Source organism: Phoenix dactylifera, chromosome 1 (genome assembly GCF_051530095.1).
Source record: "Phoenix dactylifera cultivar Ajwa chromosome 1, Ajwa_hap1_PhDact_Kaust_v1.1, whole genome shotgun sequence".
NCBI lineage: Eukaryota > Viridiplantae > Streptophyta > Magnoliopsida > Arecales > Arecaceae > Phoenix > Phoenix dactylifera.
Genome location: NC_143190.1, coordinates 19,072,499 through 19,216,677, shown reverse-complemented (window position 1 = coordinate 19,216,677; position 144,179 = coordinate 19,072,499). Strand labels below are relative to the sequence as shown.

The window sequence follows — 144,179 nt, the reverse complement described above, 5'->3', positions numbered from 1 at the left end:
CCATGGACAACTTCTTCTATTTTTGGAAATAAATCCGGTTATTATAAATATAATGGGATCCTTAAAATACCATCCGGATCGAGATCAAAATAATCGATCAGAAACAAAGGAAAAATATCTGAAAAATCAACAACTCGCGCTCCCACCGTGTCTCGCCAACCGCCCACCTCCTTTCTCTTCGCCACCCACCCTCCTCTCCTACCTTTGTTTCGGTCGCCCTACCTCTCTCTCTCTCGCAAAAACGGCATAGAGAAATAAAAAAAAAAAAATCTAGGGTTTTGAACCCTAGATTCTCCCTCATTTCCATCCAATTTCTGATTCTTCGTCCTCCCGTTTCGATCCCTTCATCTCGAAAGGGAGGAAGTATGCGGATTGTGTAGATTGATTCATTTATTGGATGTTTTCGAGGGATTCATGGATTCGGAAAGGTCCTCGCCGTCATGCCCCTGCGCGTCCTGCCCCTGCTGCTCGCCGCCGTCCACCACCTGGCGGCGATCCGTGAAGCGCAAGCTGGATCAGGCGGAGGGAGAGGCCCGCCGTGACCCGCCGGCGGCCGGCGACGTGGCCCGGGTGGAGGTGGAGGACGAGGTGGCCGCCCTCCGGGAGGCCCTGGCGAGGCAGCAGCAGTCGATTCAGGAGCTGTGCGGGGAGCTGGAGGAGGAGCGGAACGCGTCGTCGACGGCGGCGAGCGAGGCCATGTCGATGATCCTCCGGCTCCAGCGGGAGAAGGCCGAGGTCCAGATGGAGGCCCGCCAATTCAAGCGCTTCGCCGAGGAGAAGATGGCCCACGACCAGCGCGAGCTCGCCGCCCTCGACGACCTCCTCTACAGGCGCGACCAGGTCCTCCAGTCCCTCTCATGCGAGCTCCAGGCCTGCAAGCACCGCCTTCTCAGCTACGGGATCGCCCCTGAGGCCGACGATTACCCCCAGACCCCAGACGCTGCCGCTGCCGTTCTCGACAGCCCTCGATTCGACGACCTCCTGGCCGACGACAATTACCCTCAGCTGAGGTGCAACACCCCAGGCGATGACAATTATATGGATGCCACCGCCGATCTTTACAAGTTTGCCTTTGGGGAGACGCCGCCCAACGTGGAGGAGGAGCTCCAGAACCTGGAAGACCGGACTTACCGGCTCGAGACGACACCCGGTGGCAGCCATGTGATGGAGAAAGGCGTCGTGGGGCAGTCCCCATGCCGGCCCAGCCATTGCCGACAGCCCTCTGCTGATAGCTGTGCTTTGGGCCCGTTCCCTGGTAGGGATGATGCGCAGGAGTTCAAGAACGGGGATGAATTCCCGATTACAGTGGACCGCCCAGTGGATGATGTCGATGGGGACGATGACGCTAGTGATAGGGTGTACACCATTGATGCAGTGCATGGGGTGTGCGAGGACCATGCGGACACACTGAGGGAGAAGAGGAAAAGAGGAGAAGTAGATGGAGAGGAGGAGGAAGCGACAACGGACATGAAGAAGCTATACATGAGGCTGCAGGCACTGGAGGCTGACAGGGAGTCGATGAGGCAGGCCATCATCTCGATGCGGACAGAGAAGGCTCAGCTAGTGCTGCTTAAGGAGATTGCTCAGCAGCTTTGCAAGGAGGTGGCACCACAGAAGAGGGTCGTCAAGAAGAAGCCTTTGATCATCAGCTTTTCCATCGTTTCTGTGATCAAGGTAATTTAATCAGTTTTGTTATTTGTGGCATTTTAATTGATTGGTCAAGCGAATTGTTCTGCTTTAGCATATGATTTGTTTCTTTGTTCTTGGAATTGTTTGAATCTTTGGAACTGTTAGACAATTCAATTATGAAATTGAAATTAGTTCCCACTCTTGTATTGGATATATGTTTCTGCAGCATAAGGTTGCATTACCTTTTGAGTAGATTTAATTACTCTTCTAGTAGATATAGTTATGGAATTGTTAGCATTTGAGGGTTGCATTACCGTTCTTCTAGCTGGTCGGGCTGCTGTGTGCCTTGAACTTGTATCAATAACTTAAGATGCACCTTTAGATTCTTGGCACTGCCCCCTCCATTTTCTTTCCGTTAGTCATGTTCTTGGATTGTTATGAAGAGCTAGCTCTTAGATATTTGCTTTTAAATATCTCTTCTGCAAGATTTGAAAAAAATAGGTTCAACTATATAGCGCAGATGGTTGTTGATGAAATTTCTCTAAATGATGTCTTCATTTAGATGTGTAGTAACAAGTTACAAAATGCTTAATCTGACATCCTGGCTGTTAAGATGACAGTTTTATTGAATTGTGGCCCTAAGCCTTGAAGCATGCGTAAAATCTCGCACGTTGGAATTTCCAAATGGATGTTAGAGATATGCTCTCTTTTGTATCACTCAGGAAAATTTTTATCTCATTGTTGATATGCTTACAATTAATCTGAAGCTCAGGTTATGGTTTGAGAGAGACTAAAGTTGCGATATTTGTGACAAGTTATCCGTCTGTCCGTAGGACACTATACATTGCATTATTAAACTTAGACCTTGTTAGCGGTCCCATTTTATTCTTCAAGATATATCAGTGCTTATATAGAAATAATGATGCAAGATACTGCATCATCATTTAGTGCTTCACTGGATTTGGTATGACTATTTTGCAGATTTTATGCACCATAAACTGTTATAATTGGTTGTGGTTGGTTTCTGCAAGCAAAATTTTTTCATCCCATGTCATGTAATCTTCTTGGATTTTTGTTGGTTTTCCATATGTCTAACTTCCTGTGTTTCTTGTCCTTCATTTAGTGGATCGTGTCATTGGTTTTCTGGAGAAAGAAAGCAACTGGAAGCAAGTATGTTAATATGTTATGTGAAAATGATATTGCTGTACCTACAAAGCCTTACAATGCTTACCAATGTTTTAATCTTTTGTCAGGTATACATTTGGGCATTCAAACAACAATGTTGGCTTATTGTTGCTTTTAGACAAATCACCTCGAATGAGCCAGTGGAGATGTCTCGCAATGACACAGGGCTGATTGCAGCTGCTAGATATATGCCTCCCTGGCTGTATTCCTAAAAGCATGTGTCATTGTTCTAAAACATGGAATGGAAATTGATTAAACTACTGTGTTTGGAAGCGCAATGTTTGGTGGATCTCAGACAAGCTTGCCATTGGATACTTGTTTTGTTTCCTTTTGTAACAATTTCTTCTGGTTTGGATATCTTGCACAGGGTTTGGAGTTGCTGTTTGACTTGTTGAATTGAGAGAATGCATCTTTAACATTTTAATGTATGCGAAGCAATATTAAATTTCCAGTTGAGCATAACATATTTTCATATTTCTTGTTTGAAGTGAAGGAAAACTTCATCTCTATGCATGCATACAAGGTTTTGGTACTTGGGCCCTGTTCATAATCTCCTTGTTGGTTCCTTAAACTAGCTAACGGCAGATTTTTACCTTTTTACATAGTCTCTTGATATGACAGGAATTGTTGAAAAAATATATCATGTTTGTCATGATTTCGAATAGTTCATACCATATCTATGGTTGAGGGAGGGCTTTTTACTTCCAAGATTATTGCGGGCTATTTTTACGACAAAGCTAGTTTGAAAGATAAACTAGGTGTTATTCATTTAAGTTTCCTCCTTTTTTTTTCTTTTTGGTAAATCGGCGTCTCACTTACACATAGATGTGAGTGCGCTACGAGGAATCAGAATACAAAACACGATCGAGGTCCTGTTGGATGGGGCCAGTGCCATCTCATATGAAGGCTCCAGTTTGATGAGCTGCGGAGGAGGCGACCCAGTTCACCGCACTGTTCGTCTTCCAAAAAACATGTGCGACCTACAAAGAATCAAGACTGTCCAGAAGGTGGCAAACATCCCTGACTAGTGGGTGTAGATCTGGTCTGGCACGCCCATCCACTCAATCACTGTGGCAGAATCACCCTTCAAGAATATCCGCTGGGCCCCCAATTGTACACTAGCATATACGAGACTCTCCCACGCCGCACGTAGCTCTGCCACGAGGATGGACTCATCAAAAATGCGTCGTCCCCCTGCCGCAATCAACCTGAGCTCCTGGTCTCTGATCACGAAGTCCACACCACATCTACTACCGCCTTCTGAAATATTGTCATCAAAGTTCACCTTGAGAAAACCAGGAAGTGGGGGTTCCCAGGATACCATGAGTACCATAGCATGTTTGGACGCTACAAGAGCCAAAGGGGGGCCCGGATGTCCCTGTCCTCTCTAGGTGAAAACTCTACCGCAGCGCTCACCAGCTCAGCTGCATGTGCAAATGCTTTGTCCACCACTGATCTCGGATAAAATCTTCTGCCCTCGAATATCCTCGCATTCCTATCCAACCAGATGTGGTATGCCATATAAGCCCATACTATCTCTCTTTCTGCTCCGCCAGGTCTCCAACCTAAGTCCCTCAACTGGCTCAGGAATGCATCTGTGGAAGTGAAAGTCCACCGATGGGAAGTGTTAAGATCAAGCGCTGACCATTATACCAAAAGTGACCGCTGATGGTGAAGGCACTACTTTATTTTCTTAAACCGCACCAGCCAGCGCCTCGAGTCGGCTACTAGGCGACACCAAGCTATGGGTTCAGGGACCCCACCTGGGGTATAACCCATCTACTAACCGGCGCATCCACGCTGGCAGGCAGCAGGACTGACTCGGCCAACCCGGCCTCTGCCCATGTTGACTCGGCCCATCAGGCCTCCGCCAACAATCCCCCCCAGCGCGATGCCCGGATTTCGAACCCGAGACTTCTGGCTCTGATACCAGTTGTTAGGATCAAGCGCTGACCATTACACCAAAAGCGACCACTGATAGTGAAGGCGCTACTTTATTTTCTTAAACCGCACCAACCAACGCCTCGAGTTGGCTACTGGGCGACACCAAGCCATGGGTTCTGGGACCCCACTTGGGGTATAACCCACCTACTAACCGGCGCATCCACACTGGCAGGCAACAAGACTAACTCGCCCAACCCGGCCTCCGCCAACAGGAAGAAGCCAGGCCCCATACCTGAAGCGCCCGTGGGCATGTGAACAAGACATGACTGATAGTCTCCTCCTCCCCCGAGCACCCCTCACAATCAGCTGGAATCTGAACCCCTCTCCTAGCTAAAGTTTCTCTGGTCAGTAGAATGCCCCATGCTACCTTCCACAGGAAGAGAGCCACTCGCGGATGTACCCGTAGCCTCCAAATCCACCGCCCCTCCAGCCGACGGGCTGACCTCGAGTCCACTATAGCCTGAAAATAACTAGCTGTGGCTCTCGCCCGTCCTGTCAAACTCCATACCCTCCTATCAACCATCCCCACATGTGGTAGGGGGTAGCTAATACCTTCTCAACTAGAGCATCACCGAAAGGCCTGTGAATCCGGTCCTCATCCCATCTACTCTCCCCCGAGGTGAGGAGATCACTCACTCTGGTCCCATCTAGCGCAACTGGGTTGAAAAATATCGGCCATCTGTATAAAGGCAGTCTCGTCAGCCATCTGTCCTCTATAATATCAATGCAACTGCCATCCCCCACTGCCCAACAAATCCGAGGGTGCACTAGTAAGACCCATGCACACATCTCTCGCCAGATGTAGAAGCACTGCCTCCCAGGTCTAAAAACATCTCCCTCAATCCGCCCCCCATACTTGGCTCTCATCAAGCTGCTTCACAGTCCGTCTGGCTCCAAAAGATATCTGGCTTCATGCCTGGTCGCCAGTGCCTCCCTCCTAGTAATGAGGGAATGTATACCCAATCCCCCACTACTTGTCGGTTGACAAAGAACCTCCCAGGTGAGAAAATGAGTGCCTCCTCTACGTGCTCGACCACCCCATACAAAGCTCTGAATCAATTATTCCAGTGACCTTAACAAGGCAATAGGAACAATGGTGTTTGAAAGTAAGTATATGGGTATGGAGCTTAGCACTGACCTGACCAAAATAATCCTGCCCATCATGAATAGGGTGCTCGCCTGCCACCCCTCCAATCTCTATTGGAAACTCAGTTCCAAATCCGAGATACCGCAGAGTGCCCTCCTACTCACCAATCCCAAGTATCTCCGAAATGGCCCCTCTCAGCTATGGCTCAATCCTCGGGCTGAAGCAGACTGCCAACTTGGCCAAATTGACCTGCTGCCCAGAAGCCCTGTAATACTCCTCAACGATCCTGTGGAGAGCCTGTGCCGACTCCCTGCTCGCCCTTGCCATCAGGAGGCAATCATCAACAAACAATAAATAAGAGATCTGGAAAGTACCTGCCATCGGCTTGTAGGGCTCCACCTCCTGTGCCTCAGAGGCGCTAAAGAGAGCTCTGGATAAAGCGTCCAAAGCAAGGATGAAAAGTAGAGGTGACAACGGGCATCCCTGTCGCAGGCCCACTGAGGACTCAAAGAATCGTGTAGGCATGCCGTTCACCAAAATAGCAAAGGAGAATGCCTGAATGCAGCTCAACACCCATCTGATCCACTGATGATGGAACCCAAAAAGCTCCATATATTGTATCAAGAAATTCCAATTCATTCTATCATATGCTCTCTCCATGTCCAGTTTGATGCCCATCAGCCCCCTCCTGCCCGAAGCAGGTCTAAGATCACACATGAACTCCTGTGCTATCAGTACATTATCAGAAATACTCCGCCCCCCAATGAACGCTTCCTTCTCAAGGTTGATCAGTTCAACTAGTATACCTTTGACTCTTCTCACTAGGATCTTTGCAATGATCTCGTAGAGAGTAGTGCACAAGCTAATCGGTCGGTAGTGACATGGCTCGGTGGTGTCCTGCCTCTTTGGAATAAGAGTAATGAATGTTCTTTTCCACTCACTAGGCATCCTGGCTGAGCTGAAGTACTGTAAGATAGCCTCGATCCCATCTACCCTGACTATGTGCCAATACCGTCTGAAAAAAATTGGAGAAAAACCATCTGGGCTAGGAGCCTTGTCCTCAGCAAGGGACCAAAGACTCTTCTGAATTTCTGTTGCCGTTACCGGCCTGATCAGCTCATAGTTCTCCTCATCTGAGACTCTCTTCTTTGGGGTGAGCTGGGTGCGTAGCCCACTGCTACTAATCTGCTCTATCCACCTGGACCTGAAAAACTCCTCCAAAATCCCCCTAACCAGCCTGGATCATCGGTCATCTGGCCACTGCTCTCCCTGATGCTGTGGATTCTATTCTGCTGCCTGCAGATAATAGTGGCCTGATGAAAAAACCTTGTGTTGCGATCACCCTCTAAGATCCACTGAACCCTCAACTTTTGTCTCCAAAATGTCTCCTGCTGCCTCAAATGGGAGTGATGCATAGACAACTCTGCCTGAAGCTCCATCTGCTCACCATCAGTCAACCCACCCCTCTGCTCCTCTCTGGCCTAAAGATCTTCAATAGCTGCTTCGGTAACTTCAATCTTTTTAAAGATATTCCCCACCTCAAGTCTGTTCCATCTCCTCGAGCGCCTTTTTGTCATCTCCAACCTGCGGGTGACCTTATGCACTGCATCCCCATGCACCAGTATCTGCCACGCCTCCCTCACCACCTCCCACGATCGTGGATAAGAGAGCCAGAGTTTCTCAAAACGAAATGGGACACTAATCTAAGTATGAGGGGAGGTGTTGATCAACACAGGGCAATGATATGATGCAATACGTGGCAGATGGCTTACCCTCAATTTCGGCCAATTCTGAATCCATCCCGCCGTGGCGAAGACCCTGTCAATCCGCTCCCATACCCTAGCACAACTCTGCCTGTTATTACACCATGTGAACCTCGGCCCCGAGAAACCTAGGTCCACCAGTCCATTCTCCATAATAAATTCCTAAAACTCCCTCACTCCAGCTTGTGAGTGAATGGCTTGCCTCCCCTCTTTTCTATAGGACTATCTATGCAGTTAAAATCACCGGCCACCATTGTTGGGTATCCCTAATTGATTAGAAAACTCACCTCCTCCCATAGTCTCCTCCTTTCTCTAAACTAGGTGCTAGCATAGACGGCTGACAAAACCCATGGCGGCCCACTTCCATCAGATATGACCATAACTACATTCTGGCTGCATTGATTGAAGACATCAATTTTACAAACATTCAACTTCCATGTAATAATGATCCCACCTGACATCCTCCAAGATTCAATTGCATAGAATCCCCATGAGCGGGGCACCCTTCTTCTAGCTTTCTGTAAGCTTCTTCCTGACAATCTAGTCTCAAGGAGCACAAAAATAGATGGGTCATGCAGGTTAACTAACCTTCGGAAGGCCGGGCAGAAGGACAGCTTTCCCGTCCCTCGGCAGTTCCACAATTGAATCTTCATGACTGAGGAGTTAATGGGGAGCAGCTGCCCTCCCCTGTCCTAGAACCACCCGAGCTAGAAGCCCCATCCCAGCCTTGGATAGCCTTCTTAATCTTCACCACCAAAAGTTCATGTGCCTTACCTGTGGAGTTCGGGCATTTACTCCCAGGGTCTGCCACGACCTTCCCCTATATACCAGCTCTCCCTTTCACCTTGCCGTCACCCTCCAAGCCTCCCTGTGGAGCCCCACCGTTTGGCCTCCCCCCGTGTTGTCACCGCAGTGGACCTTCTCGTGAGCCTGCCCCCAGTTCAAGCGGAGTTCTGTCAGCAGAGGCTCCTCCCAGCTCCTCCCTTGCTGTCACATCCTCCTCCCTCCGTCGACTGTGGCTAGTTTTCCGGCCATCCCTTGCTGCTCCCTGGTTTGGTTTCACCGCTAGATCCATCCGACCAGCAGCTACCAGCTCCTCTGCTCCGCCCTTCGAGGCAGTTTTGTGCATCATTTTAGCATGAGCTCTTAGTTTGGGTTGCCGGCTCTCCATCGCCGATGGTGAAGGGGAGGAATTCGGGAGAGAAAGGCTGGCCTCCTCAGATGCGGGTGGTGTGGCTTATGGGCAGGGGTCCAACCTGTTTCGATGTTTCGAACCCATGGACCCGCTTTTGGCTCGGCCTCTCAGTAGGCTCCGGGCCCGTTGTTTGGAAAGCCCAGGCTCGCTGACGGCCTTGGACCCACCCAACTCTTCCGGGCCTCCATGGCTGGGCCCATTAAGACATGCAGAGGTCCATCCACTTTCTCGCCAAGTTGACTCGGCTCCAGCTCAAGAATGTAAACTGGGTCGAAGAAACTTACCTTGCCCAGGTTAACCGAGTTGCCGTCGTGGCCCTTCGTCACCGGCGCTTCCCCCCGAGCTATCTTGGTCGGCTTCCTCCATTCGCCCGTCTCCACCTCCTACACATCCGCAGACCGTCTGGGCTCCTGTGCGTTAGGGCCCTGGCTGTCGGTTGGTAAGCACTGAGTTGGCTTTGGCTCCAACTCGGTTGTCTTCTTCTTCTTCACTGTCGGGGCCACCGGCTTCGACTTCCATAATCGATTAGTTGTCATCCACAGACCGAAAACCGGCCTCATGTTATGGCCGAATCCCTCTTCTGCCGGTTCCAAATGGGCCACCTCCACCATTGTCGCCTCTTCGGCCCCAGCATCGTCCGGCGTTGGAGATGCGCATCTTCCCCCACCGTGGCTGATGCACCCTCAAGAGTAGCATAGCCCGAGCAGGTTTTCGTAGGTGAAATCCTCCAAACGGAGAGCCAGATGCCCCGCCGCCAGCGGAAAGCCCTCTACATCGTCACTGAGCTTCGCCCTGGTTTTGATTTCCTTCAAGATCCGATCGATAGGAATGGGGTGGCCGAGACTCCGGGCCAGCACAGTCGTCGCCGACCAGGCTTCCCGAGCCCTATTGACCCTTTCCAGTGGAAGCTTCAAGACCTCCGAGAACATCTTTTGATTTTGCCAAAGCTCCGCCTGGGGGATCGCATGTGAGGTCCACTTTGGTCGACGGGAGGCCTAGGCCACTTCTGACCACAGAGGCTTCACCGTTGTCACAGATCGCCAGCTCGCTCCCGCGCTGGCCCCTTCCACTCCCTTCTCCTGCCAGGTCCCATCTAGCTCGCCTTCACACACCATTGTCTACTGATCCTCCACCGTCACGCTGCCACCATCTATAATCACCTCTGCAATCACCTCAGCATGGGATGGAAGATCATTCATTCTTTCTTATTTAAGTTTCATCCTTGAAAGTTGAATTCTTGCAAAGACAGACGTACTTTTATGCCAATCTATTGCCAGCAGACTTGGAAAATGTTTGAGATTAGTTTGCTTAAGATTGGACAAAATCTATTCTTTTTCTTTCTTTTTTTGTTTGTATGTGTGTGTATTTTTTCTTGTTAACTTGAATCTCTAAGAAGTAGAGCCGAAACCAAATTAGATATTAGTATATCTATATTCATACTTATTTTATTTGATGAACAAATGCAGTATTCATATTAGTCGGATGCAAAAAATTATATAAACAGATATGAATACAAATTAGATACGGGAAGTATGGATATAAATATAGATATAAATCAGATAATAAACTTTATGACTACAAAGATATTACAAAGTGGATGATAAATCTAATAACTAACATATTAATATAGTTATATATTTTTATTAAAAGTTCATAAGTTCTGCATAAAATTAAATAGGATTATAAATAGAATCAAATATTTGGATACGAATTGGATAGTTGTCTGTTCATATCTATATTTTTTTTTATGGATATAGATATGGATACAGATATTTGTGGGATGCTTAAATTTTTGTCAATATTTGGAAAGATTTGGATCCAAAAATTGACTTTGATGGGTATTATTCTGTCTGCTTGCACCTTTATTGAGAAATTGAGAAGAGTACATGATGGTGCATATTTTAGTCTAAACATTTGGGTTATGTTTGAATGTCTGGTATTATGATCTGGCTGGGCTGTTGGCTCTGAACTATATAAAGGGCTGCGCAAGCAGGTGAAGTGGCATGGACCGCTTCCTTGAAAATAAAACATATGGCTTAGGTTTACCATTAATTAATATTTCTGTCAAAAAAGCAAGCTGCTCGGAAGCAGCTCATGTGTGGCTCGAACTGAATTGAACTCAGAACAATTATAACTGAAAAAAAAATGATTTTTGTTTTAAACTAAAACTAATATAATTGCTGTCTATAACAAAATATTACAACCACGATATAAAAGTATAATGATGAATATTTCAAGTATTTATATATATATAGGACAATGGCCTCTCATTAGGTTTTTTCCTTTTGTTTTTCTTAAGTTCCAAGTGAAAATGATGTTTGACCCAGATAGGGGTGAGGATAGGATTGAATTGAAATTGACGGAATCCAAACCAAATGACCACCAACTCAAGTACCTCTCTTAAACTTGTCCAAAAATTTGACCTCCGATCAAAAATTAAATAAGTTGGCTTGAGCTTGAGCTTGGCTCATTTACAAAACTTTCCCCTTAGAATTTATTAAAGTACTCCGTTGGTTGAACGTTACACATCGCTGGCTAACAAACATGGAGTGTTCTCTGGACATGAAATCACTATCAGCCAGTAGTGTAGGCACAAGATTGTAGCTCTCTCTCTCTCTCTCTCTCATAAGCTGCAATACCAGCCCTGCTGCATTAATTAAACACATCATCTTGAGCTAAGGCTCCGTTTGGAAGAGCTATTGGCAGTAGAGCTTTCAAAAATGGAGCTTTCTCAAGTAGAACTTTTATAAAAAGTTGTTTGCTATTTGGTAACTACATTTTTAAGGTGTTGTGGTACTTTAACATATGTTCAGTAAACAAACTGAAGAAGTACATTTGGTATGACAAAATGACTATAAAAGACATTGTATAGTATTATACAACAGAGCATAATAAAATATAATATATATTAATACATAAATATATGATATAGTATAATATTACTATATTATATTATTATATTATTATATTATAAAATTATTATAATATAATAATTTTATAATATAATAATATAATATTGTATACTATAATATAATAATTTAATATAATATTAAATTATTTAATATAACATATTAATATATTATGATATAATATAATTCTCTACTTAGACACAAACTCAATTAGTTTCCCACAAGTCTCGGTGCTTTATGCAGAGCTTCTTGCAGCATGGACCGGCACTGATAAAGCCCTTCATACTTAAAACGCACTAGACACATGGGTCGAAAGGGATTCAGCCACTATTATCTCATGGATAAATTCTTATCCTTCTTGCAGATTGCACCCTAATCCACTGTTGAAAGATATTTGACAATGGAAGTCTGCTACAATCAGTTTTCAGGCATCCCATATATTTAAAGAAGCTAATCAAGCTGCTGATTAGATACTAGCGCAAGCAATTCACTCTCATGAGGTTTAACATCAGGAGCAACGCGCGGTTCCACTGGATTTCAGTTGCATTTTCTTTTTTTGCGGATGTTTTTGAGCCATGGGCCCCCTTGTATACCAAAAAAAAAAGAGAAAACTCAATTGGTTCTGGACTGCTGAGCTAATTAGTGGGTGGCGTAGTAGTTCAATCTTATATACAATTAATTCCTAACTAGCTGGACCTTGTTGGTGTAATGCGCCTTCTATCATTTCTCTGGAGCTACTTTTCCTCATTCATCACCAAACTGACTTTTACTTTACATATGGTCCTGATGTTAATGTCCACCTACCCTATGCTGCATCTCTCATAACTATCCACATATGGTCCCTGCTAGCTTCAACCTTAATGGTCCTCCTTGAAGGCCTCCGTTTAAGTCATCAAACTTTTTGGCTGTGTATCTTTTCAGCAGATAATTTAGCAGAAAATAAAATAGAAGAGAGAGATTTTGACCGAGAGGGATTTTTCGCTGTGGATTTTCTTATCTTTTCCGAGAGCTTCAGATGGGTATTTAAATTACCCGCTTAGCATAGAATTAGGAGCCCAATGTTAAAATTTTAGAAAGTTACTCCTCGATGTCTCCTAATACTTCGCTCTCTTATCTCCCATGCCTCCGGTTGCTGGAACTCTCCCACATTAAGTTCAACCACTTAACGGTCTGCTTGACCATGTCAAACCCCACAAAGCTAACATGATCAAATAAACACTTCTGAATTTTCTTGGTAGTACCCAAAGTAACAAAATAATAAGTATTCATACAATAAGATAGAAAAAATATATCATGCAAGGTTTTTTAACCATCGCATCGAGGGCTATTTGGCCACTCAATCCAACATCTCCCACTCGGCCAATTAGGCCGAGTTCATTTTTATTTAATACCCATCCAAAAGATCGATATGTCCCTTGAATATCTCAGAAGCAACTGCTTTTGTTAATGGATTTGCTACCATTTCGTTTGAAGATATGTAATTCACAACAATTTCATTCTTTTGTACCATACCAAAATTGTAATAATATTGACGATATATGCTTTTCTTTCGAGCCAAGCTCACCATTTTTTATGTCGCATATTGCTGGTTGATTATCACATATAATTTTTATAGATCCGTCAGCTATTTTTTTAATTTTCAAATTTGCAAGAAAATCTTTTGTCCTGATGGCCTCAGATGTTCCATTGCTGCAAACAATATATTCAGCTTCCATGGTGCTTCTAGCCACACGATTATATTTTTTACTCCACCAAAAATAGATCCTTGACCTAGGAGGAGAACATGACCTGATGTGCATTTGCCATCATCTGTATCATCAGAAAATGCAATAACTTTCAAATCTTTGTGACTAATGTTATATGTCAGCTTATATTTTTTTTTTTTTGTTTCTTTAATATATCTCAAAATTCTTATAACAGCTGACCAATATGCCTCACCTGAATTATTTTGAAACCTACTTCAAGACTCACGGCAAGACTAAAATTAGATCTAGTACAAAGCATGGCATACATAATACTACCAAAAACTTGAGCATATAGTCTATGCTTCATTTTTCTTTATTCTTTTTAACTAGCTGGACACATTTTTTTAGACAATTTTGTTTGTTTATGAATGGGAGTATCTATGGGATTTGAACTATCTTTGTTTATATATGGGAGAATCCACAGGATTTGAATTATTCATATGAAAATTTTTCAAAATTTTACCAAGTTATTGCTCTTGAGATAAATGAAGAGTCCTTGATTTCTATCTCTAACAATTTGAATTCCCAATACATAGGTGTTGCTATCTTTTCTGTCCCATTCCAAGCGAGCTAGAGAATTCAGGAGCACCAGAGTAGTTGGTTAAGGTAGAGGACAGCTCGCCAAGCTTGACTAGGCGAGACCTACATGTATGCGCAAGCGTGCTATCAGTATCAAGCTAACTAGAAAAGATGTGGGTCAAATAGAGGATAGAAAGTAGCATGGTTCAAATGCCTTGGCCTTCAAGAACTTTCATCATCATTACACCACCATTCGAAGGAGACAGAGTTAGATGGGACTAGAACTAGGCAACAATGGAAAGGATGTGATGTTGGGCTATGGTGGAAAGGGTTTAGTGCTGGGCTATAATAAAGTATAACATTGGGCTACGATAGAAAGCTAAATTACACATACTCCGAGGATAAATAACTAATATAAAGATAAAGATAAAGATAAGCTATTGGATTAATTGCCAAAGTGTTTTCTTGCGAAGTACAATTCTACTTATTTATACTAATATATAATAAGTATCCATAAATAAAATAACCATCCACTCTATCGGTTATTTCCTAAATCTGATCTCCACCCCTGATGGTTCTAGTAACTACTGCCAACCTTCCTCCCACTATGAATGTACACAAGTACGATCGCTCGGCAACTACCGTACTAATAGTCATGCCTCATCAATTTTTAACTTATCCCGTTATAGCTTGTATTGGTTGTTTCCCTTTATTCGGCCTACAAAATAGTATTTTTTGCCATTGGTTCAAGGCCTAATCCTTCAGCCTATTTCTTCGCCTCAGAGCCAAATTCTATATGTTCGGCCTGGGTCTCTATCCTTTGTAAGATATCACAGATGAACTTTACCTAGTCTTAGCAAGAGCCATGTAATTCTCATCTGTTCTGATTCTACTAATTGAATCCACGTGATATTTTCTCTTGTTCACTAGCTAGATTGTCAAGATGTATAAACAATGCCCCCCACATCTTGTTTGCCATCGATCAAGCAAGTAACAGGATGCACTAATCACCACATCTACTACCATAGGTATGTTCCTCAGAAGTTCAAATCTTTAATGCCTTCTGGAATTTCTACACGTTCATCTTAACCCCTATCAATTCGTCTCTTCATTTTTTAAATATCAGTTATGTGGCGTAACCAGGTTGCTTCCTCTTCTTCGGAATAGAGCACTTTCCCAAAAACTACAATCAATTAGAATCCATTTAGGACTCGACATTTGTGGTATCAAAACCTTTTTAAGGAGCTCACAGGGTTCAACTTCTACCACCACTTTCAATAGTTCTTTCTCCCTTCACCTTCTCCAAGTTTCTCCATCACTACAGTAAAAGGGGGAAACGCCGATGCTTTTTTTGGCCTTGGTCAAAACCATCCCGACGCTTTTCTAAGCGTCAGTAATGCGTCGCCTATGCTACAGTGGAGAAAATTTGTTCCGACGCTTCGAAAAGCGTCAGAAATTAGCGACGCTTTACCGACGCTTTATAGCGTCGGTAATTTGACCGTAGCGACGCTTTAAAGCGTCGTTAAGTTCAAGTTAACGATGCTTTAAAGCGTCCCTAAATCTTCAATTTACGGATGCCTTAAAGCGTCGCAAAATGGCGTCTGGTCGTGATTTTAACGATGCTTTAAAGCGTCGTTAATCGAAAAGTACCGACGCTTAAAAGCGTCGCTAATTCACATCTGTTCCTGCTTTTAACGACGCTTTAAAGCATCGTTAGCATATTATTTTTTTAAAAAAACATTTAAATAAATTTTAAGCCCTGTTTACAAAATTAAAGCCACACACACTAAATGAGATATACACATGGCACAATCAAACGTAGCTAAACATTCATATTGTCAAATTACATTCATACTGTCAATTTACAATGTACTTCGAAAAGTATAAAAAAAATACATATAAAACTCCAAAATAAATGCTTCAGGGGTCGATGGCATCACCATCTCTACGTGTAGATGAAGTATCAGGAACCTGTAATAAAAAAAACTTAAGAAGTTAAGAATACGAAAATTATTAAGCTCTTTAAAAAAAATATGATACTTTTGTTAAATGTTCAAGTAGATGTAGTAATTTACCTGAGGAGGGACAAACTGATGCAACATAGATGTAATCTGATTAATTTGAGCCCTCAAAGATTGTATCTCTGACTGGTGGCTCTGTTTCAACTCTTGTATCTCTGCCTTCAGATCATTAACCTTTGCAGTGCTACTACTCTGTCTAGCATCTTGAGTATATCTACCCACTGCAGACAACTGAGTGGGGATAACCTCTGAGTATGTCCAGCATCTTGAGTATATCTTGAGCATCTTGAGTACATCTCTGAATCGTTTTCCTCGGGGCATTTTGTTACCTAAGCAAGTACTTAAGCAATTGAAATCTGTTTAAAAATGCATTAATATATGCATATAAATGTGCATCCTACAAAGAAATTAGTTAAAAGAAGCCATCATGCTCTTTATGTACAGCATCACTGCAAGAAGCCATCATGCATATAAATGTGCATACTACAAGAATTATCAGGTTCTATGATGCGCCAGTTTGCACAAAACAGGCTGTATGAAAAGAAACCAAATTACAAGGATTACAGTCAGTATGGACTAAAACCTGACAAGCAAACAACCCCTAAGAATCTGTTCTTTTTCAATTTGTATTGGAGGATTTTGAATTATTCCATTAGAAGCAAGGGAATCTGAAGGGGTGCTCAATGCTTAGAACTTATGTATGAAGTGAAGCAAACCATGATAATGTCTGCTGCCAATACAAACAAATTCATAAATCAGGCTGATTTATTATAACTGCACCTCATCTTTGTCTTGGTTAGCTAGAATGACATCTTGTCCATTTGTTTTCCATTTCAAATGTAAGTGATATAAATTGCCCCCCTTTCCAGCTGTGCTGCATGCTGCATGACTTGCTCTGATTAGTTGCTCATTCATTTGCTTTTGTGGAAGGCATGCATTAATTTCATTTCTGGTTCTATGTAAGTATTTAGAACCAGAAAGAGTCAATTTCTGATCATTTCATTAATTTCTATTGCATATATAGTAAATACAATCAGAAACATAGCTAAGCATGTTATACTATAGATGATTTCCTCTAACGTCAACAATTGGCAAACAATGATGCATAAAGCCAGCACTAAATGCTTGGGACAAGGCATGATGATTATGTTTTTGATATGACAAATCCATTCTAATTTGTTTAAGATGTAAAATGAACATTTTTCTACATTAACTAGCAGCAGATATGCAGAATTCTTCCTAAATAATTGCCAATCATTAGTGATTTCTCTAGGTGCCAAAGATAAACCAGATATCAATGCATAAAAGAGAAAATTACACTCAGTTCCAGATTCAGGAGCTTAAAAGTTTAAACGAAAACATACCTGGCGTTATTCTAAATTCATAAAGACATTCACAAAAATATTCAGAGAGCAAATCAAATTTAACCTTCAACAAAGCAATAAATATAAAAATTTCAGACAAAAGCAAGCAAATAGAACATTATGATTATAACTTATGCACTAAATTGGCCTGTTGAGAATCATTAGACCGTTTTCATTCTTCTGTTCTTGCCACTAACTACGGCTAGATGATGCATGAAAATTCTTTCAAAATGACTTGCACAAAGCAGGAATCAATATCAGTTAAATAATAATTAAATACTAAATGAATTAGTAATAAAAAATACATTATTCAATGTATACATCGTAAATTTTTCTTACCATTACGAAACTATACTCTTTCATTGTCCATCAGTCGGCATAATATTAAAAGGCATACACTGAGTATAAGTCTCAGTATCCTCCTCTTCCAACCCTTTTTCTATATCATACAAGTCCCTAAGTTTAGTCTTAATGACAACAGACCAATCTTTATCTTTTGAGTCTTGTACAAAAAACACTTGTCGAGCTTGAGATGAAAAAATGAATAGGTCATCTTTCAATAGCATACCGGTATGTATCAACTTTGAAAAATTTACAAGTGTGAAACCATTTATGTCTTGTCTCAAACCTCTAGATGAGTTTATATCCACCCAATCACATCGAAATAGTACTACCTTAAAGTTTCCATAATAATCCAGCTCATAAATATCCTTCAGTGCACCGTAATAAGTTTTTCCCTCCGCATCAACCATAACCCCACTATTTTGGATTTTTCTAAATTTCTCACGTTCTTTAGTATAAAATTTAAAACCATTTATAATTAACCCATCATATCTGTTGATAATATTATTCAGACCTCGAGCAATGACTATTAATTCATAAGAACAATTTTCCTCCATCATCGTGGGTACCTAAAAAATTATAGAAGCAATGATTAATTATTCAATGACAATGTCTTAAAAAATTGTGAAAATACCTAATGTATTAAATGTCTAACCTGTTTGAATAGCCATTCAGGAAATAACTCAAACAACCATCTTTGCTCAATCCTTGAGGTAGGACGAATGTTATTGTTGATGCTTCGCTGAGTTACTAAAAATTCTCTGCACGATCAGAAACTCTTTAGCTAAGCATTTATATCTGATATGACAGATAAGAAGATTACAATCATACTAACCTGCGATACTCGGATATTATATCACTGTGAAGTAACACATAGCGATGTGCTTGCGCTAATGATTTTTGGTCAAGAACAACACTTTTAACTGTTCCCAAAACTCTTTCCGCAGATGAGAACTTGTAAATTTCTGCATTCTCTACAATATCAAAATTCCTTGGAGGTCGATTGAGAGCAGTTTCAACACCTTCGAGATATCTCGAGCAAAATGTCAAACACTCCTCAGCAATATATCCTTCAGCAATCGAGCCCTCGGGATAGGCTCGATTGCGTACATAATCCTTTAAGCGCATAAGAAACCTTCAACAAGAAATTTTTAAGATCAATATCAACACCGATATGATTTATAAATATAGACATTAGAGTTTAGCAAAATCACCTCTCAATAGGATACATCTATCGGTATTCAACCGGTCCACCAAGTTTAGCTTCCACCGCTAAGTGAATGAGTAGATGAACCATAATAGTAAAAAATCCAGGAGGAAAGATCTTTTCCATATGGCATAATGTAAGGGCAACATTGGACTCCAATTGATCAAGCACCCTAGGATCAAGAACTTTTGAACACAATGCTTTAAAAAATGATGACAACTAAGAAACAATTACAAGAACTTGTTTCGGCGTTGACGATCTTAAAGCCAATGGAAATATATCTTGCATCAAAATGTGACAATCATGACTTTTAAGATTTGAAAGTCTTCGCTCTTTAAGATTTACGCACCGTGAAATATTTGATGCATACCCGTCAGGAACCTTCATATTTTTCAGAACCATTAGAAAAAGATCCTTATCTTGAGTAGACATTGTATAACATGCAGGAGGTATAAAAAATTTATCATTAGCAAGCTCTTTCGAATGAAGCTCTTGTCGTATGCCCATATCTTTCAAATCAAGACGCGCTTTCAAGTTGTTTTTAGTCTTTCCATCAAGATTTAACAATGTTCCAATCAAGTTATCACAAACATTCTTTTCTATGTGCATGACATTAAGATTATGTCGAAGAAGATTATACTCCCAATAAGGTAAATCAAAAAAAATACTTCTTTTTTTCCATAACTATTTCTGTGTAGAAGCAACCAATGTGTCATCGTCATTTTCCTGTCCATATACATTGTCATCATTCTCAAAAAAGTTAGCATCCTCTAAAATCTCTGATATTAACCCTTCATTTAATGAGCTACCAACATCCTCCCTTCCCCTCTTCTTTGAACATTTGGAGCCCTTACCAGGTATGTAATTTGTGCCATGCATTTGTCTAAGAACTTCAGTACCAGTTGGTGGAATAGGGGCAGAACGCAACTCTATGGTACTATCAAACAGATCATTCTGAAATCGAAATGGATGGTTTGGTTCTAACCATCGACGATGGCCCATATAACAGAACTTTTCTCCATGTTTTAACCAATATGAATGGGTTGAATCTCCACAAGAATGACATGCAATACGCCCCTTAGTGCTCCAACCGGATAAATTAGCATATGCAGAAAAATTATTAATAGTCCATATAAGAGCTGCACGCAATTTGAATGTTTGACCAGTAAAAGCATCAAATGCATCAATACCCTCCCATAACTGTTTCAATTCCTCTATTAAAGGCTGCAAAAAAACATCAATATCATTACCTGGGCTCTTATCACCTGGAATAACCATTGACAAAATGAGTGAAGACTGTTTCATACACATTCATGGTGGTAAATTATATGGGACCAAAACAACCGGCCAAGTGCTGTATGTAGAACTCATAGTTCGAAAGGGATTAAACCCATCAGTAGCCAAACCCAGTCTAACACTACGAGCATCAGAAGCAAATTCGTGATGCCTATCATCAAATGCTTTCCATGCTAAACTATCCGCTGGGTGTCGTAACATTCTATCTTTTGTACGGCCTTCGTCATGCCATCTCATAAGGAAGCCGTCTTCGATGATGCATACATCCTTTTCAATCTAGGTATGAGAGAAAAATATCTCAACACTTTAGCCGGTCTTCTAGAATAGTATAAAAGCAGAAGCTGTATGATGGCTTTTGTGAATCAAAAGTATGTGAAGACAATCTTCTAGAATAGTGGGCTGTTTTATTTACCATCTCTCTCTCTCGACAGCACCCCCCATCCCCCCAACACACACACACATCAAATGATTAATGCAAATGAAAGGCTAGTTAATGTTACAAAGAACAAAAGTTCTTGACTTTTACATTAATATGTATGGTGTCAATGCGTTTTATGTACTCAACTATCAGCATGTTAATATTGGCAAGCAACAAACACACATGTTGCTTATTATAGCTGTTGGTATTATATTATATGCTGTTCCTTTGGATTGAATCTCATCACTTTATTGAGTTGATGCATCTACTTGGGTGGCAGATCTCTAATAGCAGCCTACTTGCTGGTCCTGAATGGATATAAAAATGTATTTCATCTAGAAGGAGGGCTCTATTCATGGTTCAAAGAAGGGCTACCTGCTGTTGCAGAAGAAGAGTGAGAGGCTGAGATTAGAGTATAATTTCTTAGCTGTAGATTTTGTTTCTAAGCTACATATATAATTTATTATGTTCTACATTTAAGAGCTATATATATGTATTACATGACAAATGAGGAAGCTTGTTGTCGCTCCCCCCACTTTCAATTTGAGCTTTGTTGCATCAGTCTGGTGTCTTAAAATGGTTTGATTCTAGCCTTTCAATACCCTATCTTAAAATGGCTTGATTCATATGTCTTTTCCCTTTTTCTACTCAGAAAACTACCTGTGCCAGGATAGAGGGTTATGTAAATCCACAGTCAAAAGCAATTACCCTCGGCTTCTTTTTAACCCATTAATTACACTAGAGCGAGACCACTTCCAAAAATTAATTTTAGGACGGTCCTGTTCGACTTAGGCCGGCGCATTGTTGATCCTAGTCTAGGATGATGGTCTAGACTCTAGACCTTGTTAAGTTTTGTTAAATTATGCAAAACAAATGCAGAATCTAATCGGACAAACTCAGTGAAATAAAAGTAAGAGAGCAAACGAAATCATATATTTTCAAGACTACCACCTCAAAACTTAGAAAATAAGCTGACAAAGCAAAGAAAACGCCAGAATCTATACATTTACAGAGAATTCTAAAGCATAAACCGGAGATTAAAAAAGGGATAGAGGAAAACGAGTTCTCAAGTACCTGATAAGAGAGCAAGTCTTCCTTTGATAACTTTTCCAAATTTCTAAGCCAACGAAGAGATCTGAAGAGCAGTAGATCTAGATCGCATGCAATCGCTCCAATCCACTGAAATGAAAAATATTAATACAATAATGAATGAACATTCCTAAAATAAGGAGACATAAAGAGAAAGATATATAAATATCTCCAGGCAGAGCTCTCTCCTTCTGAAAGAGAAGAAGATAATCCTATGATCCTATGATCGAAGCAAGAGAAGAAGATAATCCTTGTCGGCTCCAAACTTCAAATGCCGTATGAGTGCTCTGCGGCGGAGGAGGAGGAAGTCGTCCACAAAGAGGAGGCCAACGGAGAGGGGAGGAGGGGAAGGAGATGCGGCGGAGATTGGTGAAAAGGGCTGAGGATGGAAGGGGTCGGTCGTCGTGACTTAGGGATTTAGGGCTGTGGGCTGTGGGGGGAGGGGATCGATTAGGTTTTGTGGTGGAAGGAGTGAAGTCCGACGCTTAAGCGTCGTCGTATTTTTACCTATGCCGATGCTTATAAGCATCGGTAATGGTTTTTTTACCGACACTCTTTACAAGCGTCGGCGGTTACTGTCGGGAAAAAAAAATGCCGACGCTTTTATTTAGCGTCGGCAATATAGAGTCGCGAGAACCCTTTATTGTTGTAGTGCATTAAGCTACAAAACATATTTGTATTTAGATTATTTGCCAAATTATATATACCCATTTTTACTTGATATAACCTCCATTTTTTTGTAATTTCATGTTGGGTACCCAACTTGACCTGATGAACCCTTTCCATATAAAGATTAATCAGGTAGGTTCAGATATCTGACAAATTTACCATTTTTTAATAGGATGGTTTTGAAATTTTTGGATAAATTTTTAAACAAATTTGGGATGGATTATGGTAGTAGGATTTAAATAGATTTAGATACATATAGGGCTGATATTGCAGGTACCCTACCAATTGCTATTTCTAATTTATTATATATGTGTGTGTGTGTGTGTGTGTGTGTGTGTGTGTGTCATACAATATACACATTATGCAAATATGATAAGTCCATACATACAGATGCCAATCCATTCATAGATATCTCATGAGCGCAAGAATAATAACTATCTCGTTCCTCAAAGTATCTCCTTCTTTGACAAGATTGAGCACGAGTTCCTTGCTTCTTATTTTCTTGTTGCCGACATCATCCATTTGATCTCTTTGTTGTCTTGAATTGATTGAGAAAGCTTGGACGGCCAGTATTAGCAGCCATGATCCTATGAGTATTGGACTTCGATGGCATGGTTATTCTGCTTTGAATCACATCTGGCAACTCTTTGATAGTTATATCCATGTGGTGCAGGTTATCTCATCCCAACATTCAGATTTTGGCTCATCATCTAGACCCACAAGTACAATCTCAAGTAGGGTGATAGCATCACTACTTGCTACTTGTAACAACCTAAGACCTTACCCAAAATGCCTAGCCAGAAGGTATTATTTAGATTTCTTGATCCTCAATAAGTACCCAAGATCTACCCAGCAAATAACCGATGTGGAACTAAATACCCCCCGCACGGGTCCTCACATACTTCCTCCATTTAAGCCCTGACATTCTTGTCGGGCTAAAGGTTCAAATCTAATCACAAACACCACGATCGGCTCGTGGTCAGCCCCAATGAATCATGCTATAGTGTCCTCTAGTCCACATAGATTATGGGTTGAATCCACTTTGATAGCATTTATAACAACTCAGGACCCCACCCAAAATGACTAGTCGAAAAGTATTATTTGGATTTCTCGATCGTGTATGAATACCCAAGATTTACCAAACGAATAACCGATATGAGACTAAATACACATCCGCACAGGTCCTCACACTACTTTCCCTTTAGAGTGCTGGAGATCATCTGCATCTCCTATCTTGACACCGCTAGGCTTCCATCTCAGGGATGCATATATGGTCTCATCAAACTGATTGGAGCCACCATAGTCACCTGCATCTTTTGCAAAGCATACCATCTCATTTGTTTTTGTGTCAAGCTGCTTGGACATGATTAAGCCCGTCTAGCTTCTTGTTCATCCTTTTTCATGTATGAAATTATATGTGTTCTCAATATCTTCATTAGATGATTCAAGATCCTCCTTCATCTCCTTACTTTCCTTCTTTACTCGAAGAATTTCCATCTTAAGAGAGGCATTCTCCCTAAGGAGCCTCACATGCTTATGCTCATCTCTTTCTCCTTCACATAGTATCATCATCCTTAAGTCACCTGCTTCTCTAGCAACTCAACGGATTCATTTTTCTCTCCTTTGCTTCTCACAACCTACATGAGTAAAGGGAACAATGAGCACTACAAAAGAAATATATATCCGATAATTAAGATATATAAATTGATAGAACAGAATGTGTATTGGTGTTCAAATATGTGTTGGAGACCGCTATGGATGCTAGCCGGAATGGTATTCATCTAAGCAAATATTTAGATCAAGCTTAGCTGAACCGGTACCGGATCCATGCCGGTCGGCTATCAATTAGATATGGTACCGATATGATATGGAATGAACTAGACAATTCATTCTGGTTCAATAGACTATTTTCAAACCTTTTAAGATATTAAAAGAGGAGGGAAGCCGAACCTGTTCGAACCAGTTCTGCTCCTTACTGTCTGATTCGAAGCAATTCAAGCTATTTTTCAACAAAAAAAAAATATAGAGAGTTGTGTTGATTCTTTGCCAATTTGATTTGGTACAGGATGAACTGAATGATTCGATCCAATTTGCCGACCATAATTTGCATGATACTATTAAGTACATGTGTATCAGTTCATCTAGAGTTTTTTTTTCTGGTAAGCGATCAATCTCGATCCCCACCAGCATGGCAACATCGATGGGTCAATCTCGGTCCCCACTAGCACTGATGACATATAACTACTCTTCTTCCAGATTGGACTAAATCATTAAGGACATCTATCAATGTTGAGTTATCTATTAGCTCTTTAAACTAGATTGTAATTGGTGAAGGTTATGCCATGCCAATAGAAGATCAAATGCACCAGACTAGAAAGTAGAGGTTAATGGAGCACACGCATGCTAAAATCATATCTAGTCAATTGATATATGCATATCAATATTGGTAAAAGTGTATATCTTATGTAAGTAAGAAAACATGTGAGAATTCTTAGCCCATACAACATTAAAGTAGTATGAGAAAAAATTATGCTAACAATAGAAAAAAATTATCACAACTACTCAATTGATGTATGCATATCAGTAAGAATTAAACTAGCATTGAAATAAAATTCAAATTGGAGGGTAGCAAGATCAAACTAGCAACAATTATGAAGAAAGGACTAAAAATAGAAGAAGAGAGAGGATAGGAATTAGGAGCCAAATGAAAGCTTAGGAGATAACTAGAACGCCTCGCACGTTCTCTTCCTATTGGATCTTCAGCCTCATGCCTCCTGTGTTTACAAGGCTTTGACAGAAGAATCCCAACCTCTCATTAGTATCCTCTCCCAAACCATAGACTCTTGAGCAGTCTCACACCACACAAAAATTGAAAAGAATCTTAAGAAAAGCATTATTAATTATTTTTTAAGATAAAGAATACATATAGATAGCATTTGGTGACCCAAATGGAATCACTAAGATGATCTTAGATTACTGGTGATCCTTATCCCAGGATAACATGATCCTCGATGATCTAAGATCACCATATTTGGTATGCCATATTTTAGTGATTAAATATTTTCGGGTATCCACGATAACCTATTTGGTATTTCATAGAAATCTAAAATCGCTGACCATATAATACCCAAACTCTCCCTGATATATTTCACAAAAAAAAATTTATTGATCCTATAAATTATAATCCTATAAAGATATATTAATTGTTATTATAAAACTAATATTGTTATTTATACTTATAATATATTATACTAATATTTATTTTGGTTAGAAAGATATGATAAATAAAAGTAATATATTAAATAATTTTATTATATAAATATAAAGTACAATAATATATTTCTACTCTAATTTAAAATTATCATTGAATAAATAATATAGTAATAATATGATTAATAATATATTATAACATCATATATATAATAAACATAATATATATATAATATCAGTATAATACAATATAATATATAATATTGGTATTATATATTCATGATATACATGCTAATTAAAGGAGCATTTTTGTCCTTAAATTTCAGCCCTTGAGGTGGTCACTATTTTGGGTTGGATGGTAATTTGAGGAATGGAAGTAATTTGGGATATTACCACAGGATCACTATGGTGCAACAAAGTGCGGCGATCTTATCACTTCCACCAATATTATCCTTAATCTTAGGACGATCACCCCATACCAAATACCTTCTATGGGGAATATTTTCAGGTTGCAAGTTCTTACATGAAGGAATCCCATGGAGCACCTTAGAACTTTTGACTAAATCAAAAACAAAAGTAGTAAATTATCTAGGCTAAGAAAACACACTCCAGAGGCTTGTAAAACAAAATTTCCTCTAATGGAAAGAAATTCATTGTTAGATCATGAATAGGTTTTTTACACAAAATCTATAAACTAAAAAAATAAATATTTTTTTTCTTTTTGCAACATTGGAGGACTCATACCAACCTATTATGAATACATCCAAAAAAAGGCAAAATATAACAAGTCACAGAACGCTCTAGATGGCTCTCCCTCGTCAGTCAAAAGAACTCCAAAGTGATTAGTCATAGAAGGAGCCATCAAATTTATACCTTCATTAGCGTCTCTGTAGATGGACTTGGGCCGAGAGATAATGTCACTGCTGCCCCGATATCCTAATTCCTAAAGTAGGGACCTATATCATCAGTACTTTTTTGACCCATCCGATTATCGTAGGCGCGTTACTTTCGTGCAAGATTGTGTTGGCCTCCAAACTAGCCCTCAACTCTGCCCAGAAGTAGAAAATCAAACCAAGAAAAGCAAGCATGGTGTAGAACCAATTTCGGAAGGAATCTTCAGTGGGATTTTAAATCAGAAACAGAAGAAGAGGGAAAAGAGAAAGAGGAAGAGGAGGGGAAGAAGGAGAAGAGAAGAAGAGAGGAGGAGAATACATGGGGGAGAAAATTTCTTAATTCTTCATTAAACCCTAATCATGAAAAGAGGTCCCTATATATAGGGCCAAAATACAAAATTTGCGTAAATCCCCTTACACAGAAATAAATCCTAATAAACCACAAATAACACAATTAACCCACAAATAAGCCCTAAAATACAAATAAGCTTAGAAATAAAAATAAACAAATAAATATGCAAATAAAATGGGGACCTAGCTGATGTCCCCATCAACTCCTCCCGGATGGAAAAAACTCGACACCGTCGAGTGTAGATCTGGCCGGCTGTCGTACTGCTCTAGAAGATCCGGATCAAGGCGCTGCAACTCGGCTCGCGAAATCCACGTTACATCTGATTCGGGTCGACCTTTCCACCAAACAAGGTAATGTTGGTAGCTTCCTCTCCTCGTAGATATAACCTGCTCATCTAATATATGTTCTATGTGTTCTCTGCGTGCATGAAACTGTGGAGGTAGAGGCTCAACAGTAGGTGCTGGATCAGGGTAATCAACAACAGTGAATGTATCAACAAAAGGGTCAGAAGGAATGAATGTTGATTTCTTATATGGGACTAAATCTTCAATATTAAATGTCGCACTAATCCCATAGTCTTCAGGAAGATCTACAACATAAGCATTCGAACTGATTTTCTTTAGGACTTTGAATGGTCCCGCACTACGAGATTGCAACTTTTTGAACGTCCCTGAAGGGAGTCGTTCAGGTCTAATTCTTACCATGACAGAATCGTCTACATTCAATTCTTTATAATGTCTATGCAAATCAGCAAGGGATTTATATTTAAGTTATCAGAGTAAATATGTTTGCTGATCTCCTGATGCAATGAATGCAGGTGTGAAGCAAATGATTGTGCAGACTTAGAGACTCTATGTTGATGAGACATGGGAATCAAGTCTATGGGTTGCCTAGGTTTATATCCATTCACCACTTCAAAAGGACTCATGCCTAAGGTCCTATTGACCGAACTATTATATGCAAACTCGGCAGTTGGTAACACGAGATCCCAAGTCCTAGCATGCTCACCTACCAGACATCTTAAAAGATTCTCTAGACTTCGGTTGACAACTTCGGTCTGGCCATCAGTTTGGGGATGATAGGCAGAGGAAAATTTTAATTTGGTACCCATCATGTGCCAAAGAGTTTTCCAAAAATAGCTCATAAATTTAACATCCCTATCGGATACAATAGATTTTAGGAGGCCATGGAGTCTAACGACTTCGTCAAAATAAAGTTTCGCAATCCTAGAAGCATCGGAAGTCTTAGAACATGGGAGAAAATGAGCCATTTTAGAGAACCGATCCATCACTACAAAAATGGAATCATGTTTGGTCGAGGTACGTAGAAGCCCTAACACAAAATCCATGCTAACATCTTGCCACGGACAATCAGGAACAGGTAGTGGAGTGTAAAGCCCAGTGTTCTATTTACGTTGTTTGGCTAGTTGACATGTGCGACACTGAGCGACAATTTTGGCCACGTCTCTCTTGAGATTCGGCCAGAAGAAACGTCTTTCCACCATTTCAATAGTTTTGTCTCTCCCAAAATGCCCAGACAGTCCTCCAGCGTCTACTTCCCATACTAGAAAATCTCTCAATGAGGTTCGAGGAATACACAATCGGTCAGAGCGAAAGAGATAATCATCTTGTAAAAAGAAATCATCTTGCTCTCTCTCTACTCCATCTCGTAAGGTCAGGTATACATCACTAAAATCGGGACAGGTGGTATATTGTTCTCTGATCCTTTCAAAACCAATTACTTCAGTGCTCATCACGGATAGGAGGAAGATCCGTCGACTGAGCGCATCAGCAGCCTTGTTCTCAACTCCAGCTTTATGTTTCAGCACAAAAGTATAGGCTTGCAGAAACTCAATCCATCGGCCGTGTCGAAGGTTTAGTTTCTTTTGAGAATTGAGATACTTTAAAGCCTCATGGTCTGAATACAGGATAAATTCTTGCGGTAGCAAATAGTGTCGCCAATGTCGCAAAGTTTGCACTACCGCATAGAATTCCTTATCATAGGTGGAATAACGCAACCTGCCGTCACTTAACTTTTCGCTAAAGAACGCGACAGGGTGACCTTCTTGGCTTAACACACCACCTATGCCAACGCCAGAAGCATCACATGCGACCTCGAATACCTTAGTGAAATCGGGGAGGCGCAAGACAGGTGCTTCGGTCATCCTATGCTTAATATCGTTAAATGCTTGGGATGCCGACTTAGTCCAGATAAAGTCTCCTTTCTTCATGCAATCTGTAATGGGAGACATTATCGAACTAAAATTTCTAATGAAGCGACAATAGAAAGTAGCCAGACCATGAAAACTACGTACTTCTGCTAGGGTCTTGGGCTCAGGCCAATCGACTATCGTGCTTACTTTTTCTGGATCAGCGGAGACACCCTTGGAAGATACTATGAACCCTAAGAAAGTGACGTGATCAGTCAGGAAGGCACACTTCTTAGGGTTTGCAAAAAAGCTTTCTTTCCGCAGGACATCACAAACCTGCCTTAAGTGTGAGAGATGGAGCTCTTGAGTTTGACTATAGATGAGGATGTCATCAAAATATACAACGATAAATTTATTCAAGAAAGGTCGAAAGATCTGTGTCATCACCCTCATAAAAGTACTTGGAGCATTTGTTAATTCGAAAGGCATTACTAACCATTCGTAGAGTCCATCTTTGGTTTTGAATGCAGTTTTCCATTCATCCCCAGGACGAATCCGAATCTGGTGGTGCCCACTCTTTAGGTCGATCTTGGAAAAAACTGTAGCACCATACGTATAGTCTAAAAGGTCGTCCAGCCTAGAAATGGAAAAACGATACTTAACCGTGATTTTATTGATAGCACGGCTATCGACGCACATCCTCCAAGAGCCATCTTTCTTGGGAGTGAGGAGTGCAGGTACAGCACAGGAACTCAGACTCTCACGAATATACCCTCGAGTGAAGAGTTCGTCAACTTGACGTTTCAGTTCAGTGTGCTCGTTTGGGTTGAGTCTATGATGGGGAAGATTTGGCAATGACGCTCCAGGAATGAGATCAATTACGTGCTGGATATCACGCATCGGAGGGAGTGCATCTGGAAGATCATTTGGAAAAACAGAGTGAAACTCCTCCAACAGGGGAACTACGGCGGCCGGATGCTCGGCATTTGACCCCACATTGATAACTCTAGCCACCAGGGCGAACACAAGTGAGTGGCTTTCGATATCTTTCATTACCTCTTTCGAAGTAATGATGTGAAGTGACTCATCTTTTCGTGGTGTAGCACCCTTCTTCTCAGGATCGGGTTCTCTAGGAAGCAATGAATTCAGTATAATTTTCCGACCCTGGAATATAAAGCTACACGAATTTGACCGACCATGAAGTGTGACATCCCTATCGTATAACCAAGGTCTTTCTAGAATGACTTGACCTACGTCCATTGGAAGGCAGTCGCACCAAATCTCGTCTTTATAAGATAGGAATTGAATCGGGACAAGGCATCTTTCTGATACCGAAATGGACGTCTTATCTACCCAAGCTACTTTATATGGATTAGGATGAGGGGTAGATTTCAGGCCAAGGCGAGAAACAACTCCAGATGCAATGGCGTTGATGCAACTCCCGCTATCAAATAAGATTTTGCATGTTTTACCATTGATCTTAATAAGCGTGTAAAATAGGGAGGTTCTACGCCAGTCTTGTTCGCTCTTTGTTTGGGCTAGTGTACACCTAACCACATGGAGCCTAGGGTTGTGGTTGAAGGGAAAATATCCCGCAAAATCCGATAAAATCGGATGCCAGGTCAGAAAATCAGTTTTAAAATTTTATCTATTTATTTATAACAGGTATAAATAAATAACATAACTATATTATGTTTACCATACCTCGATCCCGCAGCGGAAGATGGTCAAGGTACACAGGAACAGAATCTGGTACAGGGCCAAGTGCTGGATCAGATACTGGATCAGATGCTAGATCTGGTACTGGATCGGAAACTGGATCTGGAACTGGATCTGGTGCCGGATCTGGTCTGATGGATCTGGTGCTATGCAAGGCCCGGATGTACGGACCCTCTACTTCACACGCACGCCAAGAAATGCAGGAAGGTAGGATGATGTCTGTATAGTGCAAAAAACCTTTTTGCAAATAAGCCCCTGGAAGAAAAGAATTTCAAAAATTCTTTCTTCCTTTTTTTTTCTTTTCCCGTTTCCTTTTCCTCTTTCTTCCCGTTTCCTTTTCCTCTCCTTTCAAGCTACTCAAAAGATCACGAATCTCCCCTCTCCCCAGATCAAATCTCTAGCAAAGAATGAAGAGAACCCCAGCCTATTTATAGGCAAAGAAAAGGCTGAACCAGGGAAGAGAAAACGGCAAAAGGGAAGAGTGAACGCCAAACGTTTCACGATTTTATTGAATTTTTTGAACCGTTTGATTTCAATTAAATCAGTCCTATGTTAAAGAGGTTTCAAAACCGAAGAGACACGTCTCTTCGGATCTTCAAATGGTAGCCGAAAGAGGAAAGATCAAGCGCCCTATGATGTGTTCGGAAGAAGAAGGAAAAAGCGGTCCACGGGAGATGATATGCAGAGAAATCGGTCCATGGACCGATGAAGAAACCAGAACAACCCGTGTCATTAAATTTGAGGGGCAAAAACGTAAATTTTCAGACTTGACTTAAATGGGTTAATTCAAATGGGCTGAATCAAATGGGTTTGGGTCCATCATTGGTTCTAAACCAAATTGAAGACCAATTTGAAAGATTTTGGATCCGGAAAAATTCCACATGAATCTGATTCATGTGAACTCCAATTAGTTCAATTTTCGGATCAATCCAAGTCACACTTGGACTAGAATAAATATGGAATAAATTCTAATAAAATCATCATGAAACCCAATTACATTCATTTGAATCCAATTCAAAAACAAACTCAACAAATGAGTCCAAATCAATTTCAATTACATTAATTGAAACTTGATTAAGCCAGAATACAGACATAATTAAATACACATCCATGAAATTCAGTATGTACCTCATGTTCAGTGCTAGCTGAACATAGACAAAATCAAATCTCAAATGATCCACAATTTAATTCTCAATTAAATTGGATCAAGTCCTTCCTACTTAACTTGACTTATGTGCGTGACTCCGATAGGTTCGAACACTAAGCCGGTAGTACATGGACTACTCCATACACTAATCGAGGTGACCATCTAGCAATGATACCCGACGTCCGGATAGGTCGAATATGCAAAGCAACATTCAAGAACCTAGACGTATGGTTGTTGCATAATTCATCCCTATGACCTTCGATGCTCAAGATGACCTCAGAGAGGACTGTCGACCTCTGGGTCCGGTCATCCATAGTGTATTTCAAATAATCAAATCAAGTGACCTATCACTTGGTTTACCCTGGCCAAGGTTTTACTGAATTGAAATACAGTGAGACATCAACTCCTAAAATCTGGAGCGGTCAATCCCATCTTGACTCATACACAGACTTCGCGAGTACTTGACTGCACCCAGCATCCTTCCGATCCCTGAATTAGAAATTCAGGTCATCCAGTGCCTAAGTACAGTGAGTTGCTTGCAAGTCACCGTGACAGTCTCAGGTCTAAGGGGTACTTATGCCCATACGTTTTACGAGCTAACTCCCGACAGTGGAGTGCTACGCAGGTGAGTCACTATTCAGTGACGATGTACTCCTACATCTCACCTGTATGCCATACAGTGTCTCCACACTCCTTGGTTTAAGAGGACAACCAACTAAATGGCACACAACGACCTATACTTGACATAGCTATCGTCCAATTGACAGCTCGTCATTTGGTCGCGAACTGGTTTAAGGACTAAATGATAAAATCTCTTTTATCCACTAAATTAGTCCTAAGGACTTCATCACAATACACAGGAGTTCAATTTGAAGATGCAACACTTGTGATGAATAGAAAATTGCCAGAATAAATTTTTATTCATTTTAATAAAACATATACATAATTCAATTTCTTACAATTAAAAAATTGGCTTTGGGACACAATTCCCAACAACTCCCACTTGAACTAAAGCCAATTTGTACAGTATCTAATACCCATCTTCGATTTGTGATAATCGAACTCCTTTACAGAAAGGGCTTTAGTGAATGGGTCAGCTAGGTTCTCCTTTCCATTGATCTTTTGAAGATTGACGTCACCTCGTTCCACGATCTCTCGTACAAGGTGGTAGCGACGCAGAATGTGCTTGGTTCTATGGTGGGACTTTGGCTCCTTTGCTTGTGCAATGGCTCCAGTATTGTCACAATACAAAAGAACTGGACCATTGATTGAGGGAGCAACACCAAGTTGATTTACAAACTTCTTGATCCAAACAGCTTCCTTTGCCGCATCTGATGCAGCAACATACTCTGCTTCGCATACGGAATCGGCTACTGAATGCTGCTTGGAACTTTTCCAGCAGACTGCTCCTCCATTCAGGGTAAACACAAATCCTGACATACTCTTACTGTCATCATGGTCTGACTGAAAACTAGAGTCTGTAAATCCCACAAGTTTTAAGTCAGATTCTCCATAGATTAACCATTGGTCCTTAGTATTTCTTAAATACTTAAGGATGGTTTTCACCACCTTCCAATGGTTCTCACCCGGATCAGACTGATACCTACTTGCTACTGCTAGTGAGTAAGCAACATCTGGTCTTGTACATGTCATGGCGTACATAATAGAACCTACTGCAGAAGCATATGGGATTCTACTCATACGCTCTCTCTCTTCGGAAGTTGTCGGACAATCTTTCTTAGAGAGAGAAATTCCTTGGCCTATCGGAAGATAGCCCTTCTTGGAATTCTCCATGTTGAACCGCTTCAACATAGTGTCGATGTACGTGGATTGGGATAATCCAAGCAACCTCTTAGATCTATCTCTATAGATTTTCATCCCTAGGATGTAGGATGCTTCTCCCAGATCCTTCATGGAGAACTGTGATGACAGCCAGAGTTTCACATTTTGTAATGCAGGAATGTCATTCCCAATTAAGAGAATGTCATCCACATATAAGACAAGGAATGTGATCACTGAACCGTTAGCCCACTTGTAAACACAAGGTTCTTCTTCGTTCTTAACGAAGCCATACGTTTTGATAGTTTTATCGAAACGTATGTTCCAACTTCGAGAAGCTTGCTTAAGTCCATAAATGGACTTTTGTAGCTTGCATACTTTGGACTCGTCTGTGGATATGAAACCCTCAGGTTGTATCATATACACCTCTTCTTCTAGTTCTCCATTTAGAAAAGCTGTTTTCACATCCATTTGCCAGATTTCATAATCCATATATGCTGCTATAGCTAGCATGATCCGAATAGATTTTAGCATTGCCACAGGGAAAAAAGTCTCGTCATAATCGATACCATAACGTTGACGATACCCCTTGGCAACCAGACGGGCTTTATAGGTCTCCACCTTTCCGTCTGCGCCTCTCTTTCTTTTGAAGATCCATTTGCACCCTATGGGTTTTATCCCTTTGGGTGGATCAACTAGTGTCCATACACTATTGATTTCCATGGACTCCATTTCGGATTTCATGGCATTAAGCCACAACTCAGAGTCAGACCTCTGCATAGCATCCATATAGGTGATCGGATCCTCATTGTTCTCATCGAGCACAATAGGATCCGCGTCATGGACCAAGAAACCGTAGTATCTATCCACTTGACGCGGCACTCTACCGGATCGCCTTAATGGTGCTTCTACATTGGGCTCCGGGTTTGATCTAATCAAAACCGATTCTGTGGGTTCAGTAGATTGTGTTAAATCTTCCACCTGCTGAACTTCACTAAGTTCAACCTTAGAGGCAACAATTCCTTCACCAAGAAATTCCTTTTCCAAAAATGTTGCCTTAAGTCCTACGAACACCTTTTGTTCATTAGGAAGGTAAAAGTAATAACCCCTAGTTTGCTTGGGGTACCCTACAAAATAACACTTATCGGACCTAGGACCAAGTTTGTCAGTTTGAGAACGTTTAACATAAGCCGGACATCCCCAAACCCTAAGATATGAAAGTGTCGGCTTACGCCCAGTCCATATCTCATATGGAGTCTTCTCAACAGACTTACTTGGAACCTTATTTAGTATTATACATGCAGATTCTAAAGCATAACCCCAAAAAGATAGAGGCAGACTAGTAAACCCTATCATGGATCGAACCATGTCTAACAGAGTTCGATTCCTCCTTTCGGATACACCATTATGCTGAGGTGTTCCTGGAGGGGTCCATTGTGAGAGAATCCCATTCTCCTCTAGATAAGTCAAGAAATCACCGGAAAGGTATTCTCCTCCTCGGTCTGACCGAAGGATCTTAATACTCTTTCCAGTCTGTTTTTCTACTTCATTACGAAATCGTTTGAACATTTCAAATGATTCCGACTTATGCTTCATCAGATAGACATACCCATACCTGGATAGGTCATCTGTGAAGGTTATGAAGTAGGCATAATCACCTTTGGCACTTACGTTCATAGGTCCACATACATCAGTATGTATGAGGCCAAGAACATCGCTGGCTCGTTCACCCTTTCCAGAAAAAGGTGACTTGGTCATTTTACCCAGAAGACAGGATTCACAAGTTGGCAATGATTCACAATCATTGATTTCTAAAATGCCCTGTTGGGCTAACCTGTTTATCCTGTTTTTATTTATGTGACCTAACCGGCAATGCCATAAATAGGCTTCATTGACATTATCTAACTTAGGGCGTTTATTAGAGGTGTACATTACATTCACAGGCAGTGATAGAGTATAAATGCCATATTTCAATTGTCCATGAAAAATTTTAATACCATTCAAAATGATATCACAAAAATTTTCTTTTATTGATAAACAATAACCATTTTTGGCCAAAAGGCCTACAGATATGACATTCATTAAAAATGTTGGACAATAATGACAATCATCTAATATGACTACTCTAGATTCAAAAACAAGCTGAATGACTCCTAAAGCTAGGACTGGAACTGATCTTCCATCTCCAACGTTCAGGAATCTCTCGTCATTCTTGAATCTTCTACTAACTTGAAGTCCCTGCAACGAATTGCAAATATTAATTGGACTTCCGGTATCCAATACCCAAGTGGTAGAATCATAAATTGAAAAATTACAAGGTGTTATCATATAATTACCTTGTGTAGCAACTGTTTGCTGCTTTTTCTTCTTAGGCCTGTTTGGATCAAGGGACGCTATGTAAGCCGGACAGTTCCGCTTCCAATGACCCATCTTCTTACAGAAGAAGCACTCTGCATTGCTCTTATCGGCTTTACGCTTCTTAGTCTGGCTGGGCTTAGAGACCCCAGCACGAGCTTTCTGTACCTTCTTCTTCTTTCCTTTTTTAAAGGAAGAAAGTCCTGCAGAAGTCCCACCTACCACATTCACCGACTCCTTTTTGAGTTGGTGATCCTTCTCATAGGTCTGCAGTAATCCTAGCAAACCATGATAGGATACTTCAGGTTTAGTCATTCTATAATGACTAAGGAAGGTCAGGTAGGACTTAGGAAGTGAATTCAAAATGGCATCCTTGCCCAATTGCTCATGCAAAGGAAAGCCAAGTTTACTTAGGCGATCAATTTGTTCGACCATGTACAATACATGATCGGTGACCGATGCCCCTTCCCTCATGCGGGCATTGAATATAGCGCAGGAGGTCTTATGTCGTTCAACATCATCAGGTGTACCGAAAGACTCCTTCAACATTTGAAGGATTTCCACTGGCTGCGCTTCCTCGAATTTACGACTAAACTTGTCATTCATCGAGGCCCTCATGATGCAACGCACTGTAGTGCGATCGTTGAGCCACTTCCGATAAGCGTCTCTGATTGCACGTGGTGCATTGGCTGCAGGTTCCTCAGGTGCAGGATCCGATATCACATACAGGATCCGCTCATGCTCCAATACTATTTTCATCTTTCGATACCAGCTATCGAAGTTAGGTCCATTAAGCTTATCATTGTCTAATAGTGTTCGGAGGGACAATGAGTTAGCCATATCTGAAAAATAAAGGAAAAACCCAACTAATCAGTATATGATTTATTTAATCCTAAAGACTTGGACTTTAGTCTAAAGTTTTCTCCCACTATTTTAATCGAATTAATAGCCTCTACCTTTAATTCGAGGAATTACTTTAATTCCTTAGCGGGTACTAGAATCCACATGGACTGTATACAGGCCCGAGGAAAGCTCGGCCAACCCATATGCATCTAAGGGTAGGTACATTACCAATTATTTCTCTAAATAATTTCTAGTATTTTATTTTGCCCCAGGTGGTAATCAGTAGGCGGAGGCCTCCACTGAAAATCCTGGTTAGATCCAACCATTAATGAACTAACTCGATGACACTACCTAATGTATGATCAGGCCCGAGGAAAGCTCGGCCAACCTAATCACAATCAGATAGCTCAAAGAGCTATCATATAATGAAGGATAATTCCAATATTCAGATGAACACCAGACGGAAGCGTCCTGCATGTCCAACTGAAATACTGGACCAATTATCATCCATTTTAATGGGAGGCTATGACCTAGTTATCTATATAACTATATCATTTTAAGGACCTAATAATTTAGAGGATTTTAGAGAGACCGATAATTCTATATCCTCCCACTGACTGCACTGAGTCATATAGAAGACATAGAATTTCATTGGTCTATGGACATCTAAATCAGTCATACTGATTTCCTTATTGACATGGGTGAGTACCAAGTCTCAAGATATCTAAATCAAAGCTTGAACGACCACTTTGGCCAGGTAAGAGAGATCACGGGAGGGTTCCGCCATTAACCGTCTTTCCTAGACACCAACAGAGTTGGCCAGGAAAGAGGTAGCCCCAATTAATAACCGTAGATCCAACTTGCCTTAGACACCAAATGGTATGTCAAGTTGATTTAGATAGTCATTAAGAACTCAGGCTCGACCACTGAGCCACAATCAGATCCAATTGAAGTGTTTGGACATGATCAACAAAACTATTGAGTTTGATCAAATTAGAAAAATGAATTTAATCTAATACAACTATTGATTCCAATTCAATTCTAACATTAGGTCTAACCTAATCAACTAATCTGATTGTGCTAACCCATGCCCCAAAACCCATGTTCAAATTTAAATTTTAATTCGAATTTCAAATTTTGAATTTTAAATCTTTATTTGAAATTCAAATTTTAAATTTTAAATTCAACATTTAATTCTTTATTAAATGTATTATGATCATGGATTCAAGGTGTCAATTTATTCCAAATATAAACAATTTATATTTAAACTTTGTGGTCATAATAAATTTAAAACTGAAATTTCATAAACATCAATTATGCATAATTTCACAAAAATAAACTATTTATTTTATGATACAAATTAATCTCAATTTTGTGCTAGGACAACCTTTTCACTATAAGGGGTTAACCTTATAGCAGGACAACCTTATAATTCAGCACAAGATTGATATTTTATCAATAAATCTAGATCTAATCTAAATTTAAAAATTAAATCATGCATAATTCTAGATATTATAGGCCAATTTCACCGGCCAACCTGGCTCTGATACCAGTTGAAGGGAAAATATCCCGCAAAATCCGATAAAATCGGATGCCAGGTCAGAAAATCAGTTTTAAAATTTTATCTATTTATTTATAACAGGTATAAATAAATAACATAACTATATTATGTTTACCATACCTCGATCCCGCAGCGGAAGATGGTCAAGGTACACAGGAACAGAATCTGGTACAGGGCCAAGTGCTGGATCAGATACTGGATCAGATGCTAGATCTGGTACTGGATCGGAAACTGGATCTGGAACTGGATCTGGTGCCGGATCTGGTCTGATGGATCTGGTGCTATGCAAGGCCCGGATGTACGGACCCTCTACTTCACACGCACGCCAAGAAATGCAGGAAGGTAGGATGATGTCTGTATAGTGCAAAAAACCTTTTTGCAAATAAGCCCCTGGAAGAAAAGAATTTCAAAAATTCTTTCTTCCTTTTTTTTTCTTTTCCCGTTTCCTTTTCCTCTTTCTTCCCGTTTCCTTTTCCTCTCCTTTCAAGCTACTCAAAAGATCACGAATCTCCCCTCTCCCCAGATCAAATCTCTAGCAAAGAATGAAGAGAACCCCAGCCTATTTATAGGCAAAGAAAAGGCTGAACCAGGGAAGAGAAAACGGCAAAAGGGAAGAGTGAACGCCAAACGTTTCACGATTTTATTGAATTTTTTGAACCGTTTGATTTCAATTAAATCAGTCCTATGTTAAAGAGGTTTCAAAACCGAAGAGACACGTCTCTTCGGATCTTCAAATGGTAGCCGAAAGAGGGAAGATCAAGCGCCCTATGATGTGTTCGGAAGAAGAAGGAAAAAGCGGTCCACGGGAGATGATATGCAGAGAAATCGGTCCATGGACCGATGAAGAAACCAGAACAACCCGTGTCATTAAATTTGAGGGGCAAAAACGTAAATTTTCAGACTTGACTTAAATGGGTTAATTCAAATGGGCTGAATCAAATGGGTTTGGGTCCATCATTGGTTCTAAACCAAATTGAAGACCAATTTGAAAGATTTTGGATCCGGAAAAATTCCACATGAATCTGATTCATGTGAACTCCAATTAGTTCAATTTTCGGATCAATCCAAGTCACACTTGGACTAGAATAAATATGGAATAAATTCTAATAAAATCATCATGAAACCCAATTACATTCATTTGAATCCAATTCAAAAACAAACTCAACAAATGAGTCCAAATCAATTTCAATTACATTAATTGAAACTTGATTAAGCCAGAATACAGACATAATTAAATACACATCCATGAAATTCAGTATGTACCTCATGTTCAGTGCTAGCTGAACATAGACAAAATCAAATCTCAAATGATCCACAATTTAATTCTCAATTAAATTGGATCAAGTCCTTCCTACTTAACTTGACTTATGTGCGTGACTCCGATAGGTTCGAACACTAAGCCGGTAGTACATGGACTACTCCATACACTAATCGAGGTGACCATCTAGCAATGATACCCGACGTCCGGATAGGTCGAATATGCAAAGCAACATTCAAGAACCTAGACGTATGGTTGTTGCATAATTCATCCCTATGACCTTCGATGCTCAAGATGACCTCAGAGAGGACTGTCGACCTCTGGGTCCGGTCATCCATAGTGTATTTCAAATAATCAAATCAAGTGACCTATCACTTGGTTTACCCTGGCCAAGGTTTTACTGAATTGAAATACAGTGAGACATCAACTCCTAAAATCTGGAGCGGTCAATCCCATCTTGACTCATACACAGACTTCGCGAGTACTTGACTGCACCCAGCATCCTTCCGATCCCTGAATTAGAAATTCAGGTCATCCAGTGCCTAAGTACAGTGAGTTGCTTGCAAGTCACCGTGACAGTCTCAGGTCTAAGGGGTACTTATGCCCATACGTTTTACGAGCTAACTCCCGACAGTGGAGTGCTACGCAGGTGAGTCACTATTCAGTGACGATGTACTCCTACATCTCACCTGTATGCCATACAGTGTCTCCACACTCCTTGGTTTAAGAGGACAACCAACTAAATGGCACACAACGACCTATACTTGACATAGCTATCGTCCAATTGACAGCTCGTCATTTGGTCGCGAACTGGTTTAAGGACTAAATGATAAAACCTCTTTTATCCACTAAATTAGTCCTAAGGACTTCATCACAATACACAGGAGTTCAATTTGAAGATGCAACACTTGTGATGAATAGAAAATTGCCAGAATAAATTTTTATTCATTTTAATAAAACATATACATAATTCAATTTCTTACAATTAAAAAATTGGCTTTGGGACACAATTCCCAACAGTGGTCATTCCGATCAGTGGGCTCATTTTGGTATTCAGTCTGAACAAACTCTAACCCGGTCTGTTCGTCTCCAAAGTCATCTACAAAATCCTCGATGTTTGGTTCATAGATTTCTTCGACACATTCAGTCTCCTGGGTTCCTGCTTCCAGTTCAGTCATTAAATAGGTCTTGGTATTACATTGGGACGCAATATGGCCAAACTTTTGGCACCTGAAATACTGGGTTTGGCTTCTTGAGGGCGGGTTGGACCCTAATATGCCTTTTCCTTTATCAGTTGATGTACTTTGAGCAGGCATCGGGACCGTCCTAGTCGGCGTTTGGTTAGAACCGGGCTGGGAAGGATGGTTGGAGAGTGGTCTGGGTTGCGGGAGATAGCTTTGATTAGGTCGAGCTCCTGGGGGTAAGAACCGAGAGTCGGTACGTCTCACTACAGGGACTCGTAAAAAACTATCCACAACTTGAGCCAACTGGTATGCCTGGCCAAGGGTAGTAATCTCTCGAAGGATCAATTCTTTCTGGATCTCCTCGCGGAGTCCTGCCCGAAACCTAGAAAGAGTAACAGTCTCCTCTTCGATTACACCGCACCTCATGTGAAACTCCTCAAATCGTGCAATGTAATCGGCAACAGTTGAAGTTCCTTGAGTTAGTTTCTGCCACCTATCCATAAGGCGTTGTCGGTAAGAGAATGGCAGATACTTCTCATTCAGTTTTTCTTTCATATCCTCCCAAGTGGTGATGCGTGGAAGCCTCTGGGTCTCACGCCGATGTTCAATGTTATGCCAGTACCAGTGAGCTTGCCCAATAAGCTTCATTTTGGCAAACCGTACTTTTCTATTATCGGTCATATCGTACCACTTAAAATAATTATCCATGGCTGCTCTCCAATCAAGGTACACGCTCGGCTCTAATTGACCAGCAAATGTGGGGGCATCTACTCGTACGGTACGAAGTAGTCGCTCGTCAAGATCGCGCTGGTGATCAGGAGGAAGTTGGTTCCTAGGGGGATGGGGAAAAGCTACAGGTAGTGTGGCCAAACCAAGCTCAGGATAAGCTGCGATTGGGGTTGACGGTTCAGGATTCCTAGGATGTTGCACTAGAGCACGGATCTCTCTTTTGAATTCATCTTGATCAGCTCGTAATGCAGCTAATTGTTCCAAAATATCTTGTAAAACTCTGGGATCCATGGTGGGTAAAGAGGTCTGAGAGTCAGTGAGGAGGTACTCTCTACCACTACGGGTTGGCATGCAGGGACTACTCTAGTTGGTGAAATGATATGAAATGCTACTAATGAACCCTAACTTACCACATGCAATGCAGGACAACCTACTAATGCAATCTACTATGATTTTCGGAAATCAGCAAATTTTCACAAAAATAACTTAAAATTAAATATTACTAATTTGTACTTTGGTTATTTCAGAATTAAGGTAGAAAAAAATAGTCACTATAAGAAATTAGGTTGCAAACACGTGTTACGGTCGCTCAAAATCCGAAAGTAATCTGATCTATGGATGTTGAGAACTGTCCTGTCGCTAAGGTGTGCTAAGTTAATATTTAGATTTCAATGGTGGGTAGCATAGGTATAGTGGTAAATGTTCTAAGTTTTGCAGTTTGATAAGGAAATAAGTTTCAAAATAGGACTGTCATGCAAGAGAACTAGAACATAATTAGATAAACAAGCCCAAAAGAAAGAAGAACCTGATACCTATGGCGGATACAGTCAATCAGAATCGTGTACTCGTGGAATGGGGCGACGGTCGGGGCGCGGCGAGTCGGCTCGTCGGATGGCGTGAATCTGGTCGAATCACAGCAACTTGGGGGCCTGCTGAACCTGCCAACTATGGGGTGTACTGTGTGGTGTGGCTAGCGGGCCTGTAAATGAAGGAGGCTTGTGAGTTGACCTTTGAAGCAGTGGCGGGCCCAGCAGTCGGTTGGGCCGCAGGTGATACGGTGGATCGGGCGCAGAAATGGGGTGCGGCTCAGAGAGAGGGGAGGAAAGGGGGCGTGATGGGGGCTCGAGTGAAGAACTTTAACTGATACCCTGGGGACCGAAACCTGGAGAGCTACACCTTGGGAGGGGAACGGAGAGGCAAGGAGAAGGTGGAGGCGGCGGTCTGGTGCAGCGGCAAACGGATGTGGGCGTAGCAGCGGGGGCGTGTGATGGAGTTGGCGTGGTGGCGCGGCTCAGTGGGGAGGGAGACGACGACGCTCGGAGGAAGCGGGCGGAGCTCGGGTGGTCTGCCAGCTGCCCAACGGCGTCGCGGCTGGTTCGGGCGGCGTAGCGGCGGGGCTCGGGCGATGGCGGATCTCGGCGGCGGCAGGAGGCGGCAGGAGGCGGCACGGGCGAAGGCGGCAAAGGCGGAGCGGCATGGGCGGAGGAGCTCTCAGCGGCGAAGGCGGAGCGGCACGGGCGGCACGGGCACGGGGGCGGCGCGGGCTCGGTTGACGGAGGAGAAGGCGAAGGCGGCAGAGAGCGGCACGGCGGAGGCGGCGGCAATGGCGTCGGCGGCGGAAACCTTTAGGGTTTCCCTTCGACAGAAACAAAGGTTAGTTTTTTTTTTTTAATAGGAACACGTGCAGGTCACGTGATCCTACGGGATTTTTTTTTTTTTTTTTGTGAACCTTAACGGGTTCGGGTTACCGGGTTTGGGTTTGGAATGAGACCCGCTCCGATAACTGTGAAACCCAGCTCGTGCAGATCACGTGCCAGCAAATTTTTTTTTTTTTCAACTTGTTGGATGTGGACCCGGGCTATCGGGTTTTGGGGTAACGGGTTTAGAACTTACCCGTTACCACTCGTCTTCAACCTCCCGACCGAAACGGGAGGGTGACCCGGGCTGCTCGGCGGCCGTTGCAGAGCGACCGAGGGGACCGGCGGCGTAGCCAATGGCCGCGGAGCTCTGATCGGCGGCGGCTGCAGACGGGAAGGAAGACGCAGCGGCGATTGCGGCCGGAATGGAGGGCGCAGCAGCGGTTGCAGGTGGGGCGGCCGAAGCAGCGGCGACTGCGGGTTCAAGGGACAAGGCCGCAAGGAGGGCGGTGACGCTCTTCTTCTTTCCGGCAACGGGAACCGCTCGTGGCCCTTCGACACGCTCCGGTGTCCGAGGTCGAGGTACGGCGTAGTACTCGTGCGCCCACAGAAATCCGGGGATCCGGCGACGCTCGGCCATCCACCGGCTGACGGTGGTTGCAGGTGGTGGGGACAGCGGCGACGACTGATGGCGGCGGCAGGATCAAGTGCGATGACGGGCAGGGAGAATCCGGTGCAGGGACTGTTGCTCTTTCTTCTCTCTCGGCTACAGAAAGTTTTTTTTTTTTTTTTTGTGAATCTGACAGAGGGAAAGGAGAAAGATCAGCCGGGTGAACCAGGGGTTGTTCCACTCTGTTCCTTTTTGTAAGAACTGAGAGATCGAAAGATCCCCTCCTTTTTTTTTTTTTTTTTTTGTTGAGCAGACTGACAAAGGGAAAGGCCTTGTTCTCCTTGAAGCACCGTGAGAACCAATGGGAAAGGAAGGTTGTTGTTGGATCGGGGCTTTGGCAGCAGGGGCAAAAACAGCCTTGCTCTGATACCAAGTTGGTGTAGAACCAATTTCGGAAGGAATCTTCAGTGGGATTTTAAATCAGAAACAGAAGAAGAGGGAAAAGAGAAAGAGGAAGAGGAGGGGAAGAAGGAGAAGAGAAGAAGAGAGGAGGAGAATACGTGGGGGAGAAAATTTCTTAATTTTTCATTAAACCCTAATCATGAAAAGAGGTCCCTATATATAGGGCCAAAATACAAAATTTGCATAAATTCCCTTACACAGAAATAAATCCTAATAAACCACAAATAACATAATTAACCCACAAATAAGCCCTAAAATGTAAATAAGGCTAAAAATAAAAATAAACAAATAAATATGTAAATAAAAAGGACCTAGCTGATGTCCCATCAAATCATCATCTCCTCTTTCGGAGAAACGGGTCAGAGTAGCCCATCGACGCAAAAGAAAGATTATGGCCGCAATAAATGGTATGCACTACATCCTACGAAGCCATTCGGTGCGGAAGGAAAAAAGCCCAGGGAGCAGCGAGGGCAGGAAGCCGTGATGATGCCGACGATCTTGCCTAACTTTCTCTACCCACCCCCTCCGTCCCTTTTCCTCGCGGCCATGTCCGTCATCAGCTTCACCGCCCCCTCGTTGTCCGGCCTCTCCGAGGTCAGTGGCAAGCACCTCCAGTACTCCAAATTCTGGAACGCCAACCCTCCCCCGCGCCCCAAACCCATGCGGCTCTCTGGCCGGACCGGAATGTTGCTGCTGTACTCGCCCGCTCTCGCGGCCGCCGTCGCCTCCTTCGCCGTTCCGGGCGTCGTCACCGGCATGAGGTCCCAATTGCTCAGCTTGGCTCTCAGCCTTCATTTCTTCAAGAGAGTCTTCGAGGTATATAAATGAAATCATTTTATATTCGATTCAGTGTTACCTATTTGTTTTTCAACATATAGTTCCTTCTTAGATTTTGGTACCAGATATTTTATTTTTAATTTTGGTTCGTTTGATTCTGAGATATTCTTTGTGTTTGAGAACAAAAACTCTTACAAACAGTCGGAACTGTGCGTGCTCTTTGCTGTTAATTTTCCGAAGTAATCATCGTTAGCATCTTCTGAACTGTCGCTTTGGCAACCTTTGATTTACCAAATGGCCAACCTCAGTGCAATTTGGACTGTCAAGGAAATAAATCGTGGGTAATATTGAAGACATAATGTTTGAGAAAACTTGTCAATATTTATTATAGACAGAGACATATCCTAATTTTCTTGCTCAACCACACCAAACTATTGATCATTTGCCCACCACGTATGTCATTAATGACCACATATTGTTGAAGCTTGCATTATTTGAATCATTATCTTGTATCGCTATATTTTATGATAAATTTGCAATATTCTGTCTTCCTTTAAAATACATAGGGGGTGTGATAGAGCGTCTAAGTTGCTAATGATGGTAAATTTGCTTTTCCTCAAAACTTTTTCCTTTCTTTAAAAAAAATAACTTGAAGCATATTTAACCTTGAGAAAGTAAAATTGAACTTGTGTAACATATATATTTTTGTTTCTCCATCAAAACAAGTGTATAATTGATTTGAAAATCTCTCTTCGCACTCAAATCATATGTTTAGGTGTTTTTGCATATTAATTTCTGTGTGCTTAATTGATGGGAGGTGTTGTACCGTGACTATAGCATCAATAAATGCTGCCACTACGACCACTACCAGAATTGCCTCCATTCAGAAAGAGAAGACTTGGCTTTTCATATTTTCCGCCACCCACATTATCTTCATATGGGGACCTCCACCCAACTTTTGCAGGCAATGCTAGTTTAATTGGCTCCAAGCGTTTGAGGCCCAGCTCCCCGGACTTAGGCTCACATACCGAATTCCACACTATCAGATGATGCTTTTGCATCGCATTTCCCTTTATCCTCTATTGGCCATTGACAATGATAACTTTAAACAAAAACAATGTTTTTCTTGTTATAGCCAGCTCGAGAATTTCTGCAGTCATCTCAAATGAGATTCAGCGGTTATCTCAAACAAGAGTCTGCACTCTGCAGGATCATCTTGTCAATCTTCTTCAATCACCTTGGTGATTAAATGACTTTAATTCGATGATGAGATCATATAAATTGCATCAAAAAAAAAAGAAAGAAATCATGTAATCATTTCAGTGATGTACTACTTAAATCCCCAAAGATATGCTATTAAGGTTATAGAATTTGTACTTTTTGCCTTCTTCACTCTTTTGTAACTCTGTTCCAATGTACCTATCTGTTTTGGTGCTTGGTCTCTTAATATTTTGTCAAAAATGGATTCCTCCTAGTGTATATTTTTCCCTTGAGATTATGCATCTTCCCTTGGTTAGCCATGTCGATTTAATCAGTCACAAAAAACCTCAAATTTGTTAGGATTCAGAAGGTATGTTCTTCGAAAAGCTATTTTAGTTAATTGCTACTGCATTGCCAATTTGAGTTTTACATCATCATCTTCACTACCATGCATCATGAAAATTATTGTCAGGTTTGAAGGAGTGCACACTAAGTTTGTGAACTTCTAGGAGCACTAGGATCCAAGATAATTGTGGTGGTAATGTGGTGAGCAAAGGTCTATCATCATCTCCGTCTGCTTATGTTAACTGTTTCTAGCTAAATAAATAAAATTTGTGTCAATTTTACTTTTTTTCAGCCATACTTTTTTTTCAACCAACTGAGTCTTATAAGTCATACCAAGTGAATAACTCAGACAGGGGATGGAAAATTTGCCTCAAATTCAGTTTAAGAGATAAACATGTTCGTTTTGGGGAAGAAAGACAATAACATGGATATAAAGGACAAGGACTTCAAAATACGCCTTTATGAATTTATCTATCCAAGAGCAAATCATCTCTTTGTTGTCTTTCTGTCATTGTGTCCTCATTGAAATAGTTTTTTCTTTAAGGATGAACTTGTGACTCTTTATCATGTTTTTGATCACCCTGCTATGAGGTAATCTCAAGACCAAAGCAACATCTTTTCCCTGGAAATGGATGGATTTTTGTCCCACCATGAAATCCTTAACTCATTATTATCCATACATCTGTTAGATTATCAAACAACGTCCTCTCTTGGAGAACTTCCAGAAGTTCAACCAATTAATGGAGTTTGTCGTAGCAGTCTTTTGCAGTGCATTATCATGTTCTCTTCCAACTTCGCAGTGAGTTTTGAAAATGATTAAATATAGCGTCAACAATTTATTGAGTACGGTTTTTTGTCATTCTTTTTGTTTACCTTCCTTTTCTTGATTAGAATCTCTTTCTCCTTCCTTTGTGCCTCAGTTCAGCATCTTTAGAAGGCCTAAGCTTCTTTGTGTAGTAGTGAGGGAAACAAAGATCAAGAGGAGTGAGATTGGTGAGAGAAAGGAAACAGAGTGAGGGAGAGGAGGGTGACAATTAGGTTGGAGAGGTGGGTTGCATGTCACAGCGAGAGAGAGAGAGAGGAGGGTGGATTGTTGAAGGTAGGTCTTCTCATCTATGGCTTTCGGCACCAGTTCAGTGAGGTGTGAATTTGCCATTAAATGCATATGAATGGTATCATGGATCTGGCTACCAATTTATTTGGCTGATTTGGAAGTATGGAAAAGAAAGGGTGTTGTTTTAACCCGCCCAAGTTGTAGTCCTACTAATATCTCATTTATTATCATTTTATGAATAGTTGGCTTGGCCTGGTAATTGCAATAGATTTTTCACTGTTTAAACCTATCATTGGTTTCATTTCTTCTATTTACTCCTTGGTAAGTTGCAGAATGGATAAATATGATTAGGATATGCAGGAGAGACTTAAACCGAAGCATTCCTTAATAGGCCTTAAGGCAGTAATAGCCGTTCCCTCCCAAGAATGATATTTTAATATCAAATATCCTGCAATAATCTACATAGAAAATGCAGTGCAGCAAATTATAGGCCAAACCCAAGGCCAAATGAGAGCAGGATTTCAGGCTGATACTAGTATAAATGTCCATGCTATAGTTATGCTCTGTCGTATCTGAACTTCCCAGCTTGAGTATATAATTTAATTGAAAGAACCATGCTATAATCCATATTAGAGTTAAGCTTTACTAAATTTATTAAGGTGAGTAATAAAAAGCTTATCTTTCCTCTTGATTTATTTTTCCAGGTCTTGTTTATTCATCAATATAGCGGGCAGATGGTTCTTGACTCAGCTATTTTAATATCCTCCAGTTATTTCATCAGCACTGTGAGCATGATTTATGCTCAATATCTGACTCAGGGCATTTCAGAACCGGCCATCAATTTGGAGTATGCAGGGGTGGTGCTTTTCCTGGTAGGGATCATGGGTAACTTCTACCACCACTTCCTCCTCTCAAAGCTTAGGGTGAAGGGTGACAAGGGATACAAAATACCAAAGGGAGGTCTCTTTAATTTGGTGATCTGCCCTCATTATCTCTTTGAAATCATAGATTTTGTGGGAGTTTCTTTGATCTCTCCAACAGTGTATGCGTGCTCTCTCACCTTGGGCACCATCTTTTATCTAATGGGTAGGAGTTATGCAACTAGAAAGTGGTACCTCTCCAAGTTCCAGAATTTCCCTAAAAATGTCAAGGCATTGATACCCTATGTTTTCTAAGAAACTTAAGCTTGTGATTCTAATGAATAGAAATCACAAAGAATAATTGGTGATAATTATCTTCATGCTGTCGTAACAAAAAGACTTCCCGTGTGCGGAAAACCAATCTGGTTATCCAGATGGTTCGGCGTGGATTTCATTGTCTAAATCACTGATGGCGTGAATTGTAGCTGGAAACTCTATAAAGCTGGAAGATGTCTAATCGTTGGCTGTGAAGCTTTGTTGTCGTCTACCATATTCAGATGTGAGACTGTTAGTTTGTTAGCTGGAAACTCTGTATCTGGGAATATGTTATTTGTTTAGCAAGTTTGGATTCATATCTGTTTTGCATCCTTTTCCTTTTGTATTGTTTTTATTCTATCAAGGAAGCAGATTGGTTCTCCATGCATTTTCTCAAATAAATAAAATAAATGAAAATAAATTTTGATGTTGTTGGAAGTTAACTAGCTTTGGTTATGAAGAGGTTCCTTTGAGTTTATAAAGTTAGATTTTACTTCCTTTTCTTTTGGTGTTGAAATTATAGAAGAATTTGTGTAGTTTTATATATGTATGTATAAGGAAAGGTGATCGTGTGTATGTTAATGTGGTACATTTACATTCTGTCAGACCCTGGAACTGGGCCTGGTCCATTTAACCGGCCCAGTCCCAAGTGTCCGCCTCACATGAGGGAATCCATCCCAAAGAAGGAGCTCCTGTTTTAGGGCTTCTTCTCCTTCTCCTTTGAAGCCACCAAGATAGAGCCGCCACACCCAAGGAAGAGGAGGGGGTTCTTCGTGTTGCCGCCGAAAGAGAGAGAGAGAGAGGGCCGTTGGGTGGCTTTCTTCTTCCTTTGCCGCCGGATCTTGGGCTGAGGTAAGGTTTTCTACCCTTCACTTCTTTGTTATACCGTTTGGAAAAAAAAAAGAAAGAAAGAAAGAAAGAAAGAAGAAGAGAGGGAAGAAGGAGAAGGCCGACCGCCGCGGGCTCTTCTTCTTCTCCCGTGCGCATGCCTCCTCCGCGGGAAGAAGGAGAGGGTCGGCCGCCGCGGGCACCGCCGGCCTCGACTTGGCCTCTCCCGAGCTCGCTGACCTCCCTTCGCGGGAGAAGAAAGATGAAAAAAGAAGGGGGGGTAGGAGAAGAAGTCGGGAGAGAGAAGAGGAGGAGAGAGAAAAAGAAAGAAGAAAGAAAGGGGGGAAGGAAGAAAGAAGTCGGAAGAAGATTCTGGAGAAGAAGAGAAGAAAAGAAAAAGAAAAGGGAAGGAAAGAGAAGAAGGGAAAAGAAAAAGAAAATAAGAAGGAAAAAGAAAAGAAAAGAAGGAAAAAGAAAAAATAATAATAATAAATAAATAAATAAAGAGAGGAGGTGGTTTACGGGTTTGAACCCGAACTCGAGGTGCTAGGCACTTCTGCAGGGTCAACCATAGGAGGATATTAAAATTTAAGTTTTTGTATATATATATTGTGATGAATTTTAAAAGAAGAATATGATTTTTGGATATTAGGTTCTGCGAAAGATTTACATAATTAATTAGATTTGTTGTGTATCACATTCGCAAGATAAGTAATATAACCTCTTTACTAGATTTATCGGCAAACTATGTATGTTTTACGAATCGAATTATTCGTGATTACGAATTTGATGCATGGGTTATATGTATATTTTTAAAATATTGTATGACTTTGATTGAACGTATTTGCTTCGGATTTGGATCGTGTTCGATTGCTCTGACATTGTACCTTTCGGCTTGGAACACTGAACATAATGTGAGAAAAGATAATGACTTGAAATAGATTCAGACTCGCAGATAGGCTATGTTGAGGACCCTACCAATAGGGGCTAATACATTGGTACCGCAAGAAGATTAGTCGGTGATATGACCCTGCCACAAGGAACATGTGGTCATAGTTTCTGGCTATTGAGTTGAATCTGATAAATTGAAAGAAATTAAGATATTAACGATATTTGGTTTTGACACTGCATGTTTTCATAACTGAAATATGAAATAGAGAACTAATTGAACTTCGACCTGGCTATATTGAGAACCCCGCCAATGGGGGCAGATACGTTAGCAATTGACTGTCCTGAAGGACTCACCGCAAGAAAATTAGATGGTGTTGATAACCCTGCCACAGAAAACATGTGGTCATAGTCCAGGATCGACAAGATGAATTGAATATATGAAAGAATCTCGAAACCGTGAAAAGAATCTTAAAAATTTAAGAAATATTTGACTTGTACCTTGGAACTGCATATATATTTATTTTCTACATATTATTACCTAATTTATCTAGCTAAAGTGTTCATTACTTACTAGGCTGTTTAGCTCATTAAACAATTTCTTGATGTTTTATAGATTTCGAGAACTAGTCTATTGGGGTTCCAAAATAGGAGAGCGACTAGAAGGATTGTGGCGCAAGCTATCTTAAATTAGGATCATTTAAGTTGAACTATTATTTTGGACATTTATTAGGATTGTTAGATATTGCAAGGTTTTGTTATTTTAAGAACTAAGTTTTACATATTGGTAAATTATTGCTCCGCTGCGTATTTAGAACTGTGAGACTTTATGACTTGAGTTAGTCAATAGAATAAGAATTGCATTTTTATTTAGTTGAATTATTTTAAATTTATATAATTGAGATGTTTGATTAAGATGCCTTGCATGCTCGTGGGGAGAGTTTTCTACGGGTGTGCGGCGGTTGGCGCGACCCCCGACTCGCGATATCGAGCCGGGGGCGTGACAACTTAAGTGGTATCAGAGCTTAGGTTTAAGATTACTAGGGAATCATGATTACTTATATCATAGCTTAGCTTTTAGGATTTTTAGAATTTGTCGAAAAGTTTGAGAGATTGGGTAAGAAGACAAATATCTTTGTTTACTTTTGTTAGTGGTAAATTTGTGTTATCTTACCTGAATTTTGTGATGCTGAAATCAGAATGCTAGCTAACTGTGTTTATAGCCAAAGTATGAATAAGCTATTTTGAGAGTTTTCTTGGTGGAGTAATTTGTATTCCAAGTTATGATTAATTGGATTTTGACTAAGTTAAGTAAAAGAGTATTAGTCATAGAATATTATCGTGCAATGTAAGTATTTTGGAAGTTCATATTGATATCGGATATGGTGATGTCACTTTTAGCTTGAAATTAATTAATTCAGTGATAAGTTAAGGTTCACATATGAAATATTGTTTAAGATTTGGGCTATGAAAGATTTTTATAGTTCTTAATTGAAATATTCTTCAAGGATTGAACATTGTATGTGGATCATGTATGAAACTCCTGTGTAAATGGAGAATATATTTAGGATGAAATTCTAGAATTATTCTTTGGCTTTACCGAGAATTTGAATTTTAGATCTTTTCAAATTAAAATGTAGATTGGGATTTTGATTGGAAGTGATTTAGTAAATTATGAGAATATTGGTTGTTTAAATTATTTTAAGATGATCAACGATATTAACTATGTGATTGGAAAATATTTTCTGATGGGTTTCCTTGTTAAGGAGAATTCCGTTGTCAAAGAAAAGAATAGTGTTTTTGATTTTGACTAAATATTATCATGTTATTAGTAGGTTCTTCTATCTGTTGTAAAAAAGAGAGAGAGAGAGAGAGAGAAATCTCGCATCCTAAGTCTAGGATTAATGGTTTTTGCATTAGCTGATTTTGGATTTGGAATGTTTTAGCCTAGATCTCTTTTCTCTTAAATTTGCAGCTTATGCTTTTGACAGAATTAAGGAATAATTATCAATCTTGAAGAAATAATTTTATTGGAGATTGTAAAGTATTCATCTCAGTGGAATTATTAATAATTTAAATTATCATCTTTGGATCCAAATAATAGATCTTGTTCATGTTTATCGAAATCTATGTAATGTATATGAAACTTCAATTCAAAGTTTGGATTTATAAGCCAATATAGGGTCTTTTGTCAATATTGTTGCGGTTGCTGATAAAATTTAGATTTGCATAAAAAATTTGAATTTTAGAGGCTTACATGATTATGATGGAAGTTTTTTAATAAATGCTAAAGATCTCAATGAAGGAAACTCTAGGAGAGATGATCGAGTTGGTTTTACTCATTTGTGTCGTTTAAGGTCTTTTAACTTGGTGGAGGAATGGGAAAATTCTTCTGGATGTTTTTACTTATAGGAGTTGAATTGAAATTTCGATCTCTTTAGTTCATAATATAAGTTGTATTTTGATCAAAAGTTATTAGTGAATACAAAGGATTTTGGTAATTTGAATTAGAGTGCGCAGCGAAAGCGTAGTGGTCTGAATTATTTCTAAGTTGGTAAGAAGTACCATCTCTTTGATTCAGCTAGTTGTAGAAATACTTGATCTATTTTCTTGTGTAGCACGATCTCCTTGATAAATGAAAGAAAAATGTTTTGATTTTTGGATGTTGTTGTACTATTTTAGGTTCTCCAATTTTATGTCATGCTAAAGAATTCTTAATATCTTGAGACTAGAATTAGTGGGCTATCAATTTTGACCTTCGGTCTAGAATATCTTGGTGTAGACCTCTTTTCTTCTAAATTTGAAGCTTGAACTTCTTCAATTAATATCAACCCTCTATCTGATTGGAAGAAATCGAGGTTATCCATTGACTTTGATGAATATTCTACAAGGAGTGGGTTAGAATTGTTTATGATCTAATCTTCTGATAGATCGGTTAATCAAGAGCAGTTGATATTTTGACAAAGATACTTGATGTTCTTATTCAAAATTAAGACGTTGATTTTTATTTATGAGAGAGAGAAGTTTAATTTACATCATCCACAAAAAGAACCAAATTTGGAGGTATTTGACCTTTCTTATGATAAGATGAAGTTGTATTGATAAGTAGAATTATTGGAAGACTAAAGTTAATCTTCTAGCAGAGAAGAATGTTGTTGATTGTATGAATAATCTGGAGGTAGCTATGTAATTTTCACCCGTGGGTTTTCTATTGTGGACAGTGCTTAGGAGAATCTTGGGCATCCTAAATTTAGCATTACTGGATTGATGGTTACTTGATTGGACTTAGACCTGGAATACTTTAACATAGATCTCCTATTTCTAATTCTGACATTATTAATCTATCTATTTGAAAGGGCTTGAGGTTTTTCTAAGACCAAGATTGATCATTATTTCATGGGGGAAAAAAAATGAGAGGCATTTGATGCTAAAGCTTTCTCCTACATACATTTAACCAATTAAATTTCTATGTAGAATTAATCAAGAGCAATTAATTTCTTCGGAAAAAGAATTATGGCATCTTAATCCAAGGCTGGAGGTTAGTCTTATTTTGAAAGAGAAGCTATCTGGGAATTGGAAGATGAGATGAAGCAGAAATATCCTCAACTTTTCAAAATTGCATATACGCAAATTTCGGGGACGAAATTTTTTTTAGGAGGGGAGAATGTGAGATCCTGGAACTGGGCCCGGTCCATTTGACCGGCCCAGTCCCAAGTTGCGCCGCACATGAGGCAGCGAGATGAAGGGAATCCATCCCGAAGAAGAAGGACCCCCTGTTTTAGGGTTTTTCTCCTTCTCCTTTGAAGCCACCAAGATAGAGCCGCCACACCCAAGGGAGAGGAGGGGGTTCTTCTTCGTGTTGCCGCCGAAAGAGAGAGAGAGAGAGAGAGAGGGCTGTTGGGTGGCCTTCTTCTTCCTTTGCCGCCGGAAAGAAGCCGCCAGATCTTCGCCGGAGCTTAGGTAAGGGTTTCTACCCTTCACTTCCTTGTTATACCATTTGAAAAAAAAAAAAAGAAAGAAAGAAAGAAGAAGAGAGGGAAGAAGGAGAAGGCCGACCGCCGCGGGCTCTTCTTCTTCTCCCGTGCGCATGCCTCCTCCGCAGGAAGAAAGAGAGGGTCGGCCGACACGGGCACCGTCGGCCTCGACTTGGCCTCTTCCGAGCTCGCTGACCTCCCTTCGTGGGAGAATAAAGAAGAAGAAAGAAAGGGGGTGGAGGAGAAGAAGTCGGGAGAAGAGAAGAGGAGGAGAAAGAAAAAGAAAGAAAAAAGAAAGGGGGGAAGGAACAAAGAAGTCGGTCGAAGATTCTGGAGAAGAAGAGAAGAAAAGAAAAAGAAAAGAGAAAGGAAAGAGAAGAAGGAAAAAGAAAAAGAAAAAAAGAAAGAAAAAGAAAAAGAAGAAGAAGAAGAAAAGAAAATAATAATAATAATAAATAAATAAATAAAAGGAGGAGGTGGTTTACGGGTATGAACCCGAACTCGAGGTGCTAGGCACTTCTGCAGGGTCAGCCATAGGAGGATATTAAAATTTAAGTTTATGTATATATATGTTGTGATGAATTTTAAAAGAAGAATATGATTTTTGAATATTAGGTTCTACGAGAGATTTGCATAATTAATTGGATTTGTTGTGGATCACGTTCGCAAGGTAAGTAATGTAACCTCTTTACTAGATTTATCGGCAAACTATGTATGTTTTACGAATCGAATTATTCGTGATTACGAATTTGATGCATGGGTTATATGTATATTTTTAGAATATTGTATGACTTTGATTGAACGTATTTGCTTCTGATTTGGATCGTGTTCGATTGCTCTGATATTGTACCTTTCGGCTTGGAACACTGAATATAATGTGAGAAAAGATAATGACTTAAAATAGATTCAGACTCGCAGTCGGGCTATGTTGAGGATCCTGCCAATGGGGACTAATACATTGATACCGCAAAAAGATTAGTTGGTGATATGACCCTGCCACAGGGAACATGTAGTCATAGTTTCTTGCTATTGAGTTGAATCTGATAAATTGAAAGAAATTAAGATATGAACGATATTTGGTTTTGACATTGCATGTTTTTATAACTGAAATATGAAATAGAGAACTAATTGAACTTCGACCTGGCTATGTTGAGGACCCCGCCAATGGGGGCAGATACGTTAGCAATTGACTGTCCTGAATGACTCACCGCAAGAAGATTAGTCGGTGTTGGTGACCCTGCCACAGGGAACATATGGTCATAGTGCAGGATCGACAAGATGAATTGAATATGTGAAAGAAACTCGAAACCGTGCAAAAATCTTAAGAATTTAAGAAATATTTGACTTGTATCTTGGAACTACATATATATTTATTTTCTACATATTATTGCCTGATTTATCTAGCTAGAGTGTTCATTATTTACTGAGCCGTTTAGCTCATTATACAATTTCTTGATATTTGACAGATTTCGAGAGCTAGTCTATTGGGGTTCTAAAATGGAAGAGCGACTAGAAGGATTGTGGCGCAAGCTATCTTAGATTAGGATCATTTAAGTTGAACTGTTATCTTAGACATTTATTATGATTGTTAGATATTGCAAGGTTTTGTTATTTTAAGAACTAAGTTTTGCATGTTGGTAAACTATTGTTCCGTTGCGTATTTAGAACTGTGAGACTTTATGACTTGAGTTAGTAAATGGAATAAAAATTACATTTTATTTAGTTGAATTATTTTAGATTTATATAATTGAGATGTGTGGTTAAGATGCCTTGCATGCTCGTGGAGAGAGTTTCTTACGGGTGTCCGGCGGTTGGCGCGATCTCCGGCTCGTGATATCAGGCCGGGGGCATGACACATTCTTTGGATAATGCTGCTATTTGAGTATCAATTATTTGTATTGCTTAAAGGTGATGGCATATTGATTCCCATGTAAACCATAGTAACTCTGGTGCACCAGTTTGAACTCGATGCCACCGGAATCAGTTCACAAGCCTCTTCAGATTTGCCCATGCTAGGTGCTGCAGTGGTGCTGGTGGAAGCAGGTTTACATGGTGCAAACTTACTCAGTGACATGTTTTGGGAGGAAAAAAAAATTTGTTCATTGGATCTCCAAACAGGTCAGCCTAGTTACTGCAACTAGGTTAAGTTTAGCATTGGTAGTGATTACGTTGGGAATCTCATGCTGAGATATTTGCTCAGCTGTTATTTTTTTGGTAACAAACCCTAAGCCTATAATTATTCTAGAGAAGTCTGTCTGACCAATTTCCTTACCCATTGAGTGGGAAATCTTGGCAAAGTTTCTTTCCCCATAGAATAGAATGGGGAACTATTGAAATATCAATAGAAGGCTAAACTTGAAATCTCCTTATTCAATCTCTTGGCCTAGGACCTTTCAAAAAAGCTAATTGGAATATTGTATAAGTATCCAAAATTTGTCCAACAGATAATTAGTGTGGGACGAAACACATTCTAGTGCAGACTTTTACATATTCCTCCCATATAAATGTGAGTGTTATAGCCAGGTTAAGAATCCAAATTTAATCAAATCCGATCATAAACCTTATGGTTGCTCCATAACCCGTCCTAAAAAGATCCCCGCTACAATATTCCATATCCCAAAAACACCATGCATTTGAAGATTGTAAGCTGTTTACCGGCGAAGATCGGATCTAGCCCCACTACAGAGATGCAAAAACGAAATTCAAGGATTAAAAGAGGTTAAAGAGGAGTTTGGCCTCCAGGGGTGGAGGAGGAGAAGAATGGGAAAGGATGGGGACCCCGGACAAGCGGCAAGTGAAGCAGCTTCAGCCTCAACCAAAACAGGAAATGTGGAAGGAAGGTGATGTAATGCCCAACTTCAATCCCCATTTGTTTCAATGATTATAACAGCTTGGAATTTGTAGAGGGGCCGGAAAATCCTCCTTTTGCCAACATGATAAAAAGAATATTAACGCGGGGACATGACCCGGATGTTTGCTGTTTTGGAGAAATTTAGTATCATTGGTGATGCTACCTATTCCCAAAGTGCAAGCGAAATATTTGCTATTCCCTTAGATGGACTCTCAGGAGGAATTATCATGATCTGGAGGCCATCTCTTTCCATAGCTGACTTCTTCGATGTTAGCAAACAGGTCTCCTCTCTCTTTCCGGACTCATAAAGGTCTTGGGTGGTAGGAGTGGTCTATGCAAGTACAGTTACCGTTAGAAAAATTTGTTGTCTTTGGTCTTTTGTTAAGATTTCTATAATTGTTCTAAAATTTTAAAATTTTTGAAGTGCACCACCACATGCGTGCGTGTGCATGATGTAGAGTGACTTTAGTGAGGTCGGCCATATCAAGTTCATGTTTTGAATTGTGATAACTTTATACGCTACTCGACTTCTGTGGCTATTAATTTTGTGAATGCTAGGTCAGCTTGTATGTTACATTAACTCAAAAGTTAAAACATAACTTTCCTAAATATTATAACAAGTATTATAGCAATTTCGCGTAAATATAATAGTGTTTTTAAATAACAATTGTCATTTAGTTGTTTCTGTTATTGTAATGGCTTTTGAATATGGGAATAACTGCCACTGTGACTTGAGAAAATAACATCATTATTTATCTATTACTCCATTGTATTCCAATATAAACAGCCAATACTTTATTTGAAAAAACTCAGCATGCAGCAGAAGTGGCAAATTAGGGTCATTATTTCTCTTATAACCAAAAAATACAGTTTTATAAGAGTACAATTGCTTTGGAATATCAGCAAAGCATTGCTGAAACATTGCAGTATTTTGCTGTTTAGTATTTCTTTGCAATAGTTTCATGCTTTTAAGGTAATTTCAATCAAACTTTTAAGAGTAAATAACCAAAGCAACTCAGTTTTTATGCAGTTGCATGAGACAAACTAATCAAAAATGAGCTTGCATTGAACTTAAATACAGAGTGCATGAGACAAACTAATCAAAAATGAGCTTGCATTGAACTTAAATACAGAGTGCATGAGACTGATCAAGCAAAAGAGAGAACAGGTCAGCTTGGATGTCCAATAAAGAGGAAGAATGTGGTAAATGTGAGACCATATAAAGTCGGATTGGACACAAGTAGCCAACCCCTCAAAGATATCAGCCTGAATGTGCAAATCACATATTAGCAAAATGCACAGGTGCATGTTTGAATACAAAGGATACATGGTATGTGGCTTTCATAGTTGAAAAATATGAAGTGCAAGGGGCAGCAGGAACAGCCGCATTTAATGATGACGAATCGTTTACAGTTAAATGTAGCTCTCATTTATCAGATATGGTACTTCCAGAAGATCAATGATCAAATTGGATCTATATAAGCGACATAAGCACCATTGGAAAACTTGAGGCGCCTCAATGATGCAGCAGATAGGCAGGGGTCCAAAACAGCTTCCCGAATGCCAAAGGCATCAACACTGTCCAGCAAGGGCTTATCCGTCTCCCCTGGCACACTAGATTTGTGGCAGACAGAGTCCAGGGCAGCATTTAAGCCAACTGATGCAGGTTCATTTGTGAAGCTGCAAAAGAAGAAGAACATATATGAATCCTTCGGCAGTTCTGCCGCGCATTTGTATATGGAAGGTGTAGTTAAGAAATGATTGTTTATTGAATCTATGATGTCTAGAAAGGGTATTGGAGATTCCCACATACGTTGACTCGAAACTCCTGAAATCTGAACTCATTGCTGAGCAAAGTCCAGAGACAATCCAAGGGGGAATAACTGTATCCTTTATCTCCAAACTATAACAAAAACCAGCAGCAGATAAACCAGGAATGGCTTCAGCATCTTCTGTATCAGATGCACTTGAAGAGGGAACGACCATGTCAGCTTTTCTCATCTCCTTACATCTTACCTGCAAAGGATTGTGACAAATAAGCCTCCTGGATCTAGTTTTTCAGCTAAACATATTGCATTTTTTTCTTATATCACCAACTAAGTGTAATTGTTCTGGCAAAAGAACGGGATAGTATGATAGTATTCAACAATTGCAGCTTATAAACTCTCTTTAATTGCTTGGTTATAAGTGAGGATCCCAGGGGGTTTCTTGTATTCCACCGCATGCACTTGACTGTTCTAGAAACACATAGTTAGGCATAACTAGGAATGACTCCACTAGGACCTTGCTGAGCATGGTCCTGATATTCTAGAAAATTAATCAATGTTTGAACCATTACAAAGAAACTTGTTAGGTACAAACTTTGTGAACGTGGTACAGGGTTTTATAGGAGATTTGGCTACTCAGTAATCATGTAAACAATCATTTAGATCATACATGAAGACCTTATTGACACACCAAGTCTTGAATTTGCCAACATGAATAGGGAATAAAATATATAAAAATTTAAGTTGACGAAAAGGTGAAAAAATGATCAACCACTGTAAAAGGTAGTTGTGACTAAACAAACTCACCTCTGGAACATGCAGACTGGCATTTTGGAATGGCACAGGTGCATATAGAGTGGGAACATCAATACCAGTGAAAGATTTTAAAATATACCTGAATGACAGTAGAAAAGAAGGTTTAGAACCATGCAAAGCTAAGCCAAAAATGAATTGGAGTGTAAGTAACTAACTAAATGTAAAAGTTGTACTACGCATAAGTTACCTGTGATTTAGCAAGAAGTCATATAAACCATGGACCTTCTCATTTCCTATAAACGATAGGAGAGACTGGGGGCTGTTGTCAACATCAGATAAAGAATCCATATGGAAGGTCTGTATAAATAAAGCACTATCTGTCAAAAAAACTCCCCAGACCAACCTGAGATATTAGGCATGGTAGTTTAAAAATGAACCCTATAAAGCAAAAGGTCCAAGCACTACAGAAACCTGGCCAAAGTTTTGCTTCTCAATTTCTGAAAGTTCGACCAATTCATCATCCATAGCTTGCTCCACTTCAGCATGACAAAGAGGCATAGCAAAAGAGATGTCCTGGTTTAGCAATTGAAATAATAGAGAACAGTCAGACAAAAATATTTATACACAAGCAACATCTTTTGCAAAGAAAAGAACAGCTGAAAGTAAAATATTTTTGATCTTATTCAAGTGCAGAACTTATCAACATGTATGGATGAATAACATAATGCCACCTAAGCTACACGCATAAATACTATGACTTGCACACTTATGATCAACATTTCCACATGACAAGGTTGAAGATATGAGTCATTTTCAAACAAGGAAAATGAGTTGCAGTTTTTGGCATTTGCAGAGGCTTCGGTAGTTTGAGCTCAAGTATTCACACGTTGGACCAAAGGATAATTAAAAAAATAAAAACAAGTAAAAACTCAGACAAACAAAAATAGACACATCGAGAAATCAAATGAGACAATTTTAGAAAATGTTGTATTGTCTTGATCTTTGAGTACAAGCATGTTGAAGATAATCTTTAGAATATAAAATAGAATAATTATATTTCACATCATCTTAAAGTGTAATATATAATTATTATTCAATCAATGATAATTTAAACCCAAAGAATATAAGCCTTTTTAGGTTTAAGCTGTATGGAACCAAGCCCATTGTGACAAACTTCACTTCTTTGAATTTATTCATACCTAATTCTACTATGCTTCCAAAATATTCATGAAACCTGCAAATTTTCAAGCTTAATATAGGAAAAATGCTTCTCAGAATTGTGCATCCCGTGTTCATTCATATAACAAATTTGGCCCATATACAAGTTTTGGCAGAAACTCCAAAACCAAAGATGTTTTTGAATCAAGAACCATAAATGGAAGTTTTCAGTTTCAGTTTTCGTTTTATAAACCATGAACCACCAACTTATGCACTTTGATGACTTGAAATTGTTAATTCTTTCATTCAACTAAAATAGACATGCTGAAGTCAGCTTCATGCATGCAGAAACCGTTAGGCAAGTGTCACCTGAAAATAATAAATAAGCCATATATATATGGGAAAGTTAGTGAGATGGTTAACATTTAGCTCATCAAACCAGAGTAATACATTGAAAGTACAGTGAATTCCAACTCATGTTAACAAAATTTCACTAGAACTCCCATTTCTGTTACATAACATCTGCTACAATTTTCATTTTCATAATACTGTACATATTCCATTTAATCCATTGTTATTAGCCTCATCCAAGAAAATTAGAGCAACGAAATTCAACTGATATCTGAATAGAAATAAAAGTTAGATGTAAGTATAGCTGAGCAGGGGATGGGAAAACTGAAAGTCACCGAATCTGAATTTTTCAGATCATGCAGCCAACTGCATGAAGTTAACCATCAGAATCAACTGACTGCAGGCATCCTACCATCAGAATCAACTGTGATGCCTCCTTACTGTTAGATCACTTCAAAGTTGACTTCGACCAAGAATGGGACCAGGTCAATCAAACAGTGACTTGACCACCATCTGAAGGAATCCAACTCCGAGCTGAATCATGACCAGAGGAACTAACGGCATGCTAACTTCCATCCAGAGGGATCCAATGGCACATTTCTTATTGTCAGTGAAAGAGTAGATGCCCTACAAGCCAATCGCAATATGTATTGCGAAAGGTTTTTTCTTTTGATTTGTCCAAATCATGTACATGACATTTAAATATGAATAAAGGCATTATGTTTTATCATATGTTGTTGATTATATTTATGATAAACTCCTTAGATTAGGGCAATGGTTTTAAGACTATGATGAGATCATACTAGTGAGACTTAAAATCCTAAAATCCTAATCTTAAATATTTCCAGTCATTGGTACATTGAGTCGGGGATCAATGATTACCGGAAAAACTGGCATGTCTTATGTATGCTCGAAGCAGAGGATGATTGATCTCACAATCATTTGTGTGGAGACACTAATACAAAGATGTGGGTGCTCATTAGAAGAATGAGTTCACTGAATTGACCTACAAAGAGAAATCTTATGAAGTCTTACATACATGTCAAAAGATGATTCTCTTAGTGGGAGTTGTGCAACTGATCCTATGACCTGAGATCACCATGGTATCTTGTGCACATGAACCCATATTTTGGTTTACACTCATTCATGACAATAAGTTGTGTACGAGGTCTTCTGGATATGGTGAATTATGTACGAAGATTATGAGTAGGTCAACAAGGAATTAATCACTTCTAGTAAGAGAAGATAGCATCCTATTTATTCTAATCATATGATAATTCAGGAAGCCTTTGATCAAAGCAGAATGAAAATTAGAAAGAGTTTCTAAATGTTTCATTATTTGAATTATCATTAAAAGATTGAGAAAAATTTGGATATGAAATTGAGTTTGACATATATTCATACTCATATACATATTTGGGATGCAGTTTGATTAAAGGATTGAATTGCACGGTAACTTGCCACTGAAGGGTATTTTTGGTATTTCTACAAAATTTCATATTTTTCGGATAGACATGACACGTTGCTAGACGTCAATCTTGTTTTATAGGTTTGATCAAATTAAAGAGTTTAATTCGATCACCAATTAGAAAGGATTCTAATTGTTAAGTTTGGGTTCGCGCAGTTTGGACTTAAATCGATTAGAAGAGTTCTAATCAAGTTGGGTCAACTCGCACTCACACCTATTGCTGGCTAAGTATGGAACCCAATGGGTCACACACAAGAAAACTTATCAAGAGTCTAATTTGATTAGATCATGTTTGCAAGATAAACATCCTAGCAGATGTTGCAAACCTTAGCTCCTCATTCGAATTGGATTCGAATCTGATTCTTAATTGATCTAATTTGATTAGATCATGTTCTAATATGGGTTAGCCAAGAGTTGGCACCTAATTGGCTTGTTTTAAGTCTAATTAGATTAGATTTGATAAATCATTTATTTTTTGACCGTTAGATCTTCATCTACCGTTGGATGAAGACATAATGGTGAGTTAGTTTGAACCTAATTGGATTGGGTTAGAAGGAGCCTTTAATCATGACCATTGGATGAAGACATAATATGATCATGATGAGGTGCCTTGCATTGGGACCATTGGATCATCCTAGAACCGTTGGATGATGACATAACTCCCCTTACTCATGGCGCTGGCCCTTGGATCTTCATCATGAGATGATGGATGATCAAGATAATGGTGTGATGGGCTGATGACGTGATGAAGGAGGTGTGATGATGGGATTTCAGAATTTTATGTGAAGGGATAAGCACTTAAAATAGATGGCGCCCCTTGGATTGGATAAAGATGACACGTCATCTTATCCTAACTACTCTCCCTTCAACCGCATCATTCTCTCTCTCTCCTTCTTTCTTATGGCGCCACCAATAAGGGCCTTTGGATCATCATCTAGCCTTGATCAATGGTTGAGAATGCTCCCTATTTTTCATGCATGAGAAGAAATGAAGAGAGGCATGAGTACGGTGGATTTCATTAAGAGGTGCTTAGGGAATGGATAAGGATGAAGCGCCATATCATAAGCACTTCATCTTATCCTAACTACTTCTGATATGCCCTCTCATCAAATAACACACCCCTTGATCTCACGCCCCTCTTCATGCATGAATGGATGGCTACAATACATCCGTACGCCATCTATAAATAGGGAATGCTCCCGGTGTTTTAATCCATCGAAAATCAATCCAACTCTCTCTCTCACATATCCCTTCTTTCTTACAAGCCTTCTTTCTTTCTAACATCACTCTTAAGTTGTCCTAATCCTAGACAAGAAGGTTTTCTTTAGGACAAAAAGGTTAGAAGTGTTTTTAGAAGGAAAAAGAAAATTAGAAAGGAAGGAAAGCAAGCCATTAGAATTATTTAAAAGAATTCTGCATTAAGGATCAAAGTCCTTGGAGCTTAAGACTTGAATCAAGTTTTCGTGTGGATCACCATTGGAGGGCGGACACTTGGACGCCTCATGGAGATTGAACACTTTGGATTAGCGTCTGAGGTATTCTACTAATTCTTTATTTATATTATATCATATGATTGTAATCATTAATGTGATCTAGGCTTAAAAGGGTTTTATGCATAGGAACTTTATTAAGAAAATTTTTAAAATTCCTAACTTCCGCTGCCCATTAAGACATGCTAAAACCCTTCAGTGGTATCAGAGCCATCCTTAATTGGTTCAATCAAATAATTATGTATGATGTATGATTATTAATTTACTATGAGAGAGTAATGTCATATGCTTAAAGAAATGCTGAAATGTATGATTCATATATGATATGTTATGTAATAAAATATCATGATATGAAATTTTCCATATGAAAATATGTTGAAGCATGTTAATTAATTGCTTATAATTTATACATGCTATGAGATAGCCATGATGCATAATAGTTTATTTTAGACATGTTAAATATATGTTACAATTAAAGAATGTGCTAGAGACTAGTAAGCCCTCAATAAAAATTATATTAAGTCATAGTGTTGAAAAACTTTGAGCTAACCCATTCTAGAACAATTAATCTAATTGGTGTCTAAGAAAAGCACTAAAGGTGGTTACTTAATTAGGACCTTACTCTCTTAGTAAGGGGAGCCTCTCACCTGCTTACCTGGCCAATTATTTGATTGCCTATTATGGATAAGTTTAATGTTGATAAAACACTACTAATATCCTTCCTTCATACCTCGACATTATTATGTCAAGATCCATGCTAGTTTGTTGTGCAACCACAAGACTTGCAATGGGGACTGATGTTATACTGTCTTGGTGCATTAAGATGCTTATGGCATATTTTAATATATTGCCTTGTTGTGCAACCACAAGGGCAATATTATTCGAATATGACTATATGGAAATGAAGGGTTTGACTTAACTAAAATATTATTGTTTGTTGTGCTAACACAAGGCAATAAGTATTTCAAGAGGACAAGATAAAGTTGAGAATTGCATGAGATGCAATTGGAAAGAATTTTCTACCTTTGAACTCATAAGAGTTTGTTGTGTAAATACAAGGCTTTTTATAATGAATTAAGATCACAACCCTACTAAGAAAAAAAAAATTATACTTTCACCTTTATCATAGAAGAGGGCTATGATATTCGATAAAAATAGTAGGAGACAAATTAGATTAAAATTCTTATCTAGTTGCAAACATATCATCATGATTGGTCTCCTTATGTTAGTTTTGTTCTTGCATATGTAGAATTATTAAATGGCTTCTTCACTTTCACTAAGAGGCATCTTAGATGCCAACAAGTTGACCGGACCAAACTATGTGGACTAGTTAAGGAATTTAAAGATAGTACTCACTCAGGAGAAAATTTTCTATATACTTGAAACCCTTGATCTTGGAGATCTAGGGGATGATGCTATAGAAGTGGAGGTTGCCACACATAAGATGTGGAAAAATGACAGTTTGACTGTCAAATGTATCATACTTGCCTCTATGAGCAATGAATTACAGAGGCAACATGAAGGCATGGACACTCAATCCATACTTCTCAATTTAAAAGAGTTGTATGGAGAACAAAGCAGGACTGCTAGGTATGAGATATCTAAGCAGTTGTTCCGTGCTAGAATGAATGAAGGAACTCCAGTGCAAAACCATGTTCTTATGGTTATAGACTTAATCACTAGATTAAGTCAATTAGGTTTTGCTATGGATAGTGAGCTTAGTCAGGATTTGATCCTGCAATCACTGCCTGATTCATTCTCTCAGTTTGTTGTAAACTTTCACATGAACAAGCTGAATACCTCCCTGCCCGAGCTGTTAAATATGCTCAAAACAGCTGAAGGGCATATTAAGAAGGATAAAGGTCCACTCCTTATAAATAGCACCTCTAAGAGGAAATCGGGAAATAAGGGTTCTAAGAAATGATTGAACCCCAAGAGTAGCATCAAAAAGACAAAAGGAAAGAAAAACTCCGGATCAAGTACCTATTTTCATTGCGGCAAAGCTGGCCACTGGAAAAGGAATTGCAAGAGTTTTCTTGCAAGTATGAAGACCGATGCAAGAGTTGCATCAAAAGGTATGTTTATGTTATATGCCAACTTGTCATTAAGTTCTTCAAATTCAAATTCATGGGTATTGGATACCGGCTGTGGTTTTCACATTTGCAAATCTTTGCATGGACTACAGAAAATTAAAATTTTGAAGAAAGGTGACGTCGAGCTGTATGGCACTGGAGGAGAGTCCATCCAGGCTGAAGCTGTTGGAACCTATAACTTGGAATTGCCTTCGGAAAAGCTCCTACAATTAAAAGATTGTTATTATATGCCCAACATTATTAGAAATGTAATTTCCATTCCTTTGTTGTTAAAGAAAGGCTTTGAAATTAATGGAAAGGGCAATGGTTGCTCTATTTATTTTTCTAATAAGCATCTTTGCAATGGCATTATAGAAAATGGTCTTCTAGTTTTATTACTTAATGACAATGTCTTTCATATTAATAAAAGCAATAAAAGAAAGAGAGAGGAAGTGAATAATACCCTCCTTTGGCATTGCCGACTTGGTCACATAAGTGAATCAAGAATCAACAAGTTATACAAAAAAGAGTTCTTTGATCCTTATGATTATGAATCATTAGGAACTTGTGAATCTTGTCTTATGGAAAAATGACCAAGTCTCCATTCACTGGACATGGAGAAAGGGCAAGTGAGTTATTAGGACTTATACATACAGATGTATGTGGTCCTATGACAACTCCAGCTAGAGGTGGATACTCTTACTTTATCACATTCACTAATGATTTATCAAGGTTCGGATTTGTGTATCTTATGAAACATAATCTGAAGCTTTTGATAAATTTAAAGAGTATCAGTATGGTTGAAAAACAAACTGAAAAATGTATTAAAATTCTTCGATCTGATCGAGGAGGTGAATACCTTTCTAGTGAGTTTTTAAATCATCTTAAAGAAAAGGGTATTCTCTCTGAATGGACACCTCCGTATACGCCACAATTAAATGGCGTAGCTGAACGGAGGAATCGTACTCTATTAGATATGGTAAGGTCCATGATGTGCTTTACAGATCTCCCTATTTCTTTCTGGGGTTTTGCTTTAGAAACTGCCACATATGTGCTAAACAGGATACCTTCAAAATCTGTATCTAGTACTCCATATGAGATATGGAGAGGTAGGAAGCCCAATCTTAAATATTTTAAAATATGGGGCTGCCAAGCATATGTCAAAAGAAATTTTGGACATAAGCTAAGTGCTAGATCAGATAAATGTACATTTGTAGGTTATTCCAAAGAAAGTATTGGATATCTCTTCTATCACCCTACTGAACAAAAGATATTTGTTAGTAAGCATGCCACTTTCTTAGAAAAAGAGTTTATCTTAGAAAAGGGCAGTGAAAGAAGAATTGAACTTAATGAAGTTCAAGACCTACAAATAGAAACACAAGAAATTCTTCAACCAGATGTACCCATAAATGAGGTACAACCACAACACACATCTTCTCTCCGAAGGTCAGATAGAGTACGAAGAGCACCTGAGAGATATGGGTTCATCATTGAGAATGATGAAGCCCACATTGTTCAGAACAATGATCCTCTGACATATTCGAAAGTTGTCATGAGTAGTGACTCTGATAAATGGCTAGAAGCCATGAAATCCGAAATAGATTCTATGTATACCAACCAAGTATGGACTTTGGTTGATGCACCAGAGGATGTAAACACTATAGGTTGCAAATGGGTCTATAAGAAAAAGATTGGAGCAAATGGCCAAGTAGAAACCTACAAGGCTAGATTGGTGGCAAAAGATTTTAGGCAAAAGCAAGGAATTGACTATGATGAAACTTTTTCACTAGTAGCTATGCTCAAATCTATTCGGATTTTGCTTGCAATAGCTGCATACTATGATTATGAAATCTGGCAGATGGATGTCAAAACCGTCTTCCTTAATGGTCATCTTGCGGAAGAGGTTTACATGACACAGCCAGAAGGATTTGTCTCAAGCAAGAGAGCAAATCAAGTATGCAAACTTAAGAGATTCATTTATGGATTAAAGCAAGCATCGAGGAGTTGGAACATCCGTTTTGATACAACAGTCAAAGAGTTTGGTTTTATCAAAAATATGGATGAACCATGTGTGTACAAGAAGACTAGTGGAAGTGCCATTGTCTTTTTAATATTGTATGTAGATGACATACTAATCATTGGAATTGATATTCCAATGTTACAATTGGTCAAGACTTGGCTATCAAAAAGCTTTTTCATGAAAGACTTGGGAGAAGCATCCTATATACTTGGTATAAAGATCTATAGGGATAGATCTAAAAGGATGCTAGACTTGTCCCAGTCTAGGTACATAGATCATGTGCTGAAAAGATTCAGCATGGAAGAAAGTAAAAGAGGTTACTTGCCTATGAGTCATGGCATACGTCTCTCTAAGAAGATGTCTCCTAAGACATCTGAAGAGAGGAATAGAATGAATTCTATTCCCTATGCTTCGGCAGTAGGATCAATTATGTATGCTATGCTATGTACCAGGCCTGATGTTGCTTATGCCTTAGGCATAACAAGCAGATTCCAGGCTGATCCAGGAGAGGATCATTGGATAGCTGTGAAAAATATTCTTAAGTACTTGAGAAGGACTAAAGATATTTTTCTAGTTTATGGAGGATCTGAGTTGAAACTAAAAGGATTTTCTGATTCTAGTTTTCAGTCAGACCCAAATGATAGCAAATCCACTTCAGGGTATGTCTTTATCCTAAATGGTGGTGCAGTGAGCTGAAAGAGTTCCAAACAACAAACTGTAGCTGACTCAACCACTGAGGCAGAATACATTGCTGTAAGTGAAGCCGCTAAGGAAGCTGTTTGGATGAAGAAGTTCATCTCTGAGTTAGGAGTAGCTCCTGAGATTGCTGGACCAGTCCCAGTTTATTGTGATAACACTGGAGCTGTTGCTCAAGCGAAGGAACCAAGGTCTCATCACAAATCCAAGCACATTCTAAGATGCTTCCATCTTGTTCGAGAGATTGTCGAGAGATAAGACATAGTCATTGAACGAGTAGACACCAAGAACAACCTAGCAGACCCATTCACTAAAGCTCTACCACAACAGTAGTTCGATCGCCACCTCGATTGTATGGGGATAAAATATAAGAGCGATTGGCTTTAGTGCAAGTGGGAGATTGAAAGAGTAGATGCCCTACAAGCCAATCGCAATATGTATTGCGAAGGGTTTTTCTTTTGATTTGTCCAAATCATGTACATGACATTTAAATATGAATAAAGGCATTATGTTTTATCATATGCTGTTGATTATATTTATAATAAACTCCTTAGATTAGGGCAATGGTTTTAAGACTATGATGAGATCATACTAGTGAGACTTAAAATCCTAAAATCCTAATCTTAAATATTCTCAGTCATTGGTACATTGAGTCGGTGATCAATGATTACCGAAAAGACTGGCATGTCTTATGTATGCTCGATGCAGAGGATGATTGATCTCACAATCATTTGTGTGGAGACACTAATACAAAGATATGGGTGCTCATTAGAAGAATGAGTTCACTGAATTGACCTACAAAGAGAAATCTTATGAAGTCTTACTTACATGTCAAAAGATGATTCTCTTAGTGGGAGTTGTGCAACTGATCCTTTGACCTGAGATCACCATGGTATCTTGTGCACATGAACCTATGTTTTGGTTTACACTCATTCATGACAATAAGTTATGTACGAGGTCTTCTGGATATGGTGGATTGTGTACGAAGATTATGAGTAGGTCAACAAGGAATTAATCACTTCTAGTAAGAGAAGATAGCATCCTATTTATTCTAATCATATGATAATTCAGGAAGCCTTTGATCAAAGCAGAATGAAAATTAGAAAGAGTTTCTAAATGTTTCATTATTTGAATTATCATTAAAAGATTGAGAAAAATTTGGATATGAAATTAAGTTTGACATATATTCATACTTATATACATATTTGGGATGCAGTTTGATTAAAGGATTGAATTGCACGGTAACTTGCCACGGAAGGGTATTTTTGGTATTTCTACCAAATTTCATATTTTCCGGGTAGACATGACACGTTGCTAGACGTCAATCTTGTTTTATAGGTTTGATCAAATTAAAGAGTTTAATTCGATCACCAATTAGAAAGGATTCTAATTGTTAAGTTTGGGTTCGCGCAGTTTGGACTTAAATCGATTAGAAGAGTTCTAATCAAGTTGGGTCAACTCGCACTCACACCTATTGCTGGCTAAGTATGGAACCCAATGGGTCACACACAAGAAAACTTATCAAGAGTCTAATTTGATTAGATCATGTTTGCAAGATAAACATCCTAGCAGATGTTGCAAACCTTAGCTCCTCATTCGAATTGGATTCGAATCTGATTCTTAATTGATCTAATTTGATTAGATCATGTTCTCATATGGGTTAGCCAAGAGTTGGCACCTAATTGGCTTGTTTTAAGTCTAATTAGATTAGATTTGATAAATCATTTATTTTTTGACCATTAGATCTTCATCTTTGGATGAAGACATAATGGTGAGTTGATTTGAACCTAATTGGATTGGGTTAGAAGGAGCCTTTAATCATGACCATTTGATCTTCATCAGCCATTGGATGAAGACATAATATGATCATGATGAGGTGCCTTGCATTGGGACCATTGGATCATCCTAGAACCGTTGGATGATGACATAACTCCCCTTACTCATGGCGCCTTGCATTCTGGCCCTTGGATCTTCATCATGAGATGATGGATGATCAAGATAATGGTGTGATGGGCTGATGATGTGATGAAGGAGGTGTGATGATGGGATTTCAGAATTTTACGTGAAGGGGTAAGCACTTAAAATAGATGGCGGCCCTTGGATTGGATAAAGATGACACGTCATCTTATCCTAACTACTCTCCCTTCAACCGCATCATTCTCTCTCTTCTTCTTTCTTATGGCGCCACCAATAAGGGCCTTTGGATCATCATCTAGCCTTGATCAATGGTTGAGAATGCTCCCTATTTTTCATGCGTGAGAAGAAATTAATAGAGGCATGAGTACGGTGGATTTCATGAAGAGGTGCTTAGGGAATGGATAAGGATGAAGCGCCATATCATAAGCACTTCATCTTATCCTAACTACTTCTGATATGCCCTCTCATCAAATGACACAACCCTTGATCTCACGCCCCTCTTCATGCATGAATGGATGGCTACAATGCATCCGTACGCCATCTATAAATAGGGAATGCTCCCGGTGTTTTAATCCATCGGAAATCAATCCAACTCTCTCTCACACATATCCCTTCTTTCTTACAAGCCTTCTTTCTTTCTAACACACTCTTAAGTTGTCCTAATCCTAGACAAAAAGGTCTTCTTTAGGACAAAAAGGTTAGAAGTGTTTTTAGAAGGAAAAAGAAAATTAGAAAGGAAGGAAAGTAAGCCATTAGAATTATTTAGAAGAATTCTGCATTAAGGATCAAAGTCCTTGGAGCTTAAGACATGAATCAAGTTTTCATGTGGATCACCATTGGAGGGCGGACACTTGGACGCCTCGTGAAGATTGAACACTTTAGATTAGCGTCCGAGGTATTCTACTAATTCTTTATTTATATTATATCATATGATTGTAATCATTAAGGTGATCTAGGCTTAAAAGGGTTTTATGTATAGGAATTTTATTAAGAAAATTTTTAAAATTCCTAACTTCCGCTGCCCATTAAGACATGCTAAAACCCTTCAGTCAGAACGGAGTCTTGTTTCTAGAAGCCCTTAAGATGAAATTTCTTAGTTTAATAGTGTTCAAATTTCAAGGGACCCGCACGAATTTCCTTCAAATCAAGCGTCCTAGAATTAGGGAAATTTTTGGATCTTATTAATTAAAAATTATGTCATTATATCCATCGGTAATCAATGAGGGAAACAGAAATTAGGTGTAAGCTACCACGCATCCTACTGTTCATTTCTATGTCCGCCTTATGTCTAACTTGAGACAAAATGGTAGCAGAACATGTTCTTATTGAACCTAAATGCAAATTCAAGAGGTCCTCCTTATCAACATTAATCATTCGATTGTGGTCAACCGGAGTAAGTTGCTGTTCTTCCCCAAGCATTTTCTTCCTGAGAACGTTCTCCTACAAAAATTTTAGGTTTCAAAACATCATATCTTGGGTCTAGTTACAAGTTAGACATGACATATATCTATTGAAGAAAGTTTAAACATCTCAATGAAAACGAGTGATTCGCAATTTCTTAGTTTCAAATATCTAAATGATATATATAACCACAGAAATAAAATTATGGACCACCTCCTGCCAAGCTTTAGTAGAGGTTCCGAATGAATCATGGCTGACTGTGTTGCCCCTGTTCATTACCTAATGTGAAATTCTATATTAGAAGGTGCATTATCCCATGAAGGCTAAGAGGGTCATCTTAACAAACAAGACATATGACAATGATTATAATTTCAGCTTCAAAAACCAAGGTTGAGAACATTAAAATTTTAGAAAGTTTTGCAACTATCTGAAAATTTGAAACCAACAAAGGCCTGTCAGGAAACCTACTAATTGATTGATAATTACCATTAGTTACATAGGTAAATCATAGTCAACCCCCATTCTCATTTAGAACAAGGGAACTAGAAGAATGGAACTGGTCCTACTGTAAACACCACAATTAGAATTGGAAGACATAATTTTCTCTTGCAGAAGAAAGACAAAATCAATGTTAAGCCATCCTAGGCTTATGATGAAGAATATATAGTATAGCACCGGCCATTGAAACTATACGGTATATTGGTCCAATCTATACGCTTAAAATCCTAGTGCTTTAAGCACTTGTTTGTTGTACATACTGTTCTGCTATAAAGTTTGCATATTAAAGATTGAGAAACTCATCTATTTAATTAGCTACAATGTTCTTGTTGTCGACCAACTTGTTACAGTGCCACATACTGTGTGCTTAGTCATTGTCTGTTGCATTAGTCATTATCTCTATGGCACCATTACCTTACAGTTCATCTCATTTTCTTCTCCACTGCAAGATATTCTGATGTTAATTAGATCGGTGTACACACACTAATGCAAACATATATTTGCCAATCCGTTATTGGCTATTACATCCTATACTCCCATCTCCCGGAACAATAAGGGCATGCGCTAAAGCATAATGCACCAAGCTTTATAAGCCTAGAAAGAGGTTATTTGGCTTCGACAAGACAATGCCTAATCATGGAGATGGGTGTACTCATCCACAAGCTTACTCCTCTTCATTATGAAATTAGAGTGCCAGCCAGATAGTGATATAGTATTTTTCAAGCATAACAAGCACGCCAAGATAGACTGTTATAACACTAGCATTATCCTTGCAGGAATGATGACCTTGCTCATTTTCTATACATAAATTGTTGCCTATCAATGAGTCTCATTTCCTACTCCACAACCACAAAGTCTCATATATACAATCCATTACTAATTGCAGGCTGGAATTTCTATTAACAACCAAATATCAAACTCAGTCAAACTCAAGCAGCCTAACTTTAGTTGATTTCCTAAACATCTCTAATCGGTCTAGTTACTCATTAACAAATTCTACAGTTATTTGTAGTACCAATGCACTTGAACAATTAAAAAAACATAAACAGTAGAATTTGTTGAGTGTGATCTAATTAAGAAAAAATTGGTATTACAAATTAATTTTTTTCAAAAACACAACACATTCAATGAGGTTCAGTGTTCCATATCCTCCATGTTTGCATGTACCTTTCTTACCAATTAGGCATCCTTGGAATTATTTATTGTTTCGCTATCACAAATAAGCACATGACTTGATCAATATGACTCATTCCAAGATTAGCAATATTGAGATATTATTTTTCTGATTAATGACTATTAATAGTTCAACATTCAGATTACATTTATCAAAAACAATATCAACTCTGAATGATAAATTTATGAAAAAAAATAATATCAACCAATAACTTACATTTATCTCCATTTTTCCTACCATTATATTTGGCATGCATCAGAAACACAAACATACAAAGCTGTCTCCTCTTAGTATGATTAACAAAGAATATACTTATATACCCTTTTTACTATATCAATGGCATATAAGGCACAGACAATCTTAAAGACTTATATCCTAAAGGTGTCATATTCCAACACTGCCATAATCAACTATGATTTTATACAAGGGCTTGTATCACACCAAAAGTTAAAAAAGAAATCAAGCATTTTTGAACCTAAATCAAATATCTATCAAAACTAAATATATTAAGACCCAAGTATATAGATGTGTGAGCTGCTGCAAAACAAAGATGTAAACTTAAGAAAAATTTATGTCTTGCACAAAATCTTATCAACAAACTCAAGAATGAATCGAAAAATTGAATCAAAAAGATGTGAGATAGAAGGTGAATGTAGAGTAGTTAGAACTTAGAAGAGCTCTTTTTTCAACATTGGTGAGATTAAAAGGCAAACAAGGAAAATGAAATCAAGGAAATTGGAATATAAACAATATATGAAAATCATGAAAAAGCTAGTAAGACCAAATTTGTAACTCATGATGATTTACATGGTAGGTCAATCACAAAACGAGGTAACGTCTGCAGATAAGCTAAGATGAGTTAGAGCAAAACTGGAGGTGTGGATCAAGTAGGCAACTAGAGTCGAGGAAACTTGGTGAAAATGTGATTACAAGATCGCATAATTTGGTGCATTACTCGAAAAATGCAATTTTTATAGGGTATTTTTAGGATGTCAATAGGCTGGGCCAGGCCCAGGCAAGGCACAAGGTAAAAATCATAAGCCCGAGCTGGACCAAGGCATAGGTAATTTATACAAATGAAATTAGCTCAAATCAAAAATTGCATTTTAAGTAGAAATTCAAACCCAAGCCTGCCTTGGAAAAAACTAAGCTATTAATTTTCAAGCTCAATCAGGCTTGGACTGAAGATGCGAGGATGGGCCTGTTGAGTTAAAAGAGTTATTCAAATTTATGAATATTGAATAGTAAACTTTTGTCAAAACTTAATTCCAGGTTTTGAGATTTCCTCATCGTCTCCATTCTTCATGCAGATTTTTGTGTTTTGGACACTGCAACAAAAAGCCTCTTCCGCATATACAGATACAACATTGTACCATTTTACTTGACAAAAACCTTCTCTGAATCATTGATACTTGTACAGAAACCTGTAAATTTCACTGGGTCAAATATTCCTAGAATTAACCCCAGATGAACGAATCAACCAAAAGTATTCAAGTTCATTCACTAACAATTTTCAACTTAAAACATTCAAAAAATTGTTGTTCTCATTAGCTGTTTATTGTTTCTGCAATTACTTGATGACAACCAAATGGTTTATTTTATATTTATTCTCCCTTCTGTCTCCTCTGAAATTCATAGTGATTTTTCCTAGCAAATTTTCCACCGTTCGCCATTCCATAATGTTTCCCTCCTGACCAAGCAACTCCTTGATCTGAAATTATGACTATTTTACAGCTTCTCTGAACAGTCTTTCACCTTCATGTCCCTTTATGGTTTAAACATTTCAACATTCATTTTGTTCCTCCTAGATAACTACTTTCCTAATATGCAACATGGTCATCTAGCCTTTTTCCAACTCTTTGGGCTTAGCTACTAACTTCCTAATATGCACTGTATGATGAATATATGTATTTGATATGGAATTGTCTTTATCAATTGAAAGCCTGTTCACATTATAGTATGTAATATAGAAATATTGGGCTGCTGAGAAAACAAAAAAAAAAAAGATTGACCGCAAATAATTCCAAGAGTTGCTAAATAGTAGATGTCACAGCATTAAATATTATACATCCGACCGAAACGAGAAAGTTCTGAATTTGTGAAAGTGATTTGCTTTGCTTCTCTAGTAAGCAGATGTAATTCAAATTTTTTATGAATTTAAATTTTAAATGCATTAAAACCAGAAACCTGGCATTTTACTATCACTTTCAAGTTCGAAAGAGTCAAACTACAACAACTTACATGTTGTCTTAGCAAGGACCTCAAACCACTAGTAGACTGTGAAAGGAAGGCACTACATGACCGCTTCTTCTTTCCCAAAAAGTTGCCACCAAGGAACAATGCCACAAATTGTGAAGTATTTACTGCATAGTTGCCAAAGAACCATAACTGAAAATATACAATAAGCAATTACAAAGCAACTGATGATTGTTATATAGCTAAAAGAAGTTAGATGTAAGTGAATGATTAAGCAAGAAATAACTAGTTTGCACAATACGAAGGTAGTAATCACAGCACAATTATGTTAACAAGCGTAAAACCAAAGAACACTTACATCCCCCTTGTTTTAAGTGTTTGAGACACTTGGATATTCAAGTTGCATATTGTTGCCCAGATAGACAACCCAAGAGGGGGGGGGGGGGGTGAATTGGGTTTTAAAATAATTTGAATAATTAAAACGATGTGGTTGACTAATTAAAAACTATTGCAAGTTATCTAATTAATGCTAAGTGCTGTGAGTGATGTGAGGGGAAGAAGAATCGAGACAATCCAACACAAACACAAGGTTTTATAGTGGTTCGGAGCTAACCCTTGCTCCTACGTCCACTCCCCAAGTCTCACTTGGGAATTCACTATAACCCCCTTGGATTACAGCCGGTTGTTTTCCAAGCTCACAACCAAACTTGTTGTTTTACGAGCTCACAACGAACTCGGTCGGTTTTCCCAGGCTCACCGACTAAAACCACCCCGATTGTTTTTCCGGGATCACAATCAAACCCTTACACACGTTGGTTTTAACTCGGCTCACCAACCAACCTCAATCCCCTTGATTCAATCCCCGATTGAACTAAGTAAATACAAGTTGTAGAAAGAAAACAGAAAATGAGCTTCTCAAAAAGCAGATGAAAACAATATGAACAATGAATGAAGTTAAGAAGCCTCAAACGCTTTTAGATTGGAGATGAGGAATGGCTTCTTAAACTTCTGGTCTCCTCTTGAAAGAGTAGTCGACTTGAATGCAGGAGAAGGAGGCTTTAATTGCTGGGAAGATGTAGTTGGAAGCAGTAAATGCAGATCTTCCTCTTTTTCGTTGAAGAGCACGTTGCAGAGCTTGAGTGCTTGATTAGTTGGAGTGGAATCGTTGTTCTCTACTTTGCTACAGTCTTCTGTGGCTATTTAAACCAACCCCCACGGAAACTAGCCGTTAGACACCTTTTTCTGCCCGTTCTGCACACTCTGCACAGCCTGACAATGTGTCCGTTGGTGGGTTGGAGTCGACTCGCGCGATCAGGAGTCGACTCGGCTGTAGCAGGAGTCGACTCGAGCTTTTCCGGAGTCGACTCGGCAACTGTTCCCAGTTTGAATTAAAGTTGCTGTCTTGACTGGGAGTCGACTCGTCTTGACCCGGAGTCGACTCGCCAACTTCTGGCGCTGACCTGGCAATTTTGGAGTCGGCTCATCCTCTGTAGTCCGTGGATCCAAATTTGAATTTTGTCCACTCGAGTCGACTCGACTGTCCTGGGAGTCGACTCGACTGTCCTGGGAGTCGACTCGAATCTCAGAGCCCGAACTCCCGATTCTCTGTCTTTTGGCTCATCCAGTCTTGGAGTCGACTCGAACTTCCTTGGAGTCGACTCGGCTCTCAGTTTCCGGAAGTTGGTCTTCTGCCTTTTGACGTGAAGCTTGTCTTGGAGTCGACTCGAGCTGTCTGGGAGTCGACTCGAATCTCAGAGGCAGTAACTTGGTTTTCTGTCTGTCTTGGGGTCGCGGTGTCTTGGAGTCGACTCGCGTATTGCGGGAGTCGACTCGAATCTCAGAGTCCATAAAATGCTCTCTGACTTTTTCTTTGTGTACTGCTGAGAGTCGACTCTTGCTTTCTCTGGAGTCGACTTGCCACCTATCGGAGTCGACTCGCGTTCCACTGGAGTCGACTCGAATCTCAGACCCGAAAACTGTTCTCTGACTTTTCTGCCTGTGACTGCTTGGAGTCGACTCTTATTTCCTTGGAGTCGACTCGGTGAACATTGAAGTCGACTCGCGCACTTCGGGAGTCGACTCGCTGACAGGTTCTGAGTTAAAGCTTTCTGTTCTTCTGTCTGTTCTCAGTCGGAGTCGACTCGTACTTATCTGGAGTCGACTCGAGCTCGTGCCAGTGAACTTGATACGCTTGGAGTCGACTCGTGATACTCGGGAGTCGACTCGAGTCTCAGACATTGGTTCAAACAGACTCCTTAACTTATCCAAAAATTATGAACCAAGTCCTGGGACACTTAGACAGGATTTTCACTGAAACACTCAATTGAATTCATTAGTAATCAAAAGATATACTCAAATGCTTTGAGCTCATCAAAATCAAATGGGGTTTTAATCAATCACTCCACAATCTCCCCCTTTTTGATGATGACAAAACTTTGAGTATATGTAAAATGAATTGCTCAATAAATAATGAATTAAAATCCATAAATGAATTCAAATGTCTGGTAATTCAATTTATCCAAGCTTTGAAAGGAGTGAAACAATAAATTTCGGAGTTAAAGCTCCCCCTTTCATTTGGAATTCTATAAGCCTTCATATTATGCAATCAATTGTTTGGCTTATATGTCATTAATGATTTAGTTTGATTAAAATTCAGATTCTCCCCCTCAACATATGCATTCAACTATGTTTTGATTCTCTGAATTTCCTTTTAATGCTTTGAAGTTTTTGAACTGAATTTTTGTATTTAGAGGGAGAATCTGTCAATTTGTTCTTGAGTAGGATTCAGCTAATCTCCGAATATCCCTTGAATAGATTCTGGAGATTACTCCATTAGGAGCCCCAAAAGAGAGATAATGAGCCTCGAGGTACCGAATCCACTTAGAACAAATTTGTGTGTTTTAAGAGTTTATCTTTCCATTGATTCCTTTTACATATTTTATGCATATTTCTCCCCTTTTTACATATTTTATACATATTTCTCCCCCTTTTTGTCATCATATCAAAAAGGAGGTAATCAGAACACACAATCAAACATAGATCAAAAGGCACAGTATTGAAGAAAAATGCGGCTACTCATTGTATTAATTTGTATGTAAGTACATTTCAGAATACAATAAGTAAAGCAAAACAATACATGTCAAAACAAAACACAAAAAGTAGCTATGGTCTCCTCGAGGATGTAGCTCCTCCTCTCGAGGATGTGGCTCCTCCTCTCGAGGATGTGTCTCCTCGAGGCATGCGCTCCACGAGTGATTGGACCGCATTGGTGACGTTCTCGAGCTGGCGAATGATGGCCTGGATGGCCCTGCTCTGTGTCGTATCCAGCTCGAGCACCGACTTCTGCAGTTCGTCCAGTTTGTTGATGAGCACATTCGACAAGCGCTCGGCCCCTGCGGTGGTGGTGGACATGTCACGGCCGATGTCATCCCGCATCTGTCGAGTGGTGCTCGTGACCTCACTCATGCTGTGGAACTGAGCCTGTATCAAGGTCCTCATGTTGTATATCTCTTGCCGCACCTCAGCCGTCATGTCTGTCACGGCTGTCAGGGAAGGGACCAATGCGGAAGATGTGGGCGCAGGAGAGGGAGTAGGCACCGAACCTCGGAGCTCCCGAAGCAACTCATCCCTCAGATCTCGGACTATCTCCTGCCGCAGCTCCCGGAGCTGCTCAGGATCAATGCGGACCTCCATGGGTGGTGGAGCCGAGGAGGAAGGTCCAGCGGAGGTGGTAGGAGCAGGAGTGGATGGAAGATCTGGTAAGTCTGGAAAGTCAGAGTCTGGCTCAGGACTGGGGGAAGGTCTGGTGGTCTGTGTGGTGAGGGTAGACTTCCTAACCCAAATCCCCTCTCTCTTCCGAAACCCCATCCTGTGTAGGGTCCCCGGACGCATGCGATCAGTCCATCGCAATGCGCGAGAGAGTTCCCCCTCAGGGATAGGAATCTCGTACTCCCTAAATAATAATGTGAAGACCATGCCGTAGGGTAGGGTGAGCCTAGGTCTGTCTAGTGGCTCACACATGTATCGATATATGAGTTTGGGGAAGTTGATTGGGGTGTCATGAAGCATATAGAACATCAGAGCTAGGTCTCTCTCATTTACAAAATCAAATCTCCCTGTCTTAGGGAAGATGGACCTAGACAATATACTCAAGAGGATCCGCACCTCAATCGGTAGTGAGCTAGCGGATACCTCGTCTAGAGGTGACTGGGGTGGATGTCCTAGAACGGCCGTAAGGGCCTCAACCCTATCCTCAGGGTGTGCGGGAGCCACCCCTGCTAATGGAAGGTGGAGAATGTGGGCAATAAGATCCTCCGTGACACGCAAAGGAACACCGGCTACTGTGCCCTCGATACCCCCATCTCCCCAATGGACGGTACCGTAAAACTCTCTAACAAGGCCAGGGTAAGTGGGGAGATCTAAGGTGAGGAAATACTCTAAGCCCTGGGCCCTGAGTCTATCACCTATAGTGAACCCTTCCCGGGAGAGATAGTCGAAGTCGACATATCTCCCGGTGGTGACGGCCTTCCCAGCTAATGGCCTCGCGGGAACCGCCCTAGGCGGGGAACGAGCCGGAGGTGGTTGCCTCGCGGGATCGTGCCGCGCCTTGGAGCGCCGCTCGGGACCGGCCTCGGGTCGGGACGTCTTCCTAACTACGGTCTTACGCGGCATTTTGACCTAAACAGAGAGGAAAAACCTAGAGGACGGTGAAAGACCGACGGAAAAGACTCGGAACCGACCGGGAATGACCTAGGAAGGGAGGAGAACTCAATGTCCGGTGAAGAATCGACGGGAAAATGGCTTGGAGACGATCGGGGACGACCTAGGAGTCGGCTCTAGGGTTTTTTGAACAGTGGTGGCTTGAAAGAAGTGTTTTCGAAACGACAAATCTAAGGTTAAAAAGTCGGATCCCGACTGCGAGTCGACTCCACTGAGTCGCGAGTCGACTCGACCTCGAGTCGACTCCAGAATATGCGCGAGTCGACTCTCCTTATGCCCCTGTGGACCTCGAGTCGACTCCCGACAGTATGCGAGTCGACTCCCCCTCTGCTGCCATCTTTGCGAGTCGACTCCCGCCAATGCGCGAGTCGACTCCCCCTTAGGAGCCGGCTCTGAAACTTACTCGAGTCGTCTCTAACTTTGGCACGCACCTAAAAATCATGCTACATTCGTGCCAAATGAGGGAAAAACACTAAAGTATGATCTGATTTGATGATCAGGGAAAAGAAACTCTATTTTAACCACAATCTAATCATCAAAATCAATGAATCTAGTGGAAACTACCACTAGGATGGATCAATCACTCCTAATCCCCTCCTAAGCACACTAAACCTCTCTTCACTTAGAGGTTTTGTAAAAATATCTGCTAATTGATCATCAGTACAAACAAATTGGAGTGTCACATCACCATTCAATACATGGTCTCTTATGAAGTGATGTCTTATCTCAATGTGTTTAGTTCTTGAATGCTGAATTGGATTTTTAGTTAGATTAATGGCACTTGTATTATCACAATTAATGGGAATTTTATCTTGCTTAATGCCATAATCTTCTAGTTGTTGTTTAATCCACAAGATTTGAGCACAACAACTCCCGGCTGCAACATATTCAGCTTCAGCAGTAGATAATGCAACCGAATTTTGTTTCTTGCTAAACCATGAGATTAAGTTTTCTCCTAGGAATTGACATGACCCGCTGGTGCTTTTTCTATCAAGTTTACATCCAGCAAAGTCTGAATCTGTGTATCCTATTAAGTTTAGGCTAGATTCTTTAGAGTACCATAATCCTATATTCTTAGTTCCTATTAAGTATTTAAAAATTCTCTTAACTGCAACTAGATGTGATTCCTTAGGATTAGCCTGATATCTAGCACACATGCAGACACTAAACATAATATCAGGTCTACTTGCAGTAAGATACAATAAAGATCCTATCATACCTCTATACAGTTTCTGATCTACAGATTTACCTGATTCATCTTGGTCTAATTTGCATGATGAGCTCATGGGGGTGCTGATTGACTTGTTTCCCTCCATTTCAAACTTCTTGAGCATCTCCTTGATATATTTGGCTTGATTGATGAAGATGCCTCCTTCAGACTGTTTGATTTGAAGCCCAAGGAAGTAGTTCAGCTCTCCCATCATGCTCATCTCAAATTCACTCTGCATCAAATCAGCAAATTCTTCGCAGAGGCGATTGTTAGTAGCACCGAAAATGATATCATCAACATAAATCTGTACTAGTAGCATATCTTGGTTTTTCTTTTTCAGAAATAGTGTTGTATCTACATTACCCCTAGAGAACTCATGTTCTAGTAGGAATTTGCTAAGCCTCTCATACCATGCTCTAGGTGCTTGTTTTAAACCATAAAGTGCTTTGTTCAGTTTATATACATGATTAGGGTATTGATGATTTTCAAAACCAGGAGGTTGTTCTACATATACCTCCTCATTTATATACCCATTTAAAAATGCACTTTTTACATCCATTTGAAATAGTTTGAAGTCCTTAGAGCATGCATATGCTAATAATAATCTAATAGCCTCAAGTCTAGCTACAGGAGCAAAGGTTTCATCAAAATCTATACCTTCTTCTTGATTATAACCCTTTGCTACTAGTCTAGCCTTATTCCTTATAACAATTCCATTTTCATCAAGTTTATTTTTATAAATCCATTTAGTACCTATAATCGGATATTCAGACGGTCTCTCTACTAGATTCCATACCTTGTTTCTAGTAAATTGGTTTAATTCTTCTTGCATTGCATTTATCCAATTTACATCTTTTTCAGCTTCTTCTATGTGTTTGGGCTCAAAATGAGAAACAAAGGCTAGATGATTATTTAAGTTCCTAAGGGATGCCCTAGTCCTAATAGGTTGAGATGGATCATCTAGAATTAATTCCTTAGGATGCCCGTGAGCATACCTCCAAGCTTTAGTTAGTCCATGATCCACAATAGCCTCTTGGCTTGAAGATGCATCTTCAATTAATTTTTGATTATCATCTTGTAATGTCATCTCATCTATCTTTTCTTCAAGAATTTCAGCATCATCATCAAAATTAACTCTCTTGCTAGAAGTGATGTCACTAGAATCATCAAATACAACATGTATAGATTCTTCTATAACTAGGATTCTTTTATTAAAGACTCTATAGGCTTTGCTAGTTGTAGAGTACCCCAAGAATATAGCCTCATCAGATTTTGAGTCAAATTTTCCTAGATTATCTTTCCCATTATTATGAACAAAACACCTACATCCAAAAATATGAAAGTAGTTTACCTTTGGTTTTCTATTTTTCCAAAGTTCATAAGGTGTTTTCTTTATAATGGGTCTCAATAAAACTCTATTTAATATATGACAAGAAGTATTAATGGCTTCTCCCCAAAAGTACTTAGGGAGGTTACTTTCACATAACATAGTTCTAGCCATTTCCTCTAGAGTTCTATTTTTCCTTTCCACAACTCCATTTTGTTGTGGTGTCCTAGGTGCAGAGAAATTATGAGTTATCCCCTTTTTACTACAAAACTCATCAAATAAATGATTCTCAAATTCGGTTCCATGGTCACTTCTAATAGCTATGACTGAAGTATCTCTAGCATTTGTTACTTCTTTGTGAAATTTCTTGAAGACTGAAAATGCTTGATCCTTATGATTTAAGAACATGACCCAAGTGTATCTAGAATAATCATCTACAATAACTAGACCATATTTATTTCCACCTAAACTTGTGGTTCTAGTTGGTCCGAATAGGTCCATGTGTAGTAGTTCTAGAGGTCTAGAGGTAGAGACACAATTGATAGATTTAAAGGAGTTCCTTGATTGTTTGCCAAATTGACATGCTTCACATATTTTATTCTTTTCAAACTTTAGTTTTGGCAAACCTATTACGGAATCTCTCTTAACTAGTTTTGATATTGTGTCCATGCTTGCATGACCTAACTTACGGTGCCATAACCAACTAGCATCATTGTCCTTAGTTTCATTAACAACTAAGCATGGGTTGTGTTTGGCAAGATCCTCAAGATCTATAACATACACATTCCCACGTCTTATTCCTTTAGAAACTAAACTATTGTCATTTGAGTTGGTTATGATGCATAGTGATGGTTTGAACAAAACATCAAAACCTCTATCACACAATTGACTAATGCTAAGTAAATTATGCTTAAGACCATCAACATATCTAACATTATCAATAAAAGTAGAAGGGGTGATTTGAACTTTACCAATACCAATGATGTGACCTTGGTTGTTGTCTCCAAAAGTCACAGCACCTCCCTTCTTAGCTTCAAGGGTGAAAAATTGATCTTTGTCACCCGTCATGTGCCTTGAGCAGCCACTATCCAAGTACCAGCAGTTTTTGTTGACCTTGGCTGCAAGACACTCCTACACAAGCAAATCATGTCATCTTAGGTACCCAAGTTTTCTTGGGTCCTTCATGGTTAGTCAAGTTGGTTCCTTTTGGAACCCATACCCTTTTAATTTTCCTTTTTGTTTTATTTTTCCTAAAATTACACACATTCGCTTTATGACCTATAGTACCACAGCAAAAACAAGTTATTTTCTTAGTTTTAGTTTCTCCAGCTTTAACAAAGAAGTTACTAAGAAGTTTTTGTTTATTTCTTGGTTTGTACCCTAAACCCGCTTTATTAAATACGGCTCGTTGACTATTAAGTATCATGTTTAATTTTTCAGAACTATATGTAAATTTTTCAACTAAGGGTTTGTATTTGTTAAGTTCTTTAGTTAGAGTTTGATTTTCTGCTTTTAGGTCATTAAGTTCTTTTGTGAGATTCTTATTTAAGATTTGTTTATGATTTTTAAGTTCTGACAGTTCCTTAGTTAGTTTTTCATTATCTTTAGTTAAGGTACTAGTCTTTTGAGTTAAAAGTTGGTTGCTTGTCTTAAGTTCTATATTTTCTTTGATGATTAAATCCTTATCCTTAACTAATTTATCGTATTTATGTAGGTATGATTGATTAGCTATTTTTAGTTCTTTATTCTTAAGATTTATAGCCTTATATTCTACCATTAATTCATTAAATGCATCATAAAGTTCATCAAAAGAAAAATCAGGATGCGTATCGAAAGTTACCTCGTTTTCATTTGCCATGAAGCAGAAATTGGCCTTCTCTTCTTGTTCATCATCTAATGAGGAGGATGATGAGTCGGAGTCGGATAGTGTTGTGACAAGAGCCTTCTTCTTCTTGTACTTACTCCCCTTCTTCAGTAAGGGGCACTCAGCTCTTATGTGACCCGGCTTCTTGCACTCGTAACACCCAATCCCCTCATTTTCCCTTTCCTTACCTTTGTCCTTGCGGTAGGAATTTGAGGGGCCTCTCCTTTGATGATAGGACTTCTTGTGGTTGATGAATTTCTTGAACTTGCGTACAAGAAGAGCCTCACCATCATCTTCCTCATTCTCTTCTTCGTCACTGCTGCTACTGCAAGACAAGTCCTTGTTAGATGAAGTAGACTTAAGAGCTATTATGGGAGGACTCCTCCTCGTTGTGTTGCTTCATGGTTAGCTCGTGCGTCATTAGGGATCCAAGAAGCTCCTCAAGTGGTAACTTGTTCAAGTCCTTGGCTTCTTGGATTGCCGTCACTTTAGCTTCCCATGACCTTGGTAGACAACGAAGGATTTTCCTGACAAGCTCACTGTTAGTATAGTTCTTGCCAAGGCTTTTTAGGCCATTGACAATGTCAGTAAACCTAGTGAACATGCATGTGATTGTTTCATTAGAATCCATTTTAAATAGTTCATACTTATGAACCAAAATATTTATTTTGGATTCTTTGACTTGATTCGTGCCCTCATGGGTCACTTCAAGTCTGTCCCAAATCTCTGTTGCAGAATTGCAAGTTGAGATCCTATTGAATTCATTTCTATCTAAGGCACAATAAAGCACATTCATAGCTTTAGAGTTTAGTTGTGCCTTTCTCATGTCATGTTCATTCCAATCCTTTTCTAGTTTGGGTACCGTGACATCCTCTACATATATGGATGGGATGTATGGCCCATTTACTACAATGGTCCACATCTCATAGTCTTGGGCTTGGATGAATATTCTCATCCTAGCCTTCCAATATGAGTAGTCGGATCCATTAAAGAATGGGGGTCTTTGGGTGGACTGACCCTCAATGTGGGAAGATCCAAATGGGGTTGTCATTTCGATCTTTTACTCTTGGGTAGAAGAGTTTAGGCTCTGATACCACTTGTTGCCCAGATAGACAACCCAAGAGGGGGGGGTGAATTGGGTTTTAAAATAATTTGAATAATTAAAACGATGTGGTTGACTAATTAAAAACTATTGCAAGTTATCTAATCAATGCTAAGTGCTGTGAGTGATGTGAGGGGAAGAAGAATCGAGACAATCCAACACAAACACAAGGTTTTATAGTGGTTCGGAGCTAACCCTTGCTCCTACGTCCACTCCCCAAGTCTCACTTGGGAATTCACTATAACCCCCTTGGATTACAGCCGGTTGTTTTCCAAGCTCACAACCAAACTTGTTGTTTTACGAGCTCACAACGAACTCGGTCGGTTTTCCCAGGCTCACCGACTAAAACCACCCCGATTGTTTTCCCGGGATCACAATCAAACCCTTACACACGTTGGTTTTAACTCGGCTCACCAACCAACCTCAATCCCCTTGATTCAATCCCCGATTGAACTAAGTAAATACAAGTTGTAGAAAGAAAACAGAAAATGAGCTTCTCAAAAAGCAGATGAAAACAATATGAACAATGAATGAAGTTAAGAAGCCTCAAACGCTTTTAGATTGGAGATGAGGAATGGCTTCTTAAACTTCTGGTCTCCTCTTGAAAGAGTAGTCGACTTGAATGCAGGAGAAGGAGGCTTTAATTGCTGGGAAGATGTAGTTGGAAGCAGTAAATGCAGATCTTCCTCTTTCTCGTTGAAGAGCACGTTGCAGAGCTTGAGTGCTTGATTAGTTGGAGTGGAATCGTTGTTCTCTACTTTGCTACAGTCTTCTGTGGCTATTTAAACCAACCCCCCACGGAAACTAGCCGTTAGACACCTTTTTCTGCCCGTTCTGCACACTCTGCACAGCCTGACAATGTGTCCGTTGGTGGGTTGGAGTCGACTCGCGCGATCAGGAGTCGACTCGGCTGTAGCAGGAGTCGACTCGAGCTTTTCCGGAGTCGACTCGGCAACTGTTCCCAGTTTGAATTAAAGTTGCTGTCTTGACTGGGAGTCGACTCGTCTTGACCCGGAGTCGACTCGCCAACTTCTGGCGCTGACCTGGCAATTTTGGAGTCGGCTCATCCTCTGTAGTTCGTGGATCCAAATTTGAATTTTGTCCACTCGAGTCGACTCGACTGTCCTGGGAGTCGACTCGAATCTCAGAGCCCGAACTCCCGATTCTCTGTCTTTTGGCTCATCCAGTCTTGGAGTCGACTCGAACTTCCTTGGAGTCGACTCGGCTCTCAGTTTCCGGAAGTTGGTCTTCTACCTTTTGACGTGAAGCTTGTCTTGGAGTCGACTCGAGCTGTCTGGGAGTCGACTCGAATCTCAGAGGCAGTAACTTGGTTTTCTGTCTGTCTTGGGGTCGCGGTGTCTTGGAGTCGACTCGCGTATTGCGGGAGTCGACTCGAATCTCAGAGTCCATAAAATGCTCTCTGACTTTTTCTTTGTGTACCGCTGAGAGTCGACTCTTGCTTTCTCTGGAGTCGACTTGCCACCTATCGGAGTCGACTCGCGTTCCACTGGAGTCGACTCGAATCTCAGACCCGAAAACTGTTCTCTGACTTTTCTGCCTGTGACTGCTTGGAGTCGACTCTTATTTCCTTGGAGTCGACTCGGTGAACATTGGAGTCGACTCGCGCACTTCGGGAGTCGACTCGCTAACAGGTTCTGAGTTAAAGCTTTCTGTTCTTCTGTCTGTTCTCAGTCGGAGTCGACTCGTACTTATCTGGAGTCGACTCGAGCTCGTGCCAGTGAACTTGATACGCTTGGAGTCGACTCGTGATACTCGGGAGTCGACTCGAGTCTCAGACATTGGTTCAAACAGACTCCTTAACTTATCCAAAAATTATGAACCAAGTCCTGGGACACTTAGACAGGATTTTCACTGAAACACTCAATTGAATTCATTAGTAATCAAAAGATATACTCAAATGCTTTGAGCTCATCAAAATCAAATGGGGTTTTAATCAATCACTCCACACATATGTAAGCTCTAAGTAGCTTATGTAAACTTCCATTAAAATACTCTCTCAAGCCTTGATATGCTAGTGGAAATAAATAATTGGTTTTTACTTTACCAAGAACGCAATGTAGGGCAAGGCAACGCTGGGTGGTGTCCAGTGGAGATCTACCAAACTTGATCCCAATCTGAGCATAGTAAATTGAACTTGAACATGATCCCACCCAAAACCAAAACTAGCAGTTATATAAAACACATACAACGGGTGTGTTTCCTTAATGAAAGGATTACAACCACTATATCTTCATCTTTTTTAGCATTTATATAACAAATTTTATTGATATAATTATAAAGAATGCAGACCAATAAACAATTGACATGCATATATCCACAAATAGGGATGGCAGTTGGATGAGTCTTTTTGGGTATCCAACCCATCCCAAATCCTAATACGGCCCATTTAGCAAAACCCTATAGGGTTTGAGAAGGGTTTGGGTTTTAAATTAAAACCCATTGGGGTTTGGGATTTGACCCTCGGATACCCGCTACCCAAACTCAATTATATATAATATGTACATATTTTTCATAATTTTTCAAGAGCCATATATGCTTCTTGCTGATCAAGAATGATCACAATATCAAGCAACCAGCCACTACCCAAACCCGATTATAATATATATATATATGTGTATATATATATATATATATATATATATATATATATATATGTATATATATATATATGTATATATATATATATAGACACATATATGCATATATCCATATATACATACATACATACATCTATATATACATATATAATAAAATTTTATAAAAATATATATACAAGAGAGAGGTGAGGGGACTTAAACCTCAAACCCCAAGGATATCTAACCTCTGTCATGTATTATTGATTTTAGTTTGATATATTATTATTTATATTATTGATTTTTACTTGATATTAGTTATATTCAAGTAATTATGCAAAAGTCTTTACCTCTACCCCCCCCCCCCCCCTTCCTTTTTACTTTTTTGTAATTCCGGGCCGAGTACCCTACCCAACCCAACCCAACCCAACCCGAATAACCTAATCCAAATAAAGATTAATCAGGCGGGTTTGGGTACCCAATGGATTTACCATTTTTTGATAGGATGGTTTGGAATTTCTAGGGAAATTTTTAATCAGATTTGGAACGGAATCGAATAGTAGGATTTTAAATGGGTTCGAATATGGATAGGGCAAATTTTGCAGCTACCTTACCCACTGCGATTCCTATCTACAAAACACATAGTATATGAAATGTACACTTATTATGTATTTTATGCAGGTTAGCTTGGTTTTAAATAAACTCAAGCTATCCAAGACTAAACTCAAGAAGGTTTCGAGTTGAACAGACCAACCCAAATACAAAATTTTGCCTATTTGCATTCTTATATCCACCAAATAATGCCCTAGTTCCCTATTCAGTTCACATGGCAACTGAACATTCTTTCTTCACACAAGCACTAGATCTTCAAATCCCCGATGGTAGCAGTTTCAGACTAAATGCACTTTTCTTAACTAGGATAATCAATATGACAATAAATAAATGACAAAATTGTCATTAGTAGTTGATGATAAAGCCTCATAACATATAAGAGAGGATGTGATTGTGTTGATTCTTCATGATAAATACCAAAGGCTTTGAAATTCATATCCACTAGCATTTGGCATGTGCGAACAGTAGAAATTAGAATATATGATAAATATTGTGATCTATCAAATACTAAATACTTTATATACCCTTCTAAACTATACTTATTCATAAAAGAAATCATGTTTATAAAATCAGTTATGCTGATTCTGGTTTTCATTACACTACTTAATTCACAGAAAAAAGGAAGAAACATTCCATGAAGGCCTTCCTCCAATTTTTTTTAATAAGTCCTTTTCATGGAATTTCTTTCTTATTAAAATGAAAAGAAAGCATAGTAAATGTAAATAATAAATATGAGAGATGGATGGATGAACATAAAATTTAAGGGATTGTCTAAATTGGAATTAGAGTTTCATCATCATTGAGATTCCCACTACTGAAAATAATTAAAAGTAAATTAATATATTAAAAAGCTTCAATAGTATCTTATTTAATGCTGGATATGGACTGTCGAGCGAGTTTGGGAAAGAAAAAAAAAAGAAAAAAAAACATGGAAAGTGTTTGGGAAAGGGGAACTAACCATGGCCGAAACTCTTATCTTGCTAGTGAAAAAAGAGTTGAAGTCAAACTCCCATTTCATTTTTCATATAGAGGAGAGAAATTTTTATTATTTTGTTGGAAAGCATTTTTAAATAAAAGTGGTAGGCCGTGCCATTGAGAGAGAGACATGCGCTTCCAAAAGGAATAAAATATTGGAGTCAAACTTGGGGTGGAGTCAAACCAGCGGAGTTTACATTATAATTATAGATGAAAACACAAGCACAAAACAAAGAGATGTCTTTCTTTCATTTTGAAATGCCTTTCCTTCACATCACCCACCAGGTTCCTGCCCTTGTTAATCATTCTATGATATGCTTACTACAATTCAAAAAGAATAGCCAAGCCTGCTGTTATTTCCATTTAGCTCCAACTTTCCACTAATATTTTAGGATACCTGCGCAACATGGGGCCATTCCGGCTTCCAGCCTTTTCTAATCATCCTAGCCAAATCAGTTTGACAAATATGAGCAAAAATTTAAAAGATTAACCTTGTGGATAACATTGGAAAAATCATATATCGTGAACAATGGGAGCATCCAAACCATATTAAAACCATAAAACTGACCTAACAAGATAAGAAAGCATGTGTTTTCTGTATATATAAGACAAAATTGATGGAAAAGATCACAGCACCAAGTAAGAAGTCGAGCATCGTCAGTGGTAAACCATACAACTGACATCATAAAAATGACAAAAGAAACTATCCAAGTTTTTCTCATTCTGATAAGATAATGAAAAGAAATATATAAATGGTTGCAGAAAAGGATTTTTTTGCACACATCAAACTATTTCAATAGTTTAATCAGCCCTCACTGCTAAAAAATATTGAATATAAATAAGCATAATCAACCTTAAAAATAAACAACTGATTTCAGAAATCATAGCTAACAAACAAAAATCTGTCCAGAAAACTATTAAAGGAAGATCACCAATGCATAAGTGAATACCATAAAAAATGTTGCACATGTTCTTTCTGAGCATGTAGTAAAGATTCTGAAACGAATCTTCCCAGTCCTGTTGCCTTTTCACTAAGAAGTCCACTTCTACATACATAAATCAGTATAAAATTTTAGGTATTATTCCAACAATCAAATATTTGAGAATGACTTCTAAAATAAAGTGGGTCCACCCTCGTGGAGGTGCGCACCACATTCCCTCTCCCCAGTTCTGGGTAGACGGTGTTTCAACATTACCCAATACATTTAAGAAAATAAAATAATCATGTTCAAGGGATTAACCAACAAACCTCCCTTTACAGCTGACGAGGCCATTGCAGATATGATAGAAGGAGGCAGAGAAGACTGAGGATATGCCCATGAATGCAAAGCCTTTGAATACAAGATCTCAGCAGTGGCACTATGCCCAGATGTGCAGCCAGTTTTTTTATCTTTATGGCAAGAAAACTGAGTAAACTGGCTTATATCAATGGTAGCAGGACTTGCACCTACCCTATGACACCTAAAGATAAAACAGCAATTAAGACATTATGACCTTCTGGATTTATCCAGGGAAATGAAAGTCTATTGTAGCAAGAAAAAATAAATGATGCAATGTCCTTAAATTACAATGATATTTCAATGGTGTAGCAAGGAAAACATTCACAAGCACATCAGGAGTCTCTCAAAGAAAAGGACAAAATCAGTCTTTATGGAAAGATTTTATATAAAAAAAGCCTTTACACAGGCATAAACACATGAATTGTAATTCTCCAGTCCAAAATATAGCTCTCTTTGCAGATCAGTGATATAAGTACTTAGGTTTAATCACACCATATTGATATTCAGCATATGATGCAGTAAAACAAATAGCTGTCAACATATAGGATAAAATCTATTCTAAATATGGCTTAATAATAAGGATACCTATAGTTATATTAAACTAATATTAACACGATTGTTAAAATAGTATAGATATCATTAGTTGATCGTAGATCAATCTTTGTACTTATACAATTCAAACCAAGGTTCACCATCTCGATACCGGAGTCTATACCAATACTATGTTGATATAGTATCCATAGACCCAGTACAGGGTCGGCTCAGCATATCGAGTCTTAGTTCAATACATGTACAGTATGACAAACATTGATTCAAACTTTGATTTTGATATTATTATATTGACACTAGTTGGATATAAAGACTACTTAATATTATTTTGCACTTTTCATGGTTAGCAAGTCCATTTTACCATTTATATAAGAAAACTCCAGGAATACTGTAATAGTGTTAATAATAGATGGATTCTGGCAGGCCTATGGCAGGTTCAAGGCACTCACTTAAGCCTTCTTACTTTCTGCTGGACATCATCGAGCTTTGTGCCTACCCCTGCCTGCAGAAAGCAGATATATTAACTAAACAGTGACATTGTATCCTAGGGAGCTTCCACACAAATGAGGTTGCATGCAATGCTCAACCAAATGGTCATACTGCAATAGATGCCACCTCAACTGAGATAGGTACCGCGGTATATACCATGCCATACCATCTTGTATCTGCAAAGAATTAGAGGGGCATAACATTGTACACAACGTAACAATAGATGACCTACAGAACCCAATACCAGAATATTTCAAACCTTATTGCATGTCATTTGCTTGGACTCTCACACTCTCGCATTATAGCGGACATTTTATCCCAACCTGATTATAATACATAATCCAAACCACATACAAACATATGAAACCACAGAAATGGCAACAAAGTCTTCTCGCCTTGAGAAGGTGTTTACAATCATTCCAAATGCAGAGAACAACCAAGGAGACAGCACATATAGAAATTTAAAGGACCGTAAACTATGAGTATTCTATTCAGAATTACTAAAGTCAATTCCACTAATTCAATTTATTGGGAAGAAAAGAATAATTCAATTTGATCAAGACAAATCAAAGTGAAAACATGAGGTACTCGTCTTGAGTTATGGTTATCAGCTATAACAAGATTACAAGTCTACAAATTGCAAATTCTAATATAGTTCAACTTTCCGTCCTTACAAGAAAAACATAAGCATAGGTTAGGATAGTTGTATGAAGAATGTATTGCCAAGTATTGTCACACTCACCATTTCACTGAGGTTGATGAAACAATACGCAAGGTAGTTTTCAAAGTCAAATCAAGAGGAGCCCTATGTCCAGGCATGAGAATTTCAGAACGGAAAGTGCTTGAAGAGTTTGACAGAAGTTCACCAAGTCTTCCAGAAGAATCAGCCAACAAACCAGATCTTGCAGGCACATCACGAGCAACAAACCCTTTAAGCGCTTTTTCCTATCAAAAGCAATAAAGCAATTAAACATGCAGTATTGAATTATAAATTGCTCTAAATGAAAAACTTAAAATACTATCTATATGTAAAGGCTACCATATCAATGCTGGCACAATCAGCTAGCTTCTCATTTCCCAGATGAAGATCAACAACATTACGCAATGCATTTTGGCTACATTTCTCAATCTTGCGGAAACCTTGATCGCTAACATCCTTGGCAGACTGGCCAGGACACTCGGAGTTTTTAAGAGGAGCAGCATTACCACTAAATTAGAACATGAAAATCATATAATAAATAAGTTAGCAGAATAACAAAGAACTATGCCACATTTTTGTCAATGTACAGCATCTAACTCAGGTGTAAATCAAAGGAATACCATGAAACCAAGGACATGCCTTTAGCTGGAAAGCTACAGGCAGCTGACAGATTAGCAAGGTCATTAGACATTTCATTGGTAATTGAAGGATCCTGCTTTAGATAGAGAAAAAAAAATGCACTTTAATCAGAACACAAATCAAAATGAAATAGTTTAATCATGAACTCCAGAAAAGTCATATGTATGTCACACAAAGATGTTAAACATGAAAATGACTGTAGCCATAAATATCAAGGCCTTGACCCTGCCACTTGGGGTTGGCTTAGCTAGAGGTGTTGGGCTAAACATAAAATGATAAATAAATTCTAATAGAAACCTTTGCAACCTTAGCTTTTCCATAAAGTACTCTGCATCTCTCACTGGACTTCTTGACAGGATACACATCATCAACATGGGTGTCGATGTATTTCGGAATCTTCAATGATTCAGGTTTCTTAACCCCATCGTTCATTCCACTGCTGACCCTGACAAGAATCAGTACAGTCAGTAAAAATTAGTAATTGAAAAAAGAACATTCAAATCATAAGCCTACCTGTCAGAAGCCAGCAATGGAGGCAATCCCCAGCCAGCTAGCATCTCACCACCCCTTCGCTTCAACTGTTCCCCCTGTCATATATGCATGCATATTCAAATAAAAGTCAGTGCTCATTCAAATGCTAACTAGGTATTTAATATCCGCATTTTTAATGTGCAATAAACACTTACATGCATGGGTTTTTATGCTTAAATTCTGCATGCATACATATATTGGCAGCATACGAACATAAATGAACATGTATGAATTTACACACATGTAGATAACATGTGTTCACACCTAGAATTGGATAAAATATGAAACATGTATTACCGACAAATACAAAAATCTGAGCAATGATATCACTTCACAAGCAATTTGTGCATGCAAGCCTTGTCAGTGCCCTTTCATCTACTGACATTCTACCATAATATCCCAGAATCTATGGAAACTTAAAAATGATGTTGATAAACCTACTGAATGCTAAGACACTAGATTAACCTGTCGACTCCAGTTATTGTTGTCAAATAACTTCCAACAACAAACTTTATTCAAGGAGCACAGTATGCATTTTGAAAAATGGAAAGCAATATAGATTTCCTTTTAATCCAGCATAGGATATTCCAAGCAATAGGATGGGGTAGTTTACTCCAGAACAAAGTGGATTGGAAATATATTGAACCATTAATTGAAGGAAAACTTACTCCAAAACCAAACAGGAACAAAGGAATCACTTGATAACAAAAAGTAAATTCATAAAGTACATTTACTAGCACAGCATATTTAGCATGCCTTGATAAATCTATCACTTGATAACAAAGAGTATATTCATAAAGTACATTTACTAACACAGCATAATTAGCATGCCTTGATAAATCTAACTTCAACTCAGCCTTGTCAAAGAATTATTGTAACATAAAGAAGCACAATGTAAAAGAACAAGGTGAATCGGGTGAAAAAAAAAAAAAAGAAATAGGGAACTTAAAGTAAAATGATGCATATGCCTAAATCAAACAAAGAACCACAATTAGAAAAATTTGGACAGTCCCATCATTCAGAATCTCATTACTAAAATGAGAATAAATTAAGAAAAATATATGACTATAGGTACACAAAAATCCCTCTCCAGCCAAGTTCACAGTCTCATATGTACACTTTAACAACTAGGCAATAGTTTCCAAAGGGTCACTAATCAATTATTTAACCTCCTTTCTTTTCTGATGCATTATTTACTGATAAAACATGAAAGGTGGTGATATAATTTCAATCAGGTGAAATTCACTATTTTGTTGTTTATGATGAACACCCACTATAGGAAATAAGCTTGGTGACAAACTGCAACAAGAATATGTAGATGATCATGCAACAGAATGACAATAGAAAAAACATGCCAGTTTATATAAAGTCAATAAATAAAGAAAGTTTAATACAATGAAAATTCACGGGCATCAGATTTAAGTAACAACATCATAATCTAAGAGATATATAGTGGCTAATTCTAGATAGAAATAACACAAGAATATAGCGATACAAATAGAAGCATCTTTTTTTTTTTGCACATAGCTAGAATTAACTTTACAGATGCACTAGGAGTTTGCATTTGGATTTTTTTTTCTTTGGTCATATAGCTACAAAAATCGGAAAAGGGAAGCCAATAGAAATGTACTCTAAGCTCTGAGGGGGTCTTCCTTTTCATTTTCACATCAGACTGCGCTCTCCCAAATGGCAAGGTATTGGAAGAAGAAGGCTCAACTACAGCAGCTTTTGCCATACCAGTCAACTTCTATGGCTGCATCTCTCCTCCACCTCCACTACCGCCTCTCCTAATAAAGCAAACCAGTTTTCTTTACAAAAATAATCAGATAAAGAACAGGTGAAATCAATAAGAATGCATCGAAGCTTTCCCTCCAAACCATTAATTGAATCTTATGATCAAAGAACTAAGATGTCCAAAATAAACAAATAAATAAATCTGCAGCCCTAGACTGTCTTTAGAAACATTACTGCTACCGATTACCCACTAATGATGGCCACTCAGTTCACACGGGATGTGGCTGTTGGAGATTGGTGCCAACACGGTGGGATTGGTGGCGTAAGTCAGCCCCGACTGCATTCAGCCACACACCCACTACCACATCCCTTGGTAAAGTGAGCGGTGATCAGTAGCGGGTAATCTCTGGGATTATCTTTTTCCTAAAAACATACATCTTTTTAAAACGGATCACATCAAGAATAGAGGAAAAAAACAACTGAAGTAGAGGGCAACTATTAAAAAAAGAATACTAGCCACTGTGATCACTAAACTGAGACAACCTATCCTAGCGTATTGAAGCAGGGATCGCCACCCCGGAGCCCTAAAGATCCATCAATGGGGAAGGTCCGGAAGGACATGCGACAATTACCTGAGAAATAGAAAAAAGAAGAACGGATCTCGTGAGATTGAGAAGACAGTCGGAACAACCGGCACGGATGCCCTGGTCTCCGTGCCGGCAACTCTAAGACTATTTCCGTCTCCGAGGGTGAAACCTGTGTTATAAATATTTCTCAAGAAAGAATAGACAGGAGGGAAGGGGGGAAGGCGCCGTCTTCCGTCGACGTCTGCCGGCCGTCGCCGGCCGCCGCGGAGTGGGAAAGGGAGAGGAAGAGAAGCGTCTTCGAGGAATGGAGAAGAGAATCCGACGTCCAATTGAGCCACCCTGACCTAAGCCCCAAATCTGAAGTAGGGAGGGGGAAGGCGGGGTTTTGAAAACGGGAGCGAGTAAAGTGCGGCAACAAGTGGAATGTTTTGAAAACCGGACCGGGACGCGCCTCGGCTCTCCGGCCGGTTAACCGGTTCGACCGATCGATCCAACCAGTGACGCCATAAATATTTTTTATTTTAAAATTTTAAAAAATACAAAAGAAATATGGAAAGATTTTAGAAATAAAAAAATATCCACAAAATTTCTACTTCTCCTTTATCTTTTTCTTAAGGGATTCCAGCTCAAGATACGAATCAAAAAAATTGTAATCTATCCTAAAGAGAGTGTGGCAAGAGATGGAAAGAGGCAAAGCGATGGAAAGAAGAAGCCCTAATTTAATTTTTTAAAAAAAATCAAATCTTAGTTTTACCTTGAGGATCCAAATCTCATTGTCAAAGAGGTGACAAGCCCTGATGATGTCATTGTTGGTCATTGAAGCTAATTGACCGTCCAACTTACTGCTCAAAGGGAGATGACAAAGGAGGCGAAAGAAGGCATGGCGAGACGGGTCGAGGAGGGCTGGGACGAAGAGGGCTCTGAGGACAAGGACGGCATGGGGAAGAAGGAAGGGGGACGATCCGCAAGATAATTGTTTCTTTTAAAAATTGTGTAGAAGGAAAGCAGACAATGAAGTAACTATTTTTGAAATATATATATATATATATATTAATTTTTGTGTAGATATTTTTTACTAGAACTTATTAAATAAACAAACAACTCTTTTAAATAAGGATGAAACTAGATCAAATACCAGTATATCTATATTCATATTTATTTTATTTGACGAATACGGATACGAATATAAATATTAGTCGAATGCAAGAATTTATTCATATTCAATTTAAATGGATACGGATTCAAATCAGATATTGAAATTATGGATATAAATTCAGATATAAATTGGATAATTAAATTTTATAACCATAAAATTAAAGATATTTCTAAGTAGATGGTAAATCAAGTTAATAGCATATTAATGTCGTTATATATTTTCATTAAAAGTTTATGAGTGCTTAAAATTAAATAGGGTTACAAATAAAAGCGAATATTCATATACGGATCGGATAATTATCTATCAATATTCATATCCATTTTTTTTGGATAGATATAGGTATGGATATAGATCTTAGTCGGATGCTCAAATTTCTATCCATATTAGGATGATTTGAGTACGAAAATAGATTTGGATGGATATTTTCCTATCCACTTTCATTCATACCTTCAAGTGATCTACTTCGGATCAAATCTATTGAAAATGGGATGTCATTTTAGTGAATTAGGACCTAACCTAATAGTCATACATCTCTATTTAGCAAATAGAGTTCTAGATCCGAGAATTGGCTAGTACATTCCTAAGCATTTGAGTTTGAGAAATTATAGTAAAAATGGATTTTCCTCTCTTTCAGTTAGAAACAAGATAAATAAATAAATTGAAAACCATCCCTCTAAAACAGCAACTTAGAAAAAATATTATCAAATCTTAATCCCAGCTATGGTCATAAAACCCAAACCAAAGGTTGATCGGGCCAAGTCTATGAAAAAATATTTGGAGGATGTCTCTTGCTAAGTGCTCATTGCCTCTACAATAAGGCAATCTACTTATTTACATCCCATCTTGACAAATTATTTGGAGGCCATGGATACACGCTATACAGACAAGGTTAGACAAAGTAAAGGGTGATGAAAATCACGTGACCCATACTAAGTTAGATAGGGTTCGACTATGATTCTCCTACAGAGGTACAGATAGAAGAGGTAGAAATTGGCCATAATGCTAATGAACAAGTCGATAGATCAAGACTTGGTTGTGATCAATCATGACACAAGATGTATAAAGATGGATGGCCGTTAGGAGTAGACCGAGGTGATCAAATCGGTCTCAAAGATATTTTTAAGTGTAGAAAACCATATTATATGTCAAAGTAAAGAGAGAGGCCAGCGCAAGCATGTAGGATGAGCAAAGGCCGATAAAATTAGATCATCAATCTAATAGGTGGGTTAAAGTAACTATGCTAATGAATATACATAGTTGGAGGATATTTAGTGTTAGCTATCATATTTGCTAGGAATAGAAACCAGAAATAGATAGTAACCATCAAAATGGGCAGTTATTACATTTAGTATCAATAAATAAAACTTGTACTCTATAAAAGGATCCTTCGACAATCTAATTTATTAATATATTTTATCTTATTTTAGCTTATCTTACCAGTAGCTTTCTACCTTCAAAGTAGTGTTAACTTAGATTTTTACTATCCTAGCTCATGCCCTATCGCTATCCAAATCCATCTTCTTTGAACGGCAGTGAAATGGTGGTGAAAATTCTTAAAGGTCATGGCATCTAGATTTAGGATATTCTTGTATCGTATCTTTGATCACCATCTTTTTAGCGGCTCTATGCTAATAGCACGTCTATGCACCTATCTCTCCTGCTATTTAACTTGCTATCATTTTTGTTTGCTAACGAGTTCCTAAGCACACCTGGACGGGACTAGAAGAGGGCAAACACTATTATATCAATTTACAAGCTGTCGAAGAGATTTATGTGCCACTAGTTTAAGACCATATAAGAAGAGAAAAGGTTTGAAAGATATCGCTCACTAGATGTCGGCTATCTTTGCAATTGGGTTCTTAGCCATGTGGTACACTTGCTATCAACAAAAGTTCACTTACAATTAATTCAAGCCTAAATGAAAAGAGAGATAAGATATAAGGGATGTTATGCAATAGACATGTATTGCCTTGGCAACAAGACTCCTTGCCACATGATGCAATAGCCACCAAGAGATTGAGTTATCCTAGGCCACGAACCTTTAATGCTTCTTCATAGATTTATAAGATGAACAAATGAATTATTTCATTATGACCTCATCAAATCAACCTACTGTTATAGGATTCTTTGTTTATATGGGTCCATAGCTTTTAATATAAACTCAACAATTCACTGTCAATATGCCCAAGAATTGGAGAACTTATGATCAGGAAACCTTATCCACAAGTATTGCAAGAAGACAAAATATAATATAATATAAAATTTGAACTTCACTAATTTTACTCACTTAATATATCAGATTGGTTAACCAGGGGCATATCCCTAGTGTCCATCAATGAATAATAAATAATAAAATATGTGCACTACACCAATGTAAATAGAAGTAAATATAAATATGGGAACAACAAGAAGATCATGGATAGTCTAAGGATGTAGAAGTCCATCAGCATATTGATTTGATTTTGCTCGGTTCAATGACATGGAGGTCAACTTGAATTGAGTTTCCTAGTTTAACGATGTGGAGATTGAACCTGTCTAATTTAATGATATGGAGGCCGATTCAATTTGAGTTTGTCCCCCTACTTTAATAACATGGAGGTCTAATTTATCCAATTTTAAGAGATGGAGGCTGACTTGGTTTAGAATGACCCAATTTAATGACATGGAGGTAGATCTTAACTTTGAGTTTTTCAGATTTAACAATGTGGACATCACCTTAGATGGGACCATAATTAAAGGACAAACTCTAGTTAGAACTTAGCTAGTATAAGATGATTAATGCTAGTTATGTCAAAAAGAAGGTCACCAAGTATGGTTTGGGAGGCAAGTCTTTGATTCCAAGGTCCAAATATGGAATGGACTGTCGTTCCATACTTTGACCAAAGTCTAAGGACTATCTTTAGTTTGGATTTGATTAAGGTCAAAGAAATAACATTGGTTTGAACTTAAGAAGGGTTAGAGGATTAACCCTGATTTGAACTTAAGAATGGTTAAAGGACTAACCTTCTTTAATGTCAACTAGATCTAGAGGACTAACTCTAACTTGGATAGGATCAAGGCCAGAGGATTAGCCTTCTATCCATACATGCAAGTCTATTAGACCCTTCTTGATTCACTTATGAGTCTAAATTTAAAAAATCTTGAAACTTGACCAAACAAGCCTAGATTGTGTTTAAAATTAAACATGGCCTTTCCTAGTAGCCTAGGGAGTTGGCAAAGGAATAGCCCAATCCAAAGACTTCACTCTCCATTGGCTAGTCATTTTATAGGTATTCCTTTTTGTTATGCACCATCAAAAGGAAAGAAAAGAAAAGAATCTTTCCTTTGAAAACTTAGCCCCACTAAGTACTCTTTGCCTATGACGAAACAATCACATTATACAAGGGTCAACACAAGTGTACTAATCAAGTGCGATTCTTCACAATTCTTGAGGCACAATGAATTTGTAAGCCCAGTGGATGGAATGCATTTTCATACTTGGATCTATGAGTTCTCCATCATGGATGGGTGTTTAGATGCACCTCGCAGTGTGCAACCACTTAGGAGGGCTTGGGTCCTTTTGTAATAATTTTAGGATGCATTAGAGTACGTATGTGACATACAATTGAACAAAGAATTGTAGAGCATGATAATAAATTTGGTGACTATTAAACCAAATTGTCTCCTGTTCATTTGTATGTTATAGCTGTAACAAATTGTGATCTGATATGTTTCTCGCCTTACTTACCTAATGCATAGACCAGCACCCCACTATCAAGTCAAGGGATGAATGGTCTATGATAGAAGGCTAGCTTATACTAGGGGAACTTGTTGCAACTGTGGGTCAGTTAGTCATGAGTGACTTTGTCACATTTTGAGACAGAGAATTCTAGTCTAATGGTTAGTTCCTATGAAAAGGATATTGCTTTGTTTTGCTTAACATGTCTATGAAGTGTACATAAAAATGAAGCAATATGTTGAGCACAAATAAAAACTATTATATCATAATAGAAACAAGCACTTTATACAAGTGTCAAAAGAGCTCCCCCATGGGTGCAATCCCTCTTACTCTCTCCCCTCTAATTAAGAGTTTGGTCCTAACCCTTCATAAACTATGTTGAGCTTGATTTAGCTCTATGCTGAGAGCCTACTGGTGGAAGAGGCATCCTCTATCAAATGTTGGTTAGATATTAGGACTATATGATTACGATGAGCTTAGGGTCTAAAAGAACTCCTTCACAGTCTTCTTGCTACTTTTAGCTACTATTTGATGCTCCCTTTTCTACTGAAGCTAGTGTTGGAGCTCGATGATCTATGCATTAGTGGATATCATAGATTGGTCAAGTACATCACTCAAGCACTATGGACCTAGAAATGATAATAAGAAAAGGAGAAAAAGAAGATAGAATACCTAACATGCTCTAAGCTCCTCCACCTATGCTCATGTGGTTGCAAGCTCAATCTCCAACTCCATGGCCCGAGAGGCCTCGGTCAAAAGTAGCTCCTAAGTTCTTTGAGAAGCAGAGTGCCTGACCTCCAGCTTAGAGATCCAGGAGCCTAGATGATGACTTGATCCTTTACTTCCTTCATGGCCACTCTACCTCCACAAGCTTCCCTCCATTTTATCACTGCCTCCAAAGCTACTCACTTTAACTCCTATCGTGACCAGAGGAAGGCATCAAGCCATCCCTTAACCTCAGCCATGTGCTACCCATACTCTTACCTTGCATGATCCAAGACCATCATTAGGGTCAAGTGTTGAGAAGGAGGACCTGGCATGAAAGGAAGGGGATGCGAAATGCTGAAATTTATATAGAAGTCAAGAAAACATAGTTAGTCACATGTTAAAAAAAATCTTATCAAGGACTTCGTTTAACCTAGAGCTTGACATTTCAAAAGTAGGCCCTATGCAACAGCTCGGCTTTTGTGAAGGCCTCCTAGAGGTGAGCAATCGATGGACTCATTTTATGCTCGTAGACAATTTTCGGCTCCATTGCTTGCAACAATTCTAAAGAAGTCAAAACATCCATTGAAAAAGAAATTAATTACTAGCCTTGCAGACTAGACATGCTTCTCTATTAGTAGCCACTATAGCTCTAGCATCGCCCTTGAGGGTGGATCTATCCATGGCTTCATAACCCCATCCCCATATGAAGGACTTTGGTAGAATTGGAGCAGGTTGGATAACTTCTTCACCAACTAGGGGAGGTTTCCTCCTCATCACTGGCGCCCCAGGCATGGTGCACCACATCGCCCCTCTAGCCATCGAGCTAGGATCAAAAGTGCTCCTTCAGCCCTATATCCCTCGCTTGTCCCTTGGTTTGATAGCTGTGTTTATAGCTCATTAAACAGAACCCTTTGTCGAAGTCCTATCTTTCTAGAAACCTAGCTAATCATATAGGGTATACCTCCTGTATTGTATAAAGCTAAATGTTGTGGTCGAAGTGTACTCTCTCCTTTGGTATTATAGGAAGCTGAAAGTTTGGTGCTTTGTTCATGATTTATTTACAAACAAGAGGCATGCTTAAAGGGTTTAAAAATTTTACTAAACTATTACACATTTTAGAGTTGATTTTTGCTTCTCAGGAGCTTGTTGAGACCACAAAAGTGCATGATCCTCTATGCTTTACTACCTATAGCTGCTTTAGTCCATGTATATGATCCTAAGAAGCTTTTTTAACCTCCAAAGTCCAAACTTCTACTATTTGCATAATAAGGGGATGCAATGCTAGAAGGAATAGATATATTACCATAGATTTAGCCTTCTTCTCTTTCTTTTTTTCACTCTTTTTCTTAGAGAACAATCCTCCTCTCTTTTTCTATTTTTCAACATGATATAGCACTCATCCGTGCCCCCCCCCTAAGACCCCTTTTAAATAGTGAAACTTTAGGGATTTGTGGCAAGTCCACACTAGGAAACCACTCAATGTTCTAGCCACACTAAAACACTAGAGGAAAGAAGATGCCCATCCTAAGACCCCTCCTTGTCTTGAGCATGGAACTCCCTAGGGGGAGTTTGGTTTATCGCACACACAAAAGAGAGAGAGGTGGGATAGCACACTAGAAAAGATGGTTGAATCCTAGTCTAAAGAGGTTTGGCATGGTAAAATTTCAAATCTTTCTTGACCTGGCTTGATCCAATCTAATCGTGCTCTTTTAGGCCAATCTAGGCTTAGTTAATTCTCCAATCATATCTTACCTGATCCAATAACTTAATAAGTATTAATTAGAATCCAATTTTAATTAATCATTGGACATAAGTTACACATCTTAAACATGTTCATAGGGTAGATCAACTTAGGCTCCTTTTATCACTAATAACGTAACCCTTCAAGTCTTCTATACTATATATTAGTAATATGGCATAGCACGGAGATATGATGCCCATATCACATTATTTCTTGTGAGCTTAGATGAAATAAATGGTCTTTTTATTCTTGCACAAACTTTATTGTTGCAATTTGGTTCCCATTATTCTAGTGTTCCTAAATGACCATTAAAAATAACCACTGTCAAACCCTTTGTCATGCAATTGCATGAACCATTGAGACCTTAAATTATGTTAGATGCATTTAGATAAAAATGTTCGAAATTTTGTTGCGAAATAATTAATTATTAAATATAATAATTTTGACAAACCAAGATTGTGTGTTTGAACATTAGTGTGGAGACAATTCTATGTGATGATTCTTTTCTTGCATAGCTTGATTTTCACTTGCATCTAGATCCAGAAAACTAGTGTGCTCTTTATCAAAGACATAGTTCAGGGTACTATCCTCAATACATGGGTTTAGCCCAAAATTACTAAAATCTAAAATGCAACCTAATATACTAACTTTTAGGTCTTGAACTATTTGCAAGCCATGCACTCGTTCACACTTCAATACTTTACAATAATTTTCTAGTTAGACTCCTAATTTTTATCATTCAATGTGACAACACAGTCAAGTATCAGTGCAAGATCACCACCTAGATGGAGGAGGAGCTTCACATAGTCACCATACACTTTGACAATGATATAGGTGTGATGTCCAACCTTATTACAGTTGTGCATAATGTTTCAAGCACTTAGGAATATCAATCCTTCTCATGGTAAACAAATTGACCGCTCTCATAATTTTCATGGACCACTCATGGGCTCTTTTATAGCTCTAAGGCTTATGAGTGATATATATACATAATATTACTTTGGTGATCATGCATATGAATATCCATACATTATTTCAATTAATGTTGAATATCACGTGCAAATGGCTTTTAGAGCAACCCTACATTTTGCATTGCAAACTCCTTATCCATGTAGGGCTTGTAAGTCACCTACAAAATAATAAAACTTATGAGCCATTTTATAAAGATAGACAGAGAGAGAAAAATTGTTTGGAGTTGTGACTTCATAAATTGGTATCAAACTCTTTAAGTTGGACTATGATCTAGGCCTAGTTAATAGAGCTGATCATTGGCATTACTCATACTTGTGAACTAGTTTTCTTTTGGGCCTATATCGTAAGGCTAAATATGACTCCGAGACTATACCACAAGGCTAAATATGGTTTTGGGCTTTGTCACATGGCTAAGTATGGACATAGTTTTAAAGACTAAGAGAAAATTAATGATTTGTATGATTTCATGTTTAGAAAAACTAATTGATGATGCACATGAATGGTTTAATGATTGTTTATCTATTCAGCCTATTTTGTTAATCATTATTTGTTAAATAATAAAAATTCTTATAGTTTACACAGTTGGGTTGAAATTGCTTAAATATTTTGGAAATATATTCCTAAGTGATTTTGAGGAGTTGTTATTTAATTAACTATTTTATCACCGATGCTTAATCCAACTAGTGAAGGTAAATTGTTACTTACTAGGTCATCAAGCTTATCATTTTAGTTTCCCTCCTTCATAGATCTAGATATTTAGAGACTATCGGGATATTTTTATGCAGTATGATTAGATGCAAAGCCTAGCATTAATATGGACCAAACTTGTCTCTAACTTACTTGGGATCATTTCTTTAATTATGTTGAGTACTTGAGAACTATTAAACTTGAATCCTACAACTTAAATTATTTTGTAGTTTTTGGATGCTTATAGGCTTGTCTACTATGAGCATCCAAGGCGCTAATAGGTTAAGTGCTTCGGGCACTTGGGTCGGGGGTGTGACAAAACTAGTTTAGAGAAATATAATTTTATCATTCTAATCAAGTCATTAACTAAGTAATATCTATTCAAAAAATTTTGTTATCCCTTTGCAGATGGATACTCATAGTAGTTACTTACTGCTAATTATCACCAGTGAGTCTTGTAGCTATTAATCTCTTTTTTTTTGGTAAGCTGGATACATCGTACCCTTCTAGCATAATACATCCAAGAAAGTCAGAAAAAAGAAGATGACGAAAAGGGGGTAGAGCAATCTCGTAGCTCTCACAAATCCAATCGTCGGAGTATTGCATAACAAATGGGGTGACCTAATCAGCTGCTATGTTCGCCTCACGATAAGTATGAAAAATCTAAAGGCCACACAATTCCTCAGGAGGTCTCTGATGTCCTATAGCAGCGAGTGCTCATCCCCTGCTCTCACATAGCCCTGAATCCACACGATCACAGTAATCGAATCACCTTCCAAATGGATGCGCTCAGTTCCTAACCTGACTTGTGTATAGGTGATTCTTTCCCTAGCAGCTTTGAGCTCAGCTCCTAGAACAGAACTATCATAGAGTTAGCTCCCAATCAATCTAGAATCAACATCTTTGATCACAAAACCAGCACCTCATTGACCCTCCTCCTCATACACACTCTTGTCGATGTTTACCTTAAGAAAGCTCAGAGATGAAGGATCCTAAGAGACGAGAATCATCCGAGTTGCTCCAAAAGCTGAGTGGGGGCCCTAGATGTTCCTACCTATCCTAAAACCTCTGATAACCTATGTCTGAATGAACTCCTCTGCCAGCATAACCGTTCTAGCTGCCACGGTCCTCGAGCTTTATCAATGTCCCTCAAAGGTTCTGGCATTCTTGTTAAGCCATGTGTAGGAGGCAATAACACCTTCAGAAATTGTGACTGGTGTGTTGATGGATCCCTTTAGATAATCAAGAAAGGATACCACCTGGGGCAAAGTCTGTAAGAACCTACAGTTGCCACCTGCCACCTGCCACACTTGGGCCACTCTCGGATAGCTGAACAGTATGTGCTCGATGGTCTCCTCCTCCTCTCGGCACCTATCACAAGTGGACCAGAGACTTGAACCCTGTATGCTCAAAACTTCCATCATTGGAAGGCAGCCTCATGCTCTCTTCCAAAGGAGTAAAGTAATCCGGAGGTGAAAATGGAGCCTCCGAAGACAACCGCCATCTAATGACTGAGATGCCTCAATCTGTATAGCTCCCCAAGGTCACTAGCTCTCACCCTAGATTTGCAAGTCGAATTCTAGGTCCTACTATCAGGTCCTCCCCTCCGAGACACCAGAACGGCTAGGATCTGCTCCGCTGACTTGTCCCCAAACAGACGCTGGACCTAAACATCATCCTATCTCCTCTTGCCTGGCCTGAATAGGTCACACACTCTGAGGTCCGATCTCTCCAGATCAACCATGAAGGACCATAATCAAATAGGAATATCTGACACCCAGGAGTTGTTGACCACATCAATTGATTGGCCATCCCTAACTGTCCACTAGATCCGAGCCGTCACCCTCAGGGCACGAGAGCATATTTCTCACCAAATGAAAGAGCTACAACCATCAGTCTGGAAGTCAGTCGCCAAGATCTGGCGACCATACTTGGCCCTCATTAAGGAGCTTTACAGGCTATCCAGCTTAAGCAAAAATCGAGCTATATGTTTGGTAACTATCACCTCCCTCCTCATCAGCAGATAGTAGATACCCAGACCCCCATAGTCACAGAGATGACAGACCACCTCCCAAGCTATAAGGTGAAGTCCTCTCTTGCCATTGCGTGCACCCTAGATAAAGTTTTTGAATAATTGCTCTACCTTCACAAGCGGAGCCTTAGGCATGGTTGTGTGAGTCATTAGATAGACTGGGACCAAACTAAAGACCGATCTAACTAGAGTCACTCTATCCGTCATGGAGAGCACCTGCCACCCCTCCAGCCTCTACCTGATGCCCTGCTCGATCTTGCTGCACTCTGTCGCCCATAATTTCCTCTCAATAATGGGGACACCTAGGTATCTCCAGCTGTCATCCTGCTCATCCATACCTAGGATCTCCCTAATACCAATCACGAGCTTTGGCTTGGTCTTCGAACTAAAGAGGACAACATATTTGGATAGATTTACTCGCCGACCAGATGCAAAGCAATAGCTCTCCAAGATTCTTCTGAACATCTAAGAATAACATATTGTTGCTCGATCGATGAGCAAGCAATCATCCACAAAGAGAAGATGAGAGATTTGCTCAGCGAGCGATGTGGGCCTGTAGGCCTCATGATTTTGTAACACCGTGGCAGTCCGAGAGCTCTGGACAGAGAGTCAACAAAAATAAAAAAAAGATAAGGAGACAGAGGGCAACCTTGTCGAAGGCCAACAGTAGAGTGGAAGAACGTTGTAGGCGTGCCGTTCACCAAAATGGCAAAAGTTGGATCCTAAATGCAGCCCATAATCCACTAGATCCACACCTCATTGAATCCAAAGCTCACCGAGGGGGAGGACAGAAAGCTCTAGGTCATTCGGTCATAAGCGCGCTCCGTGTCCAGCTTAACCCCCATCAAGCTCCATCGACATGGTGCTCTCTGTAGGTGTGCATAAACTCCTGTGTTATCAGAATGTTGTCAGATATGCTCCTATCTTCTACAAAGGCCTCCTACTTTGGCCTAATAAGTCTAGAAAGAATCTCTCTGAATCTGGCTACCAGGACCCTTGCAATGATGTTGTATAAGGTAGAGCACAGACTAATAGGCCTGTAAAGTCCTGGCTCAATAGCATCCAATCTCTTAGGGATCATAGTGACAAAAGTTCTCTTCCATTTCTGAGGCATGATAGATGTATGAAAGAACTGTTAAATAGAAGCCATCTCGTTATGTTGGATGATAGGCCAGTATCTCCTAAAGAATAGGAGAGAAAACCATCTGGCCTAGAAGTTTTGTCTTTAGCCATAGACCAAACAACCTCATGAATATCCCTAGTTGTAACCGGCCTAATGAGATCATCGTTCTCGGACTCTGAGACTCTTCCCTTAAGCATGGGACCAAAGATTGGATTATCATTCTCTTGCTGGCCCGTCTATCTCGATCTAAAAAAGAAATCAACTCCTAGTAAATGCTCCTCGCATCCTCAGTCATCTGGCCACCGCTGATGCTCCGAATCTTGTTTCTATATCTTCTAATAACAATCGACTGATGAAAGAACCTGTGTTGCCCAGATAGACAACCCAAGAGGGGGGGTGAATTGGGTTTTTAAAATAATTTGACTAATTAAAACTTTGTGGATGATTAATTAAAAACTATAGCAAGTTATTTAATTAAGGCCTAGTGATGTGAGTAATGTGCGGGAAAGAAGATGAGAGACAATGCACAACAAACACAAAGTTTTATAGTGGTTCGGAGCTAACCCTTGCTCCTACGTCCACTCCCCAAGTCTCACTTGGGAATTTCACTATAACCCCCTTGGATTACAGCCGGTTGTTTTGCAAGCTCACAACCAAACTTGTTGTTTTACGAGCTCACAACGAACTCGGTCGGTTTTTCCAGGCTCACCGACTAGAACCAACCCCGATTGTTTTTCCGGGCTCACAATCAAACCCTTACACACGTTGGTTTTAACTTGGCTCACCAACCAACCTTAAACCTCTTGATTCAATCTCCCGATTGAATCAAGTAAATACAAGAGATAGAAGAAAACAGAAAATAGCTTCTCAAAAAGCAGATTTAAAACAATATAATCGTAAAGGAGTTAGAAGCCCTCAAACGCTTTTAAGCTGGTGTAGAGGTATGGCTTCTGGAACTCCGGTCTCCTCTTGAAAGAGTGGTCGACTTGAATGCAGGAGGAGGAAGCTTTGATTGTTGGGAAGAAGTTGTTGGAGCAGTAAATGCAGATCTCCCCTTTTTCGTTTAAGAGCACTTGGAGAGCTTGAAAACTTGAATGCTTGGAGTGGAATATCTGTTCTCTGCCTTGCTACAGTCCTCTGTGGCTATTTAAGCCAACCCCCACGGAAACTAGCCGTTACTCTGCTTTTTCTGGCCGTTCTGCACACTCTGCGCAGCCTGACAATATGACCGTTGGTGGGTTGGAGTCGACTCGCGCGATCAGGAGTCGACTCGGCTGTAGCAGGAGTCGACTCACGCTTTTCCGGAGTCGACTCGGCAACTGTTCCAAATTTGAATTAAAGTTGCCGTCTTGACTGGGAGTCGACTCGTCTTGACCTGGAGTCGACTCGCCAACTTCTGGAGCTGACCTGGCAATTTTGGAGTCGGCTCATCCACTGAAGTCCGTGGATCCAATTTTGAATTTTGTCCACTCGAGTCGACTCGACTGTCCTGGGAGTCGACTCGAATCTCAGACCCGAAAACTGCTCTCTGACTTTTCTTTGTGTTTCTCTTGGAGTCGACTTTTACTACCCTGGAGTCGACTCATTGAACATTGGAGTCGACTCGCGCACTTCGGGAGTCGACTCGTTGACAGTTTCTGAGTTGAAGCTTTCTGTTCTCAGTCGGAGTCGACTCGTACTGATCTGGAGTCGACTCGAGCTCGTGCCAGCGAACTTGATACGCTTGGAGTCGACTCGTGATACTCGGGAGTCGACTCGAGTCTCAGACTTTGGTTCAGCAGACTTCTTACCTTATCCAAAATACTATGAACCAAATCTAGAGACACTTGGATAGGATTTTCACTGAAACACTCAATTGAATTCATTAGTAATCACAAGATATACTCAAATGCTTTGAGCTCATCAAAATCAAATGGAGTTTTAATCAATCACTCCACAATCTCCCCCTTTTTGATGATGACAAAACTTTGAGTATATGTAAAATGAATTGCTCATAAAACAATGAAGTAAAATCCATAAATGAATTCAAATGTCTGATAATTTAATTTATCCAAGTTTGAAAGGAGTGAAACATTAAATTTCGGAGTTAAAGCTCCCCCTTTCATTTGGAATTATATAAGCCTTCATATTATGCAATCAATTGTTTGGCTTATATGTCATTAATGATTTAGCTTGATTAAAATTCAGATTCTCCCCCTCAACATATGCATTCAACTATGTTTTGATTCTCTGAATTTCCTTTTAATGCTTTGAAGTTTTTGAACTGAATTTTATCTTTTTAGAGGGAAAATCTGTCAATTTGTTCTTGAGTAGGATTCAGCTAATCTTCGAATATCCCTTGAATAGATTCTGGAGATTACTCCATTAGGAGCCCCAAAAGAGAGATAATGAGCCTCGAGGTACCGAATCCACTTAGAACAAATTTGTGTGTGTTATTAAGAGTTTATCTTTTTATTTATTTCTATTGATTTCTTTTACATATTTTTTCATATTTCTCCCCATTTTACATATTTTATACATATTTCTCCCCCTTTTTGTCATCATACCAAAAAGGAGGTAATCACACACAATCAATGGCACAACCAATCATCGAATGGCACATAATTGAAGATAAGATGTCTACTCATTGTATTGATATGAATTGAAGTGGATTTGAGCATACAATAAGTAAAGTAAAACAATACAAAACAAAACTCAAACACATCTATGTCTTCCTCGAGGATGAAGCTCCCCCTCTCAAGGATGCATCTCCTCCTTTGGAGGATGAAGCTCCCCCTCTCGAGGATGCATCTCCTCCTCTGGAGGATGTGGCACCTCCTCTCGAGGATGGTGCTCCTCCTCTCAATCGGCTCTGCTCCATGAGGAGGGTGACTGCATCTGTCACATGTCCGAGCTGCGTGATAATAGACGTGGTGGCTCTGCTGTGTGTAGTGGAGAGCTCTGTCACCAACGCCTGAAGCCCAGTCACCGATGTCTGAAGTGCGTCCAGCTTGTCGATGAGTACATTCGCCAAGCGCTCGGCCCCCTCGGTGGTGGTGTGCATGTCACGACCTATCTCCTCTCGCATCTGTCGAGTGGAGCTCGTGACCTCACTCATGCTGTGGAACTGGGCCTGGACCAAACTCCGAACATTGTAGATCTCTTCCCGTACATGAGCCGTCATGTCAGTCACGGCCGTCAAGGAAGGGACCAACTGAGAAGATACGGATGCAGGAGTGGGGGCAGGCACCGCACCTCGGAGCTCCCGAAGCAGCTCATCCCTCAGATCTCGGACGATCTCCTACCGCAGCTCCCGGAGCTGCTCTGTATCAATACGGACCTCCATAGATGGTGGAATTGAGGAGGAAGGTCCGGCAGAGGTGGTAGGAGCAGGAGGAGTGGATGGGAGGTCTGAATGGTCTGGAAGGTCTGGGTAGTCTGAATCTGGCTCAGGACTGGGTGATGGTCTGGTGGTCTGAGCAGTGAGAGTGGACTTTCTAACCCAGATCCCTTCTCTCTTCCGAAACCCCATCCTGTGCATAGTCCCCATACATAAGCGATCAGTCCATCGCAAGGCACGAGAGGGTTCCCTCTCAGGAATGGGAATCTCGTACTGCCTAAAAAGAAGAGTGAATAACATCCCGTATGGGAGTGAGAGCCTAGGTCTATCTAGGGGCTCACACATATACCTATAAATGAGCTTTGGAAAGTTGATCGGAGTGTCCTGAAGGATATAAGACATGATAGCTAAGTCCCTCTCATTCACAAAATCAAATCTCCCTGTCTTAGGGAAGATGGACCTGGACAGAATGCTCAAAAGGATTCTCACTTCAATAGGAAGTGAGCTAGCAGATACCTCATCTAGGGGGGACTGAGGTGGATGCCCTAAGACGACCGTAAGGGCCGCAACTCTATCCTCAGGATGTGCGGGAGCCACCCCTACTAATGGAAGGTGAAGGATATGGGCAATGAGGTCCTCTGCGACACGCAACGGGACACCTACTACCGTGCCCTCGATACCTCCATCTCCCCGATGGACGGTACTGTAAAACTCTTGAACTAGGCCAGGATAGGTGGGAAGGTCCAAGGTGAGGAAGTACTCTAGGCCCTGGGCTCTAAGCCTATCGCCTATGGTGAACCCCTCCCGGGAGAGATAGTCGAAATCGACAAACCTTCCGGAGGTGACGGCCTTCCCGGCCAACGGCCTAACGAGAACCACCCTAGGCGGGGAACGATCCGGAGGTGGTTCCCTTGCGGGATCGTGCCGCGCCTTGGAGCGCCGCTCGGGACCGGCCTCGGGACGGGACCTCTTCCTAACGACGGTCTTACGAGGCATCTTGACCTAAACGGGAAGAAAAATACCTAGAGGACGGTGAAGGACCGACAGAGGAAGCTCGGGACGGACCAGAAATGACCTAGGAACGGACGGAAACTCAATGTCCGGCGAAAAATCGACGGGAAAAGGGCTTGGAGACGATCGGGGATGACCTAGGAGTCGGCTCTAGGGCTTTGTGAACAGTGGCGGCTTGAGGAAAAGTGTTTGCGAAACGACAAACCTAGGGTTAAAAAGTCGGATCCCGACTGCGAGTCGACTCCCCTGAGTCGCGAGTCGACTCCAAAATATGCGCGAGTCGACTCCCGACAGTGTGCGAGTCGACTCCCCCTCAGGAGCCGGCTCTGAAACTTACTCGAGTCGTCTCTAACCTTGGCACGCACCTAAAAACCATGCCATAATCGTGCCAAATGAGGGAAAATCACCTAATTAAGGACTGATTTGATGATCACTGCATAGAAACTCTATTTTAACCTCATTCTAATCATCAAAATCAATTAATCTAGTGAAAAACCCACTAGGATGGATCAATCACTCCTAATCCCCTCCTAAGCACACTAAACCTCTCTTCACTTAGGGGTTTTGTAAAAATATCTGCTAATTGATTATCAGTACAAACAAATTAGAGTGACACATCACCATTCAATACATGATCTCTTATGAAGTGATGTCTTATCTCAATGTGTTTAGTTCTTGAATGTTGAATTGGATTTTTAGTTAGATTTATGGCACTTGTATTATCACAATTAATGGGGATTTTATCTTGTTTAATGCCATAATCTTCTAATTGTTGTTTAATCCATAAGATTTGAGCACAACAACTCCCGGCTGCAACATATTCAGCTTCTGCAGTGGATAATGCAACCGAGTTTTGTTTCTTGCTAAACCATGAGATTAGGTTTTCTCCTAGAAATTGACAGGACCCGCTGGTACTTTTTCTATCAAGCTTACATCCAGCGAAGTCTGAATCTGTGTACCCTATTAAGTTTAGGCTAGATTCTTTAGAGTACCACAGCCCTATGTTCTTAGTTCCAATTAAGTATTTAAAGATTCTCTTAACTGCAGCTAGGTGTGATTCTTTAGGATTAGCCTGATATCTAGCACACATGCACACACTAAACATAATATCAGGCCTACTTGCAGTAAGATACAGTAAAGAACCTATCATACCTCTATAAAGTTTTTGATCTACAGATTTACCTGATTCATCTTGGTCTAACTTGCATGATGAGCTCATGGGGGTGCTGATTGACTTGTTTCCCTCCATATCAAACTTCTTGAGCATCTCCTTGATATATTTTGCTTGATTGATGAAGATGCCTCCTTCAGATTGTTTGATTTGAAGCCCGAGGAAGTAGTTCAGCTCTCCCATCATGCTCATCTCAAACTCACTCTGCATCAAATCAGCAAATTCCTCGCAGAGGCGATTGTTAGTAGCACCGAAAATGATATCATCAACATAAATCTGTACTAATAACATATCCTTATTTTTCTTTTTCAGAAATAATGTTGTATCTACATTTCCCCTAGAGAATTCATGTTCTAATAGGAATTTACTAAGTCTCTCATACCATGCTCTAGGTGCTTGTTTTAGTCCATAAAGTGCTTTGTTCAGTTTATACACATGATTAGGGTATTGATGATTTTCAAAACCAGGAGGTTGTTCTGCATATACTTCCTCATTTATATACCCATTTAAAAATGCACTTTTTACATCCATTTGAAATAGTTTGAAATCCTTAGAGCATGCATATGCTAATAATAGTCTAATAGCCTCAAGTCTAGCTACGGGAGCAAAGGTTTCATCAAAATCTATGCCTTCTTCTTGATTATAACCCTTTGCCACTAGTCTAGCCTTATTCCTTATAACAATTCCATTTTCATCTAGCTTATTTTTATATATCCATTTTGTACCTATAATTGGATATTCAGATGGCCTCTCTACTAGATCCCACACTTTGTTTCTAGTAAATTGGTTTAGTTCTTCTTGCATTGCATTTATCCAATTTACATCATTTTCGGCTTCTTCTATATGTTTGGGCTCAAAGTGTGAAACAAACGCTAGATGGCTATTTAGATTTCTTAGTGAAGCTCTAGTCCTAACCGGTTGAGATGGATCATCTAGAATGAGTTCCTTAGGATGCCCGTGAGCATACCTCCAAGCTTTTGTTAGCCCATGATCCACAATAGCCTCTTGGCTTGATGATTCTCCTTCAATCAACTTTTGATTATCATCTTGTAATCCCATCTCATCTATCTTTTCCTCAAGTATTTCAACATCATCATCAAAATTAACTTTCTTACTAGAGGAGATGTCACTAGAGTCATCAAATACTACATGTATAGATTCTTCTATGACTAAGGTTCTTTTATTAAATACTCTATAGGCTTTACTAGTTGTAGAATAACCTAAGAATATTCCTTCATCAGATTTTGGGTCAAATTTCCCTAGATTGTCTTTCCCATTATTATGCACAAAACACCTACATCCAAAAACATGAAGATAATTAACCTTTGGTTTTCTGTTTTTCCACAGTTCATATGGTGTTTTCTGTATAATGGGTCTTAATAAAACTCTATTTAATATATAGCAGGAAGTATTAATGGCTTCTCCCCAAAAGTACTTAGGGAGGTTACTTTCACATAACATCGTTCTAGCCATTTCCTCTAGAGTTCTATTTTTCCTTTCCACAACTCCATTTTGTTGTGGTGTCCTAGGTGCAGAAAAATTATGGGTTATCCCTTTTTTACTATAAAATTCGTCAAATAATTGATTTTCGAATTCGGTACCATGGTCACTTCTAATGGCTATGACTGAAGACTCTCTAGCATTTGTTACTTCCTTATGGAACTTTTTAAACATAGAAAATGCTTGATCCTTATGTGCTAGGAACATGACCCATGTGTACCTGGAGTAATCATCTACTATAACAAGACCATATTTATTTCCACCTAGACTTGTTGTTCTAGTTGGACCAAATAGGTCCATGTGTAATAATTCTAGAGGCCTAGAGGTAGAGACACATTTTATGGATTTAAAAGAGTTCCTAGATTGTTTGCCAAATTGACATGCTTCACATATTTTGTTCTTTTCAAATTTTAATTTTGGCAAACCTATCACGGAGTCTCTTTTAACTAATTTAGTTATTGTGTCCATGCTTGCATGACCTAACTTACGGTGCCATAACCAACTAGCATCATTATCTTTAGTTTCATTTACAACTAGACATTGGTTATGTTTTGCAAGATCTTCTAGGTCTACAACATATACATTTCCACGTCTAATCCCTTTAAAAACTAAGCTATTATCATTAGGATTTGTTATAATACATAGTGATGGTCTAAACATAACATCATATCCTTTATCACATAATTGACTGACGCTTAACAAGTTATGCTTAAGACCATCAACATATCTAACATTATCTATAAAAGTAGAAGGGGTGATTTGAACTTTACCAATACCAATGATGTGACCTTGGTTGTTGTCTCCAAACGTCACAGCACCTCCCTTCTTAGCTTCAAGGGTGAAAAATTGGTCTTTATCACCCGTCATGTGCCTTGAGCAGCCACTATCCAAATACCAGCAATTTTTGTTGACCTTGGCTGCAAGACACTCCTACACAAGCAAATCATGTCATCTTAGGTACCCAAGTTTTCTTGGGTCCTTCATGGTTAGTCAAGTTGGTTCCTTTTGGAACCCATAACCTTTTAATTTTTCTTTTAGTTTTACTTTTCCTAAAATTACATACATTTGCTTTATAGCCTACTGTACCACAACAAAAGCAGGTTATTTTCTTAGTTTTTGTTTCCCCAGCTTTAACAAAGAAGTTACTAAGAAGTTTTTGCTTACTCCTTGGTTTATATCCTAAACCGGCTTTATTAAACACTGCACGTTGACTATTTAGTATCATGTTTAATTTTTCAGAACTATAGGTAAATCTTTCAACTAAGGGTTTGTATTTGTTAAGTTCTTTAGTTAGTGTTCGATTTTCGGCTTTTAGATCATTAAGTTCTTTAGTAAGATCCTTATCTAAGGTTTGTTTATATTTTTTAAGTTCTGAAAGTTCCTTAGTTAGTTTTTCATTATCTTTCGTTAAGGTGTTAGTCTTCTTAATTAAGAGTTGGTTGCTTGTCTTAAGTTCTAGATTTTCTTTGGTAAGATTATCTTTATCCTTAATTAATGAAACATGCTTATGAATATAAGTTTGGTTAGTTACTTTTAGTTCTCTATTTTTAACATTTATATTCTTATACTCAATCATTAATTCATTGAACGCATCATAAAGTTCATCAAATGTAAAATCAAAATGCGTATCGGAAGTTACCTCGTTTTCGTTGGCCATGAAGCAGAAATTGGCCTTCTCTTCTTGTTCTTCATCTGATGAGGAGGATGATGAGTCGGAGTCCGATAGGGTAGTGACAAGTGCCTTTTTCTTCTTGTACTTACTCCCCTTCTTCAGTAAGGGGCACTCCGCTCTTATGTGACCCGGCTTCTTGCACTCGTAACAACCAATCCCCTCATTTTCCCTTTCCTTACCTTTGTCTTTGCGGTAGGAATTTGAGGGACCTCTCCTTTGATGATAGGACTTCTTGTGGTTGATGAATTTCTTGAACTTGCGCACAAGAAGAGCCTCACCACCATCTTCCTCATCTTCTTCTTCTTCACTGCTGCTGCTGCAAGACAAGTCCTTGTTAGAAGAAGTAGATTTAAGGGCTATTACCTTTTTCTTATGGGAGGACTCTTCCTCGTTGTGTTGTTTCATGGTGAGCTCGTGCGTCATGAGGGATCCAAGAAGCTCCTCAAGTGGTAGCTTGTTCAAGTCCTTGGCTTCTTGGATTGCTGTCACTTTAGCTTCCCACGACCTTGGTAGACACCGAAGGATTTTCCTGACAAGCTCACTGTTAGTATAGTTCTTGCCAAGGCTTTTTAGACCATTGACAATATCAGTAAACCTAGTGAACATGGATGTGATTGTTTCATTTGAATCCATTTTAAATAGTTCATATTTATGAACCAAGATGTTTATTTTGGATTCCTTGACTTGATTCGTGCCCTCATGGGTCACTTCAAGTCTGTCCCAAATTTCTTTTGCTGAATTACAAGTTGAAATCCTATTGAATTCATTCCGGTCTAAGGCACAATAGAAGACATTCATTGCTTTAGAGTTTAATTGTGCCTTCCTCATGTCATGTTCATCCCAGTCCATTTCTAGTTTAGGTACCTTAACACCATCTACGTAAATGGATGGGATGTATGGCCCATTTACTACAATGGACCACATCTCATAGTCTTGGGCTTGGATGAATATTCTCATCCTAGCCTTCCAGTATGAGTAGTCAGATCCATTGAAGCAAGGGGGTCTTTGGGTGGACTGACCCTCAATGTGAGAAGATCTAAATGGGGTTGTCATTTTGATCTTTTAACTCTTGAGTGGAAGAGTTTTTGGCTCTGATACCACTTGTTGCCCAGATAGACAACCCAAGAGGGGGGGGGGGGTGAATTGGGTTTTTAAAATAATTTGACTAATTAAAACTTTGTGGATGATTAATTAAAAACTATAGCAAGTTATTTAATTAAGGCCTAGTGCTGTGAGTAATGTGCGGAGAAGAAGATGAGAGACAATGCACTACAAACACAAAGATTTATAGTGGTTCGGAGCTAACCCTTGCTCCTACGTCCACTCCCCAAGTCTCACTTGGGAATTTCACTATAACCCCCTTGGATTACAGCCGGTTGTTTTGCAAGCTCACAACCAAACTTGTTGTTTTACGAGCTCACAACGAACTCGGTCGGTTTTTCCAGGCTCACCGACTAGAACCAACCCCGATTGTTTTTCCGGGCTCACAATCAAACCCTTACACACGTTGGTTTTAACTTGGCTCACCAACCAACCTTAAACCTCTTGATTCAATCTCCCGATTGAATCAAGTAAATACAAGAGATAGAAGAAAACAGAAAATAGCTTCTCAAAAAGCAGATTTAAAACAATATAATCGTAAAGGAGTTAGAAGCCCTCAAACGCTTTTAAGCTGGTGTAGAGGTATGGCTTCTGGAACTCCGGTCTCCTCTTGAAAGAGTGGTCGACTTGAATGCAGGAGGAGGAAGCTTTGATTGTTGGGAAGAAGTTGTTGGAGCAGTAAATACAGATCTCCCCTTTTTCGTTTAAGAGCACTTGGAGAGCTTGAAAACTTGAATACTTGGAGTGGAATATCTGTTCTCTGCCTTGCTACAGTCCTCTGTGGCTATTTAAGCCAACCCCCACGGAAACTAGCCGTTACTCTGCTTTTTCTGGCCGTTCTGCACACTCTGCGCAGCCTGACAATATGACCGTTGGTGGGTTGGAGTCGACTCGCGCGATCAGGAGTCGACTCGGCTGTAGCAGGAGTCGACTCACGCTTTTCCGGAGTCGACTCGGCAACTGTTCCAAATTTGAATTAAAGTTGCCGTCTTGACTGGGAGTCGACTCGTCTTGACCTGGAGTCGACTCGCCAACTTCTGGAGCTGACCTGGCAATTTTGGAGTCGGCTCATCCACTGAAGTCCGTGGATCCAATTTTGAATTTTGTCCACTCGAGTCGACTCGACTGTCCTGGGAGTCGACTCGAATCTCAGACCCGAAAACTGCTCTCTGACTTTTCTTTGTGTTTCTCTTGGAGTCGACTCTTACTACCCTGGAGTCGACTCATTGAACATTGGAGTCGACTCGCGCACTTCGGGAGTCGACTCGTTGACAGTTTCTGAGTTGAAGCTTTCTGTCCTTCTGTCTGTTCTCAGTCGGAGTCGACTCGTACTGATCTGGAGTCGACTCGAGCTCGTGCCAGTGAACTTGATACGCTTGGAGTCGACTCGTGATACTCAGGAGTCGACTCGAGTCTCAGACTTTGGTTCAGCAGACTTCTTACCTTATCCAAAATACTATGAACCAAATCTAGAGACACTTGGACAGGATTTTCACTGAAACACTCAATTGAATTCATTAGTAATCACAAGATATACTCAAATGCTTTGAGCTCATCAAAATCAAATGGGGTTTTAATCAATCACTCCACAACCTGGTATTCTGGTCACTCTCCAAAATTTACTGCACCTTGGACTTCTGCTGTCAGAAGGACTCTTGTTGGCACAAAAGCGAGTGATGCAAGGCTAGCTGTGCACAAAGTTTGGTCAAGTCCCCAAGCAGAAGACCACCATCCCTCTCATCCTTACCTTGGAAAGAGGTGATGAAACCTTTAGTCTCCTCCAGCCTTCTAGTGATGCCCCTAACCTCCGCCCTATACCACATACGAAGGTAGTGTTTGAGTAGCTCGAGCTTGCAAGTAACTTGATACATTACATCTCTCCTGATCGTTGTACTCTAGACCTCCTTGACAATATCCCAAGAGCGCGGGTATGACAACTAAATCTTCTCAAAGCAAAAGGGGGTCAGATGAGGGATGGCATTGTCGATGCTGATAAGGATTAGGCTATGGTCTAATCCAATGTGGGCCAGATGCTGAACATGGTAGTTCAGAAAGCACTAGATCCACCCCGCTATAGCGAATGCCTTATCGATCCTCTTCCAAACTCTCACCCACCCCCACCGGTTGTTGCATCGGGTGAATCTTGGCCTAGTGAACCCTAAATCCACATGTCCGTTAGTAGAGATGAAGCTTTGGAACTCTCCAACTTCAGTCTTGCCTGAGAACACCTTTCCCCCTTGCTTCTCTACTGGCCTGTTAATACAATTGAAGTCTTCCGCCACTAAGAAAAGAATGCCTTACTAGATCATACACGATACCTTACTCCAAAGCTTCCGACGCACCCTATAATCTATATTGGCATACACAGCAGATACGTACCAAGGATTGCCATTATCTTCAGTAATTACCATAATATTGGTTACACCTAAAAAAAATGTCGAAGGTGACAAAACCCAACCTCCACACTACCACAATGCCCCTGGATAAACCCCAAGACTCAATAGCAAAAAATCCACAAGAGGGAGGGAAACAACGCTTTGCCAACTGAAGACTTCACCTTGACAGTCTTGTTTCAAGAAGAATGCACACATCCGGCCCATTCAATAGCAAAAAATACATACATCCAGTTCTTTAGTCCCTATTTGGCCAACAACATCCCTTCCACCATGCTTGGCCAACCCACAGCAGCATCTGCACCAGTCGAGCCGTATAACCCCTCTACCAAACCTTCTTTGAGGTTCCTCATTGCCCTCCAATGGCTAATCATCTCTGCCTTAAGATCCAGCTCCCCTAAGTCAGTAAGGTCGGCGGCCAAATCAGGCTTTGCCAACGTCCTTCGAGAGCCTTTGAAGCACACGATCGGGCAGAGTTGAGCCACCACTTGTTTCTCCACCCTTCGAGCTTTCTTCCCACACCAATGCTTCCTTCGGACTGGCCGATGCCCCCTCACAGAATAGAAGAGCAGAGGACACGAGGGCCATGGAGGCGCTGCAAGAAGAAACCACCCCCTCCTTCAGGGATGGAGGGTCATCGGTTTCATAGGGCTCACCCCTTGCTGGGCCGGAAAGAGGTCGGCATGTCCCAATACAGAAGGCCTCTAGTCTTCTAGTGGGATTTTGGCCTGCTTGAGGTGGCCTACCCTCGATGCGGCCTCCTACATTGCCACGTCCACAGGCCAGGCCCACCGGCCTAGTCTACAGTGCCTATCATTTGGGCTCGGCCTACTTCAGCGATTAAGTCGACTCCACTTTTCGATTTAGACCTCGTATAACTCGCTCCTTCAGTAGTCTGCCCCAAGTTTGAAATGCGGTAACACTTCTTTGATACCGTCAAGGAGCTACCTTAGATGGTTTTTGCCAGCCGTCCGAATCCGATGGCGAGCTCGGCCTGTTCCTCGGCGAACAAGGGCTCGAATTAGACTTCAGGGCTAACTTGGTCATCTTTCTCAGCCGCCCCCCACTTCTCAACGGTCTTGGTTGCTGAATCTTGGTCGTTGCAAGCCAAGATCCGAACACTGGCTTCCCCACCAGCTCCGATCCTTCCTCCTCCATCGATGCCACAGCCTCTAGTTCCATTTCCACCACCATGGGCGTCGGCAAAACCCTAGCTCGCCCTTGGTCTTCCTCCTCCGTCACTGGCATTAGAAGCTGACATTCCTCCTCCTTGTGGCCCATCCTCCCACAAGGGTAGGCATGGCAACGGAACCTAGACTAAGGCCCTATTGATCTTGCCTCCTTTTGAAATAAAGTCTGAAACCCAAGGTTCTATGGCCAGTAACTACCCAGCCACCAGCCATGGGCCACCAGCAAGGGTAGCATTATGATCGTCTTCTTGCCATAAACAGAAGATGCAGTGCTCCTCCGCCAACGAAAATGTCTCGATGCCATAGTCTAGCTTTCCTCAGGTCTTGAGATCTCGAGCCACCCTTTTTGTCGGAACCCTCTGCCTCAAGCTTCGCATGATGATTGTCGTCGACTCCCAGGATTGTCTCAAAGTTTTGATGCAATCCTCCGGCAGTTTCAGCACTCTGGTGAAATGCTTTTGAAGCGTGTCGAGTTCCTCATCGGTGATCCGGTGACTTCTCCAAGTAAGCTGTTAGGGAGGCCCCTGAACGACGTTGGACCAAGTCTGACTCCTTTCATCCTATCCCTGGTTCATCCGATCCTCACCGCCAAGAGCCTCCTCGCCTCTTCAACTTTTGATCACCTGATAGTCAACTTTAAAGACCACGCAATAGCACGTATCTAGTAGGATAGTGATTACGGGTATCGATCCACAGGAATTGGGGTACAGTTGTTTTTCTTTAAAAATAAAAATATTTGAAAAAGAGAATTTGTGAAGACTATTAAACTAAGTAATTTAATAAGAAATGCAATTAAAATGATCAGTTTGGAGGAACCTAGGGCGAGGAATTCACAACTAACATCAGAACAAGGGTTATTTATAATTTATTTCGTTCTTGGATTAACATGCAAATTGGCTACAAGCCTAATAAGCATTCGAATAGAAATTCACAAAAGTAATTTAGGCATAATCCATCTTCAGTTGGCATGCAATGTCTACCCTAAACTAATGCATTAGCACACCACATCTTCCTTAAGCATGGACTATCTTATATTTACCTAGTGATCATGAAGAACAGTTGTACGAACATCATACTTAAAATCACAGAAATTAAATATGATTCAAAAGAAGATATCCATTAAAAACAATAAGTTCATACAACCCCAAGAATATAAAATAAAATATAAAACCCGTCTTCCTTTGTTAGGGCTGCATCCAGCCCTGGAAAAGAGATCAGCCTTCCATGCAGTGGTGGATGGCAGCAGCAGCACAGCAACAGGCTTCCATCTTCATATAAAAATCTTTTCCTTCCATCCCACTCTCTCTATTCCCAAAATATCACAAAGTATTCTCTCCCTCTCCTTTCTCTCTTTTTTTTATTATTATTTTGTGGGAACTTAGCTTCTCCCCGCCCTCTGAGAAGATGATCAGCCGACTCCCTTCGGTGAGGAAGAAGGGATTGCCCCCCCCCCCTCCCGGTGGGGAAGGAGGAATGGAAGAGAAGAATGCCTCTAGCCTTCATCATCGACTCCCTTTTATAGCCTTCACAGCCTCTGTTATCAACCTTCAGATATATTCTTCCGAGTGAGAAGATAAAGGAAAGGAACGGTCTCTGTTCCGCGGACGTGGGTGAGTCTCTTGAGAAGATCCAATCCGGACGTTGGGAGCTGATCACGTTTGGCTTAATCCTTGGAAGTTTATCCTCGGATGCTGGAACGTGTTGGATGGAGTTGATCCGGAACGCTGGGAGGATAATCCTGAGTTCGGTGGGTGATGAAGATGTGATCCTAGAATTCGTTGAACTTGTTTTGCTGAGGGAAGCAGCTGGCAGTGCGGATGAACCTTGCTCCACTGGGAAGAATCTGGAAGAGACTAACGAGGCTTCAGCGTGGAGAGAATCTCGGACGGAAAGAGCTGGGACTTTGCTGGCTTGAGTCGTGATAAGATGGTACCCTGTTCTAAAGCATAGGATAAGGATGCAAAGCTGGGAAGAAGCTGAAAGAAGATTTGATGGTTTAGAATGCGGGATAATGATGAAATTGATCGAGTTGTTGGGAGCTTTGGATGCAGAACTGTGAACAGCATGCAAACGGGATGACAGATCTATTCCTTGGGAGGATGAGCTCGGGAAAGATAGGCTTTGTTCAGGGGATACGTGGATGTGGTTGAGGTGTGAAGAAAATCTCGGATGGCTGTAGGACGTTGCTGGATTTGCTAGATCTATGGATGTGAAGTGATCTCAAAGGGGTTATGGCTCTGATCAGTGATGACGTTGAATCCTGGCTAGTCGTGGGATAAGGATGAAGAGCAAACGCGGAGATGCACGGGAGAAACGGACGGCCATGTGGGATGTGCGAAATGCTGGGAGGATCTGGATCTTATCCGTGGAAGATGGAGTCAATTCCGAACGGGAGGAAGAAACGGATTCATGAGCTGGGAAGGACGTGGAGATCTCGGCTGAGAGATGGAATACAATCCATGAAGCCGAGAGGATGGGAGGAAGTTGGGATTCGGATGGCTTGGTTTGCTTCGTGGAAGACTTGAGAGGATAAGCGTGGGAAGTTCGCTGGGATTAATCTGGAAGGCGTTATGGCTATGGTCTTTGAACGGGAGATCTAATGCAGTCGGCCGAATGTGGGATATGGGAGGGTAGGATGATACGGTTGGAACACGTGGGAGATAGGAGAGGATAAGAAAAATATGGAAGGGAAGATCATGCACGAGATGTAAAGCATGGGAATTAATTCGTGGATGATGGAATGACTGTAATGGCTGGTTTCAATCGGGATGAAGTTTAATGAATGTGATACGGGTTTAAATAGTGCAACGTGGGAAGTTTTGGGACAAAATGTTAGAACATGAAAAGTCGAGCTCAGTTAGATGTGAAAGAAACAATAAAGTTGGGATGAACGGCTGAATCGAAAATCTAAGAGGATTTGAATCGTAGGGTGCATGTGATTTGGGTTCAGGGATCATCCCAAATGAGTTTGACTCGACCTGCATACATTAGACTCAATCAGTAAATAAATAAGTAAAACTCGAATTACCTTTAATAATTTATTAAAATGCAATGATGAAGGTAACACATTTTTTTTTAGTTAAATTCACAAAATATATGAATTAAAATAATAATAAGTGCTATGAATAAGATATTAATTTATGCTTTATTTAGCACTTTTCACACCCCTCAACCTACATTTTGCTAGTCCTCGAGCAAAATAAAAGCTAACTCACTTTCGCAGGAATCGCGATTGCATTTACCGTATGCAATAAGGCTTTAAACCCCTAGGTGGCCCTAGTGGACGAGTTTTGTCTCGTGAGGGTTTCCGACTCAGATACCCACAAACTGCTGTCAAAAGAATTTATTTTATTGTTTTATAAAATCTAATTGCATAAGTCCCAATAATTTCAAAAGCACACAAAGTTTTAATTACTAAGTCAGCCCAAATCCTAAATCAGTATGCAATTTAAGTTGAAGTCATTAAGTTTCTGTTAGAGAGTTGTAAGGCTAATTTATACTTGGGTGCTCGGTGATGTCTGGACCATACACAAGCTAAGGCTTTAGATTCTCCAAAATACTGCTAAAACTAGTAGTTTCTAAGAATTGGTCGGATAAGACCTAATCACTGATTCAAAATCATCATACCTTGCAGGATTTCGAGAGTTGTGGATGTTTACTTTAATACCTCATGGGCTTTATCTGTAATATTTCAGTTTACTCGAATTTTTACAACGACGGCTTTCACACTATCGTCTTTTTCAAGGTCAATATTATTTTCTCTTTTTCTCTTTTTTTATTTTTTTTCTTTTTTTTTATTTTGTATTTATAAATAAATTATGCACTTTTACTCTTGTAATGATTCCGCCGTGTAGTGAGCATTCAGTTAACACTCCCACACCAGATGGCATAAGGTGTTGGGCATTAAGACTCCCCTACGGACCTATGCTCGGGTTCCTCATATAAGCCCGCTGACCTTTGACAATAGGTAGCCCTTTTCGATGTACCTGACTAAATTCACTTTTTTTTTTCTTTTTTTTTCTTTTTAATAAATATGGGATAATAGTGAATTAGATAGGAATGATTCATCAGGACTCAAGGTTGCTACTAGACTTAGTAACATAATGTTGAACCTAATCCTTAGAAGTGCAGGCCATGTGTGTTGTGAAATTCCAAAGTAAAAATTATCTTACAACTCGCTAAAAGAATTTTTAATAAAAAGAACTCAAATTGACTTACTCCTGACTAGTTATTGGGCTTTTTTAGATTTTATATACTTTATGTGTTTATCATTTCAGCACTAAGGTATAGAAATTAGGTTTTTTTTTTTTAATCGAAAACTCGAAAAACTTATTCGAAAATGCGAAATTTTTTTTCAAAAATTTGAATCCTATACCCCCCAACCTAGATCAGACATTGTCCTCATTTTTTTTGAATATTATATTATTATTTTTTTATCTATTTTTTTATTTATTTTTTTATTTTAGTTTGGACGAAAAATATGATGCAAATGGAGGATAGAAGCATTTTACCGTAATTGCATCAGTAATATGAGGGATCCTGTTAATGCAATGCAAAAATAACCTACGAAAATTGGGTTGCCTCCCAACAAGCGCTAAGTTTAACGTCTTCAGCCAGACAGAGCGCATCGTTATCAAATTATACCGGATTCATGTCGAGTTCTCCAAGGAAGAAAATTTGTGGGAGACTGATTGTCGAGCAAGGAGTTATACTCTTCTAATCAGTCAAGTCAAACATGCACTAAAAGAAAAATACGTCAAATCCTTGTATTTGCCCTAAAATCACTAGACAGCCCCTAACTGGTTTGAAGAGAGCACCTAAGCCTCCAATCCGGTCTAATGAACTAGTTGACCAGGTAAGCTTCCAGATAAGTGGGGGGGTCACGATGCGTTGCAAAGGTCCCACTTAAAAATCATTTGCCTCGAACAGATGAACTGTCTCCCTTGGGACAAAGCTTGCCTAGACATCAACTGAGCCACAAAGCGAAATTGGTGCAACTTTCGGTGATCTTCGTCCTATTGAGCTCGAATGTCCCTAGGGGCCAACGTCTAATTAATTTTAATTAAGGTGATAGCTATGTGAGAATTGATTCACCTAATTTGGGCAAGAATCTGGTGATGAAATCCAGTTCTTATCTTGTTGGGGTAATTGCCCTTACTATGTGCGGATTAATTGGTGTATGTGTATCAAGCATGCATTCACACTTTTGCTGAATTTAAAATCAAACAATCACCACAAAAGGGAATTAATTTAAATAAGAAAGATTTAGAGGTTACCAAAGAGAATTTTTCCAGCAATTTTTTTTTATATTTTTTTTTTAGGCAAACCTCTACAGCATTTCTTTTCCAGCAGTTCCCTTTTTGATTGTCCCAGATGCCCTCTTCGATTCCTGATCAAGAAAAATCAAAAATTAGTAAGACAGAGAAAGGAGATAAGAAAAGTAACAAAAATAGAAAATATTTTAATTTTATTTTGAATATATATTTTTTTTGAAAGTTTTTTTTTATAAAAAGAAAAACAACTATGCTAGCAATCCCCGGCAACGGCGCCAAAAATTGATAGTCAACTTTAAAGACCACGCAATAGCACGTATCTAGTAGGATAGTGATTACGGGTATCGATCCACAGGGATTGGGGTACAGTTGTTTTTCTTTAAAAATAAAAATATTTGAAAAAGAGAATTTGTGAAGACTATTAAACTAAGTAATTTAATAAGAAATGCAATTAAAATGATCAGTTTGGAGGAACCTAGGGCGAGGAATTCACCACTAACATCAGAACAAGGGTTATTTATAATTTATTTCGTTCTTGGATTAACATGCAAATTGGCTACAAGCCTAATAAGCATTCGAATAGAAATTCACAAAAGTAATTTAGGCATAATCCATCTTCAGTTGGCATGCAATGTCTACCCTAAACTAATGCAGTAGCACACCACATCTTCCTTAAGCATGGACTATCTTATATTTACCTAGTGATCATGAAGAACAGTTGTACGAACATCATACTTAAAATCACAGAAATTAAATATGATTCAAAAGAAGATATCCATTAAAAACAATAAGTTCATACAATCCCAAGAATATAAAATAAAATATAAAACCCGTCTTCCTTTGTTAGGGCTGCATCCAGCCCTGAAAAAGAGATCAGCCTTCCATGCAGTGGTGGATGGCAGCAGCAGCACAGCAACAGGCTTCCATCTTCATATAAAAATCTTTTCCTTCCATCCCACTCTCTCTATTCCCAAAATATCACAAAGTATTCTCTCCCTCTCCTTTCTCTCTTTTTTTTTATTATTATTTCATGGGAACTTAGCTTCTCCCCGCCCTCTGAGAAGATGATCAGCCGACTCCCTTCGGTGAGGAAGAAGGGATTGCCCCCCCCCCCCCTCCCGGTGGGGAAGGAGGAATGGAAGAGAAGAATGCCTCTAGCCTTCATCATCGACTCCCTTTTATAGCCTTCACAGCCTCTGTTATCAACCTTCAGATATATTCTTCCGAGTGAGAAGATAAAGGAAAGGAACGGTCTCTGTTCCGCGGACGTGGGTGAGTCTCTTGAGAAGATCCAATCCGGACGTTGGGAGCTGATCACGTTTGGCTTAATCCTTGGAAGTTTATCCTCGGATGCTGGAACGCGTTGGATGGAGTTGATCCGGAACGCTGGGAGGATAATCCTGAGTTCGGTGGGTGATGAAGATGTGATCCTAGAATTCGTTGAACTTGTTTTGCTGAGGGAAGCAGCTGGCAGTGCGGATGAACCTTGCTCCACTGGGAAGAATCTGGAAGAGACTAACGAGGCTTCAGCGTGGAGAGAATCTCGGACGGAAAGAGCTGGGACTTTGCTGGCTTGAGTCGTGATAAGATGGTACCCTGTTCTAAAGCATAGGATAAGGATGCAAAGCTGGGAAGAAGCTGAAAGAAGATTTGATGGTTTAGGATGCGGGATAATGATGAAATTGATCGAGTTGTTGGGAGCTTTGGATGCGGAACTGTGAACAGCATGCAAACGGGATGACAGATCTATTCCTTGGGAGGATGAGCTCGGGAAAGATAGGCTTTGTTCAGGGGATACGTGGATGTGGTTGAGGTGTGAAGAAAATCTCAGATGGCTGTAGGACGTTGCTGGATTTGCTAGATCTATGGATGTGAAGTGATCTCAAAGGGGTTATGGCTCTGATCAGTGATGACGTTGAATCCTGGCTAGCCGTGGGATAAGGATGAAGAGCAAACGCGGAGATGCACGGGAGAAACGGACGGCCATGTGGGATGTGCGAAATGCTGGGAGGATCTGGATCTTATCCGTGGAAGATGGAGTCAATTCCGAACGGGAGGAAGAAACGGATTCATGAGCTGGGAAGGACGTGGAGATCTCGGCTGAGAGATGGAATACAATCCATGAAGCCGAGAGGATGGGAGGAAGTTGGGTTTCGGATGGCTTGGTTTGCTTCGTGGAAGACTTGAGAGGATAAGCGTGGGAAGTTCGCTGGGATTAATCTGGAAGGCGTTATGGCTATGGTCTTTGAACGGGAGATCTAATGCAGTCGGCTGAATGTGGGATATGGGAGGGTAGGATGATACGGTTGGAACACGTGGGAGATAGGAGAGGATAAGAAAAATGTGGAAGGGAAGATCATGCACGAGATGTAAAGCAGGGGAATTAATTCGTGGATGATGGAATGACTGTAATGGCTGGTTTCAATCGGGATGAAGTTTAATGAATGTGATACGGGTTTAAACAGTGCAACGTGGGAAGTTTTGGGACAAAATGTTAGAACATGAAAAGTCGAGCTCAGTTAGATGTGAAAGAAACAATAAAGTTGGGATGAACGGCTGAATCGAAAATCTAAGAGGATTTGAACCGTAGGGTGCATGCGATTTGGGTTCAGGGATCATCCCAAATGAGTTTGACTCGACCTGCATACATTAGACTCAATCAGTAAATAAATAAGTAAAACTCAAATTACCTTTAATAATTTATTAAAATGCAATGATGAAGGTAACACATTTTTTTTAGTTAAATTCACAAAATATATGAATTAAAATAATAATAAGTGCTATGAATAAGATATTAATTTATGCTTTATTTAGCACTTATCATCACCCATGAAGTGCGGCCAACACATTCGACGAAATGACCTAGACATAGCACGATCCTTAAAGCACTCGTGACTTAGAGCATGATTCCTTTCACAGACTATGCCTCGGCTTTATCTCTTATTGATGTGCTTGTTTCTCTATGATGCTCAAAAAGATAGAATAGATCTTGGCTTTCCATTTTTCAAGCACAAACTTGTAGCGATACTAGATTTTATTTAAAGAAAGGGTAGTGAAGTAGGGGATGACTAGTGATTTCTATGTTGTTAGAATAGAAAGTTCATCCACTAATTTTCTTTTGTGCATGGAGGTTTTCTTTTGTGATCAGGATTTTGTGTTTGATGAATTTTTTTTACTTTTAAGGAAGCCAAATTTTTCTAGAAGGAAGTGAATATACTCTTGAAGTGTTGAGAAGAGACAAGAATTTAACCATAAATAAGCCATATATATTCCACAAACTTATACATATATCATTAATAGGTTTATGAGAGAAGTTTTTAAGGATTCGGTAGAGAGAATAGAAGACCTCAAAGAGGTCTTCCGCATGGTTGCCTATATTGATGCCAAGATCCATACTAGTTGGCCAGTGGTATAATACAGTACGGATCCATACATACCGTTCCAAAGTGTATCGACATATGGAGAGTTGGAAAGGGAGGGGGAGAGGGGGAAAGAGCGAGGAAAAGGGAGATAGAAGGAGGGAGGAAGAGGGTAAAAAGAATGGAGATAGAGGGAGGGGAGGGAGAGAGAGGGGCCGAGAGAGAGAAAAATCTCCTTGGTGGCCAAGGCAAATGAAGTCAACAAGTTAATTGCCGATTAATCAATTGCTGACTTTTAGTTTGGAAATCTCAAAAAAAGAAAGGCCCCTATGTTTTGAAACAAAATAGGAGCAACCACAACCACCGATTAGATGTGGGCTTTCGGACCCTCCTCTCCCTTTCCTTCTCTCTCCCTTTCTTCCCCCTCTCCTTTTATCACACACCCAATCAAAAGCATAACAGACACCACATGCCTATAAGATGGATCATATAAGAATGTAAGGCTACTTGATTAACCGACTAAATCAAATCTTAGTAAATTCAATATAAAATAAGGCATACTCAATCCTCTAAAATATGACAATGAATAATCTAAGCAACAAATTGTCCTCGACAAATAATTAACCAAGATGACAAAGAGTCACAATGCTCCAACACATTATTGGCAACATTAAGCTAATAGATAGGAATTACAACTAAACACAAATAACCAAAGACAAGTAGATCTGCTAGAAACTCCAATGCAAATCTATGTCTGCACTCTCTCAAGTCCCATACAATTTATGATTTTGTATATGAAAATGAAGAAAAAGAGATAGTGAGCTAAACTAGCCTAGTAAGTAACTTAACACTCCAAAGTGGGGTCTAAGCAGCTTATCACTTTATAAACATAATATTAATTAGGTAAGAAAAATTTATTTTTCATCAAATCCCAAATAATATATATTTTTCTCTTTTTTTAAAAAAAATAATTTTCATAAACTGATACTAAACATAACATCAGGCTATGGCCACATAACCTAATAGTATGGATCAGATAATAAATCTAAAAGATAATAGGTGCATCAGATGCCAAATATCAGATAGCAGATACCATTATTCTAATCACTGGTGGCTTGATGCCGAAATTAGTTTCTTAAATTATAAGTTGATAGGGTCATTGTGTAATCTTCATTGATGGAGCCATATTATATCCATACTGAGAATATATAAATTAAAACAACTTCACAAATTACCTAGTCAAAATTTTCAAATCCACTACTCAAAATAGATCATATGTTCAAAAATAATTTATTTGCAAGAATATCAAAGTACATAGTATATCCTTGTTTCATCTCTAAAAATAAAATAATTAGGAAAGTAATAATAACATAGTCAACCCATTTTATCAAATAGAAAGCGGAGATCATAAAACAAATTTAATAAACTAATTATAATTTTTCCAAGATTATTTTCTCTAACAAATTATGAATAGGAAACACCATGAAGTGTTACGTTACTCACTTCTTCTTGCTTCAAATTTCCACTTCAACTAGGCAAATTAGCTACATCTTCTTCTATTCAAGGCCATTCAAAGCCCAATTTATTGTTCATCACACTATTAACTTTTCAAATTTTGGAGTTTTAATATTCAAACTACCCATAGTTTCCCAATTGCTTAAGACTACATAAATAAGTAGTCTTTCAAAGTGTTACTTTGATTTAGGGATTGGAGTGTAAGATTTCCTACTCAACATCTTCTTGTCTAATCGATTGTGCCCTTAGAGAACTGTAACTAATAATCAGAAGAATTATCTTATTTATGATTACTGGTGGAAGGTTTCAAAAGAGAGAAAAGGTATGGCTAGCCGGGTGACAATGCCCGACAGCGTGAGTAGTTTAAATATGAGTAATTCAACCAATGAATCATGAAGCAAGAGACCTATCAACACAAAAGTAGTATGAAAGGGATTCTCAATAGCAGAGTCTAGTGAAGCTCTGTGAAGTCTGAGAGAGAGGTCGACATGATGGGCATCCATAGCCGTGAGCGTCCGAAACACTTTGCCGGCATCAACTTGGGGTCCATAGAGAAGGAATCTATGACCCTCCTTCTAGGATCCACTAAGCCATGAAGAGAGAGGAAATGGATTTGGGGTACGTGGGAGTCATAATTAGGAGTATATATGGGTTGGGTTGGACTAAGTTATGAGTGACTCCGATCCAATTCAGTTTCTTGTTCGGGTCCTAATATTGGACCCAGACTCAGCCCAATAGAAGATCGAGTCAGGTTAAGTTAGATCCATGGCTAAACTTTCTAATCCAACGGGTTATTCGGGTCCATGTGTGGAGTGATTGGTTATACCTCTATTTGATTTTGATGAGCTCAAAGCATTTGAGTATATTTTAAGTTATACTAATGAATTCAATCTAGAGTTTCAGGCAAATATATGTGAATTTATCTTTAAAAGCATCGAGCTGTTGTTCAAGATTATTCGGCTAAGTGTTGAACACAATTAAGCCAAAGTCTGAAGCTCGAGTCGACTCCGGAAGCTTGCGAGTCGACTCCAAGTATTTCAGAAATTCTGGCACAAGCTCGAGTCGACTCCGGTACACTACGAGTCAACTCCGACTGAGAACTGACAGAAGGACAGAAAGTTGATTTTCAGACCCTGTCAGTGAGTCGACACCAGAAGGATTCGAGTCAACTCTGATGGTTGCCGAGTCGACTCCCGACGTTTTCGAGTCGACTCCTAAGGGTAACAGAAGAAAGACAGAACGATGTATTTCAGACCCTGCAACCGAGTCGACTCTAGAAGGTTATGAGTCGACTCCGAAGTTTGGCGAGTCGACTCCTAGTTACGTCCGAGTCAACTCTCAGAGGAAAGCAAGACTAAAAGTCAGAGAACCAACTTCGGGCTCTGAAAGCCGAGTCGACTCCAAGACGATCCGAGTCGACTCCGAGGCAGTTCAACTCCAAAGACAGAGGATCAGTTTTCGGGCTCTGAGAGCCGAGTCGACTCCAAGACGATCCGAGTCGACTCCGAGGAAGTTCAACTCTAAAGATAGAGGATCAGTTTTCGGGCTCTGAGAGCCGAGTCGACTCCAAGACAATCCGAGTCGACTCCGAGGCAGTTCAACTCCAAAGACAGAAGATCAGTTTTTGGGCTCTGAGAGCCGAGTCGACTCCAAGATGATCCAAGTCGACTCGAGAAAGAAATGCAGAAAAATAGATCTCTGAAATCCTAAGAACGAGTCATCTCCAGAGGGCCGAGTCATCTCCAGATATTGGCGAGTCGACTCCAAGTTTGGTCGAGTCGACTCCAGAACGGGACAACACTTTAATTCAAATCCTGACCAGTGGGCGAGTCGTCTCCAGTAAAGCATGAGTCGACTCCAGCAACAGTCGAGTCGACTCCTGATCGAGCGAGTCGACTCCGACCCCAACGGATATATTGTCAGAAGTTGCAGATTGTGCAGAACGGCCACAAATTGGTGTCTAACGGCTAGTTTTCAAAGGAGATTGTTTAAATAGTCAGAGTGAACAGTAGTAGACACTAAGAGAGCTATTCCATTCAAACAAAAAGGGATTTTCACCTACCAAAGGCTCTCAAGAGTAAATACAAGTGAAAGAAGGAAGAAGCGCATAGAACTCCATCCAACAAACTCTTTCCTTCGCATTCAAGGCTCAAATCTTTAGCGCATTCAAAGAGGAGACTCAGAGTTCGAGAAGCCCCTTTCTTCCTCTTCCAAAATCTGTTTGAGGGCTTCTAACTCTTCTCTTTTTATATTGTTTAATATTTGCTTATTAAGAAGCTTTTCTTGTAACTTTTCCCAAACTATTTTCTTACTTGATTCAATAAGGGGATTGAATCAAGGGTTGTAAGGTTTGTTGGTGAGCCGAAGTTAAAAACCAACGGTGTAAGGGTTCGATTGTGATCCCGGAAAAACAATCGGATGGTTCTAGTCGGTGAGCCTATGAAAACCGACCGAGTTCGTTGTGATCTCGTGAAAACAACAAGTTGGGTTGTGAATTTGTAAAACAACCGGCTGTAATTCTAGGAATTATAGTGAACTCCCAAGTGAAGCTTGGGGAGTGGACGTAGGAGCAAGGGTTAGCTCCGAACCACTGTAAAACCTCTTGTGTTTGTAATTGGTTCATTGTCTCTTCCATCCTCTCCACTCACTACTACTAGTAATCTAATTAATCTGCCTGCAATAATCTTAATTAGTTACTCATTAAGTTCTAATTTGCAATTATTACTTAAAATCCAATTCACCCCCCCCCCCTCTTGGGTTGTCTTCTTGGGCAACAAGTGGTATCAGAGCAGGAGCTCTTATATTAAAAGAGTAAAAGATCAAAATGACAACCCCTTTTGGATCTTCTCTTAGTGAGGGGCAATCCACCAATAGGCCTCCATTCTTCAATGGAACCAACTACACCTATTGGAAGGCTAGGATGAGGATATTTATCCAAGCCCAAGACTATGATGTTTGGAGCATCATAGTTAATGGACCATATATTTCTTCTATCCATGTAGATAACATTACTATACCCAAGCTTGAAAAAGATTGGGATGACAATGATAGAAGGAAGGCACAACTAAATGCCAAAGCAATGAATGTACTTTATTGTGCCTTAGACCATAATGAATTCAATAGAATCTCTACTTACAATTCTGCAAAAGAGATATGGGACAGACTTGAGGTGACCCACGAGGGCACGAATTAAGTAAAGGAGTCTAAAATAAATATGTTAGTTCATAAGTATGAACTATTTAAAATGGATTCTAATGAAACTATCACTTGCATGTTTACTAGATTTACTGATATTGTCAATGGCCTAAAAAGCCTTGGCAAAAGTTATGCTAACAATGACCTTGTCAGAAAAATTCTTCGATCTTTGCCAAGGTCATGGAAAGCCAAGGTAACGGCAATCAAAGAAGCCAAGGACTTGAACAAGTTGCCACTCGAGGAGCTTCTTGGATCCCTGATGACGCATGAGCTCACGATGAAACAACAAAGCGAAGAAGAATCCTCTCATAAGAAAAAGATAATAGCCCTCAAATCTACTTCTTCTAACAAAGATCCATCCTGCAGTAGCAGCAGCGAAGAAGAAGACAATGAGGGAGATGATGATGAGGCTCCTCTCGTGCGAAAGTTCAGAAAATTCATCAACCGGAAGAAGTCCTTTCATCAGAGGAGAGGTCCCTCAAGTTCCTACAACAAGGACAAAGGTAAAGAAAGGGAAAGTGAGGGAATCGGTTGCTATGAATGCAAGAAACCGGAACATTTCAGAATCGACTGTCCCTTGCTGAAGAAGGGCAGCAGATACAAGAAGAAGAAAGCTCTTGTCACCACCTTGACAGACTCCGATCAATCATCATCATCATCATCGGATGAGGAACAAGAGGAAAAAGCAAATTTTTGCTTCATGGCAAATGATAATGAGGTAATATTTGAAACACATTTAGATTTTACCTTTGATGAATTGTATGATGCTTTTAATGAACTAATGGATGAATATAAGACAATAAACCTTAAAAATAAAGATTTGAAACTAACTAATCAATCCTACACTCATAAGTACGATAAATTAATTAAGGACAAGGACTCTATCATCAAAGAAAACTTAGAACTTAAAACAAGCAACCAATTGCTAACTCAAAAAACTAATACTTTAAGTAAAGATAATGAAAGACTAACTAAGGAAGTTTCAGAACTTAAAAAAAGTAACCAAATTCTAAAAGATAACTTTACAGAAGATATAAATTTACTAAAAACAGAAAAACTAAACTTAACAAAAGAACTTGAAAAATATAAACCTATAGTTGAGAAGTTTACCTTTAATTCTGAAAAACTAGACATGATACTTAATAGTCAAAGAGCTGTATTTAGTAAAGCCGGCTTAGGGTATAAGCCTAACAACAAACAAAAATTTCTTAAAAACTTTTTTGTAAAGGTCGGAGAAAGTAAAACAAAAAATGCAACTTGTTTTCGTTGTGGTAAAGTAGGACATATAGCTAATGTGTGTAACCACAAAAAACCTAAAATTAAAAGAAAGATTAAAAAGATTTGGATTCCAAAAGAAACCAACGTTACTAACCTTGAAGGACCCAAGAAAACTTGGGTACCTAAAATTGTATGATTTTCTTGTGTAGGAGTGTCTTGCAGCCAAGGTCGATAAAAACTGTTGGTACTTCGATAGTGGCTGCTCAAGACACATGATGGGTGAAAAGGAGCAATTCTTCACCCTAGAGCTTAAAAAGGAAGGTACTGTGACATTTGGAGACAATAACCAAGGTCACATCGTTGGTATAGGTAAAGTACAAATCACCTCTTCAACCTTCGTTCATAATATACGATTTGTAGATGGTCTTAAGCATAACTTACTTAGCATTAGTAAATTATGTGATAGAGGTTTTGATGTTTTGTTTAAACCATCTTTATGCATCACAACCAACTCAATTGACAATGGCTTAATATTTAAAGGAATTAGACGTGGTAACGTCTATGTAGTAGATCTTGAAGATCTTGCTAAAAACAATCCTTGCTTAGTAGCTAGTGATACTAAGGTTAATGATGCAAGTTGGTTATGGCACCGTAAGTTAGGTCATGCAAGTATGGATACAATATCAAAATTAGTTAAAAGAGATTCTGTAATAGGTTTGCTAAAATTAAAATTTGAAAAAAATAAAATTTGTGAAGCATGTCAATATGGCAAATAATCTAAAAGCTCTTTTAAATCCATAAATTGTGTCACTACTGCTAGACCCCTTGAACTACTACACATGGATCTATTTGGACCAACTAGATCCACAAGTCTTGGTGGAAACAAGTATGGCCTTGTCATTGTAGATGATTTTTCTAGATACACATGGGTCACGTTCTTAGCTCACAAAGATGAAGTATTTTCAGTATTTAAGAAATTTCATAAGGAAGTTACTAATTCACGAAATGCTTCAGTTATAGCTATTAGGAGTGATCATAGAACGGAATTTGAAAATCATCTATTTGATGAATTCTGTAGTAAAAAGGGAATAACTCATAATTTCTCTGCACCTAGGACACCACAACAAAATGGAGTTGTGGAAAGAAAGAATCGAACCCTAGAGAAAATGGCTAGAACCATGTTGTGTGAAAGTAACCTTCCTAAGTATTTTTGGGGAGAAGCCATTAACACATCATGTCATATATTAAATAGAGTTTTTTTGAGACCAATTATAAAGAAAACACCTTATGAACTTTGGAGAGATAGAAAGCCCAAAGTAAACTATTTTCATGTTTTTGGGTGTAGGTGTTTCATTCATAATAATGGGAAAGATAACTTAGGTAAATTTGATTCTAAATCTGATGAAGGTATCTTTTTGGAATATTCTACATCAAGTAAAGCTTATAGAATCTTTAACAAAAGAATCCTTGTTATTGAAGAGTCTATACATGTTGTTTTTGATGATACTAATGATATCTCTTCTAGCAAGAGAGTAGCTCTTGATGATGATGCAGAAATACTTGAGAAAAAGATAGATGATATGACATTACAAGAGAATGAACCGAAGCAAATTGGAGAAACTTCAACAAGCCAAGAGGTAATTGATGATCATGGGCTTACAAAGGCTTGGAGGTATGCATACGGTCACCCTAAAGAATTAATATTAGATGATCAATCACAATCTATTAGAACTAGAGCTTCTTTTAGGAACTTAAATAATCACCTAGCTTTTGTTTCACACTTAGAACCTAAAAACATTGGAGAAGCTGAAAATGATGTAAATTGGATAAATGCTATGCAAGAAGAACTAAACCAATTTACTAGAAACAAAGTATGGAACTTAGTTGAACGACCCACTGAATACTCAATAATAGAAACTAAATAGATATACAAAAATAAACTTGATGAAAATAAATTTGTGATTAGGAACAAGGCTAGACTAGTAGCAAAGGACTATAATCAAGAAGAAGGTATAGACTTTGATGAGACTTTTGCTCCTGTAGCTAGACTTGAAGCAATTAGATTGTTACTAGCATTTGCATGCTCTAAGGACTTCAAACTATTTCAAATGGATGTAAAAAGTGCCTTTTTGAATGGGTATATTAATGAGGAGGTGTATGTAGAACAACCTCTTGGTTTTGAAAATCATCAATACCCCAATCATGTTTATAAACTAAACAAAGCACTTTATGGTCTAAAACAAGCTCTTAGAGCATGGTATGAAAGACTTAGCAAATTTCTATTAGACCATGAATTCTCTAGAGGGAATGTTGATACAACACTGTTTTTAAAGAAGAAAAACAAAGATATATTAGTAGTACGGATTTATGTAGATGATATTATTTTCGGTGCTACTAACAATCGCCTTTGCGAAGAATTTGCTGACTTAATGCAGAGTGAATTTGAAATGAGCATGATGGGAGAGCTGAACTATTTCCTCGGGCTTCAAATCAAACAATCTAAAGAAGGCATCTTCATCAATCAAGCAAAATATATCAAGGAGATGCTTAAGAAGTTTGATATGGATGGAAACGAGCCAATCAGCACACCCATGAGTTCATCATGCAAACTAGACAAAGATGAATCAGGTAAATCAGTAGATCAAAAGATGTATAGAGGTATGATAGGATCTTTATTATATCTTACAGCAAGTAGACCTGATATCATGTTTAGTGTATGCATGTGTGCTAGATATCAATCTAATCCTAAGGAATCACACCTAATTGCGGTTAAAAGAATCTTTAAATATCTCATAGGAACAAAAAACATAGGTCTATGGTACTCTAAAGAATCAAGCAAAAACTTAATAGGATACACTGATTCAGACTTCGCTGGTTGTAAACTTGATAAAAAAGCACCAGCGGGTCATGTCAATTCTTAGGAGAAAACTTAATCTCTTAGTTTAGCAAGAAACAAAACTCGGTTGCACTATCTACGGCTGAAGCCGAATATGTTGCTGTCGGAAGTTGTTGTGCTCAAGTCTTGTGGATTAAACAACAACTTGAAGATTATGACATTAAACAAGATAAAATTCCCATTAACTGTGATAATACAAGTGCCATTAATCTAACTAAAAATCCAATTCAGCATTCAAGAACTAAACACATTGAGATAAGACATCACTTCATAAGAGATCATGTACTGAATGGTGATGTGACACTTTAATTTGTTTGTACTGATGATCAACTTGCTGACATCTTCACAAAATCTTTGAGTGAAGATCGATTTTGTATACTTAGAAGAGGGTTAGGAGTGATTGATCCATTCTAGTGATACTCTCCTCTAATTCATTGATTTTGATGATTAGCTTATGTCAGACATAGGGTTTCTTATCTATGATCATCAAATCAATTCTTAAATCTTTGATAGTTCCATAACTCTCTCTTTTGGCATGGAAATAACAAGTTTTTTGGTTATGTGCCAGAGTTCGAGTCGACTCGAATAGATTTTAGAGTCGGCTCGTGGGCGAGTCGACTCGCGCATATTTGGGAGTCGACTCGAGGTCGAGTCGACTCGCGACTTACCAGAGTCGACTCGAGGTCGGAAATCCGACTTTTAACCCTAAACGGAATGTTTTTCTCTTCACTTCTATTTTCAGCCGCCACTGTTCAAAAGCCCTAGAGTCGTCTCTGACTCGTTCTAGGTCCTCTCCGTCGAATTTTCCTCCATTTTTCTTGTCCATCACTCCGTGTTTAGGTCAAAAATGTCTAGGAAAGCCGTTGTCCCAAGCCGGAAGAGACCCTTCTCCGCGAGTGGGGCCGAGCGACGGTCCAAGGCTCGGAACGAACCCACGAGGCCACCACCTCCGGTTCCTTCCCCGCCTAGGCCGGTTCCCTCGCGCTCATGCGCCGGGAAGGTTGTCTCTACCGGGAGGCAAGTCAACTTTGACTTCCTCTTTCGGAAAGGGTTCAACCTAGGGCATCACCTTAGGGCCCAAGGCTTAGAGTTCTTTTGTTCTCTTGACCTTCCTACCTATCCAGGGTTAGTTAGAGAATTTTACAGTACTGTCGCACGGGGTAGCGGCGGTATCCAGGGGACTGTAGCGGGTGCCCCAGTTTTTATTTCTGAGGACTTCATTGCTCGAGTCCTCCATCTCTCCAGAGAGGGGATCTTTTCCATACACCCCTCAGATAGAACAGAGGCCCTTATGGCCATCTTAGGGAGTCCACCTCAGTCCCCCATAGAGGAGGTGTTCGTAAATCAGCTTTCGGCTGAAATGCGGCTTCTTCTAAGTATCATTTCTAGGACTTTCTTCCCCAAAACTGGTAGATTTGACTTCATCTCAGAGAGAGACCTAGCTTTGATGTTCCACATACTCCAAGACACTCCTATCAACTTTCCTAAACTCATCTACAAGTATCTCTGTGAACCCCTAGACAAACCTAGGTTGAGTCTCCCATATGGAATGCTATTCACTCTTATCTTTAGAAAGTTAGAGGTCCCTATCCCTAAGGGGGAACCATCTCGCTCACTGCGTTTTACAGATCGCATGGGTGAGAGGACCTTCCATCATATGGGATTCCACAAGGTCGGGGGAGTCTGGGTATGGAACCCATGCACATCCACACCATCTAACCCTACCACTCATCACTCCCCTAGCCCTGACCATGACCAGGAGCACTATACAGATCTTCCCACTTTTCCTTCCAATTCTGGTCCTTCATTCCCATCCACTTCAGCCGGACCATCTGCAGCTCCACCACCTCAGCAACCTCTCGAAGTCTGGATATCTTCTGAGTAGCTCCGAGAGTTGAGGCAGGAGATAGTGAGGGAGCTGAGGGATGATCTACTGAGGGAGCTACGAGGTCCTCAGACTGCTCCCTCCACCGAGATAGTCCCCTCCTTGGCAGCCGTGACAGAGATGACTGCACACCTGAAGGAGGAAATATTCAATGTACGAAGCCTAGTTCAAGCTCAATACTGGAACATGAGTGACGTCAAGGACGACACAAGAAAGATGCGAGACAGCATCAGACATCAGCTAGGCAACCAGAGTCAGGGTGCAGAGCGGCTAGCTAATGCGTTGATCTTCAAGCTTGACACCCTCCAGGAGAGTGTGAACGAGATTTCCTCGACACAGTCTAGAGTCACCTCGGAGATTCTCGAACAACTAGGGAACATTAATGAGGGGTTAAGCATGGTCATCAAACACACTAGACTGAGTACGGGAGCCACATCCTCCACTACAAAGAAAAAATAGTGTATTCTTATCTGTTTTTATGATGTACAGTCCCTTGAGGACTTCTTTTGATATGTAATCACACTTGTACTCAAATTTGAATTTAATACAATGAGTAGAAATCTTCTTTCAAAATTGTGCATTCTTGAGTTCTAATTCTGTGTCATTTTGCTATGATGACAAAAAGGAGGAGAAAATATGTAGATTTGAAATGTAAAGGGAATCACTAAAAAGAAAATCCTTAAAGCAAAAAGTAATTTGTTCTTAGTAGATTCGATACCTCGAGGCTCATTATCTCTCTGTTGGGGCTCCTCAAAGAGTAATCTCCAGAATCTATTCAAGAAATATTCGGAGATTAGTTGAATCATACTCAAGAACAAATTGTCAGATTTTTCCTCTAAAACAAAAAATTTAAGCTCAAAAAAAGCTTCAAGACATTAAAAGAAAATTCAGAGAACCTAAACAAAATTGAATGCATATGTTGAGGGGGAGAATCTGAAATCTTAAGAAATCAAATTCATTAAACACATATAAGTCAAACAATTGATTGCATGACATGAAGGCTTATATTTCCAAATGAAAGGGGGAGCTTTAATTTCAGGATTTACTCTTTCATACCTTTCAATTTTGGATAAATTAAATGACTAGACATTTGAATTCATTTCAAAACTCTATTATAAATCTCCTTTTGGTTGAGCAATTCACTTTACAAATACTCAATGTTTTGTCATCATCAAAAAGGGGAAGATTGTGGAGTGATTGGTTATACCCCTATTTGATTTTGATGAGCTCAAAACATTTGAGTATATTTTAAGTTATACTAATGAATTCAATCTAGAGTTTCAGGCAAATATATGTGAATTTATATTTAAAAGCATCGAGCTGTTGTTCAAGATTATTTGGCTAAGTGTTGAACACAATTAAGCCAAAGTCTAAAGCTCGAGTCGACTCCGGAAGCTTGCGAGTCGACTTCAAGTGTTTCAGAGATTCTGGCACAAGCACGAGTCGACTCCGACTGAGAACTGACAGAAGGATAGAAAGTTGATTTTCCGATCCTGTCAGCGAGTCGACTCCAGAAGGGTTCGAGTCGACTCCGATGGTTGCCGAGTCGACTCCCAACATTTTCGAGTGGACTCCTAAGGGTAACAGAAGAAAGACAGAACGATGTATTTCAGACCCTGCAACCGAGTCGACTCCAGAAGATTACGAGTCGACTCCGAAGTTTGGCGAGTCGACTCCTAGTTACGTCCGAATCGACTCTCAGAGGAAAGCAAGACTAAAAGTCAGAGAACCAACTTCGGGCTCTGAGAGCCGAGTCGACTCCAAGACGATCCGAGTCGACTCCGAGGTAGTTCAACTCCAAAGACAGAGGATCAGTTTTGGGGCTCTGAGAGCCGAGTCGACTCCAGGATGATCCGAGTCGACTCCGAGGCAGTTCAACTCCAAAGATAGAGGATCAGTTTTCGGGCTCTGAGAGCCGAGTCGACTCCAAGACGATCCGAGTCGACTCCGAGGCAGTTCAACTCCAAAGACAGAAGATCAGTTTTTGGGCTCTGAGAGCCGAGTCGACTCCAAGATGATCCGAGTCGACTTGAGAAAGAAATGCAGAAAAATAGATCTCTGGAACCCTGAGAACGAGTAGTCTCCAGAGGGCCGAGTCATCTCCGGA

General features: G+C 39.7%; 3 protein-coding genes across 15 annotated transcripts; 2 read left to right on the top strand and 1 right to left on the bottom strand.

The window, feature by feature from the left end:
* Nucleotides 1-71: 71 nt before the first annotated feature.
* Nucleotides 72-3,286, top strand: LOC148715097 (myosin-binding protein 7-like). Its single transcript, XM_088721075.2, has 3 exons — nucleotides 72-1,674; nucleotides 2,753-2,799; nucleotides 2,883-3,286. Exons 1-3 carry the CDS (start codon nucleotides 415-417, stop codon nucleotides 2,983-2,985), a joined length of 1,410 nt encoding a protein of 469 aa, XP_088577201.2. The 5' UTR covers nucleotides 72-414; the 3' UTR covers nucleotides 2,986-3,286.
* Nucleotides 3,287-44,622: 41,336 nt separating this feature from the next.
* Nucleotides 44,623-49,259, top strand: LOC103697798 (3-oxo-5-alpha-steroid 4-dehydrogenase family protein). The gene is made up of 2 exons (XM_008779731.6): nucleotides 44,623-45,086; nucleotides 48,351-49,259. Exons 1-2 carry the CDS (start codon nucleotides 44,754-44,756, stop codon nucleotides 48,819-48,821), a joined length of 804 nt encoding a protein of 267 aa, XP_008777953.4. The 5' UTR covers nucleotides 44,623-44,753; the 3' UTR covers nucleotides 48,822-49,259.
* A 9,277-nt stretch (nucleotides 49,260-58,536) lies between these two features.
* Nucleotides 58,537-97,617, bottom strand: LOC103698495 (downstream neighbor of Son). 13 transcript variants are annotated; one of them, XM_088721068.2, is made up of 17 exons: nucleotides 97,407-97,617; nucleotides 97,185-97,282; nucleotides 96,547-96,703; nucleotides 94,899-94,972; nucleotides 94,683-94,830; nucleotides 94,367-94,458; nucleotides 94,086-94,254; nucleotides 93,789-93,991; nucleotides 91,978-92,189; nucleotides 91,679-91,774; nucleotides 82,294-82,506; nucleotides 76,371-76,492; nucleotides 60,356-60,457; nucleotides 60,132-60,241; nucleotides 59,936-60,023; nucleotides 59,176-59,378; nucleotides 58,537-59,042 (listed from the first exon to the last, which is right to left on the bottom strand). In XM_088721068.2, exons 3-17 carry the CDS (start codon nucleotides 96,649-96,651, stop codon nucleotides 58,826-58,828), a joined length of 2,154 nt encoding a protein of 717 aa, XP_088577194.1. In that variant the 5' UTR covers nucleotides 96,652-96,703; nucleotides 97,185-97,282; nucleotides 97,407-97,617; the 3' UTR covers nucleotides 58,537-58,825. The 13 variants fall into 13 exon arrangements, with proteins under 13 accessions (XP_088577194.1, XP_088577193.1, XP_088577192.1 ...); XM_088721067.2 differs by having other exon boundaries at nucleotides 97,194-97,282; XM_088721066.2 differs by lacking the exon at nucleotides 97,185-97,282 and having other exon boundaries at nucleotides 96,547-96,724; nucleotides 97,283-97,617.
* Between the last annotated feature and the right edge of the window lie 46,562 nt (nucleotides 97,618-144,179).

Coding starts and splice junctions, on each gene's coding strand:
- LOC103697798 (XM_008779731.6), top strand. CDS start 44,754: ATGATGCCGACGATCTTGCCTAACTTTCTCTACCCACCCCCTCCGTCC. Junction 45,087..48,350: donor TCTTCAAGAGAGTCTTCGAG/GTATATAAATGA, acceptor TTATTTTTCCAG/GTCTTGTTTATTCATCAATA.
- LOC103698495 (XM_089930484.1), bottom strand. CDS start 84,250: ATGGACACAATATCAAAACTAGTTAAGAGAGATTCCGTAATAGGTTTG. Junction 60,242..60,355: donor AGAAGCAAAACTTTGGCCAG/GTTTCTGTAGTG, acceptor TTATTTATACAG/ACCTTCCATATGGATTCTTT. Junction 59,379..59,935: donor CCAGTCTGCATGTTCCAGAG/GTGAGTTTGTTT, acceptor AATCCTTTGCAG/GTAAGATGTAAGGAGATGAG.
- LOC148715097 (XM_088721075.2), top strand. CDS start 415: ATGGATTCGGAAAGGTCCTCGCCGTCATGCCCCTGCGCGTCCTGCCCC. Junction 1,675..2,752: donor CCATCGTTTCTGTGATCAAG/GTAATTTAATCA, acceptor TCCTTCATTTAG/TGGATCGTGTCATTGGTTTT. Junction 2,800..2,882: donor AAGAAAGCAACTGGAAGCAA/GTATGTTAATAT, acceptor ATCTTTTGTCAG/GTATACATTTGGGCATTCAA.